General features: G+C 33.8%; 1 protein-coding gene across 1 annotated transcript; it reads left to right on the forward strand.

The window, feature by feature from the left end:
- Positions 1-57,702: 57,702 nt before the first annotated feature.
- LOC129220684 (lysophosphatidylserine lipase ABHD12-like) lies at positions 57,703-119,014 on the forward strand. Its single transcript, XM_054855114.1, has 4 exons — positions 57,703-57,915; positions 86,993-87,255; positions 115,781-116,044; positions 118,678-119,014. Exons 1-4 carry the CDS (start codon positions 57,703-57,705, stop codon positions 119,012-119,014), a joined length of 1,077 nt encoding a protein of 358 aa, XP_054711089.1.
- The last annotated feature ends 4,153 nt before the right edge of the window (positions 119,015-123,167 follow it).

The following is a 123,167-nucleotide window of genomic DNA, read 5'->3' on the forward strand; positions in this document are numbered from 1 at the left end:
TTTTTTTAAATTTATGAATAAATAAGACAAACTGACGTGCATAAATAGTGCACAAGTTCACAGCAAAAAAGCAGTGAGAGAAAAATTCAAACTAATGTTGCTCAGTTAATTAAGGTAACCATAGTCATTTTCACACTTAAAAGTTGCATATTTTGTCAAAATTTTCAAAATAATTTAAATTTATCCAAACAGCTATCCGCATTTAACTGATTGCCTGAAAAGATAACTATGTATTCATTTACGGTGTAAAACCATTTGTTTGTCATTGGTGGAATACTGAGAGGGGGTCAGGTGCCTGCGTAGGAAAAGAAGGGGAGGTCACGGGAGGTCACAATGACCTTCCAAAAAGTTCCTTATTCGGCACATTTTGTCTGACGATTCGGCAAAATTATTATTATTCGGCAAAATTTGGAGTTCCATCCATTAGGCAAAATTATCATCATTTGGTGAATTTGAAGTTCCATTCGGCAAAATTATCACCATTTGACAAAATCTGGCAAATTGAGAACTTCCACTGTCTCAAAAATTTAAATTTGGGGCTCCTCTGAGTAGGGCTCGACCGATGGCATTTTTTGGCCGATGGGCCGATGCCGATTGTTGGCCGATTGTTCAAAGATGGCCGATGGCCGATGGCCGATTGTTTTCCTCCAAATGGCCGATTGCCGATGGCCGATGGCCGATGCCGTTGGCCGATGGCAAAAAAAAAAAAAAAAAAAATCAAACAGAAATAAATTGATAAAATTCTCAGGGATTTAAACGATCGTTGATTCATTTCACTTTACTTCCGTTCTACGAATAAGGAATTGTAATCACAAAAAAAAAAAAAAAAATCAGATTTTGACCTAAATATCTATTTTACGATATCACCCAATTTAAACTTCACAAGTTTTTTCGGCACATCTGCTGTACATGCATATGTACCTAAGAACATATAGATGACCGAAATATCCATTTTGAACGCCTCCTCAGTTAATTATCGCTAATTCTCTAGTGATGTCTTCATGCGCGTAAACTTGCGTCATTCAAAAACTTTATGAAATAGTAAGTTGAAAACTCATATGTACGTATTATGATCTAAAAGTTTGAGGACAAGTTGTATAAAACCTTACCCTGAATAGTTCACTTTTCCGAAGCACATCGATCTACAAAGTAGTCACCTATATATATACAAATTGAACATATAACTAAGATTTCAGAAAAAGATTGTAATGATGTATGGATTTAGGAACACTAAACATAGTTAAAAAACATTAAACTATGTTGTTTAATCATTCCCCCCCCCAAAAAAAAATAATAATAAAACAATGAAACCTTCAACAAATTACGCAATTAAAGTGGAAAGATTGCACGTAGACATTTTTTAGTCATCAAATTAAACAAAAAGGTAACAGATAAATTACAATATTAAATCATAATAGGAATAATTTTATACTTATTTAAAATTTATGAATAGAAAATTTTGCATTTTTCAGAAAATTAAAACAGTGACATAAATTTTGCTGAAAAAGAAAAAGCCATTAAAAGAGCGAGGTTCTTAAAACGCAGCTACAATAAACAAACTCAATATTTACACCAAGTTAATAACTGAATACATATACTACTTGATCTGTTGTTTGCACACATAATATTAAACAATTTGATTGTTTAATCTTTTATGAAGCTTTACAAACATGTTCAAATTAAATTGTTCAATATAACAATAATTTTCTGAAATTTAAAAAATTACATAATAGAAAATTCTTGAAACTTTTCCATAAGAAACGAAAATAAGTTATTCATTGATTTTATATAAATACATTAAAATAGTTACTTACGACAGAAAAAAAATCGATCGCAAAAAAGATGGCGCATTGCAAAATGGGGGGGGGGGGGTCACCCTCTGATTTTGCAGTAACTCACACTTCGTCCCCAACCTCGGCCTAATTTTTTGCAGTACAGAACCGCTAAAACCAACGCATTGGAAGAGTTTCTGAATCTATTTCAGCACTTCCGAAGAAAAAAATTCAAAAGTCTCTTCGATTTCCGAATAATGTCACCATTCAAAACGTCTCTAATCAATTTCTAACATTAATGCTCTAAATTCATTCTAAACAATAGAAAAAGTTTTTGAAAAAAATCTCTAATTTTATGAATGGTGTTAGTTTTAAACAACTCAAAAGTGCAAATAGAGTTTAATTTCAAAAATTGAGAGAGTGGGAGGAGGGACGCGCAAGTGTTCTTGAAAATTCAAAAAATTGTCGTAAAAAATAGAGTTCAAAATAATCATAAACATTGAGCAGAAAAACCCTTTCAAAACTTGCACCCGAGTTCAGAGGCGTAGGAACTTTGTAGAAGTAGGGGGAGCTGGGACACAGCATAAGAAGTGTCTGGAATCTAAGGGGCAGAAGCAGAGGCGCAACCAGAAAATAATTTTTTTGGGGGGGGGGGGGGGGGGGGGGGGGGGAGGCTTTTAAACGTTTTTCCCCATAAAAAATTGGCTTCGAAGCTTCCATCTCTTATTGAATATTGTATATATACAATTGTTTATGGAGAGAATGAGGAGATTAAACTTCTGGTTTTGAAAAGGAATCGGTTAGTACTCGAAGATGAGCACGTAGAAATAGAGGTGTTTTGGGTCTCTCCCAGAAAATTTTCAAAATTCTTGTTCTAAAACTTATAGGTGATCTTTGATAATGTTAAGGGGAGAAAAGGTTCGAATACCCTCCCTGAAAATTTTTCAAAATTAATGTCTTAAAACGCGATTATATACCATATGTGTTGCCTTTAGTCAAAATATGACTCGAAAGATTGTCCTCGATCGATTTTTCGAACGATTTACATCTCTGTCCCAATATTTCGAATTAGAAGTTCTAAAAACGTAATTGTAGACAACCTTCAATGATGGCAGGGGAAAAGGCTGTACTAGGGCTCTACTCTGGAAATTTTTCAAAATTGAAGTCCTAATAGAGAACGTTTTTCATGAAATAATCAGATGATGTAATCTGAAAAAGTTCAGAGGTTTCTTCTTAATTTTTTCGAAAATTGTAGTTGCTGAAAAACGCGACTGTGAATCATATTTGTTGGCGTTGGGGGTCCAGCAATTTTTTTGAAATTGAAGTCCCAAAAACGGAATATTACATAATCTCCCATGTTGTTGGAGGGCAAGGTATTCAAAGGACTCTCTTCCGGAAATTTTCAGGGAATTGAGCCTTGAAAACAAAATTTGAGGCGCTCTGTAATAATTTTGGAGGAAAGGGGAGGCTTCGACAGCGTAGCATTTAGAAGACTTTCTTATTTTATGAGAACTAGAAAAAGGGGAATAGATGAAACAGGAGGGTGGAAAAACAGAACGTTGGATATGTGTTAAAATGAATTGTTCACTATATATTATATTGTTCAGATACATTTTTAGTTTAAAGTCTTTGAGTCTTTGATAGAAACTATAAAATATTGCTGGCTTTTTTTCTGCAATAATAGATGAAAGGTAACAATTTTGGCATAAAAATATATCTGTAAGTGATGAAAAAATCGTAATTTTGAGAAAAAAAAATATATTTGAATTTTGACATCTGGAATTCAAATTATGTTTTTCGCAATCACGAGTGTGTGTGTGTATGTAGGCGTGTGTGTTTGTGTCTGTGTGCAGGTATGAGTGTGTGGTAGTTGTGTGTATGAGTGTTTGTGGTAGGGGGGATGTGTATGTGTGTAGGCATATGTGTTTGGGTCTGTGTGCAGGCATGAGTGTGTGAGTAGTTGTGTGTAGGTGTGTGTGTATATGCCCGTATGTATGCGTGTGTGTGTATGTGTTTGTGTATGTGTGTAGTTGTATGTATGTGTGTGTATGTGTGTAGTTGTATGTATGTGTGTGTGTATGTGTTTGTTTGTACGTGCGTGTATGTATGCGCGTAAGTGTAGGATATTGACGCTACTTGGAGATGGTTTTCGCTAGAGGAGCAGCACCGTGAGGATCCGGTCGACGGTGGTGCTGCAGAGGGGGCTGGCGGGAAAATAAAATGATAGCACATCAAAACAGTCAAATGAAAGCAATAAGCAATCGTGATTGCTCAGAAAACAAGAATAACTGTAACTTTGTAAAGTATAATCTGAGGGGTCAGATAACTTAAAAATGAGATACAATGGCTCCCAAAAGTGTTCGTACACCTTGAAATTTTGTAGTAAAATCAAAATAACGCAAAACTGAATTTGAATATGAAGTCCTTTTTTTCCACACCATTCCTATGCCATTCTGAATAACACCCAGTAGTTTTTTTTTAAATATTGCCTGATTTTATTTTTGAAATTTGTCAAAAGACGAAGGGTCAGAGAAAAAAATACGCCACAAAAGTCATCGCACACTGAAATATTATCGAATAAATTCGTGATTAAAATTATCATAAGTTGTTTTTTTATTATTTTTGCATTGTGATGACACACTGTAAAGTCAGTTGGCTTTAATTTTTTGTTAATTTATGACCTAATATTCTGCTTATTATTTTAAAATGGCAGCTATGCGCATAAACCAAAAACACAATTCGAAATTTGATGTTTTTTCTCTCTCAGTAGCCGTAAATTGGTTTGAAATGTCTCTAAATTAGTTAATTTATACCATTCTATAGTGAAGTGCTTGATAAAATGCTTTAAAGACAAGAATCGGATCGAAAACAAGGTATAAGAAAATGTCAAATGCAAAGATAACAAAACGTAATCGGAGATTTACAGTTAAAAAAAAAAATTATGAAAAATACATCTTTGAGTGATGAAAAATTTTCTGCAGAATTGAATGAAACATTTTCGTTTAATTTTCCCCTAAAATTATTCGCCAAGTTCACTGATTACCTGGATTAAATGGTACCTCTTCCTGCAGAAATTTTCTTGTTCGTACGAAAAACAGAAAGCTTATGTTTTTAGCCCTAAAATCAATGATAAATAAGCTCAAAACATTTTGGAACAACGTCTTACTTAAAGATAAAAATTAATTCAACATTTTGAATTAAATTGTTGCATAATTGTAAATAAAAAAAAATGAAAAATTAAATCTAAAGAACTTAGTTGGGATCAGTTAATCAGGACGGTGAAGGTGTTCTTGTGTGAGGGTGCAGGACTTAGAAGTTTGAAATTTTTCGATGAATGATACTGTTCAGTGAAATATTTTTAAAAACAATTTTAAATTATTAGCCCAAAATTTGGCAATCGGAAACAACCTCGTTTTTTTAAAATCAAGATATTGATAAGAAGCACACGTTTTGCGTTTGGTGCCTCAAATATTGTCATTAAGCTTAGAAATATCTCCTCAATCGCCAGATTTAAACTTAATAGAACATATTTGGAGATATCTGGTGGATATATTACGAAAATACACTATTGAAACGGAAAACGAATTAGAAACAGTAAGACTTGAAGTGCTGCTGAACACTTACTCAGAAATTGTTCAAAAAGAAAGAAAAAAAACAATTAAATCTATTCCCAGACGGTTAAAAGCTGTTGCTGATACTGCATGATATTCTACTAAATAATGACTTAGTAAAAAGTTAGATTATTTACTAGTTTTTTGACATTTTTTCAAAGTGTACGAAGACTTTTGTGAGGTCAAATTTCTAGCACTTTTTGATTATTGATTTCTTTAAAAATCAAGTTTTATTATGTTATTAACAATTTTCATGTAGTTTTGTTAAAAAATAAATCATAGATCTTATAATTAAATATCCGTTCCAAAATATTAATTTTAACGAATCGATAATGGCGTATTTCATTGAAAATCGTAAGTGTACGAATACTTTTGGGAGCCACTGTACGTTTTTGGAAAGTTGAAATTATTTGAACAAGTTCAACATTATTTGAACAAGTACAAACAACTTTAGTAACCTTTTTTCAATCATGTCTGGAGCACCTTCCATGTTATTCATATTTAAATGCCAAACTGGCTTATTATTATCTCTTTTTGTGATCATTGGACTAATGGCGAATCCGAGGGGGGGGGGCGGCTATGAGGCTGCATCCACCCCCATACCAGAAATAAATTCTTTCACCCTCTGTCTATGCATCTTAATGTTAAAATATATATATATATATATATATATATATATATATATAATTTCCTACATCCATTCTATCTTTATCAATTAATTTGTTTTCGCTCTTCTTAAGGTTGATACACAAATTTGCGATAGTAACAGGAGTGTTAGTTTTCCGAAATTTCCCTTCAAATTTCTGAACTTTTTCCTTACCTATTCCAAATATTTATACATTTACTCACTGAAAGAAGGAAAGGAGAAAAAGTGTAGATATAATAGCTACTTGTTTTTCTTTCTTTCTCTCTCTTTAATTTTCGTGTTTAATATCAATTCTTAAAATTTTGTCTTCTTTCTCGCTGTTTTTCACTATTTGTTTAACATCTTTCAGCTTTTCTTTCTTCTATTTCATTTACATCACCTTGTCAGCGTAATTGCTTTGCATCCTTAACAAGAATTGAAAATTTTGCCTTCAAATTGCATAACAAATATGTCTAAACGAATGAAAAAACTTTGAATATACATTTAAAATTTAGAGTTTTAACACTGAATACCAAATTTTAGATAATTTCAAATGTAACTCAGAAAGATTCATTAGTCATTAACACCCCTAGATAGCAGATAATGATACAGAACACTTTCGTTTACATCGATAAACTTTGGTAATGACAAGGAGACCTCAGCAAGAATTTTAACTACCTCAGTCGCCCCCAGAATAAAATTCTGGATTCGCCACAGCATTGGACAAAAAAAAAAAAAAAAAAAACCGCATGCAAAAGTAATAAGAATATGAACTGAACTGCAATGCCGCTCTCGAAAGCCGAAACACGAGCTCAAGGTGGGGAGCAAATCCATATTGGTACTGGTACTGATTTCCGCAGGCCGCGGGGTAGAGCCCACTTTTCCGCATTTCTGGAATCAAGAGATGTTTTAACAGTAAAAAAAGGGTGTAGGTGAATTCAAGTGCACTGACCACTCCGTCTGCCCCCTGCTTTTGTTGCTTATTGGGTGGAAATTCCGAAATTCCTGGAAAAGGCAGATCACATTTTTGAAATCAGGTTTGAGGAAATCAATGTATGGCAATAAGCTGCAGAGCTGGAATTGTCCGGGGGAGCTGAGCCGGTTTGATATATTCCAGGGGGAGCTCAAGCTCCCCCAGCTCCCCCGGTTCCGACGCCTATGCCCGAGTTTGTTTTGGTGTGCAGTGGCGGATTTAAAATATAGCAAATGTTGCAATTGCGCGAGAGGCACCATAACCATAGTGGCACCGTAGGAGTTAGAAAAATGCTTGTGATAAATGTTTTACAACTTCTGTGATAGGGAAATAGGGCCCCAAAATGTATTTCGACGGCCCCAAACTTGTAACTCCGCCGAAGCGATACAGAAAAGACTGCATTACTGTGATTTATATTACAAATTATCAAAAATACCCGGCGTTGCCTGGGTCAGTCATAATTGCGAGAAACAATCGCTACTTTCTTTCGTTTTATGTTTTAACTGAAAGAACTCAAAACACATCGCTTTGACGTGATTAAAAATCGAGCTTCTTCCTTACCCATAAAAGTAAAATAGCAATAAGTATAAAGAACGAACGAATATTAATTTAGAAACGAAAGCACGAATTTAAGCATATAAAAATTTGAAGAATTTCCAAAATACGAACTAACAAAAACAAATATCACTAAAAAAAACCGTGCGCTTTATTTAATTAAATAGTACACACACAAAAAAAAAAGCTCTCTACTAGGTTTCTTTAAGGGTACAAAAAGTAGAGTTTAAAAAAGTTTAAATGACTTTAAACTCATGTTTGCTCCGGAGAAGCCTTGATTCAAAATTTTCATTATGATTACTTTTAATATTGCTGTTGTTAGGCAACGAATTTTTGTAACAATGGGTTTTATATTCGCGACTCCAGAGCTCGAATACGCTACCTTGCGGTGAAAAACCAATGCTAAAGAAAAAGGTAAAACATTCCATTCCACGTGTTTTCTTTGGGGTAAACTACAGGCTTCTAGCAGTTTGTGGTGTAATGTAATTTCAGAAGGATAGAAAAGAAGGCTTCTCACAAACACGATGAAAAATTAATGTCATTCACTACGCGTCAAAGCAAGTTTTACGGTATTTTTTTGTTTTACCTTTTTCATCCGCCATTAGACAGTGGCTGCTGTGCCCCCTATAGTTTATTGGAGTTGCGAATTTAATCATTTAATGGGGAAATTATATGAAATTTACTGTTTTCCACCATAACTTTTTAAAACTAAGTTTATAAGGAACAAATTGTAGAATAAGTTGCTCCCGGATAATATAGCTATATATGGTGAAAAAATTATTAAAATCTGTCCAGTACTTTTGAAGTTTACCCCCGGACATCCCCACAGAAGCAGCCATATATATATATATATATATATATATATATATATATATATATATATATATATATATATATATATATATATATATATATATATATATATATATATATATATATATATATATATATATATATATATATATATATATATATATATATATATATATATATATATATATATATATATATATATATGAATGTTTGTCTGTATGTCATCCATGAACTCAAAAACTACCCGGCAGATTTGGCTGAAACTTTCACCGTTTGTTATTTTTGGTACTGGGAATGTTTATAGACCAGTTCGAAAAAAATCCGATCGATAGTTCCTTTTTTATTCCAATTTAAGTCACAATCCATTGGATAAATACGAATAAAATTATCGGCTGCAGAAATTAGTTGCCATTTTTCTTGAGTTTGAACAAATAAATTCTTTCTTTATTGTTTTATGGCTTTTCATGCAAAGGGGGGATTTAAAACTTTTTCTATTTGATATTTTTAGCGATTGATTGATCTTGCAAACTGCGTGAGTACAAAATTTGAGTATAGTCACGGCTTCACTTGATACCTGAACCGATTATTATGAAAATTGCTATATATGTGTATTTTTCCACGGAGAAGGTGCATAATATGCTCATTGAAGCCACTCACCACCAGGTGACACTGCAGAATAGCAACTTCTGCCCCGTTCAACCGATTGTCATGAAAATCAGTATAATGATGTATTTTTTTGTTGGCGTAGCAACGCGCGTCGGGTACAGCTAGTTTATGTATAAAGATGAGGATACAACTCCTAAGAAAGCAATAAATGTCATGCTTGCTCCGGAGAAGCCTTGATTCAAAATTTTCATTGTGATTACTTTTAATATTGCTGTTGTTAGGCAACGAATTTTCCAAACAATGGGTTTTATATTTAATCATAACATGGGGAAATTACATGAAATTTAATGTTTTCCACCATAACTTTTTAAAACTAAGTTTTTAAGGAATAAATTATAGCCTAAAATGCTCCCTGATGATGTAGCTATCTATGTTGAAAAAATGGTTAAAACCTGTCCAGTAGTTTTGAGGTTTACCCCGGACATCCCCACAGAAGTAGCCATTTATGTATATAGATATCGAAAAATTAAGAATTACCGTCGGCTCAACCGAAATCTAACAAAATGACACAAAAACCGGTTTTGCCATCTCATATTTGTTTCCAAGGTGTCCAATTCGGCAATATATTACCAAATGATCGTCAGTCTGAGACGCTATATTAGTTTTGCATTGAAATAAGTAATTAATAGCCACAAAAAATGAGTAAACAGGCTTTTCAGAACACCCGATCGAAAACAAAAAGGGAAGTGCACAACTGGAAGTGCACATCCCACATGCGAAAATTATCCTTCTACAGCTTACGATTTTTGAGTTATGACTTATGAGAGGTATATACGTACATCCTGCAGCAAGGAACAACGCAATAATAAACTTGTTTGGTACTTGAATGCAGTATTGAAAACTCTTTCAGGGGTGACTAAAATAGAAATTCATACTGAAATTTAGTAAACAATTTTATATGAAAACAACCTTTACTTTGTATTAAAAAGTAAAACATCAATGGTCCTTTTTTTTTCAAAAACATCGGCCAGTTCCATCGGCTTTTCGATGTTTTTAAGGCCGATGGGCCGATGTTTCCTGCAATTTAGCATCGGCCGCCGATGCCGATGCCGATGGATAAATTGTTGAACAATCGGCGCCGATGCATCGGCCAGGCCGATGCATCGGTCGAGTCCTACCTCTGAGTGAGGTGTCAAAATTTCCAGAGTAAGGGTACAGTCAAAAGTGTGGGCACAAGCAATTGAAGTTGAATTAAAAATTAAATTTTAGGATGGAAAAGCATTTTAAGTTTTTTTCCAAGACGTGAGTAATAAAAAAAAAAAAAGAAAGAAAGAAAGAAACTTTGAGAAAAGAATTATACAACAAAAGCCCCAGATTGAACATTCAACAGATGTAAATAAAAATAGTAATTTAACTTTAGTGATAGTTAGGTAATTGCTATTTCCATATATTTTTTAAATAGTGTGTGGAAAACAAAATTTCCAAAATGTGCAGATGCGACTTTCTCTTCCCTTCACTTAGAAATTAGGAGGATACAGGATACTTCTAAAGAAAATAACTGTTATAAACTGGTTTTACAGCCATTCAGAAAGATATGTATCTTCTAAATTCAAACGTTCATGACTTCAGACAAGAATCAAATTACAACACAAAAAATACAAAACTTGACGGCATGAAAAAACAAAGTATACTTCACATTACGTATTTTCTGTTCTCCATCAGTCATAACTTTCGGGAAACAATAAGCTGTTTTGGTAGGAAGGGAAAAAAAACAGGCTCTCGAAATATTTTATAGTATTTTCTTTCTTACCCTCATTACCATGAGCAGATATCGAGTTTAAAGCTAGTTATTACATAATGCATGAATCACGATGACCTTGATATAGAAGCACTTTTCGAGAAGCAGACGAAAATTACTCACTTCCTACGCAGCACCCTAATTTGGATAAAAGATTATTTATTCTACGAAACGTAATGTGAATTTTAGTGTGAAATTTTGTATCATTTCCTGAGTGGAATTGCCGGTTCACTAGAACTGTAAAAAGAACTTGCTCTTTGGCCGGGTTGTAGAATAATAATCATTCTCTGTTGCGATGGAACACTTTTTTGGAGAGACCACTCGGCGATCCATTTGAAACTAATCTTTATGGGAGGTGCTCTTTTAAATTATTTCTTTTCTCGTGTTTCGTTTTTCTTTGGCCTTAGTTTGGCATAATGGAAACGTGAATCAAGTGAAAATATTCGATACAACGTATCAGACTTTTTTTATTTATTTTACCCAGCATGTTTTTCCTGCATTGCAATCTATAATATTCTTAACTAGTGGTACCAGCACGGCTTTGCCCGTAATAGAAAAATTAAAAGGCCTTTTGGTTCGCCTGTATATTTACAAATAATGTGTGGTGAATTTTCTCGCCAATTGGCTTGTACCCATGTTACGGTTCCAAGTTATGATGATTTTGTAATTTACTCGTCCGTCTTATGATAATTTTGTTCTTAAATTGGAATAGAAAAAGAACCACATCGAATTTTCGAAAAATCGCTTCGAGGTGCACACCCCCATGCTACAAAACAACTTTGTGCCAAATTTCATGAAAATCGGCCGAACGGTCTAGGCGCTATGCGCGTCACAGAGATCCTGACAAACAGAGAGACTTTCATCTTTATTATTAGTAAAGATAAAGATAAAGAAAACATAAGTTTTTTTTTTTTTTTTTTTGAAGCATGACAATATTCTTGACATTTTCCAGAGGAGTGAAATTCATTTTGGAGAAAAAGGATCATGAAAAATGGTACAACTTGTGTCCTAGACGGTGAATTTTTTTTAGCAATTTTAGTAATTGCCACCAATTAATCATATTTTAAAATTAATTCTCCACGAGAAGGGAATAGGACAATTCCATTGTGACGGGTGTGACATTCAGACACTATTTTTAACGGTTAAACCAACATTTTAAGCACTAAATCAGTTAACAAATACTGACAAAGTATTTTAATCATGTTTAACTATGCATTTGCTTGAAAAATTGAGTTGGAGCAAAACTGTAGGATTTTCTCAATTTTTTTAAAGACATTTTTAAAATCTTGTGACGGGTGTGACGTTTGCGAGACATGAGTTTTTACCTGCACTCATATTTCTAGAAATTCCTGTGAATATATAAATTTTTCATGACTATAGCATTTTTTTTTCTAACAAAAGACATTCAAATGAAACTTAATGCATATTTATGATGAATTTAATTTTCTTTGCTAAACAGGATTTTTTTTTTTTTTTTTTTTTTTTTTTGAGCAATCACGATTGCTTATTGCTTTAATTTGAATGTTTTTGGCGTGCTATCATTTTTCCCACCGGCGCGGCACCACCCTCTGCCAGCACCACCCGTCGCGTCGGCTGGCCTCAGGATACTGCTCCTCTAGCGAAAACCGTCTCCAGGTTGCGTCCATATCCTACACACACACGCATACATACACGTACCAACACACACGCACACGCAAACACATACACACACATACACAAACACCACCATACACACACATACACAAACGCCACCATACACACATACACAAGCACATACACACAAATACACACAACTGCCCACACATTCATGCTTGCACACAGACACAAACACATATGCTTACACACACACACATACACATACCCCGCCCCCACGCACACAAACACTCATACACACAACTACCCACACACTCATGACCGCACACAGACACAAACACACATGCCTACACACATACACATACCCCCCCCCCCCACACACATACAAACACACACTCGTGATTGCGAAAAACATAATTTGAATTCAAAATGACAAAATTCAAATTAATTTTTCTTTTTTTTTTGTGTTGTGACGGATGTGACTTTGTTAAAATCCTCTACTAGGATGAGCAATCTCTAAAAGAATAGTGATCAGTACGGATGACATACTTGACGATGGTGAATATACAGTTGGCTCTCTGTTTAACGACTTTCAGGGGACCACAAAAAATCGTTCTTAAGTAGAAATCGTCCTTAAATGGAATGCTTTTAAAACTAAAGTGACCATCTGGGACCATGAAAAGCCGTCGTTAAATAGAGAAAGTCGTTAAATAGAGCGTCGTTAAACAGAGAGCCAACTGTAAATTAGATTTCATAGAAAAAAAATCTGGTACTGCGTGTACAGTTTAGCACTTCTTTAATGGCCGCTAACGAAATTAGGTCAAGTTTAGCTTTTCTTGGTAATTATAAACAATTTCTTTTTTTTAAAATCGTCTTTTAAGGGGAAAAAATCAACAGGGTCATCCATTAGCTTGCATATCTTTACTTAGTTTTTCTTTTTAATGTTAATAAGTAAAACAGTAAAATAATACTAGTATTGCAGTGCTTTGTACTACATTGCCTTGAGTGGTTAGTGAAAAGAAAAAGTTACATCAGGTGTTAATATAATCTCACTGGGAGTAAGATATAGCATTTGAATTGCAGTGATAGCTGTATTTTACAATATAAACTTTACAGTCTGTTCAACTTAAACATTATCAGAGCTGCTTTCTCAAAAGTTGTCACTTCTCTGAACTTCATTTCTTCATTAATTCTAACTTGCAGTCGATATTCACTCAGACTGCAGTGTTTGTTTCAATGTACAGATCAATTCCTGTCATCTTCACTGCACAGTTAAATAAATGAAAAGCAGTTTGATTTGACTTAGCTCAATTTGACAATGTTGACTGCATTTAGCCCCTCACAAATACGACTACTGCAGCGATCTATACAAAATGGTAAAAATATTCTAATCTCATCTCAGTTGAAAATCCCGTCTCAAAAAAAAAAAAAGAACTAGTTTGATTGTTATACATCATTTTTAATTGAGCTCTACAGCAATCAGAACATTTTTCTCTTTTCATAACTAAGACAATTCTGTTTCCAGATCAGTTATTCTAGCATTTTAAAATGTCCCATGGAGCATATTTGTCATGATGCAGTAACTTACTTCCATAAGTGAGCAAATTGTATTATCTTTTAACCATGCACATCTTGTAAATGTGATAATTGGTTAATGAGACTTTAAATTACATTCTGAGAACCTGTGCCATAATTTTGGGCAAAGTTTACTTGTTGTATAATTCCAGTGTCTCCGGTTAAACTTTTTATCGAATGAAAAAAAAAATTGACTGAGACATTTTCATAAAGCAGAGTAGTTATGGAAATGTGCAGCTGATTATTTACTTCCTTTAAATCCATTTTAATCTTTTGAAATGTTTCAAGAATTAAATAAAAGTAACTCACTTAATATCCAAAAAATTATTGAAATACAAATACTTCAAATCTATCATGTTATGAGATTTTCTGATATTTTTTAAAACTGCAATTGTAATTTGTTAGGAAAGAAAATGGTTTAATCCTCGACTTCATTTAGAAAGTTTTTAAAAGCTATTTTGAATGCTGTTACACCTGTCCCAATGATTTTGTCAAACCTAACCTGTCACAAACGTTTGTCGAACCTGTCACTGTCACAAACGTTTGTTACACCCGTCACACCAAATTTTCCCAGAGAATAAATATTTGATCAAATTTAAACATTGTACTCCTATTCAGACCTGCAAACATTAGAACTTTGGAAAGTTTCATGTTTTTTTCATGGAAGAATGCATTTGCTATGGTAACTTGTGCATCTTTTTTGTGACGGGTGTGACAACGAGACCTTATAACTTTATTTATGCTAAAAATCCTGTTAAATATTTTGTTATGAAAAAATTAAGTGTTCCAAAGGATAGACAAATGTCACAAATAGTAATATACACACACACATACAAAATTCTCATGTTTTAAATAGTAATCCTGGGTGGATGAAAATACTGTGTTTTTTCTACATACAAGTTTGATATTAACTTTAGGCTCAAAAAAGTAATAAAAAAGTAACTTTTATGAAAATTTTCTTTATAATTTCATAAACCTCTTGTTATTAGCTTTAATTTGATGATATATGTAATAATGATGTAACTTGTATCAATAAAACAATTTTTAAATTTCAACCTTCATGTCCACGTTTTCGTGGAATTGCGCAATAATCAAGTATTAATGGAAGTTTTTTTTCCTGCAGTCAAAAGTACTACTTTTAGTCACTAAAGTTGATAGAATGAGCAAAAACAAAACAAAAAATAATAATAATGTAACAGTGACCCAGAAAATACTTTAATTTTCCCAATAGTTTTTTTTTTTTAATTTTTTTTTAAATATCCGATTTTTCAAACAAGACGTGGTCTTTATGACGTCACAAATGATGTACTTTGGCGCTACTCCACTATCACGCTGAATGTTTGCGCTTGCTGTCCATCGCGTTTCCAGGGTGCGATAATTCAGAAGCGAATAAATATTGCGCTCTACGCTTGCTATCAACCAAACCGCTGCCACTACATATGAGTGAAGAAGAGAATTAAACATTCTGCTCTGCGTTAATGGCAGTTCACCATTTTTGATGTCATGCGCAGAAACTTAAAAAGCAAAATGCGAACCGATTTAAATAATTTTAAAAAAGTAAACTTTTTCAAATTGTTTAAAAAGCGGTCAAATCTTATGTTTTTCAACATGCTCTTTCAGAAACGACCCCATTTCGGAAACGACCCCATTGTTTGCACTTTTTACATAAGTAATTCATAAGGTTCAGAAATATTTTTCTTTGGAACAAGAAAGAGAATATTGCGTGTCAAAGCTTTAAAACATTAGGAATTAGAAAGCAATTAAAGATTGTGCTGAAACGAAACAAAAATATAAAATGTTAGTTATGACATAACTTTCGCGCGCATCTATCTACTTTGTGTTATACAGTTTTCTGATAGTTCTGTTGAACGGCCACAGAGCCGTCGCTAGGTCAAAAGACTCCGGGCGGGGGGGGGGGGGGGTACGCATTTGGCGGCCCCTTAATTGTTCAAATGCATTTTCCAGTACGTAAAGAGAGAGATAGATTTAGCTTTTGATTTATCAGGGATAGTCATATTACTAGACCTTAATAATAGCAATACAAATTTAATCCGAAGGATAATATTCAGTCTGAAATAGGGGTGTCGGAGGGCTTCCTCCTGGTATTTTTCGAAATTAAAGACATAAAAACGTAGTTTTAGACTATATTTTAAGTTGGGGAGGAAAAAGAGAGGAGGTCCGATAGCCTCTCCCGATAATCCCACCTTTCCAAATTTAAATTACCACCAAAACACAATCGTAAGTTATATTTGATCACGCATTGAGGGGGGGGGTCCGGGGCTTTCCCCCGGGAAATTTTCAAGATTGTTATTCGAAAAACACGTTTTTAGACAATCTATGGTGATGTTAAGGAGACTCGGGAGTCTTCCCCCGATAAGTTTTAAAACTTCAAACTCCAAGCTCGCAATTGTGAATTATTTCTGATTGTGACAGGTAAAAGGGAGGGAGTCCGGGGGGTTCTCCCCGGAAATTTTTGTAAATTTGTAGTTGAAAATGCTGTTTTAGATGATCTAAGGAGATATTAAGGAGAAGAGAGATGCAGGGACCATCCCCCAGAAACTTTTTGAAATTAAAGCCTTAAAAACGCGGCTTTTTTTTTGTTAAAATTGAGTGCAACGCCAGTTTCATGAAATTAAAGCTCCGAAAATGTAATTAAAGAATTTTGAAGGGGCTCGCGCACAAAAATGTTTCGTAATTGAAGCACTAAAAGCGAGATTTAAGACGTTTTACGATGATGTTGGCGAGAGAGAGGGAGATGGCATTCTCTCGAAAAATTTTCGATTTGTAGAAAACGCAGTTTTAGAAGATTTTTGGTACTGTTAATGGGTGGAGAGATTCGGAGTCCTAGCCTGGTAAACTTTCAAAATTGAAATTGAATTGACGCAATCGTAGGTGATTTTCAATACTGTTAGAGGGTTAAAGGCTTTGGGAGATCTCTCGCAAAAAATTTTCTAAATTGAAGCCTTAACAATGAAATTTTTGAGGATCTTCTGTAATATTAGGAGGAGTACAGGTTCAAGAGACCTCAGGGAGTTTTTTAAAATCAAGGTCTAAAGACGAAATTTATTCGACCGTGAATGATGATGATGAATGATTTATTGAAAGGGCGTTTCTCGGGGGGTTACGTTGGGAGCACTCTCATGGTTTTTCGAAAGTGCAGTCCTAAATACTTATGTGTAGGTCATTTTTAATGACGTAAAGGCAAGGGGGATGGGGTTTGAGAACGTTTTCTCTCATTTTTTTTCAAATCCAAAGTTTTAGAACTCGCTTCCAGGCTAGCTTTGGGGACGTAAAATAAAGGATTCGGAGTTCCAGCCTAATATTTTTTTTTTCTTGAAATACAAGCGTCTGCGGCCCCAGAAAAAGAACTTTTAACATTTTGAACGGATGTGGTAATTTCTGTGATACTTTAGGTCTTATTTCCACTTCATCTTATTTTAAATGTGTCTCCTGCATATCTTGATTAAGCTTTGATTTACTTACGATTTTTACGTCCAAACATTTAGAACTTTTGGTGCAAGTATTCATCACAATACTTTGAATCTCTCTTAGCATTAAACTGCTTTTTCCCCTCTCTCTCTGTTTAAAATTCAGTTCGGCGACCCAAGCATTTTTCTCCACTTCGAAAAGATTTTCAAGACAATATTTTTCATCAAAAAAATTACGTATGGGAATGTTTCGGCGGCCCCTATGAAGCCATCCTATTTATTTATCTGTTAAAAAAAAAAAAAACTAAAGAACCATGAAGCATGGTTTTGTATGACCAGGGCCATCGAGAGACAAGGTGTGCAAGTTTTGTCGCCGGTCCTCCCTCCCATTATGCTAATTTTATTTTATGCACAATACTTTAAATTGAGCCGGGCCCATAGTTTTCGCCTAGACAGACATACCCACTATGCGGCCTAGTGAATAGTGCACTGAATACTTTTTTGCGTTAAAAAATGTTTAAAGTGCACATTTCTGCGGCCCTTACTTCGATAATCTTAATAAAAAAGGAATCATGGATGTTCCTAAATTGTATTTTAAGATTACATTTTCCATATTCAATTCAAATTTTACAGAAAAAATAATTTTTGTCACTATTATTTCAATTTTTTATTTAAATTTTCTGTTTTATTTTTTAAAAACAACGAAGAGTTTCAATTTTTCTTCGTTTGTTGCATCGCTAAAAGAAAATTGGCGGCCCCAGTTCTGAAAAACTGGAGGGGTATAGCACCCCCCCCCCTTGGCGTCGGCCCTGAACGGCCACTCTAAGCATTGTTACACATTTTCTCAGGAGCATTGTTACATATTTTGTAAGTAGTAATCGGGGCCGTCGCTAGGTCAAAAAACTTGGAGGGTGAACGCATTTGGCGACCCCTTAATTGTTTCAAATATATGTTCCAATATGCAGAGAGCGATAGAGAGAGAGAAGATTTAGCTTCTGGTTTAGCAGGGATAGTCCTATTACTAGATCTTAGTACTAGCAATATAAATTTAATCCGAAGGATAATATTCAGTCAGAAATAGGGAGGGGGGGGGGGGGAGGGTCGGAGGGCTTCCTCCTGGAATTTTTTCGAAATTGAAGATATAAAAATGCAGTTTTAGACTATATTTAAAGTTGGGGAGGAAGTCCGATAACCTCTTCCGATAATCTCACCCCCCCCCCACCAAATTAAAGTTCCCAAAACACAACCGCACGTTATATTTGATTATGTATTGAGAGGAGATCCAAGGGGCTCTCCATCGAAAAATTTTCAAGATTGTTATTTGCAAAACACGGTTTTAGACGCTCTATGGTGATGTTAAGGGAAGAAGAGTTGGTACCTTGTTTGTTGACTTTGCCTGCTATGAATCAGTCAACGTTGCTCTTATGGTATTGACGAGAAATTTAAAAGGTATCGCTGAATTTTCATCATTTTCAGCGACTTTTTTTCTTCTCCAAATTCGGCCAGATAACGGCAGATTAAGTATAAAATATGTATTATTTGCAAAATTTGGAACATTGTTAAAATGTTTATTCATCTTGTAATTATGTACACAATTAATTTCAGAAACATTATTTAATTTTATTATTGTTGAAAAGTTATTACATTTCTGTATGATTACAACGGTCTTTTTAAGGCTTATTTACCCACTCTATTAATCGGAGTGGTCAAAATTTAAAAAAAAAAAAAAAAAAACACCCTTCATAAAATTATTTAAATAAAAACCGTCAATTCTTTATTATGCTTAAATAAATGGAGAATCATTAGAGAAATAGGATTATTAGGCAAAATTATTCAAATTGATGAACAAAAATCAATAATGTCGGACATGATTAATACTATTTTCGTGATAATGACCCTAAAACTTTTTCTATTGTGATGTATGTCACGTTTATGCAATGAATTACGTAGCTTTCATCATAATTATAATTTAAACACGTAAGCATTTTTAAAATAATAGGGTAAAGTGAGTTGGGGCGCTTTTTTTTTCTTTTTTTTTTTTTTTTTTTTTTTGCAGCTCTGTAAAAAAATTCACAAAAATAAAACAAATCACTTTGTGAGATAAATAAATACCTTTGTGCTGAACAGTAAAGTAAGACAAAACAACGTTATACTGTAATTTACAAATTTGTGCTTCCTCAACGTTGTTTTGTCTTACTTTAAATCACTGTGTTGTTTAAAGGTTGACAAACCACACGTGCACTGCGACAAAAAAAAAAAAAAAAAAGAAGAAGAAGAAGAAGAAGAAGAAGCTCAATCATGCTGTGTTATTTGAATCATACAACATGCGTACCGCGACAAAAAAAGAAAAAAGTAAAAAGTTTAAAAAAAAATTGTTTTCTAAACCCTTACATTGCCGCGCGTCCCCCATGTGTTCAGAGTGAGGCGCCGCTTTGGCACGGGACTTATGTCGACCCATGCATATCAACAGAATTGAACATCAAATACCTGAAACTATATTAGTATGATTTACTGAGTAAAAACAAAAAGAAATGCAATGGTTATAGTGTAATGAACATGATAATGTTTAAACATTCATAAATATCTGATGATCTGGCGTGGGATTCTGACCTAACCTCAATGGAAATTAAATTCCCCATCTGTTTTTTTCGAAAATATTGCATTTCTCTCTAAATGGTCGGTCCATTATAAAACTGAATCCAAAAATTATCAATTAAGTCTGATTTGAGCTACGTTATGAATTAATTAAGTTATACCAGAGTACGAATCAGCTCACGAATGCCTGGATAATAGCATGACAAAATTTAGCTAATACATTTGTGCCATTTCTAAAATTCATCAAATAATTTCTTCTACGCGCATTACATTTAAATTTAATCCAGGAATTAATTTTAAGGATCTCAATTCATTACACAGTTTCTTTTTAATCCTGAAGCAGTATCAGGGGGAGGAGGATGCAGCTGCTAACGAGGGTTTAAAATTATATGTGTGCGTAAGTGTGTTTTTTCAAATTGTACAAGTTTTTTCAGTGTGTTCTTATGCATTACAACATAATAACATTTGCATTTAATTTTCAACACAATGAAAAATACAATTTTTTTTTTTTTTTTTTACTTCGACAACCTGTCATACTTCTGAAAGGTTGATAAGTTTCAATCTAATCTTCTGCATGGTCCCTTAAAATTTTGAGCTTGAACATCTCTTCGAGTTTTGGTCGCAACCGTTATTTTTCAATGGAAATTATTTCCTTAGCTATTAGTTAGCAAAAACGAAAAATACACAAAACAATGATGATGTGACTCGTTTTCGACCAATGGCAGGCAGGCATCGCCGTATCTAAGGTCCACTCGCTGCATATCACAATGGATCACGCGACTCGCTATCTACCAATCACAAAGAACAGGTTCAGGAAACGTTGAGCAACGGTAAAGTTGAACCATGAAGCAATCTTGATTGCTCAATTATAAATAAGCAAATAAATACTTTATTTCACAACTTTTCGTACGAAATTAAAGTTTTGCTGTTTAAATTCAGTCGTTGAAAAATGTCAACACTTCGTACTAGATTATGATACTTGATCGCTGAGGCTCGCCGATGAGAGGTCACGGGAGGTCACTGTGACCGCCCATAAATTTCTTTATTCGGCAAACTTGGTCTGACGATTCGACCAAATTTGAAGCTCTATTCTCAAAAATTTGGAGTTCCATTCGGAAAAATTATCATCATTTGTCAAATTTTGGAGTTCCATTCGTCAAATTGTGGATTTCCGACCTCCCAAAAATTTAAATTCCTAGCGCCCCTGCGTGATCACTGAAATACACAGATTTCTTTCAAAAATCTCTCATTCTTGTCGGTCCAATTTCCTAATTTTGAAACATTCATCATCAACATAATTCCACATCAAAAGAACCTCTCTGATTGCATTCATCCTACCTCTTTTCATATTTCCAGTTTAACACATCATTTTCAAGACATATTATGAGATACGGTTACGAAACTGACAACACTTGCTGTCATAAGTCCGCGGCCCTCCATTGAAAGCGAAACCTCCCGCCTCGGGGGAACTGAATCGCGACGGCTTTTCCCCGTTTTATCTTGTAAAACTCCTTTTTAAAAAAATGTAGGTCGACCCAACTCTGCTATCCCAGATACAAAACGTCTCGGCTCCGTTGAGCCACTTTTTCCAAAAGCATTCACTCTTTTACTTCCGCCCCGCATGGCATCTCACGTGTGCGTTACGACATTCGGGGCCCACCATCTCTACTGGAGTCGGGGTTATTGAAAATCACTTTGACATCGATGCATGCCGATGTTTGCAACAGGGAAATGTCGAGGTGGTGTTTTGGAATCAGTAAATGACATGGACTTGAAGTGTATGACGGTTGTTGATATTTTTAAATAGATATCGCTACATTTTTTTTTATTATGTGCCTGTTTTTTAAGTCTCGTCCTCCTGAGAAAATGTTGGAGTGAAAGTTGAAGTAAGTGTTTTGACCGATCCTGTTGAAATTTCAGTTTGCAAAATATCATACGTCGTGGTTCCGAGGAAAGAAAAAAATTCTCTCCTTAATTTCAAGTGTTCAACGCATAAAAAAATGATTAAAATCATTTATGATTAGAAGACTCTGCTGCTAGTACTAACTTCCGTCAAATAGACATATAAATTTGAATAAAATCACCCATGACCAGAAGACTTCGCTGCTAGCATTGATTTCAGCCAGACATAAAAAAAATGATCAAATGATCAAAATCATTCATGGTTAGAAGACTTGCTACTGGTATGAATTTCAGTTAGAGATTTTTAAAAATATATTAAAATCACTCATTATTAGAAGATTGCTGCTATTATTACTTTCAATCAATTAGACAAAAAATTTGTTTTAATAATTTTTAATCGAAGGATTTTTTACAAGACTTTTATCATACACTTTTACTGACATTTAATTTTTTGAAAATGAAGCATTCAAGATTTTTGAAATTATATCTTATATAGTGAAATATTGGAAGAATGCTATTCATGAAAAAAAAAATCCGTGAGATTTCTGCATGTGCTAAGTAATTTAATGAACAGTTTTGTAGGACGTGAACCAACTTTGAAGAAATCAATTCTTGACTCATTTGATGGTTGACTTCAAGAAACTTAACGCTCTTGAATGACAATTAAAAAAAAAATCGTCCAAAGAAATTACCAAAAAGACAAAAGTTTAACGAGAACGTAATCAAGAATTGTGAATAAAAATAATGGTGTTGTGAACTTGAGTTCTGAAGAACTTTAATTCTAATTAGTTAGTAATGGAATGTATTTATTTACAGTGCTTGGATTCGAGATTATCTTTTACAAATTGGAAGTTTTTATGGATTAAGTGACATGGAAGGATTGAGAGAAAAATACTGGATCTCTGAGTTTTGACTTGTCATTTTCGTGCAAATCTTTGACTGGAAAATGGTTTCAAGTCTTTTCTGTGAAACAAAAACTTTATTCATGCATAGCATCAAATTACTTTACTACAAGTTATTATAGTTAGATTTTTTTAAGGAGCATTTACCTTTTGGAAAAGACAGTGCACGTTTGTGGGATTATTTTGTTGTTCTTTGAATAGCTAAGCAAGTATTTTCGAATTATTACATCGAAGGTCGAAACCTACTTTTATCAATATTTTCTACAGTTTGAAAAAAAATTGGATCAGAATAAAGCAGACAAGATGTGCAATACATGCATGGCATCTGAGCTTACTAGCCAGGATAATTCAATGTCAAAGAGTTGCAAAAATGCAGATATTTCTTCCTTCAGCTTTATTAAAGCAGTTTCGAATGTTCGTATCCATTGCATTTCAGGTAAGCGACATTTATTTTTGAGATTCATTGTAAAAAGAACGATATTTAAATATAATTTTCATTGATTCAACATAAAAGTACACACAATTGTTATTTTCGTTCTACTTTGTTCCGTAAATGCACAAGAAACTGAATGTCTGACAGCCAATTTAATATTCATTAGCAAAAATAGAGATTAAAAGATGCAGATAAATTTAGCAAATCGGTTATATTTTTAAGAAGAAATCTGAAATTTAACATTGATTGTATTTTTCGTGCTTTTGACAATATCAGTCAAGTTTTATATTGAAATGCTCTAATAATTTTTGCTTTTGAAATGAAACGAAAAAAAAAAAAGTTTTTTATGCGTTTATTGACTTTTTTAATGTTTAAATTTGAGCTCGATAAACAGCCCTTTGACTCGGTAAATCTCTTATTGAAAATGTGGACATTTCTATTCTTTTCATTCTAACAAGTAAAAATATGACTTTCCCCTCGTTTTAACGACACTTAAAATTTCCTCCCCCCTAAATATATCAACATGTGCTTGAAACTGAAAAACAGGAGGGAAGAAAATTTTGTGTCACGAAACTGGGGGGATACCGAAAATATTTTTATTTTTTGCAAGGCATTGCTTTAGCTTCAAACAATGACGTCAAATTCTGTTTCGTGAAATTAGATGCAATGTCTAGTATAGCAAAAAAAAAAAAAAAAAAAAAAAAAAAAAATCATAAGGAACAATGGGAAAACATCAAAACTGTAATGAAAAGTTTCTTTTGTTCCGTTTCGCTCCTTTTTATTTTAATGGTCATTTTGTAATATTCGAGCAAAGTTTTAGCAATTTGACTGACATTTTTCTGAAAATGAATCTAATAATTCAGATTTTCAAACATTTACATTTTTGCTCTTACTAACTTTAATTACATTTTAAGTTTCAAAAATATCTTTCAGCTAGTTTTCTCTTTATCTTTAAAAAAAGAATAATTATACAATATATATATTTTGGGGTAAAAAAATATCAATAATTGTTTGTTTGAAAGCATTTTTATCGAATCAAAAAAGTTGAATTTTTTATAATAATATTGAAAATAGTCGATCAATGAGGCATCGAATGTCAAGCTCATCGGAATGTTTTTTTTAAACCATGTATTTTACAGAATTTCTCTACGTACGCAAAACTTTTGTCCTTTAAGTGATTCCTTTATTTAAAATACATCGAAGATATTGTTGTTTATTTTTTCGTTCAAGGCACGAAAATACTCCTTGACAATGTGGAGGTAGGAATTATACGAAAACAGTGATCAATGCCATAAAAAATGACTTTCTAAGGATGAAATAGAAAATAGTACGGAAAGAAGAGATGAAAACTATTTTGATTTCTTTACATTTAGAATGTTTGTTATTGTGAATTAAAAAGAAACATGAAACTAAAACTTTTAAAACATTTAAATTTTTTTTATTCTTGTTTTTTTTTCTTTCAAAATGAAAAGTTTTTATTTAAAAAAATAAAAGGTGAAAATACATGTACTCTCGAATAAAAGTTTTGAGTGATTTTTGTGATTTTCTATGCTATAATTGCGCTTTGAAAAATATCTCTGGCTAGCATATAAAATACGTGTAAGAAAAATTTTGTTTCAATGATTTACGGGGTGCGGTGAAAAAACCCGGACAAGCAATTTTACATGTAACGATTTTAAAAATAAATTAATTAATAAAACATTAAGAAGAATAATATGAGTAGACTTTAGCAATCAATAAATTTAATTAGTTTCAAACTGGCCACTTTTTGCAGTGGCGCAGAGGTGCAACTGCTATTTGAAATTTTAAGCCAAATGCCGCACGTCTTTTACATTTAATCAATGCTATTCCCAAGAATCCAAAGGGCCCTTCTCCCTTTTTAAAGGAAATAAATAGTGGAGTTGAATTTCTTTTCATTGCTCAATGAAAATGTGTGTCATGCTTCAAAGGCTATGAAAGTTACACTTGGGAACAAATTTGGGAAAAGTTTGTGTAGCCAAGAATTCGATTCTTAACATTTCTTTTTTTTTTCTTTCTTGTTTTTTTAAAGTTAAAATGTGTTACTTCATTTAAAATAAACGTGGTTCAAGAAATCAGAGAAAATTGTATAACAATAGTGTTTTAAAATTATGTGTAATGTTTTGCTTTTACGCTTGCTTTCATTCAGAGAGTCTTACTTTGAATACCATTCAAACACAATTGAAATCATATCTAACTAAAAAGCTGCAGATCTTGCTTACGTAGAAATATGCATGTTACATTCTGCAACTTTCAACTGCTTCACGTCATTTCTGCTTTCATTCCTCAAAAAGTAAATGTCTCGTTCGATTTCTGTGAACATACATCAGTGCAAGCGCTCAGGGCCTTAACCAGACTTTTGTTTTCGGGAAGGGTTTTAGAAATCTATATGATCAATCGAATTTGATTTCAATCGTATATTTTATTGATTTGTATTACAATAGGTTATTTAAATGAGGGGGTGCTCCTTTAAGGGCATTAACATGGCAAATGTAAAAGATGACGTACGTGTTAAATGGGAAAAAAAGTCCGAAGTGTACACGACATAATATCACCCCTGCTAAATATTGGATGTCTTTTTAAGAGCTCAAAAAAAAAAAAAAAAATAAAAAAAAAAAAATAAATAAATAAATAAATAGATAAATAAATAAAAAAAATAAAAAAATTGCCGCGTGTATTCATATGGAAGCGCATTCAAAGTAGTACTTCTTGAATTCATATTTTTGTGACTCTTACAAAATATGCTAAGCATAGAGTTTGGAATTTTCTAATTTAAAGAATTTTGGTAGTTTTTTCAGCGACAATTGTTCAAAATCTGAAGGAAAACGCTGTACTGCTTTGTAAGAAATTATGTTCACCAATAAATGCAATGAAAATAAATACTGCAGGTAAAACACTGAGCTAGTACAATTCTTCAATAATAATAATTCCGTATTTCAAATAAAATTGAAAAATAGTAACAATAATTTTTGAGCAAACAAAGTATAATAAAAAGCATTTTTTGGAAAAGTTTCAAAACATTTCGGAGGGGGATTGAACCCTAAAAACCCACTCATTGAATATGGCCCTACAAGCATTCATGAAATTTACTGACTTACGCCTAAAATCTTAGATATTGCATCAAACCTCTTTTTTCCTAACTCACTGCTATTATAACAGGATTAATGCAAATGAACAGAAATAAATGTTTCTGCAATTTTCATTCTTTAAGTAAATGTGTGCGTTGTTTCAATTTAATTGCACTTTTTATTACAAAATGTGAGTTTTTTTTATTAAAAATCTGCCTTAACTTTTTTTATTCAAACGCACAAAAAGGCGCCAAGAAAAATAAACGTAGAACGGTGAAAAACGGTAAATCGAAATATATATATATATATATATATATATATATATATATATTATATATATATATATATATATATATATATATATATATATATATATATATATATATATATATATATATATATATATATATATTACTAGAGTCTAGTGGGGTAAAGTGGTCACAAAATACAGGTTTTTCAACTTAGGTAAATAATAAATATACAGAAATTTCTTTTAAAACTTCAATTTTTTTTGTCGTTATTTTACGTTACATTAATAAAGAACACGCTGCACTGAATTTTCGGAAGAAAAAAATTGAATTAAATAGCTTTTTCATGTATGTTAATGACCTGGGGATGAGGTAAAGTGATCATAGTTGAAACAAATTATCTAAAAGCATCATAAATAAACATATTTTTTTTGAAAAAATTAACTTTATTTAAATACATCATGATGTTTCTCTAAGGTCAAAAGTTGGTTCACCAAGAACTTTAATCATATATCACTCTTGGATTTCATTAATATCACCAGGAAAGGTATGATAATTTTCTAAGTTATATTTCTTTACGAATATATTCAAGATAGCGTCTGAATAATGTCTAAACTACCTAAATAACATAATAAGAAAATATTACTCTGGAGAGGGGAAGGGAGGTAGCATAAATTATTCTGCTAGAATAAATTGAAATCGGTGGGTGCAGAAACAATTGTATGATTTTTTTTTACAAATATTATACGATTACAATCTTGCTTTAATTCAATCGATATGCTATATCAAATTTAAACTCAGTTGTATTTAATTCAGTTTACCTTAAAAACAGTAAATGGTTTGTAAACTTAATATTTATCTGATATCTTCCTTATAATTGAAGATTAAAGGATTTTTAATGAAAGATATAAGTTAAGCTTAACCTATGACCACTTTACCCCATCTTACCCAAGTTATTCTAAAATATTATGTAAAATGAATCCAGCTTAGCGGTTTATGCAGACGTGTTCTAGAGACATTCGAAAAACTGCCTGCACTACCAATCTGCTAAAAATTTTAATAAACAAAATTATACAGTGAAGTTAATAGAGGTGTTCGGATTTTAAAATATTTCATGAGCACACAAAATGAATTTTTTCTCGAAATAAAGCACTGGCAGTTTCAAAAGTTTGAATTCAGAATATACAGTGAAACCTATGTATAATGATACTGACTATAACAATAAACCTGTCTGTCACGATATTTTCCTTGGTCCCAGAAAAATGCTAGCATCAATAATCTAACTGTCTGTAACGATAACTTGTCTATAACAATATTTTTTTAGGTCCCCACTGTATCGTTGTAGACAGGTTTTACTATAGTTCCTAAAGTGTTAAAATCTAAAATGAAAAATTTACCTTCATTAGATCAATTATTTTGAATATACAGCTCTTTATTTGATTTATGACCACTTTCCCCCACCAGACCCTATTAGCTTTCACATTTAAATAAATATAAAAGCTCTGCAACAGAATGAAATGGCGTAGAACTGTGAAAAACGGATAATCGAAAAACATATATCAGCGGTTCTATACACCCACACTACTACATATCAGCATTCACTTTTGAATATACATAAAAGCTCATTATCTAAAAAGAAACTGCATAGAACTGTGTAAAACTGATAATATGAAAACATACATAAACGCAGTTCTCCACAATCAAATTTCTATCTGCATTCGCATTTTAGTGTACATAAAAGCTCAGCACCAAAGAGAAACGACTAAGCACTGTAATAAACGGATAATAGAGGATTGAGCATATAAATGATTCTAATAAGTTGCTATCAGTATTCCCATTTTAATAAACACGATAATACTACAGAGGTAGGCAGGATTTTCAACCAGTGAGATAATGGGTTAATTTTATGGACAAACTCTTTTGCTATTTCATGCATAACACTTTAAGTTTTAGGCTTTTTTAAACGCTTTTAAGAAATGGGTTACAGTGATTAGGAAGTTTCATTATGACTGCAGTAATTGGTTCCGAATGGATTAATTTCATAATTTTCTTGTATCTATAAGGAACATTGCGTGCGTTGTTTATGCTAATCACAGCGATTGACAGCTCTCGCCATTAATGTGGTAGTTCCTTTTACTTGTTGGATAAAAGCTCATCTGTTTTCTTTCCTTTTTTTTGTGATTTATTGGCACTCACTTAAAAAAGTAATTTCAAAAGCAGCGTTGTGTTGCTAAAAGTTTTACTACCGGAATGAGGAAGAGCAGGCATTATGATCATCCTCTTTTTACGAAATTCTGTTAATTTCCGTAACTAGAAACGAGACAGTGTCATCATCATAGACTTAAAGTATCTTCATCTGAAAATAACCTAATCATGTTTGAATGGTATCTTTTGACGGATGACATTTTATTTTCACTTGTGAAAAACGATTTTCCAAATACCTAACATCAATTCCATTACTATCAATATTTATCAATACCGCAATCATAATGATGATTGTCCAATGTTCATCTCAAAAAATAATTCTGGCCGATGTCCTTTTTACCCGACTGCGCGTGCGTGACGCAAAGGAGGTAATGTGCTTAGCAGTCTATGTATGTATGTATGTTTGTTCCTATGTGTACAGGATAAACGCTTTGGCCAATTTTGATAATTCTTACGTCAATCGACTTGTCTCAACCATGGGAGTGTCACTAAACAAATGACAGTAATCAAAATTCAACATATCAAGAATCAGTTGCCCTTTTGACTCGTCGGGATCGTGTCGCATGCTACCTGCGCGCGACACAGCGAGCGACAAATACAGGTAGCGTTTTCACTGCCTGAATTTCTTGTTTACTAAGTCTACGAATTCTATTTTAATCTTTAACATGTTGAATTTGCTTTTGCCTTGATTCAAGGAACTGAGTTTCGCAAAGTGCACTTTCTTTATGGGCTTTTTTAGTTTTGCGTTTTTTTTCCTTTTTCGCTTTCTTTTCGAAATTTTTTACAATTATGTAAATATCTGAATAGATGTTTCACCTGATTATGCCTTACCTCTTCGTAAACGTTCAAGGTACATGAATGTTATCTCGCTTGGCATAAAGCTGAATAGCGAGACAGAACCGCACACTAATACCGGTGACAACAAACTACTGTTTATTATACGAATAAGAAAAGTTTTTTTATCAAAATTCAGTACAGTTGAGAAAAATATAAAGAAAAAAAATATCATACAGAATTGCTGCAATTGATGGTTAGAATAAATTGTTCACAGCACGAACACATTTATAATTGCACTTGAAAATAAGTTTTCACTAGAGGGCATGTGAAGGCAATGGAGAAAATAAAAATGTGGTTCACATAAACTTAAAAAAGTGCAATTCATTACACCATCAGGTGATGAAAATATTATTTTCTAATCTTTCCGCTACTTTTACTCATTGATAATCATATACTTGTGCTTCTGAAGCCAAACATTTACTTCAACAGATTGATTTCGTAACTGTCTCCTAGAAAAAGAAATTTATATTTAAATGACGGTACATATCTAATTAGTTAAATTGAAAACTCTTTAATTTACAACTATTTGTTATTTTTTGCTAGTACCGAAAATACCGGTAGTCTACCCCCAATAAGTACCGGTGTTACGAAATTGAAAAATAGCTCCAAATACCGGTATTCCGGTATACCGGTATTGTAATCACTATTTGGAATTTATCAGCTATAATGTAATTAAAATAAATGTACATAGAGACAGTTCCTTCAAAAACTCAATTGGCACTGTTAGAGAAACTTGTGGTAAAATTGCTGTGATGATGGACTGAAATAAAAAATATAGCAGTCGAATAAATTCGAAAATTTTTTAATTCGCAAACATAGTTTTGCGTTTCAAAACAATACTGCAGAAACTAAGTATCTAGCACAGAGCGACATTACTATTATTTTAACTGATGAGATCAACCTAAGCGATAAATTGCACTACGTTCCATCTACAGCGACTAAACGCCCCGTTTCACGTCAGGAAACGGAGAGTCAAGAAATACAATTCTCGAGTTCTTAAGTAGGAAATGAGGGAGAAAGTGAAGAAAACACGCATGATTTGCCTCCCAGAACGTTTGCCCTTGCCCGAGGTTTGCATGCATCGCTTCAGCAGTGGGAAAACATCGAACTGAGATGTGAAACACAATGTCCGGAATGATTCAATTGGGACTCTGGAGAGAGAAAAATTCCCATACTTTTATATGTTGAAGTAGGATTTCGTCTTCGATATAGGTCACTTCTTCTTAACCTTATCTCCTAAGAGAGTTATTGCTGATTACTGATATATCCTGGGGTTGAAGCAAAATTTCATCATTTTCGTCAGATGTAAGGAAAAAGAAGTTCTTTTTGCAGTTGATATTCGGATTCTTTTATTTTCGTTGGATATGGTGTGGTTCAAAAGTGCTTATGTTTTCTTCTGATACCCACACTAAAAAAAATGTGCGTAACCTTACTCCAATTAAATCAGTGGCATCTTAGCTGCCTCCACAATTCTGGAGAAAATTAACTGATATAGCTGGTGTAAAGTTACACGTCACTTGTGGAAGGTTACCATAATAATGTAACTATAGCGTAACGTCTCACTTATTTCTGCGTAAGGTTACACCAAAATTTTCTGTATGTTTACAGAGAAATTGTTTGAAAGGTTACACATTAGCAAAAATTAAGCTTTCATCTGACTTGAAAGATTTATCAAGTTCATGCCTTACACCAATATACATCAATAAACACTATACCACAACAAATATACACAGATTATTTTAACACATAATATTTATTTATATTTTTTTAATATACAAGAAAGACATTTTTATCGCACTATTAGAGAGGAAATGACCTGAGTAGTGTCCGAACCCAGAACACGAATCTCTGACTCGCAAAGCAAGAGCTTTTAATCGCTCGGCTAAAAAAGTCGGTTTACGTTCCGCTAATAAGAGTTTACCTGCACTGCGCCGATTCTGATCTTTACTCATGCTCTTTGAATTCAACTGAAAACATAGCGCAAGGTTCCTCCAACTATTTGAGTTTTTAAAACAATGATACTACACACTTCAGAATTTGTGTAACGTTACACCCATTAACACTGGTAACCTTACACATTTTTTTACAGTGCACGGAGCGCACATCATAAAATTACCGGCACAAAATATTTTTCTTTTTTCTCCTTCTTTCTTTCTTTGTTCATTTTTTTTTCAGCTATGTCGTTCGTAAATAACCGATCCTGTAATATTTTTGCATGCAGGTTTATGAGTTCTGTGTTTGAAAGTTGTGTTATATGCAGTGTACCTCAAATCATATAACTGCAATGTAGGTCTCGCATTTTCAATCGTTAGTTTCAAGTGAACAATAAGTTTTGAAAGATAAAAGACAGCAAATGGCTTTGAGTTTTTTGAGCAATCGCAAATTGCTTATTGCTTTCATTTGACTGTTTTGAATTTCTATGATTTTATTTTCCCCCCGCCTCCCTCTGCAGCACCACCGTCGACCGGCCTCTCGATGCTGCTCCTTTAGCGAAAACTGTCTCCATGTTACGTCCATATCCTACACATCACACGCGCATACATACACAACTACACACACATACATACAACTACACACACATACATACACACACCACTACACACATACACACATACATACATAGACACATACATGCATACACACACATGCATACACACACATGCATACACACACGTACTTACTTACACACACATACACATACACACACACATACATATACACACATATACTCACGCATACCCATACACACATATACACACGCTTACATACACACACACACACTCGTGATTGCGAAAGACATAATTTGAATTCAAGATGTCAAAATTCAAATTAATTTTTTTTTACCAAGGAGAGAGAGAAAGAGAGAGACTTTTTTCATTCTTTGTACTAGAGGTGAATATGAAAATATTAATAGTAAACCTTAATTATTTTATTTTTAATATGAAAGCCGTCCTAATATGACTATAAACGGATTTTCTTGTAGGTGCATATGTCATTTACAAAACGGTTACTTGTACATTAAATGAATCGTTATTTTTAATCTCCTGGATTCTATCTCCCTTTCAGATACATTTTATTCTTTGTTGCCCTCTAACAAGCGCGTTATAGCAAGAGGCCAATTAGAAAATTGTCGACATGCATCTTAATCTATCTATTGGATCTTGTGAATAGAGTTTCTTGTTATTATTATTCGCTAAAAGACATACTAGGTTTTTGCTATTGACCTTTTCCCATTGTATGTGATGCATCCTCCAACTGAGAAAATTCGAAGTGCGAAACTCCTGTTTGGAGACATTGTCAAATTAAACTTTCAAATCACTATGAAAAGTAGCAAAAACCATTTTAGAGTAATCTAACTCAAAGTAAGGTTATCCATGTAACTATTAAATTGTATACTTGGTTTACATCATGATCAAACTTGTTGTAAAATATAAGCCATGGCAGTGATTCATAAAATATTTTTTGGACAGAAGGACTTTTGAAAGAACGTAGACGAGTTGATGCTTGTTTTTCCAGCTGTGGAGCAGAAAATGTTACCTTATTTGTCCGTGACAGTTTTTTTTTTTTTAATTTAAGCTACACAAAATAATTTAACAAGACGATTTTGCAATTTTATTACCGTAAAATATTTCTATTTATGTTACGTTTTCTGCCTGCTTTTTCTTTCTCTACTTACGTATTCTATCGAGTTGTTTATCTAGATATACGAAATAGTAAATGGGGCTTTTTTTTTTATCCTCCTAACGAATGAGGCACTTGAAAAAGCAAACTTAGACCCACCTGATTTTCGAAACATTATTATCCCCAATGCCCTTGTCAGTTCTTTTCCTGAAAGTAATACTATTTCCAGGTTATTTCACGTTTGAAGCGATTCTAAACTATTTTCATTGAGTTTCCTGCTTTTTTTATATACAATATGAGCATCAACACCAGCATGCAAATTACTTTTTGAAATGATAACCTTCACAGAAAAAAAAAAATCCTTTTAACACTGTGACACATTTCATTGTTTATCTCTTTTGAGCTAATGACTTCCTGTTATATTTACCAAGGCGAATTTCAATCTCACAAATGCAATTTGCTTTGCACCTGCTTTACCATGATCACTTAAATCGGTCACTCGAATGAAAACCCTCATAAAATGAATAAAACGATTTTCTCTCGCGCTCTCTCTCTCTTGCTCTGTGTTCAGCCCGTAATTGCATCAGCGTAGAAAAGCATTCTGAAATACGTTTCTCAGGTTTGAGAAAATAAAGTACTATTATTTGCTTTCGGGTGGAATAAAAAAACCGTGATCTCTGAAGCGAAATGGTGCCTTACGTATTATTTATCGAGCGTTTACTTGGGTGGAAATCCTAATGCATTTATGATGAAATTTCGATTACTTCGTGTTTTTAAACTCTTTTTATGTTTAAACAGTGTTGCAGTTAAAGCAAAAAAAGAAAAAAAGTAGTGGTTTTTTTTTTTTTTTTTTTTTTGCCAAAAGAGGATATTTTAAAAGTTTTTATTATACAGGGTGCGCACAAATGATGGAGTCGATTTCAAAAAAATAAATTTTCGAAACTACAGCACATTTTCCAACAAGTGATACATCAGATTTTTCCTATAAATCTCAATAACACAAATATGCGATGTGCGAGCACGTTTTACAAAATGTTCAATTTTGATATTAGATAGTATTTTACATTCATCTCAGATTATGGTTTAAGCTTAATTTTCCTATCTCTCTCTACCTCCGTTGGAAAGGCCATATTTTGAGGAACAAACTACATCGAGAAAGCAATCGTTCACCAAATTATAACTTAAAATGCTATTATAACTATACATACTTTATTCCTCAAAATTTTAACCTCAGTGTACCATTCCGCATTTAGGGACTTTAACTGTATCATATTCCACTTGTGATCAACCATTTTGACCGTCACTTTGCAATTGTAAAATTTAAAATAAAAATAAGTTCTCTTATTAAACTTGTGTATTTTAAAGTTGTACTTTTAATGTCAGCAATCTTCTAATGCACGAAATTATTGTGGCTGCAGGGGCATCACGAACCTTACTTTTTGGGAAGCTAAAATTTTCAACTTGCCGAATGAAACTTCAAATTTTACCGACTGATAAAATAGGAGCATACATATATAGATGCATGCATCTATTGCAAATATACATTGAAGCATCATTAGTAAAACATTTGAAAATGCAATTTTTGTAATGTTGTTTTTTGAATGTAATTGTTTATATTGTTTTTGTAATGTAATTAATTGCATTTAAAAGATGCAATTAATTTTATTACTGTTTCCAAATTTGCCGAATCCACCGACAAAATTTTCCGATAAGGAAATGTTTTGAAGATCACAGTAACCTCCTATCAAGGGCACCCCTGCATTGATGATATATAAATGTGCAATAAAATATACCATTTCACAAGAAAAATCAATTGATAGTTTGAGTTAAAAAAAATCGCAAAAAAAGGAAAACATAAACCCGTTTTTAGCCTACTTTCCCAGTAAAAGTCAGAAAAAGAAGAAAAAAGCATGAAAGAAGTCTTAATATGCATCTTAAAAATATCGCGAAAAACAAAAAAAAATCAAAAATAAGTAAAATAATTAAATAAATATTGAAAAATTAAAAATTGGAAAGTAGGGTATTGAGATGGGGGAAAATGTCTGTCGGTCTGTCTGTCTGTCCCCCCCCCCTAATAACTTTTGAATGAATAGTCCGATTCGAACAAACTTTTTTTTGTTCGAAAGATCTCTGCGAGTACACCTCATTCCCATATTTCACTTTTTGATTTGAACTATTTTTTGTTCAATTTTGAACAGTTCAAAAAAACTTAACATTAGCGTCTACGGGGAAATTCAAGGCAAATTCCGAACTGTGAGGCGAATTTGCTTCAAACAAACTTTGTAGGAAAATGCTTTTGATGAAAAACTTGTATGTAAACTATCTTTTTGATTTGAACAATTTTCCGTTCAATTTTGAACAGTTCAAATCCCTTAACGTTAGCGCCTACGGGGAAACTGAAAGGCAATGTAGATTCCGTACTTGAAGGCGGATTTACTTCAAACAAATTTTGTTTAAAACAGCTCTTGATACCAAACTCCAGACTCCGACTCCGGGAACTTAGGGGCACCTGACTCCGACTCCGACTCCTGTGCCCGACAATTATTAATCGGAATCCGACTCCCCGACTTCGACTCTGACTTCGTAGTTTTGGCAAAAATTTATACACGGAGGACAAATGACTGACTACGATTCTTAAATATTCGACTCCGACTCCTTTATCTCAAAATGAGATTGACTCCGACTCCGACTGCGCAGCTATGGTTTTAACTGTAAAATAATTATTGTTAATATGGCTTATTTTTATTTTTACGCTAAAGTTTCAATTTAGGTACTCAGTTTTTGGCGAATAAACTCGAAGTCATTCATGTTTCTACATAAAGATATGCGCAGACGATTTTTTTTTTTTTTTTTGACAATGAAAATTATTTCTTTAAGTTGACATTTTATTGATTTTATTTATTTTGGTAATTGCATTAATTCATTTAAAAATTATTTTTGGCAACAGGGGAAAAAGAAAAGATTTTTTTTTTTCATTTGTTGTATTTATTCTAATAAGTTTATTATTTTAATTATTATTTTTTCGTTTTGAAAGCTGTTAAAGAATTTTTTTTAATGGAAAAAAGTGTATTAGCTGCTTTGTTTAGAAGGTGCTGCTTTTTTTAAAAAGATGAGTGAGGAATATTTTATTCCTAGAAATCAGCTTAAAATATTTAAAAAATATTTTTGAAACAATTTGCGATTTTAGCTATTTTTGAGAATATTGATCAGGTACTAGAAAATCATAGACTAATAATAACAGTAGACCGAGCTTTCTCATTCTTGCTGATAAAGAAAATTTGTTCATAGATGTATCATGTGACTAGTGGAAGGGCTTGGCGAAGACTTTGGCAGCATGGTTGCTAGATGGCAGCATTATCTATAGTTTGGCACTCGACATGTATTTTAAGACAATGTGTTTTCATTAAAAAAAACTTCCAGGTGCAGAGATTGAACTGTTTTTCTTTTAGTTATGCATTATTTTGACATTAGTAATAGTTTTTGATCAGTTTTTGGTAACTTTTATTTCATTTGGAGCTGTCAGCGTTGGCGTGAACGAAATAGCGTAAACGTTTTGCGTTAACGCAAAAATGTACTAATCGGTATCTTAAATTGAAACTGTAGGTAAAAATCTTACCGTTTGCTGATTCTCCTTTGTCGCTTGCATCTTTTATTGCTTAGAGAGTTATTGAAATTGACTAAAGAAAATGCACAATGCTATCTAAACGAAAAACTCACTATATTAACAAAATATTTACAACTTAGAATAACAAATTTACAAATCGGACTCCATAAAAGATCATTCTTCCGTGTTCCATCAATTCTATTTATTTTATTTCGCGTTGGCGTTGATCGTCTGCTACGATTAACGCCCGCTGTTGCTAGGATATCCACCAGTCACATGGTTTGGTTTATGAGCAGCAAAAGGGTTGCCATAGCTCGGTCTACTCTTATTATTAGTCTATGTAGAAAATAGTATGGGTATATGGGAAAGTAGGCTCGTTTAGTTCTAGACAGAACTTCTTGTTTTTCTTTTATCTGAGCAAGTTCGGTTTAGGAAGCCCAAAATTTTATTTACAGGGTCGTTCTGAGGAAGAAATTGTTAAAAAATACATAGATAGTTAATTCAGATTGAAGAAAATTCGAGTTTAAAATGCACTAAAGAATAATAATGAAAATAATGAACAATAAATAAAAAGCACTCATTTTGCAAAAAATAATATCTCAAAAATGTTTCAGCCAATAAATTCTTAGTTCGATTTGCCTTTTTACTTTAGAGAAATGTTTGTGAGTTCGTAACCGTACATCTCCAAACATTCAACCAGTAAAGCCTTTGAATAGCTTTTTAGTTTCACCGTTTTTATAGGAACCCCATGACTCACTTTTATCCTGGACCTCAAAAACTTATCGGTGGCCCTAAAAGTACGTTTTCCTGCCAATGCTATCAATAATCACGAGGAAAATTTTGAGGCACAAACTACATCGAGAAAGCAATCGTTCACCAAATTATAACTTAAAATGCTATTATACTTTATTCCTCAAAATATTTATTAGCCGCAGTGTACCATACAAGCGTGCGTAGTGTTACAAAGCGCTTAGAAGCTAAGGGATGTAAGAGTGAAAATTTAAAAAATGTATACTTGAAGGACCCGCTTGATCAAAGAGCAAACATTTTTGAAAAGCTTTATTTTACTCAAATTTACAAGATTGCTATTGCATCTTTGCTTTTTCTCAGTATACAAACATTTTAGTAAGATACAATGAATAGTACGGTAGCTTTTTTTTTACCATCTCGCTATGTAACCTTAGAGCAGGAATTAAAATGGAGGGATCACGTCCAATCATTGGCTTAGCAAAAGCTGACCCAAAGACCGCAAGTCACGTGACTTAACAACGACGAATGGTTGGCACGTTTTGCGTGAAACAAGCGAAAGAAACCTGATTTCTTCCAATGCTTTGCTTTAAAATCTATCACATGACTTGGGGTCTTGGTTTCACGAATGAAAGTCTTCACTCCTTCCATTCATCTCCTCTCAATGTGCGTAACCCACAATTTTCACAGCAACGTAGATGTAATATAGTTTGCTCATCCCGCAATTTCCACGTTTACGACGCATTTTTATTAATCAGAAGTTATTTCCAACGCAATTTTAGTAAATTTAACACATGTATTTTAAATAATTTTCTATGCATAAAAAATACGTATATTTTTAAGCGACCAAAGAAAATTTAGCAGCCAGGAGGTTGAAGCCTTTTTTCTCAACTATATTTGATGAATAATTAATATGGTTCTCGATTAATGTATTTAAAGCACATGACTTTTACAAAATTTAGGAAAATATCATTTGTACATAAAAAAATTATTTATATTAATTTTTGTAAGCAAACTACTTTTAAGAATTGAATATTTTATAGATGTATTTCACTAAAACTTTGGAGCTTTGATTAAGCCTACAGCAGTCAAAGGGTTAATATTCTGTCACGATATTTTTGATAAACATTGTTAACACCAACTTAGGTTGACCAACCTTCATCGAGTTTCCTAACCTTGTATATAAAAACGTAGATAAAAAATATTTCAAACACGATGATATAGAGCTGTCTAAGCAAAAGTGAACCAATCATAGGGTTGCTGCGATTTAAGATTTCAATAGCAGAGTAATTCTACAGATTTTCTGCAGGTAACTTCAAATCGAAGGAAAAATTTTTGAGAAATCAGCGAAACCTCTGCAGATTTCTTGAAGAATTTTGTAAAGTTATCACATAATCTTCCTCCTGTAAAAGTGTAGAATTAGGAGCCGAAAAATCGTCATTTGGGGAAAATTTACTTCTACTTTAAAAAATCTGAAAAAAAGTTTGCGAATTTCTCCAAAATTTGAAATTACCCGAAGAAAATCTGCAGAATTACTCAATTATTGAAAAATTAAGTCACGAAAACCCGATTCATGGACCACTTCTGCTTACAAAACTCTATACCATCGTGCTTGTAATATTTTTATCTAAATTTTTAAATCGGATCTTACACCACAACGTGTCTTTAAATTTTCATTAGATTAATTTCATTGCGAGCAAAATTATGTTTATAAATTTGAGAACAATTTTAAGAGCATTGCGTGTACCTTGTGCAAGCTAATCAGAGCACATCCATTTTTCCTGTAAACAAATCGACTACGGAACAGATGAACTTGAATCCGGATTGTCATCACAAAACATTGAAAGCGAAAACTAATCCATCAAGAAGGAACAGGTTGTCGACTAAGTAGGGCGTGCGAAGATGTCTTTAATATCTTGAATACTAGGGGGAATCCCTGTTCGTATTTAACGAAACAGTATCTTGAGTCAAGGGGTACACGAGAGTTTGGATGAATGAAAATAGCTATGCCCAGTAGCAGCGGAAATCCATGGTAAGTGATTCGTGAAGTGACTATTATGCTATCCAAGATTATGAGCAATTGTTTCTCGACGAATTTACCTTCCTTTCGGCCATTCTTTGATGTACATACATTTTATGATGCATTGATAAACGAATTGAGATGTTTATCTAGAACCTTTTCACCTCCATAACACGAATCTCATAGCCGAACTTTTGCTTCTTATACAATATTACTTCGTTTACATATAATGCAAATACTTTTTTTTTTCTTTTCTTTTTCTTTTTTTTTTCTTTCTTTTTTTTTTTTTTTTGTAGAACACTCGATTCAAATGTTGGTGTGCCAAGAATAGCTTTACATGATTTTTTTTTTTTGTGTGTGACATATGCATTAATGCTGAATGAAATAATGTAATCAAGAGCTCATCAAATAAAAATTGAAATCGGAATAAAAAATTGTAAGACACAAACTGGATTATATCAGGTATCCTGTGAACTCTTAACTGCATGAGTTTTTAAAAATTCTTTAAAATATGCTCATTGGCTTTAAAATTATGTCAAATCATGCTAAAAATATACCATGGTTTAATTTAGGTATGATCCTGGTGTTACCATTTGGTAACATTGGGATTTAACTGAAAGAACAAGAAATAATTTACCATCAAATGTCTCAAAACATTGATAAAAGTTGTAAAAATGGCTTGTTTATGTAGCAGTAAAATTTTGTTCGTCATGGAATTAAGATAAGTACAGGCACTTTCAAGCGTACTAAGAAAACAAAACAAAAAAAAATTGAATTCTTAAATTTTGAATTCAAATTATGTTTTTCGCAATCACGAGTTGCGACAGGACCCTACTCATTGGTTACTACTCTACTCACTTGTTTCTAGACACAGCTCTTGTCCCTCCAAGTCTACCCTCCTGTTGAAGGGTGAAGTATGTATTAGTTGTGTATGTGTAGGCTTTTGTGTGTGCGTAGACTTGTGTGTATGCACGTTGGCATGTATGTATGTGTGTGAGTGTGTATGTGTATGAGCGTGCGTGTGTCTAGGACATGGACGCCACTGACCAGAGGAGCGACTACCGGAGGACGGAGCCGCGCCTGCAGGTGGTGGTGGTGGTTGAAAAAGGCACGGAACATCAAAGACGGTCAAATGAGAACAATAAGCAATCGTGATTGCTCAAAAAAAAAAAAAAAAAAAAAATCGTAAAAATTGGGAATGCCAAAAAAAAAAAAAAAAAAAAAAAAACAATTTCTGTTTTCCATCAGATTAAGTTCATTTACTAGTTTAAAATTGATTTTATAGCATCTTCAGTAGTATTTTCTTTATCACTGGCAATTAGGAAAACGGCACCAGTCACAGTCATGGTTATGACATCACTTTCAGGTTAACTCAATTTTCTGAGCCTTTTAATTACTTAGACGTTTTAAACTATTTTTCTCTCATGCCACAACATCTCATCTAACGTTTGGCTGCTTCAGGATCATCTGCATTAGTTAATTCTATTTTTATTTGCTCAATTTCTAAAAAAAAGATCCGACCCCCCGTAACAGACACCGAAAAATCTGATGATACCTAGAAACAGAAAGGATAAGTAATGGACAAAATTCCCTTTTTCTCTTCAAAACGTTTAAAAGTTCTTTATTTTTGGAACTAAAGCCTTATTAAATTTAAATGAACACGAAACAGCAGTTGATCTCGTGGTGGCTGTTCATAATCTTTCACCACTGCCCTGTCCTGTAAATACCAACTGTCTCATAAAATTCATTCTGATTACACTAGATGGTTGCACCGTAGTCACAGGCCACAGCAACATCAGTTTTACCCTCCTAAAATGGGGTCGCTTCCAAAATTTCAAAAATATTTTTTTCTGAAAGAGCATGCTTAAAAACATAGGATCTGGCCATTTTTTAAATAATTTATTTAAGTTTAATATTTTAAAAAAATTATTTAAATCGGTGCGCTTTCATTGTTTACACTTCTGTATGTGACATCACAAATAATGAAATGCCATTCAATGTTGCCATTCACAAAACAAAATATTTAATTCGCATCTTTACTCACGTGTATTGGCAGTGATATGGTTGATAGCAAGCGTAAAGCGCAATATTTAATTCACTTCTTAATTATAGTAACGTGGAAACGTGGTAGAAAGATGCGCCAAATTGCATCATTTGTGACGTCATCAAGACCACGCCTTGTTTTCAAAATCGGACATTTTAAAAAATTAATTAAAAAATAACTGTTGGGAAAATGAAAGCATTTTCTGGTTCCATGTTATTATTATTATTATTTTTTTTACTCATTCTATCAATTTCAGTGATTAAAAGCAGTACTTTTGACTGAAGGAAACAATCCCATTCTTATTAATTAAGTCCAAACTTATTACTGTCTGTTACTGGACCCTTGTCTGCTACTGGTGCCGTTACCCTACAGAGTTTCCATTTGTTCTTAGAGGATTTTAGAAGACTAAATTGTGTATGTTGCTAAATGGCAACATGATGCATTTAAGGGTTAACCGAAACAGTTTTTGTTTCCGACATTTCAAGCGTTTTGTTTTGTTTTTTTTTTCGTCACTCATTTAATTTTCTGTTTGAAGATGGGTTTAATTTGAATGATACCTTTGTTCCTGCCTTTTTTTTTCAGCGAAAATTAGAGCTTTTCGATAGGAGTGGGAGGAAGGGGGGGTATATGGAGTAATTTATAATTTTTGAAAATAAGTTATCCATATATTTTAAAGAAAGTCGTGTTAATTACATTATTTATAAACTCAAGAATGGCTGAACCAATTTCACTGAAAATTGGTGTGGAGGTAGCTTAGAACCAGGAGACAGACATAGGATACTTTTTATCCCGGTTGACAGCATTTCAGAAATATTTGTAATTGCAAATTGAATGTTTAATTCATTATTTTGTTCTATGAATTCCTAATAGATAGCGAGGTAAGTGAACTCGGGAGGCCGCTGGCCGACACTGTCTATAACTACAATATTGTGGGACCGTTGTGGTCAGCGAACTGATTTTTGAATGCGTTTTTTTTTCCGATATTCAAGAACATAATTTGATTCTGTAGGATTTTTCTATTGGGTTTTGTTTTCCTTATTTCTACAACATTTGCTTTTGTTCTTATAGTTGAAGATAGTTACTTATCAAAGTAAATAGTTTCATTTGTTCGAAATAAATGAAAGAATGAGGCTAACGTTTTTATTTTAGATTTTAACTAAAATTTAAAATTTTTAAACTGGCGGTATTTTATTTCGTCTAAAAAGTCGTTTTGTGTGCACATGAAACATTTTAAAATCACAACACCTCTATTAACTTCTCTGTATAATTTTGTTTATTAACATTTTTAGCAGATTGGTTGTCCAGGCGGCTTTTCGAATGTCTCTAAAACACGTCTGCATAAACCACTAAGCTGCATTCATTTTACATAATATTGTTATGTGCTCCGATGCGACTTCCAACTTTCTTGAAAGGACGACACAGATCTTGAGGGAAACACAGGAAATTTATTTACACTACGTACAGGAAAGATCGGTAACAATTGCTAAATTAATCATCAGCAATTAAGCAAATATCAATCAACACCGTAAAGTCAACGGTTACACACGTATCTACATCCAAATACGTAAAACAACACAGCAAAATACCTCGCAATAAACAGAGCTAATACACTCTCAGTACAAATTCTCAATCGAAACTAACTCTTTATCATGCGTAACGGCTTTTTATACACATCGAAAGAAATCTCTCAAATATTCCAGAAAATCGTAGACGATTCTACCTCTACCTTATTTCTTTCCATTCACAAATTTTAACAATGAAAAATAGGGGACAGTATACTTCAGCCGAATGTATAGGGGCTGTATATTCATTACAGGAAACTATTTACAGGTTACGTTACTACAATAATTTTAGATGAAAGATAATTTAGTAGACGCCTAATTTAGCTAGATTACGACAAATTAATCACAAAAAAAATTACTATTTACAGAATTTGTAACAATATTTTAGAACAACTTTGGTAGTGGTAAAGTGGTCATAGGTTAAGCTTAACATATATCCTTTATCAAGAATCCTTTAATCTTCACTTATAAAGCAGGTATCAGTTAAATATTAAGTTTATTAACCATTTACTGTTTTTGAGGTAAACTGAATTAAATACAACTGAGTTTAAATTTGATATAGTATATCGATTGAATTAAAGCAAGATTGTAATCCTATAATATTTGAAAAAAAAAATCATTGAATTATTTCTGCAGCCACAGCTTTCAGTTTATTCTAGTAGAACAATTTATGCCACCCCCTTCCCCTCCCAAAAGAAAAAAAAATCATCTGTTAAATATCTGTAAAAAGTAGAAACTTAGAACTGAAAGTATTTCGCATACTTCGAATAAATAGCTAAATCTTAATCATTCTTTTCCCTTTTTTTATTAAGTAATTTTAAAATTAAGTAAATTTTGAAATTAAGTAATATTTTTTCAGAACTCTTTTGTAGTGTAATATTTTCTTATTATGTAACTTAGGTAGTTTAAGCATTATTCATACGCTATCTTCAAGCTTTTGAATATTCATTACCTTCGTATGGAATAAAACAGATGAACAGAAAAACATTGTAAAACGGATTTAATATAAAACAATTAAAATTTTTACGATCCAAGTTTCAATACATTTTATGTTTTAATTTATTTAATCTTAAGTTATCATATACGATGTCTAAATATTATTTTTTAAAACTTTTTAGTTAAGTTATATAATACAATTTTTGGAGGCAGGAAGATAATAAAGTAATGTTACTTTTTCATCAATTACCAAAAGGTCTTGTTCTGTTGCCAGCACAACTAATAATGAAGGCTTCCTTGTTCCATTATGCTTCAAAGATAATTCTTTGACATTCTAAGACAAGAGAATGATTTTTCCCAACTAGCTACGGTAGAATCCATGTCAATTCAACAAGGGGTGTAACATGAAGGTCTCGGATTTTTTTGAATTTAACATACGTTAAAATTCATAAATTTTTTTTAAGAAATACTTTTTTTGTTTTGCCCCAAAAAATTCCTGTGCCGAGATGCAGGTTGCCAAAGATGACGGTCCTGTCCTGATTTCTCTCTTGGGATTTTCGACAAAATTTTTTAAAGTCCATTATCTCAGGAACGGTAGAACATATTTAATTGCGATTTGTTTTATTTAAAAGGATATTTTTTATTTTTTAAAATCATATGCAACATTTTAAAATATGTGCTTTAGTTTTTTTCCCACAGTCCTTTGAAAAAAAAACTTTAAAAATTTTTTTTTATTTTTCTCAAAAATGCCAATTTAATTTTTTTTTTTTTTACAGTTTATTAGTATTACTGAGAACTACGTTACCTGAAGAGAAAAGGAGAGATTCCACTTTTTTGTTTAACAGATTTCAGAGGCATTTGAAAAAATGAGAGATTTCAAGGAACTCTACGTAATGGCAGACCTGAAAATTCAAGAACAGTTTACTGAGTTAGTAGTTAACGCAACAAGTGTACTGAGAACACTTTTAACTCAGTCATATAGCGAAACTTTCATTTTAAGTCGCCATTTTATCCAGGATATTGAATTTAGTGAGAACAAGATGGCATTATGCTTAACGATTCTTTCGGTGCTACGCTGAAATGCAGCGAATCGGCTGGAGGCCGCGTTCTTGTTTTCATAAAAAATAAAACTTCTGGATAAAGTGGTGACTCAAAATGAAAATTTCGCTATATAACGTAATCAAAAGGGTTCCCTGGTCACTTATTGCGATTTTTCAATCTTTTTTTTTATTTTTCAGGTTTGCCATTATTTAAAGAGTTCCTTAAAAACCATCATTTTTTCAAATGCCTCTAAAATCTGTCAAACGAAAAAAATGAAGCTCTCCTTTTCAGGGAACGTAGTGCTCAGTGGTACTAATAAACTATAAAAAAATATTAATTACTAAAATTGGCATTTTTGAGAAAAAGAAAAAAAAAAGAAAATATTCTAAACTTTTTTTTTCAAAGGACTTTGGGGAAAACTAAAGCACATATTACAAAATGTTGCATATGTTTTTAAACAAGAAAAAATATTTTTTTAAATAAAACAAACCGCAACAAAATATGTTCTACTGCTCCTGAGATAATGTACGTTATAAAAATTTTGATGAAAATCCCAAGTGAGAAATCATGGCAGGACCGCCATCTTTGGCGGCCTGTATCTCGGCCCGGGATGTTTTTTGGACAAAACGAAAAAAAAAAAAAATAAAAAAAAAAATAAACGTATTTCTTAATTTTTTATGAATTTTTACATATGTTAAATTCAAAAAAATAAGAAATAAGTCAAGTCGTCGTTCAAACAATAATAATGGGTATGGTGTGTCTAATCATAACAATGACATTTTTAGATTGCATTGAAACTTTAAATAATAATTCTAATTTTTGACTTTCAAGCATGAATAATGTTCTTTGAAAGAAAAATAAGTATGATATCCCTTCCTTACAATGTAACTTTACTGTCTGAAAATGAAAGTTATAGAGTTTTGATTTTTTCCAATCCAGTCTAAGTCCAAAGCAAAACTAAAATGGTTTTTCTTTTTCTTTCCAACAGAAACCCCAAACTAAAAAATTCTAAAGGTGAACCAAAACTGAAGCTGGAGTTTCAGTTTATTCATATGGCCGTGCTAATCACAGTAATAAAAGTAGTCATGCCTGCACTTTGGAACAAAACTGAGTTATTATATCCAAGTTTCCTCTTTTTCGTATTTTACTAAAGAAATAAAATGCTTGATTGTCACTTGATCTGGAACTATTTTTAAAAAAAATTCTGAAAAGAAGAGAATAAAAGAAATCTGACTCAAATATATGGTAGAGCCAAACTTTAAAACACAGTATCTCAGCTTGAGCTCAACTGCATATTCCACTTTTGTACTTAACACGGCAGTACACAGGGTGCCGCAAAAAAAAAAGGACAAAGATTGCATCATTGAATGGAAGTAAAGTAACTTCATTTTAATGAGTGTCTTATTTATTTTTATCTCTCACTTTATTAGAAAATAATTTACAAGATGTCTCCTAGTTTATCTATTGTTTTTCGTTTTTTTTTTTTTTTTTTTTACAATTTTAAGCTAAAGACCTGCTATTTTAAAGTTGTTTAACCAAGTAGAACGACAGTTCGTTTGCTTGTTGTGCCTCATCAAACAGTATTTGATGCGGTATGCCGTTTCAAGTGGTTTGGAAATGATAATCGACGCCCGGAAAGCGTACAAAAACGAACAGTGAACATTTCAGTTAATCGGCAGGACATCCAAAAGTGAGTTCAATGAAATCCTTGGGTGTCCACGAGAGAAGTCGTTCGTGAGATGGGAATTTGTGACCAATAAGTGCGACTAAGAGCAAAAACAACTCAAGCAGAATTTTTACAAGTTCCAAAAGTTCAGACATTTGTATGACTCCAAAGATGCCAGGATGCCAGAAACGTTTGAGACGGGCAGCAAGTTCATGCTGAATTACCTTTCACTGGTTTACCGTTCAACTAGCTCATAACCCCCAGAACAATAGGATTTGGTCTGTAGACATTCCAAGCACCTTAGAAAATATTAAACATCGCCAAAATCCGAAATCAGGATTTGTCTGTGATGGAATCAGCACAAGCGACAAAAATCTCTGTTTTTTTTTTTTTTTTTTTTTTTTGTAGATAAGGGTAATAAAATGAATCAAAAAAGTGCACCAGAAGGACAGTATCGAAGCTGTTGTACTTCTGTGGACCTAAGAGCACTTCAACACAGCAATGTAGACAAGACATTTCAATTTGACTTCACACCAGTTCATACGGCCAAAAAGATAAGAGAGGTGCAAGGCGCAGTGTTTTTGGCACGATTTCATCTTTAGAGTGAACGCTCTACTCGCTAGATCTCAACCCCATTTATTATACTGTATGACCTATTTTAAAGTCAAAGATCTACCCTAAATTACACATAAGTCTGAACTCTCGAAACCAATTGCTTTTATAGGGAATAGGATTGATTAAATGACTTGCGGGGTCCTTGAATGAAAATTTCAATAAGCAGTTGTACCTCTGCATTACTTCAAAACGCGGCCAGTTTGAAACTAATTAATTTATCGATTGATAAAGGTCTTCTCATATTATTATTTTTGTGTTTTGTTAATTGATTTGTTTTTAATAAAATTACTTGGAAAATTACTTGCCCGTTTTTTTTTTTTTTTTTTTTTTTTTGCTGCACCCTGTACATTTGGTTCGCACAGTCAGCAGAAACATAGGTCTGTGATTGAAGTTATGCCTGTTTGCTTTATGAAGAAAGAAAATATTTTTTTCACTAAGGATATTGTTTTTTTTTGTAAAAAGAATTAAATGTTTTCTAATTTATATGCAAATTATATTATCATACAACAACTTGCATTATCAAAGTTAGACAGTATTTTAACATACAAGGGGAGGGAGGAGGAAATTGCGTCAGAATTTAAGTATGAGAAATTTCTAGTCACCTTTTTGCTGAAAATTTCAATTAAAACTTCCTGAAAAGTTGAAAAAAGTTATTCAATTCACGTCCCTTCGGAAAAAAAAAACTTTTTTTTTTCGTTTTTTTTTTTCGGAAATTTTCCGGTTTTTTCCCGACAGTTTTCATTTTTTCATCTACAGACAAGACTGAACTCAATCCGGCAACTTAACTGTTTTACTGTTAAGACTTTCATTTTAGGAAAACAAAGAAACCAAAAGAATTCGCAACTCCAGAGCTCGAATACGCTACTTCGTGGTGATTAATAATACTGAAGAAAAAGGGATAACATTCTATTCCACATGTTTTCTTTAAGGTTAATTCGCTTCAGACAGTTTATGGTGCAATGTAATTTCAAAAGAATAGAAAAGAAAACTTCCAACAAACATGATGAAAAATTACTGTCGTTCACTAAGCGTCAAAGCAAGTTATAAGTTGCGGCATTTGTTTGTTTACCTTTTTCATCCGCCTTTAGATTATCCTTATACCTTTAGTTTATTGGAGTTACGAATTAATGCTATTTACTAGAGTTTAGGGTTAATTCACTGGTGTCAGTGTAAAAATTTCAACTATCGAAATATCATCAAACATGCAATTATTTCGTTCAAATGTAGAAACACAATTTTTACCCGTCATACCATGACGGGCGATTTTCTAGTTATTGAATAGTGTTTTTAGTCGCAATTCATAAAAAAATTCTCCTTCCCTCATATTAAAAATTTTACTTAATTGAAATTTTATCTTTTAAAATACCTGACTCAGAAGATATTGAATTAAAGTCCAACACCACTCATAAATTACTTTGATTTAATCTTGTTTCAATTTAATTAGAATCGGAATCAGGGCCGTAACCAGAGTTTTGTTTCTGGGAGGGTTTTACCAAGAACATTTCTTGAGAACTCTTTATTATGAACAAAAAGCATCATTTAGAACAGTTTTGCGAAATTCCGGAGGGGGGTTTGAACCCTATAAACCTCCCCCTTGTATACGGCCCTGATCGGAATCTATTATTTTTGACAAAACATTCATTCGTTAATACGATTTTACATCATCATAGGGGTTTTTTGTCACCTTCTCCAAGTGTTTATTAAAAATTGCCTTGAAATTAAAAAAAAAATGTTCTCGCACAAGTTCTACATTTGGTTTAAATATTAAGGTTAGCGGATTAAAGTCACTTGGAGTATTTACACTGTTCTTAAACGGTTCGTCATACAAAGAGAGCAAATGAAAATTTGAATGAATAAATGATACATTGAACTAAATACATGTTGAAAGTGTATCAGTTTTCCGCAACTCTGAAAGAACAACTTCCTTATTCTTTTTCATAGAGTTGCAACTGCTGCTTCAAAAATATCAAGGGCTTAAATGGCTATAACTTCTGGAAGGCCTTCTTGTGTCACTCAGTAGGTTGAAAAGTTCAGGAGCCTCGGGAAACGGAATTTCAGAGATATAGTCAAAAGAGGTGGGGGGGGGGGGGGGGGGAGGGGGTTAGTTAGATTTGGTTTGCGTGAGCTGAAAGTGAAAATTTGATTAATATTGATCTTCTAATTTACATTTTTCTGACAGGTGCTAATTGGGCAACTTTTCCTTTCATCTCTTTTCCTTTCCTTATTATTCAATAGTAGGTTGATTGACATTTTCCTCTGTTTGCACGCAATTAAATCAACAGCATCAGTGAACGCAACAAATTGAGAATCTGCAAGTGATGAATGGTCTTATGAAATAGAGTGAAAACTGCCGTAAATTTATTTTTAAAGTCGTAACATATTTTTTATTAACATCTGCAACCGTAATGCAAGGATAGCTTCCGCCATTTCAATGATTGTGTCGTATAAGTGCAAATTTTGGCATAAGCTTTTCATAACCGGTTCCCTATCACTTTCAAACAGAGAGAGAAAAAATCGTAAAATCTTAAGAGTCAGGAAAAAAAGTTAAGGCTGCAAGCAAATTATTTCTCGGAATTAATAGGAAAATTTAGGGTAACGTGAATTCTGAAAGATTCTTGTTAGGAACTAGTCACCAAAGTATTTATTTTTATTTTTTATTTATTTTTTAAATTTATTTTTATTTCTTTATTTATTAGTATTATTATTATTTATTATTTTTTTTAATTTTATTTTTTTTTCATCCGGGATTTGTCCCCATAAATATAATATTTTTCACTGATGCAAAGGATAAAAAGAAAAAGAGTTTCAGAAAATTTGTGTGTTTCTGACTGTATCATCAGAATACATATGTGTGTTCATCAGCTTTTCCAAACTGTTGAGCATGGAACTAGCTGTACGTAATTCTTGCATCTTGCTGTTGTTAAAAAAAAAAGAAAAAAGAAAAACTGCATTGCAATTCTGAAGCTCACTTAATGTGTTCGATGGAAATGTCCCACTAGAACGAACCCATTTTATCTTCGACATTACTTGATCACTTTTTCCAATGTTTGGATCATCAAATGAAACTGTTAAATTCGAGATTTCTCTTCAAATAACATTTTCCAGCTTAACACGAATAAATGACCAACAACCCAGAATATTAGAATAGTGTCGAAAATGCTCCTTTATTAATGAAACAAACTCATCAAAAGGGAGCACCAGTAGTAGTTCTCCAAATTAGTTATGCAGCAGTTATGCTCTTGCCTATATGAAGACCGGGGATGTAGCAAGTTGAATAAACTATGAGTGACTCTTAAAACTTCATTAAAAACAAATTACTATTTTTTTTAATTACACTGTCAAAAAAACTGTAAATTTTGAAGAAGTTATCCGTATTTTTTACAGAAAAAAACTGTTCGTAATAAAATACAGGATTTCTCTGTTTTTTTGAATCTGTAACCGGTTATACTTTGTTTTTCTTCGAATCTTCGAAATTTCGTCCGCGTGTTTGGATTTTGGTTCTCGTGCTCGAGTTTTTGATCTTATATTTATTTAAAGCGAGTAAGTCTTAAATCGTTTGCAACTTCCATTTCATTGCATCCTAATCAATATTTTATTATTATGTTTTTTTGTCATCTGTTACAGAGGCATATTCGGAAATTTACCTTTGTATACATGTATTTCGTAGTAGTATAGTAAATATTGAAATGTACTTATGAAAGTATAGTTTCATTTTTTAATCTTCATAAAATAATAAATCAGCTTGAATAAATAATAAAAATACGGAAGATTTCTGTAAAATAAACGGAAGAAAACTGGCGTCCTGGCTGACAGTTTTTTTCCGTAAATTTTACGGATTTTTTTTACAGTGTAGGCTTTCACTATCGAAAAATAAAACGCATATCAGTTGTAACCAATATTTTAAAGAAGTGGTTGATAGAAATGAAAAAAATAAAAATATCTCTAACGTACCAGACGTCTCTAAAACTCGGACTTAATGTGGACTGGAAAATGGCCGCGTTTGTAAAATGGCGCGTCGAGCACCAGATTTTTCGCCCGGGTTTCTTTGTCCTTCCAGAATGAGACCGAGTTTTCTGGATTCGTTAGGGTTATCGAGTGCAGAGTTTTTGAGATTCTACTATAAATAATAACATATGTACTTATTTATACATTTAAGTGTTATTGCAAGCAAATCGTAGTAAAAACCTTACAATTAACTTATACAGTGGTTCTATAACAAGCAGTAAAGTTTTTATTTTTGTGAAATAAAACCCTTTTCGCTCTATTACACTTTTTCCAATTTTTTCATGGTTCGTGGGTCAAAAAAGATTGGGAAATTCGACACAGTCCGAACTAGAATTGGGTTGTTTCCGAAATTTTAAAAGTATTTTTTTTATGAAAGAGCATGCTTAAAAACATATGATTTAACCACTTTTTGAATAATTTGACAAAGTTTAATATTTTTTAACAATTATTTCAATCGATGCCCAGATTGAAATTCATTTTTTACACTTTTGCACATGACATCACAAGTGATGAAATGCCATTCACTGATGCCATTAGCGCTCAGCGGAAACTATCATGTCCTGGTTTTGCGGTTGACAGCAAAGCGTAAACATTTAGCGTGGCAATGAAGCAGCGCGCCAAAGTACATTACTTTTGACGTCATAAAGACCACGTCTTATTTCCAAAATCGGACACTTAAAAAAATTAAATAAAAAAAAATTATAAGATAAAAACAAAAAACCCGACTACGTAAAAACCAAAAAACTAGAAATACAAAATTATAAGCCCATTAGTTTAGAATTTTAATAAGTATTACTGAGTAACTACTCCGTTGAAATAGTTTTGTAATCGATACACATATAAGACAAATCATAAATTCAAAAGCAGAATAGAAGGATCAACAGTCGGGGCCCATTCTTTTTTGACCAGTCAAGGAACCCCGTAAAATTTGAACGGGCCCCGACTGTTAATCATTCTATTCTGCTTTTAAATTTATGATTTATCTTATATGTGTATCGATTACAAAACTATTTCAACGGAGTAGTTACTCAGTAATACTTATTAAAATTCTAAACTAATGGGCTTATAATTTTGTCTTTTTAATTTTTTTGGTTTTTACGCAGTCGGGTTTTTTGTTTTTATTTAGTAATTGTTTATTTTATACTTTTTAGTTAATTTTCATTGACTTAGTTATTATTATAGTTATAAGACGGTAAATTTCGCAATCATGTCATTTCATTGAGAGAGTTTATATCGCGAGGATTATTAAGTAACTTGCTACGGATTATCAGTTCCTCCATGAACCTAACTCGGCTTAAAGCTACATATGCTTGACCTTTAGCAAAAATGCGCGAACTTAATTCAACCACAGCTATATTAACAGCGCGGAAAAGTCGTCAGTCAAATTTTCCCCCCAAAACTAAAAAAGCCCGTCAAGAGAGTACACGCCGCGAAACTCAGTCCGCTGAATCACGACAAAAACAAATGCAACATGCTGGAGATGAAAATCGAATTAGTAGACTAAGAAACAAAAAATGCAGTTAGTGGAAACGCTACATGCATTTGTCGCACGCTATGTAGCCCGCAGGTAGCGTGCGACACGGTCCCGAACTGACAATACGACGACTGGTTGTTGATATAGTGAATTTTGATTACTGACATGTGTTTAGTGACACTCCCAAGGTTAAGACAAACCGATTGATGTAAGATTTATCAAAATCGGCGAAGGCGTTTAGCCCCTACTACGCCACATAGGAACAGACATACATACATACATACATAGACTCATGAACACATTACCCTCCTTTGCGTCGCGCACCCATAGTCGGGTAATAAAGAACACATGAAAGAATTTACATCAGAAGGAGGGAAAAGTACATCCGGAGCAAAGGTGTCTTGACCCTCCGCCTCAAGTGGGAGAAGCAGCCGCTTAGATCGGCCACTGAGACCCCAATTAGTAGACTTAGTAAACAAAAAATTCAGGCGGCGAAAACTACATGCATTTGTCGCACGCAGGTAGCGTGCGACACAATGTGCGACACCCAGCGTGAGCCGATCCCAAACTGACAAAATGGCAACTGGTTTTTGAAAGGGTGCTTTTGATTACTGTCATGTGTTTAGTGACACTCCCAAGGTTAAGACAAATCGATTGACGTAAGAATTACCAAAATTGGCCAAGGCGTTTAGCCTGTAGAACGCCACATAGGAACAGACATACATACATAGACTGATAAACCCGTGGTTGTTCCCATAGGGTATACTCCATATAAGCCGTATGTTCTCAAACATTTTTTAGACATATAGCGTATATCCTCAAGCTTCAAAAACTTTCATATTATGACATATTATGTATATAATCGCATACACATATTGTGCGTATTGAATTATTGGGAGTATACCCTCAGAAAAATTGGTGGGAACATCACTGGTGACTACAAATAATACTTTTGACTAAAGGAAACAACCCCATTAGAATGAAACACAGACGGTGTTGAAAAAGAGTTCTGACAAAATGAGAGCTTATTGTTCCCATTAATATGAGCTACATTTAATGAGGAACCTAAGACCGCATTATTCTCTTCAAGAGGCGGAGCTACAAAAACCGAGGTATACAAATCGAACCACCCGCCGGTAGGAAAGAGGTCGTGAAAAAACCATAAACAAAACCATAAACTGCACAAACATATTTTTTGACAACATGAAAACAGAAAATACGGCAAGTATCAGTCAAGTGTGGTGTTTCACACCATCACACTTGATCGACTTCAGAGTGGGCAGCAATTCTGTGTTCCGTAGCAAATACTGTTTGTCTTGTTGCGTGCAGGTGCAATTCTTTTGTCGCAAAAAAAAAGCAACTGTTTCGAACATTGAGAAAGATAAAATGAAGGGAGTGAAGACTTTCATTCGTGAAGCCAAAACCCTAAGTCACGTGATAAAGTTTAAAAAAAAAGCATTGGAAAAAAACGAATTTCTTTCTCTTTTTTTACGCAAAACGCGCCAATCATTCGTCGTTGTTGAGCCTCGTGACTTGGGGTCTTTGGATCAGCATTCGCTAAGCCAATGATGGGACTTGCTCCCTGTACGGGCAGCACTGCTTTGCCTGCTCTAAGGCTTCGAACATCATGTCAAAAACAAATAATGCATTCAAAAATTTCTCAGTTTTTACTACATTTTCTTTTTTAATTTATTTCCTTTATTTCTAGAAAGAGCAATGTAATTACTAAAACTTAGGGCAATTTTTTTTTTTTTTTTTGGAATAGGCTCCTAAAAGAAAAAAAAGTTTCCTACGTTCTTTGAATTCTAAAACTGTTCGTAGCAAACATACGGAACTAATACGGACTCAAACATTTACTGCGCATTTGATACATAAAAAATATCAATATCAAGTCCTTCGTTTTTGCAGATAATCTTCATCATTGATTTTCAGTGATTAAAATTTTATAAAATGGATTCAGAAGTACCTAGTATACCAGAAAGCTTGCAATTTACGACAACTGCAAATATTTTTCTTTTAATACAGTCAAGTGCCCATAACTGGGACACTACCCTAATTTGGCTATTTTGTTGAATCTAGTTTTGAGGGCTGGTACACCAGTCGGTATTTCATCAGTAAGAAATAAGTGGTGTTACAGAATAAATGAATAGTTTATCTTTTGAGGCTATGTGAGTTAAACTTTGATAGACAAGCTTTATTGGTTAGTTTAATAATTTTGAAATTTTCAAAACAATATGCGATTTTTAAGTATGGAAATAACTTTGGTTACCTACGCAAACCGAACAGCATTAGTTTGAATTTGTTGCACATTTCATCTCGGCTATGTACCTGTGCCTTATTTGAGCAAATTCATATCCACTTAACTAGTTCAGTTTAACTAATTTGTTCATAAATTTGAGAAATTGCAAATACGCTCCAAACTTGGGACACTGTTCCAAGTTAGAGTACTAAGGTATATAAAGTGTCTATAAGGAATATCGAGGCAATAAAGTGCATAATTGTGTTAAGAAACGAGCTGATGTGTGCATCACATGACTTCCTTTCACTCCAATTTAATGTCATTTTCTCATTATTTGCTGTTTTGAAGTAATTCAATAGTTTACTCTCTAAATATCACCAACAGTAGTCAAATTGAAACCAGATTTAAAAAAAAAAAGAAAGAAAAAATATTTTTAAAAAAACGCCAAATTTGTCGCCAAGTTGGCGACAAAACTTGGCGACCAAAAGACTGGCGATATATTGCAAAGTGTTCGCCAAATTATAACACTACTTGAGTTTATACCGAAATTAACAATGATTTTCCCCCAAAAAGGGGCAAAAGGCCCCTTTAGAAACAACCAAATGCAACCAAAAGGGGAGGTGCACAACTAGACCCCACTAGGTGTCTAGTACCACATTTCAACTTTCTAGGACATACCGTTTTTGATTTATGCGACATACATAAGCACATACGCACATACATACATACGTACATACAGATGTCACGAGAAAATTCGTTGTAATTAGCTCGGGAATCGTCATTTTGGATATTTTGCGTGCCTATACATTCTTAGGCACTTATCCATGTGTGGTAGAGTCGAAAAAAAAAACTCAGTATTCATTCGGGGGTGAGTAAAATTTAAATTAAAGTCGATTTTTGAGTGAAAAATTTTTCGCGAATACAATACTTCCTTTTTTGTAATAGGAAGTAAAAAGTATAGATACAGAATTTTTAAAAAAAAAAATATGGCTATTCTGATGATAATGAATGTGTGACACCATAACAGGATCGAAAAGTTGTCATTGTAAAAAAAAATAGAATCTATTGATGAGTAAAAGTCATTTTCCCAAAATATTACATTTTTCAGTTCTACTAATGAAAATGAGTCTCACAGAAAAGATGAAACTAAGGATGAATTTCACGTTTTATAAAGGAATGAAACTTAATTTGAAATGAGGAATATGCAGAACTAAAAATCAGCTGCACAAAGAATTATTTGAGTTCACCCATTACTTTTATGCTCCCAAATATAGGGGGGACCGCGGAAATATTAAATTCAAGAGGATTAAAAAGGCTGGGGAGACTTTCAATATTTTCAGGGCTAAGTATACATTCTGAAATCTTTGAACGTTTACAGGATCATACTACTTCTATCAAAAGATATTTTTTTCTGCATTGAGTTTTAAAATAAACTTCTTTAAAATAATTCTTAGTGCCCCAAACTATTATCTATTGCTGTATAAATGAAAAAAAAAAGACAAATTGTTGAGTGCTCCAAGTTATGGAGGGGGATCCCTAACTTAGAACAATAAACATTGTTTTTTAAAGGGACATATCTACACATCTATACCTTGTCTGTCCTGAGGTGAAGTACTATGGCACGTCCTAAAAATTAAATTCTTCGTTCGAATGGAAAATATATGATTACTATGCTACTAAAGGTAAAAGCTCAAAAGTGTCCCAAGTATGGGCACTTTACTGTAGTGGATATAAAAAGCAATTTGTTGGAACCATTTTTCTTCTTTTTGATAAAAGATTTTTCAACTTTACTTTTGAACCATTGAATCAGCCAGCTTTAAGTCAATTGGCAATCTCCTGTGCATCGCTTTGCTTCATCTACTTTAAATAAATTACAGTTACATTTTTTATTTTAACGTTCAAGTCACTATACCTTTTCTCAATCGTTAACCAACGAGTTTTCTCGATTTCTGTTCGGTCATTGGATTGTTTTCTTATTTCTTTACTTTTTACAGATATGAATTTAAAGTTGAAAGTAATATTTGGATAAACGTATAACAGTGCTTTTGAGCTTTTGTTAAAAAAAAGGAAAACCATGTCAAATGTTATAGTGTTCATCAATATAGCTCATCAATCAAATGTGTTAGTGTTTTCATGAGATGCGTGTTAATGTTTTTACGTGGTGTGATGGTGTTTTTATGTTCATGTATTAGATCACAAACATGTCCTTAAACAAAAAAAAAAAAAAATGCGTTAGAAGGAAAATATTATAAATTTCTAATTACATTATTTTGTGTATGAAATTTCAAAGTTTTCTAATTTTTCTTAGAGAAAATTAACCTTTTAGGAAAACACTCCGAACGAAACTTTTTTTCCAAAAAAATCTGTTTTGTCCGATCATTTCCATCTCCAGACAGAACCAGAAAAAACTAAGAAACTTTGCGACTACTTTTTTCAAAACTGATATTTCTTGACATTAGTTGTCCTTACACCTATGCACAGAATCAATAATCAATATCGCAAATATATATGAAAATTTATTCAAGCATTATTTAAAAAACTAATTCATGACACTGCTTTTGCTTTTCAGGCATGGTTGCGGCAAAACTCCACCATATCGGGCATTTTCTTCACAAACGTCTTAGCGAGAGACCGAATAAAACTCCTTGGAGGATCCTCATCAACCCTTGGACGGTGTGCGTGTTCCTGGCCCTCTTCTACGTCGGCATTCCTATCTGGTTCTATCTCTGTCCTTGGTTGCGAAGGGGTGCTGTCTTTCTGCACTTCGCAGATTGGCCTTTCCAGGTAAGAAAAATGACGAGGAAAATGATCGATTACATCATCTCCCTTAAAACAATTGGGATCAGAAACTAATTAGCATTATTTCGTATCGGACCCCATCGGTATACCAATTTTTATTCGAATCATTGAATTACTTTTCAGGAAACAGTCGAGCCCGTTTAAAGTATGGTCGAAGGGATGAAATGAAATATTCATTATAGCCGTAATCTTTATACACAAATAGCTACTTCTGTATTTAAGTATGTCCGGGGTAAACTTCAAAACTACTGAACAGATTTTAACCACTTTTTCACCACAGATAGCTACATTATCAGGAAGCAACATAGGCTACAATTTATTTCTAAAACACTTAGTTTAAAAAAGTTATGTTGAAAAACAGTAAATTTCATATAATTTCCCCTATTGAATGATTAAATATAAAACCCATTGTTGCAAAAATTCGTTGCCTTACAACAACAATATTAAGAGTAATCATAATGAAAATTTTGAATCAAAGCTTCTTCGGAGTAAACATGAATTTAAAGTCATTTAAATACCTCGAAACTCTATTTTTTGCACACTTAGGGAAACATAGTAGAGAGCTTTTTTTTTTTTTTTTTTTTTTTTTTTGAGCAATCACGATTGCTTATTGCTTTCATTTGACTGTTTTTGCCGTCCTATCATTTTATTTTTACACCGCCATCTTCCGCACCATCACCGTCGACCGGCTCCTCACGATGCTGCTCCTATAGCGAAAGCCGTGTCCAGGTTGCATCCATGTCCTACACACACGCGCATACATATACAACTACACACACACACGCACGCACACACACACACATACACGCACACCTACACATACCTACACAAACACATACACACAACTACCCACACATTCATGCCTGGACACAGACACAAACACATATGCCTACACACACATACACATACCCCCCTCACACACACACAACTACCCACAGACTTATGCCAGCACACAGACACAAACACACATGCCTACACATACATACACATCACATACATATACCCCTACACACAAACACACATGCCTACACATACATGCACAACACATACATATACCCCTACACACAAACACACATACCTCCCCCCCCACGCCTACATACACACACTCGTAATTGCGAAAACCATAATTTGAATTCAAGATGTCAAAATTCATTTTTTTTGTGTGTGCACTATTTAATTAAATAAATAAAGAACACGGTTTTTCTAGTGATCCTTGTTTTTGTTAGTTCATATTTTGGAAATTCTTCAAATTTTTATATGCTTAAATGTCGTACTTTCGTTTCTAACTAAATACTATTTCGTTCATTATACTTATTGCTATTTTACTTTTCTGGGTAAGGTAGAAGCTCGATTTTTGATCTTGTCAAAGTGGTGTGTTTTGAGTTCTTTCAGTTAAAACAGAAAACGAAAGAAAGTAGCGGTTGTTTCTCACAATTATTACTGACCCAGGCAACACCGGGTGATTTTGCTAATTTCAATATAAAAGGTTCAAATAAAACAGAGTAAAACGTGAAGGGGAATGGAAGGTATTACGTCATAGCCATAAATTCTCTATGTACGACAATAAACGGACTAGACTGTTTATCTTTCTGGCTTAACAAGAAAAGCAATCGATTATGAACCTAGCTCTAAAAACTGATCAACACCCGTTCCCATCGAGGTCCATTTGCATATTGAATTTCGTTTGAATAATCGTTTTACTTTTATAGTGAGACTGAGCACAAAACATGTGTGTAACAAAAGGCACAAAACATTCATGTAAGCAGCATGCAGGCTTACATGGACAGAAAGTTCTCAAAAATGGTCAAAATGTGTTTAGTACCCCCTTAACCCAGGAAATAAAACCATCAAATTTTGAGTTTTTTTACAGAACCAATATTGTTTTCCCGCATGCGTTGGATATTGCAAAGAGGATTCGTATTGCATACGTTCGGTGGAGCTTTTTATATGAAAGAGATTCTTTTTTCTGCAATAAGTGATCATTTTCCAACATAAGAAACAATAATTACTGAAGAAAAAGTTAAACTACAAATTAAAAGTCAGGTAATTGCAATGGGGTCGTTTCCATCAGTCAAAAGTACTACTTTTTGTCCCTGAAATTGATAGAATAAGCAAAAAATAAAATAAAATAAAATAAATAAATAAATAACATGGACCCAGAAAATACTTTCATTTTCCTAACAGTTATTTTTCAATTAATTTTTTTAAATGTCCGATTTTTCAAACAAGGCGTGGTCTTTATGACGTCACGAATGATGCACTTTGGCGCATCTTTCTGCCGCGTTTCCATTTTATGATAATCAAGAAGCGAAATAAATATTGCTCTCTTCGCTTGCTATCAACCATATCGTTGCCAAAACACGTGAGCAAAGATGCGAATTAAATGTTTTGCTCTGTGAATGGCAACATAGAATGACATTTCATCTTTTGTGATGTCATCGGCAGAAGCGTAAAAAATAAAAGCGCACCGGTTAAAATAATTTTTCAAAAATATTAAATTTAGTCAAATTATTTTAAAAATGGTCATATCCTATGTTTTTAAGCATGCTCTTTCAGAAAAAAATACTTTTAAAATTTTGGAAACGACGCCATTACCTAGCTTTTTTTGCGGACAGTTCAATTAGAGAATTCATATGTGATACAAGGTACAAATTTGTATTGGAAGTTGTAAGCACAAGTATAAGAAATACGAGAAAAATCTCAATCCTTCCACCTTCAGGAGAGTAAAATTGAGATATAATTGCTGTTGAGAAGAGTTCACTGGAAATTCGAAGTCTTTTATATTGAGTTTGCTTGAATGTGAGCTGCTGTTCCAAAAAGGTTTGCGCCTTTATGAAGAAAACTAGTGGGACACGGCCAATAGAGAAAAAGAATTCTTAACTCCTATTTAACATCGTATTCGAAATAGTGAGGCCCACACGCAAGGAGAGCTGAGAAAAGAAAGGAAACAGTATTATGGCAAATAAAGGGTGTTGGAAAATTTTAGAAAAGGAAGAGATAAAAGACAGAGAGTAGTGATCAACACTTGAAGTGCTCGGAGAAAAGTAGTAAAGTTTTATTGGAGTAGAATCTAGGACAAAGGAATTCTGCGTAGGATAGAATCTTGGAACCAGACTGACGATTCATTTTACGCTTCAAACTCCTTTAGTGCCGGTAATTCTAGCGGAAGCATAGAGAAATAAAGTGCATTGTGAACGCTTACAGATCTTCCAGTGATGTGACGTAACTTACACTAAAACAAAAAATAAATAAACAAATAAAGAAATAAAAGATAATAGTAAAAACGGGAACTTGCTTGTCAAATTTAAGTTTTTGTAATAGGATTGCAACCAGGTTTTGATTTTTTTTCCTTAACACGTTCAATTCTTTTTTTTCTTTTCGAATTTCTATGCCCTACAGTTGATTGCTTCGGGTTTCTGAAAGCTATAATTTTGTATAATTATGCAAAAAGAACACTAATGAATCGTAATATTGTTTCAAAAGTTTTTCAGAAAATAAATTTACCATGCAGACAGAAATGAGCTCGATTTTAATGTTGAATAAAAGCTACTGCTTTTTAAACTGTAATACCAGAAAAGCAAACTATTTGCTTTAAGTCAAACAAAATGAAAGTAAAAACCAGATTCGAATGAATGCAATTGAAAGCTTTCATATACGATTTAAAGAACAGTCATTAAGGATTCAAGCATCTAAGCATTTAATGTTAAATATTACTGTAAAAATATACAGAAAAAAAAACACATGCTGAATGAATTACATTCTTTAGTTAAACATAATTTAAGGAATTATTATTCATAATTACTGCATCAGAATGTTTAAAGTCAAATAACAAAATAATAATGCGCACAAAATATCCAATCCGAAGAAAATTTCATAAAAAAAAGAAAATGAGGCAGTAAATAAATTTAAAAAAAAAAGGACCAATAAGATGCAAAAATATTTTTTTGTCCGGAGGGAAATAAATAAGTTAAACGGAAAAATATACACTGTATTTGTATACACGAATACGAACAGATCATGATACTTATTTTCATTATCTCACAAGTATGAATCAAATCGATCTGCAGCCAAGGCGACGTAAATAAACAATTTCGATAGCCCCCCCCCACAAGTATAAATGAATATTTGGGGGGAGGGGGATCTCACAAAGAAAAAAAAATTGAGCCCCGTAAAGTGAACAAAATGAGACAAAGAGACGTTTTAAGAATAAAATTAAGGGCGCAATTTATTTTAACATTTCGCTTCCATTGTTTAGGGACTGCCCATAAATAGCATCACACTTTTGTTTTCAACAAATGAGACCCACTTTCTCTCTTTTTTCCACAAGCTGTCTTACTTCACCTTTCTCCCTCCCCTCCCCTTATCACATGTGGCGTCGTTTTTCATAAGCATTTTGCAATTTTAAAAAGTGTGACGTAACACTTCTTGTTACACCCTCCCTTCCTCTTGTCACATTCTGTCACAATTTCTCGAACCCCCATCATTCCTCGAAGCGTAACATCATTTGTGGATGACCCCTTACTTCAATTTCAGAAATACTTCATTTATAGATATAGCAACATTTGTGCAGCAATAGTAGCAATAGGAAGTTTTCTTTTTAATGCCTATTTTCTGTTGAAAGAGATTCCACAACTGGAGAGCATTTGCAGTATATTTCCTGCATTGAAGATGTTACATAATCGTATTAAATGCGCATTTTCCCGAGCAGAGCAAACAATACGAATGACATGTTGGATTAAGTAAAAAATAAAACTTCCTGGTGTGTCACTCATTTATTTACTTAATGAATGCTTCTTTTTCCTAGCAAGACTCATTACGAGCATTTCTTTCGATCAAAATAAACGATGAAAATAAATATCAAACTTCATTATAAAGATTTGTTGAAAATAACTTTTTATTCTCTTAGATTAAAACTGATGTTTGTGAACAATATTTTGAGTTAATAGAAAATTAATTAGAGTAAAAAAATTCAAAACTACTGTTTCGACGTAATTCTTTTCCAAAAACACATTAAAACTTCATTAGAGTTATGTTATTCAAATTTCATTTTTAAATATTACTGATAGGCCAGTGCTAATAATGTTTGAGACCAAAAAAATAAATAAATAAATAAATAAATAAAATTAGAACAAGATGAAACCCATTGGAAAAGTAAAAAAGATAATAAAATTAATAGGAAAAATAATTTACGGGCGATCTTAGGGAAAGGGGGAGGAGGGGGTGGTGGTAAGGGTTGAAAACGGTTTATCATGATTTCCGGCAAAACTACGAGTCCTATCGAAAAAAAGTAAATGACAAAGTTGTTGGTACTACAACTTCTGTATTTGCACTTTTTTTACATGACTTCAAAATTTTTGCGAAAAATTCAAAAAACCGACTCTTGGTTTCCCCCCCCCCCCACAAAAAACAGCTAATTTTCACGAAACTTCGTGAAAAGTTACCTTTTTATGCCTCAAATACACTGCTTTTTTTTTTAATTTAAGATATTTATGTTTTCCTCTTTTTTTGATTTAATATTAAAAGAGCATCATAATTTTCAATCAAAAAATCTCACGTCAAAATATCTGTTTTTTTTTTTTTTTAAATCGGAGCATGGTTTTTTTTCTGTTGAAATCTCTACTTTCGGATTTTATAACAAAATATACACAACAGTATGGAAAAAGTTCGCAAAAAATGAAAAATAACCAAAAGGTTCGAATTTGTAAAAAAAAAAAAAAAATCATCGTTACGTAAGATTTTAAGCTTTTTACTAAAATTTACACTTAAATTATTTAAAAAAATGTAAGTTTTGCTAAATTAAAAAATGACAAATGTTTAATTTCTAAATTAAAAAATTGAAAATTCATGGAACATAGAGATTGCAAAAAACACGCGAAAATAGTTGTAAAAAGTCGACATACAACCAGAATGATAATGGGCTTTTTCTGCAACTATATCAGGCACATTTCTGAAACGAGCTATAATGTTTTTATCGAAATCATTCTGTGTGTTTTGTTTTTGAGCATACTGTAATATATTATCTCTTGTATTGTTATTTTGAACCGGTTGTATTTTTTCTTTTGAAATATTATTAAAAAAAAAAAAAAAAACCATGAGAGTGGAAATTAAATGTGAGAGTGTGTATTTATTTATTTTCCTTCATTTGATTTTCTCTGTCATTAAGTACGAAACGTAGCTATTGACTTTAACGAAATCCTGTTCTATTTTTAAAAAAAACATTTTACCATTTTCTAAGGTATCGGCACTGGCCTATAAGTAAAATTTTGTTTATTGAATTTATTTTTTCTTTTGTGCTCAAAAACATAACATAAATCCAATTTTAAACGACTTGCAATTGAAAAGTTGGATAGAATACCCAAAGCAAACTCAAAGTAATTCAGATCTTGCTTTGTTTTTGGAGGAAATTCTTAATATTCTGCAAAATCGAAGGGAAAAAATCAACCGCTTTCAAAAATCGAAACATTTTTTCCATGACAGTATTTTTATTGAACTTCCGTTTTTAATTGCACTTTAATTTTGATTTAAACGTAGCATATTGAATTTAATTTTTCTTTCGTTTTTTTTTTCAAAAATACATTTTTATTTCAATAAATAGGCAAGGTTATGATCATGTTATTTTCAAAGAAGTTTTCATTTAATTTTGTTTGCAGAAAGTAGTAATATCATACTACCAAGTGATAGAATTTTGGCAATGTCTTACATACTATTTGATTCAGTTCCCCTGTTTTTGATGACATTAACATTATGCAATGATTTCACTAATCAGTGACTTTACTAAACAGCAATTTCAACGCTGTTTTAACCAGATGACTATTTAAAGAAGTTGACTACAAACGAAACGCTACAAAATGCTATTGCGTCGACGCTACTTATAGCATCACTTAAAACTATTCACAATAACGAGCAATTACACTAAGTAATTAGCAAAATGTACACTAATTTACTAACTCATGTTGAGGCTAACACTGAGGAAAGTCGCTTAAAACTTGTCGATTTATTTTGTCTCCTGGCATTGTCCCTTGAGAGTGATAAATTCTGTAAAAGTTGTTTCTTTGTCAGCTCAGTGATAATGTTGGAAAAACAACATAGAACATACTGTCGAAGTTCCTTACAGTCAAACGCTATTTAAACCGCATCTGCTCCGCCATAGCTCTTCCCACCTCATTTTTATACTTCACACCCTGAAATTACAGACAACAATCTAGGAAAGAGCTAGGAAGGTTTAAGAGTAGCTTCGTCTTTTTTGAAAATGCTTAGTTTTCGTGTCATCCAATGTCGGAAAGTTGTCAACTTGGAGTCTAATTTTGTTTTCTGGTACTATTGTATACAATTTTTCAACACAAATAGACGAATTCTGTAAAAGTTGTTTTTCCTCAACCTCCGTACAAATGTAAGAAACACAACCTATCCTCTTTACAGTAACGTACAAAGTATTCAAGCCCACATTCCGGGCTTCTTGATGCAGTCTGCGCATAATTATAATGAATAAAAGTTTTTTTTTTTTTAAATGATGGGATGCGTATTAAATTATCGTTGTTTGCAAACCTAGCCAGAGCCAGGAAACAATTCTTTCATACGGCACCACAACTGTCGAATTTCCATTACCACTTGAAAACTTAGACGTCGTTTCCCATGCGAGGGCACCCTGGGCTCATGCTATAAGAAATTACAGTTCGAATATAATTTAACCTAGAGAATCCAACCCAAATAGATTTTCAAGGAATCTTCAATTTATAAGCAACATATTCATACGATATGGATGCTGACGTTTTTCTGTAAATAGAAAATCTGTCAACTGGAGCCCGGATTGAACTTGCGAACTTGGACGTAAAAAACAACGCCGAACCACTAAGCTGGATTGGCAGCGTGAGAAATATCATTTTATATTTAAAAAAAAGAAAAATATCGCTGTTTCATTCTTCTCCATCTCATCTGGTAAACTATTACAAAATATATCATAATAACATATCCATGCACACCGACGCCCACAACTGATATTCCATTTTTCCTAAATAAAACATATAAACAATTAGTACTATTTCATATTTATTTCTTCGCATATAAATCAAATATTCATAAGAAAAGAAAAAGCATTGTACATTTTCATCCTTTTAGCATTTTATCGTTCGTCTTCAATATTATCGTAATGCATGCGAATTGTAAAACTTTCTTTTGCGATCGATTCGAGCCAGGCCGGCATTCTTTCACAATGCGAGCCCGGAGAACATTTATTCCAAAATTTATCCCATTTCTTGCTTTCATTCAAGCTATGTATGCAAATGACAAAAGCTTGTGTCAAAAAATATGTATATATGTCTCATTCTACTTCAGTATTTTGAAGAAGTAAAATCGAATCGACTCATTCAATAGGAAAGTTTTTGAATAAATTAGAAATATTCTTTGTAACATTTCGGATTTCGGCATTTTTTAGAAATAAAGAATGAGTTTCATAGGTTGGTAAAAAATCACATATTGCTTATTTTTGAACACTATGTGCTCCATGTAATGGAAACAAATATTGTTGAAATTTGTACTGTTCAACGTAACATTGTTAAAGGCTGCTTTTTTAAGTGCTGAGTTTCAAGAAAGCTTTAACCAAATTTTATGAAACTTCTTTCCATAGTTTTCGTAATTACACTAACTGTATGTGTCATTCAGAGCAGAAGTGAATCAAGTCCATTTCGACTTACTTAATCCACTATAGCTCTGAACGTTGTAGATTTTAGAAACGAATTGCTACGTTCGTAAATGAGACACGCAGAGCTAAAGTGGATTAAGTTGAAATGGACTTGATCCAATCTAACTCTGAATGAATGCCTCATATAAAGAGCAATTTTTGGTGAAAGAATGAAAGAGGGGTTTGGTGTTTCAACTTAACAAAAATCTGCGCGAAAATGAAGATGTTGGTAATTGTGCGAATTTCATATGACGAGAACGAAAGTTCAATACGTATATGTGTAAAGTTGTAAAATTTGGTGAGGTTTAAATTTTCGTGATTACGACAAGCTCAAGAAAATCGCAAAAATTTAAAATTTTCAAAAATAAGTGTTTTTACTGTATGTAACATTATTTTTGATCGCATTTAGGTTTTTTTTTTGGCACTTAATGTTTGCTTATCCCTCCTTGATTTTATACCTTTTTTCACAAATAACAAAAAAAAAATATTTTTTTTTAATCTTAAGTCCACAAAATCAAATAAATTCGAATTCTTGAGTGATAAAAGTTTAATGGGGAAATATTTTCAATTTAGTGACCTATGACCCAATCACCTCTTTCTAAATAATGCCTCCAGTCAATAATTAGAACAGTGAAAGGAAAAGAGCTTTGTTGCTTGAAAGAAATTTACAAAGCATTACCTCACGTATCATTTATCTTACTTTTAAAAAGCAATGCAAACTGTTTTCCTAACTTAATATGATGGTGAAAAAATGATGTAGCGCGTAATGGCGATTCGAAGACAAAGGGAGTAAAAAACTTCTCTAAATGACTTGAAGAAAATGTATTGAACTATTTGAATGTTAAAAGCAAAGTGCGATAGCCATTAACACAACTAATGGACACCGAATGTCTGAAAATGGAAATAAGGTAAAACATTTTAACTCCCAACACAAAGCCATTACTGAATAAATTTTTATTTATCTTGGTAAAATGTAACTTAGATCCTTAAAAGAAAAATTAATAAATAACTCAAAAATATTGATAGAAAGTGAGAGCTTCTTTTAAAATTAATAAAAGTCAGCCTTCCGTATTTAATTTTTCGTTGAAAAATATGAAATTGACAAGTATTTATAGTGAACATTTTTAAACAAGTGTTTCACAAAGTACTTGCTTTATTTGCATAGGAGTTCACCTCTTGTATTTTTTTTCAATTTTACTTTAATTTTAACATGTTAAATAGTATTCAGACAATTGTACTCAGCGCTTTATACTACACTTGTACATGTAGATTAAGAAGTAGTAATACTTTGTGTATGTAGTATATGTAGGTAAAAGAGAAAAAAAATAGCGTTATAAAATTATCGTCTACAGGCTGAAAAAGCATAATAGATGTTCCAAATAATTTAATTGAAACTTTTCCCGGTTTTCTTTTCGTTTGGATATACTACATTTTTTTTCCTTATCAGTACACTGTAACTTAAAATGCAGTGATAATCTTTTACGTAAATTCAAATACAAAATCCATTTTCAAATCAAAGTCTCGAATGAAAATTATTTATTCTTGAAAAAAAAATCAAAAACAAACAAGATTAAAGAAAACTTCTGATTATGAATAGGACTTTGAGCTTACGAATAGTACTTGGAAAGTCGTTTCACCTTTTTGAAGTTTTAAATAATCGTGTGTCAAGAATATTTCACTAAATATAATTGCTATAGCTGGAGGACTGTATTAAAAGTTAGATTTTGTAATTTTTACGAAACTTGATCTTTTGGCAAAAGTTTCGTAAATTTTAATTCCTAACGTAATTTAACGATTTTTATTCCAATTGGAACTATTCGCTTATCTCTAACGTTTCAGAAATTAGCAATTGAACCAAGATTAGGGGAAATAATCTCCATTGAAAAATAATTCCAGCACAAAAAATTTGAAATTAGTATGCGATCAATAATCACCGAGATATGAAACGCAGCGTTTTGTGACTCACACCACTTTTCACTCGCCGTCAATAACACCTTTGGGGGGGGGGGATATAGCGGTTAACAAGTGTTTGAAATTATATGTGTATATAGAGTGTGGGTTTTCAAATTATTCGAGGTTTTGTTTAATGTTTTTGCATATCACGGCATAACGTTTGCAATTATTTTTGAATAGCAATGAAAAATATAAATACTTCGTTTTTCTTACTTTGACGACCTGTCATTTTTCTGAAAGGGCGATAAGTTCCAATCCCCTCTTCTGTATGGTTCCTTAAAAATTTAAACTAAAATATCTCCTTGAGTTTTGGTCGCACAAATGTCAAGTTTTCTGCGTCAGTAATAGTTTTCAATGGAGATTATTTCTCTAAATATTAGTTAGAAGACCTAGAGCCCGTATAAAAAGTTAAATTTTGTATTTTTTGACTCATTTTTATTTTTGCTTCAAACTTACAACATCTTAACTCTGCATCTGATTTTGAACATTTTTGCAATTGGAGGTATACATTTAGGACAAACGGTTGCGGAAATAAAGGTCTTTCAGGTTAAAAAAGAACACCTTGTATAACAACCATCCAACTATGAATGGTATAATGTTGAAAAAAAGTTGAGGCACGACCACTTTCAGACTACTCTTTACATACTATGTATAAATACGATTTCTGTCTTCCACGTTCATATTCGGATAAACGAGACCGACTGTACGTGATTTTTTTCTCAAAAAAACGATTCGAAACAAAAGCAACGAACAAAGTGTTTCTACATTTTGTTAGCCTGTAAATCTTCTATAATGGATCACGTCTCAGATTCATTATCTCCTCGTCTTCAGGAAATAAACACTTTTAATGTCTTATTAAGCTTTTGACGTTAACACCCCATAATGTGGGAACTTCTGTAGCACTGGATCTGCAGCCCACTTGTTTTTATTTCCGTCCTTCTTCCAAACCCCGCCTTTTCAGAACCTTTATTCACTCACTTTATGTCCTGAACATTATAAGGATTAATGATGAAGCTATTTCACCTTGAGATATTCCAATTAGGTGGGGAATAATATATTTCTTAGGAGGTTTTAGTTGATATAGCAGTGAAGATATTTATAGCGAAGTCTTACATAGCTTTGGTTCCCATTATATACATTGAACAAATCGAGACTTTTTCACACTTCTTTGTGCTCAAGTACGAAAACTATACAGAGTAAGCACAAATGTTGCATCTGATTTAAAAAAACCATACTTTCGAAACTATTCACATGTTACAATAAGTGATTCATGAATTTAAAGAGATATATACAAAGTTTCTTTTTCAACAAAATTCCATCGCGGATATATGCTATGTGTGAGGACATTGTGCAAAATATTTCATTTTAAGTGCTCAATGTTGGAACCTTTTGTTACGTGACACTTATCCTCATATATATAATAGCCAAAAGCACTGATCGTGTAACGCTGACGTCCCAACAACGAAACTCAAGCCATAACATGCGGGACTGCATTATTGCATTGTTGAAGAACCAAAAATTCTACAAGTCATTTATAATTTGATATCATTTTTGCCAATTTTTAACATGCAGGGAAATGTTTCATTTTGACAAGGCTGAACTGGATCCGGTAACTTAACTGTTTTACTTGTAATACTAATTTTAGGAGAATGGAGGGACGAAAAAGTGGACAACAATTCACACTATCTACTGGAGTTTACGGTTAATCCTTTGGAGTTGAGTAAAAATTTCTACTATCAACATATCACCAAACAGACAATGGCTTCGTTCAAATGTAGAAGCAATTTTTACCCGTCATACCTTGAAGGACGATGTTCTAGTTATTTAATAGACAAAGATTGTTTTTTTTTTTTTTGGTAAAACACTTTGATTTGGAAAAAAAGTAACTCCACTCATTTACGCTTCTTAGGAGGGAAATTGCAACAACAACAAAGAATATGCGTAGCATCATTAAAATTTGCAAGAGTCATAGTGGCGAGATAGATATGCAAGTGATTAAAAAACCGACAAAAATGATTAAAAATTAACCAATTTGTTCAGTGTCAAATGTGCCCACCTCGGGCAGTTATACAATATACAGCCCTCAATCCGGCGAGGCATGCTATCAGTGAGTTCATTGATAATTTCATCTACTGCTGCATGTCTGTTTGTCAATGTGTACTGTAATTGTCTGTGATCTTGTTTGTTTGTATGTGTGTGCATTGTTATATGTTGTATTTTGAAATGTATATGTTGAATGTTTAAAATAAAGCTCCGGGGGTCCTAAACTGGTTAAATCACTTAGTGATAGGTACAGTGGGCCCCCGGAGAGTGAAGTGAAGTGAAGTCCTTGGTTCCTGTCACGTCCAATAAGATCCCAAAGGTACTCAATTAGATTCAAATCTGTATTACGAGATCGTTGGGCGACATAAGGCACTGGCATTGTCTTTCTACAATACCGTGTTGGACTCAGCTTAATACATATGCCGAAAAACAAACTCCAGAACTTTTGTGACATAGAGGTCCGCTGTTAAATTGCCGTCATTGTGTAACAGGCGCGCCATTACATTATTCCACCCAAAACCATGATATCTGGGAAAGGACAGGTGTGACGCTCGGCAAAGTGGGCTGGTTCGTCGACGACCGTCATTTCCCCACAAACAGAAACGAGATTCATCAGTGAACAAGATCCGATATCACTTGATGGTTCAGATACGACGACACTGACACCATGCCAGGTGTCTAACCCGGTGTTGAGCAGTCAATGGTACCCCTGCGGCTTACGTTTACATTTCCATCGTTATAGTGGAGGTTAAATCTAGACTCGTCCAAGAAGACGACCTGTTGCTAGTCTGCACGCCATTGGGCGTGTTGGTGGGCTCATTGAAGCTGAAAGTAACGATGGTTGAGGGTGAAATGAATCCTGTATAGGTGAATCCTTGCATGCAGGCTCTGGCGCAGCAGACGTCGACGATCCGTGAATGCAGCAAGTGTGACACCTGTACCTGTAGCCGTACTCCAACGTTGCGCTAGTGAAGGACACTACAAGATCCATCACAGCTAGGCGGGTGGGGTGTCGATTATCTCGTGGCGTCGCACAGTGGTTCAAGGGCGGAAAAATAGCCATTTTTAAGTTTTAAGATAAAAAATATTTCATGCCATAATTACTTAGTTCTTGAGTTGTAGTAACTTACTCCACAAGAGTTTTTTGAAAAAAAAATCGTTTTTACAAAAAAAAAAGCCGAGATTGTTGAACAATTACGTTTTTACTTTTTTCGGGCGTACGACCTATGATTCAGTTTCAATTTATTCGTTCAATATGGAAGACTAAAATTTAATAAAATTCATTTCTGATTGGTTTTTCACACTTGTAGGATGCATATTACATCGTAGTTAAAAATTAAAAAATCATCAACATTGAAAATTATTTAAAATAAAAAAACATTATTTTCTTAAAAATATAATGAAAAGTATTGTGGAATATACTTTTATCGGCGGCTTCCGGTGGGCTAAAATTTACATATATCAATAGTTTAATCCTTCCTGTAAATAAACAACAACATTTTAGCTGCGACCACCTGTGACTGCAGTCGCGGCAGATGTTTTTGTTTGACCTTCGCTATTTATACGAATACCAATTTAGTAAGTTAGAAAATAACTCGTAACGGTATGACGGGGGTAAATTGCTTTTTTATCACAGAAATTGGTCATCAAATTTGACATGCTCCAGACTAACGTATGTCACAGTTTCACTACTCTGCAGGAGAGCCTAAAAACGTTTGTTTACTCACGAACGTTTGTTTCCGAAAGTTGGGGCTTTTGAAACATTCATCAATAAATACAGAGGGTTTTTTTTTAAAACAGATTTACGTTGTTATGGCTTAATGCGGCGCATTATTCTACATGCAATGCAGTAGTTACCTGAAAATAACAATTTTCGGAACCATTTGGCTTTAAAGAAGATACATATGAGAAAGAAATTTTTAAGACCATATAGAATTCTACATAAAAGTTAAATAACCATTCTGTTCATAAAACAATGAAGTTAGAAAATCATTAAACATTTGAAGTTTCTGATTTTTTTTCGAAATCATTCTAGTATAAAGCTGTTCTCAGTTTGTCAACATGGCCAGAAAATATTGTTCGAATGTATCAATTGCAATAAATAAACCTTGCGTATGGCATACGACTGATTTAATTTATATTTTTCACTAAAAACAGAAATGAATTTTAACTACAGAGAAACCCCGATTTCACGTTTCTCAGAGTCCTGAATCAAACATATAATGCATAAAATGTGGGAAAACGTCAATTCAAATCCAAAAACATAAAATAATGGAAAACGTAAGATACGAGAAATGTATAAAAAGCAAAAATCAGATAAGGAAACAAAAATAGTAATATTGGTTGCTACGATGACACTTATAAAATGTAAACATGCGATATTTTACGAAAAGAACATTTTTGTACACACCGGTTTAGATCATTCTAACACATTAAGTAACGAATCCGGACGTTTAGGTTGAAAATAGTCAGTAATAATGAATCATTGAATCCAAAGTAAATACGGCATCTTCCAGAATTGGAACACTTTGCAAAGTTTCCTCCTGGTCTTTATGATAAAGAAAATAGTCTTTCACTATTATTAAGCTCTTAAATGCAGTATTGAAAGAAGAGACAAGTTTTGTTTCCTTTTCTTCTTGTTCATCTTCAGTCCATAAGGTCAGCTACGGATGGAGCAGAAGCGTTTCTGTTTCCATGGATTAACTTTCAACAGAGTGGATTATGTTTAAAAATGCATAGAGGGAAACACTTTTCTTAATCTTAAAACATTTTTTCTCATTTTTTTTAACTGGGGAGGGAAAACGTAAAATGCGGGAAATTCATACATAGCAAACTTTTCATCCGGGTTAAATTAATATTATTAGTGTACGGAAAAACTGGGATCTGATGATAAAAAACGTAAAATGTGGGGAAAACGTAGATTCGAAAGACGTAATATCGGGGTTTCGCAGTGAATACGATCAGCAAGCATGAAGATAAATATTACCATGCAACAATTTTAACAATTTTCCAAAGCATTTTTTGAGAATATTAAAAGTTATTGAATTTTTCCGCTTTTTTGTCGTTTTGAACCACTGTGCGTCGTTCAGTTGCGAGGACTGGGACGAGCTCTTCGGCTAATTTTATCGTCCTCTGTCCATCTTTTACAAATATGCATTTGAGTTGAGGCATTACGCTAAGTACAGGCATTCATTTCTCTACGTAAGTTCACCTCATGCATGCCGATCATGCGGCCCCATTTGAACTCCGTTACTCACTCGTATGACGCTCTGCGTTTTGGGCAAGTCATATTGAGTACTAGAGAAACATCTACCATCGGCAGATAATCATACAATGATTTTGGAAAATCTTTACAAGCCTTTATATACAGGGTCTACGCCGCAGTTCAAAGGGCGTTTCTCGGTCCACTCATGCGCGACGGTTCTGTAACTCTAATCATTTGCCTATCTTATCCTAATATACATTTTCTGAGAATTTTGATTCATTGACATAATTCCTTCTTGGTGTTGCAATTTTCACAAAAATGAGTGTAGTTTCAGCATATTTTAAATAATACGAAATATACTAGTAAAATGTCTAGCCAGCTTTAAACACAATCTGAATAAAATTTTCATCCAGAAAAGTAGAATGGATATTTAATCATATTTTTAAAGAAACAGATCAAGAGAGCAAGAATGGTTCATGGCTGATAAAGTATCTTCATGAATTTTTAATTTTTCCAATAACCGAGGAAGATGAGGGGGAAAAAAACACGAAAATTTGGTTCAACAGTATCCAATTCTCGTGATAAGACAGACATTTGTTTTCTCTTTTTTAGACTTTTAAGATAAACCGGAAAAGAACTTCATTTACTTTAGAAACTGAAATCATTATTTTTTAATTATTTTACATGGTAAGTTTTTACTTTAAAATTTTAAAGTTAAATAAGTTTAAAAAATGAAATATGAGCTAACGACGGTGATGAACAAGGTACTGTAACACAAACATAACTGTAGATTAAAATAACTGATAATTTTCCCACATGGAGTAATTAGAGAAATTTTCTAAGTGCATTTGCTTAAAAAGTTACATTGTATAAATAAGAGGCGAACTGTATCCTTTTGGGGAAAATTAAATTCGCTGAGTTAGTCTTAATTTGAAAGGAAAAAAAAACACTCAGCTGTTATCAGTCATTTTGCTTTGTTTAGCGTCTAGACGTAGCATTTTTCGAGTTATAAATAGTAATTTATTCAGTAATGGGTTATAGTTGGGAGTTAAAATGTTTTACTTTATTTTTATCTTCAAACACTTTGCGTCCATTAATTCCCTTAATGGTTACCACTCTTCGCTATTACCATTCAAATAGTTAGACACATTGCCTTTAAAACATTTCAAGAAGCTTTTCTAACCCCGTCATTTACTATCATTTAAATACCCGATAATATTTTTCCTTGCCATATTTATTTAGAAAATATATTTTGCTCTATATGAAAAACAAACGCTGTTTGATGTAATGCTTCGTTAACTTCCATCGAAAACCATTAATAGGTTTCCTTCTGCATTTTTAGTGACGGAGAAAACATTTTACGAAAAACATAATTCACAATGGGGTTGTTTCCTTCAGTCAAAAGTAGTACTTTTTGTCACTGAAATTGATAGAATAAGCAAAAAAAAAAAAAAAAACATGCTCAGAAAATACTTTCATTTTCCCAACAGTTATTTTTTAATTAATTTTTTTAAATGTCCGATTCTTCAAACAAGGCGTGGTCTTTATGACGTAACAAATGATGCAATATGGCGCATTTTCTCATCTTTCTACCGCATTTCCACATTATGATAATCAGTAAACGAATTACAATGGCGCTCTACTCTTGCTATCAGCCATATCGTTGCCAATACACGTGAGTGAAGATGCGAATTAAATATTTTGGACCGTGAATGGCAACACTGAATGGCATTTCATCATTTGTGATGTCATCGGTAGAAGCGTTTAACGATGAAAGAGCACCAATTTAAGTAATTTTTTAAAAATATTAAACTTGAAGAAATTATTTAAAAAATGGTCATATTTTATGTTTTTAAGCATGCTCTTTCAGAAAAAAAAATACTTTTAAAATTTTGGAAACGACCCCATTTTTTCATTTGTTTTTCATTGTGAGCACGAAAAACTTATTGAATTTATAAAGGCAATAATGAGAAAAGAAAGGCAACACAATCAAGTGTCGATACATTAGTTTTGCTTCGAAGTAGGGATGCGTCGTTCATGAAGAATGGGTCAAAATGAATGACTCCTTAAAACTAACGGTAGTACAATACGAGCTCTTAAAAAAATGAACGGCCATTCGTTTAAACGGTGAACGGTTTTGAACATTGCAGACATTTGTTTCAACTTGTTCTTTCGTTCATTTTTGCTCATATTGGTCTTTAAGTTATTCTACAAGAGCAAACATAATTTTATTTGTCTTTGCTACATTATTATAAAGCATTCGACTTCATTTGCTCTTTTGTCGCTATCTTGTTTACGCCAGTAATTAAAAAAAATTAAGTTTGACTGTTTGAGTTCACTACTTTCCGGGGTTTTAAAATATTTATAATTTAATTATTTTATAATTTAATTAATTTAAAATTTTTTAATATTTTTTGTTTGGAAATTTTTAATGAACATTCTGAAGATTAAAAGAAGTTTTTTAAATGAACGAAGTCGTTCAAATGAACGAGTTTAATGCACAGGTAAAAGAAAGGAATGATTCTCTGGTGAACGGATCATTAAAAAGAACAACACTGCCCATACCTACTTCGAAGAAAAGTTCAGGTGCGGATACAGGATTTTGCAGAGGAGGGGCAATTAATTTGTTATCTTATATATCTCCCGGAAATTTTCTCTTGAGAAAATTCATATTTTTTTTTTTTTAAATTCACAAAGTTCTTTTTTTGAGAGTCAATAATATCGAATAATAGTCGAATTTCAGGGGACTTTTCTGTTGTATCTGTGCCTCCATGAGTTATATTACAAGAATCACCAATCCGATTGAAAAAAAAAGTAATTGATTGCTTACTTGGAGATTAAAACATAGTTTTGAGGGACGGTACATAGTTTTGGCCAAATTCAGGCCAGTCATTAAGGGGATCAAGGGGCGGCCCATTGCCTTCCCCCTTGAAACATTTGGTTTTACATTGTAATGGCGTGATTTTTGTTGCTTCCCGATAAATTTGTAGTGAGTATACACCCCTCTCGCCTGGAAATATTTGAAATGATAGGCTTGGCGAAATTTTTAGGATTTCAACTAATTTTTTTCAGTATTTAAATTAACACTTTAATTAGTATTAAATGACTCTTTGTTTAAAATTTTAACTCTCACCAAAGCAACGGAACTATTTTTATTACAACACTAGCTGCATTGCCCGGCTTTGCACGGTTCACCTCAAAAATGAAAGTTTTTCAAGTGACGCATGTTCAACAATCAGGCTTCAATAAAAGAAAAAAAATGCAAAAAATTTCTCGTCAAAATGATCATTCTCAAAGAAAGAAAATGGCAAATCAAAAGTTCCCGAAAAAATAAAACTCAACCCTCCGTAAATACAACTAAAATCTTTTTTAAAAAAGAAAGAAGATAAATCTCCTAATCAAAAGGAGAAATTTTTACCTCAAAACAAAAACAAAATTTTATTTAGTCACAGCCGAGAAAAAACGAGTTGATGTGTGCATCACATGACTTCCTTTTACTCCAATTTAATTTCATTTCCCCATTATTAGCAATTTTAATGTGATTCAATAGTTTACTCTGTAAATATCACCAACAGTGGCCAAATTGAAACCAAATTTTAAAATAAAAAAAAAATCACCAAATTTGTCGCCAAGTTGGCGACAAAACTTGGCGACCAAAAGACTGCCGATATATCGCCAAGTGTCCGCCAAATTGAAACACCACTTTAGTTTACACCGAAGTTAACAATGATTTCTCCCCAAAAAGGGGCAAAAGACCCCTTTAGAAACACCCGAATGCAACTAAAAGTGGAGGTGCACAACTAAACCCCACTAGGAGTCTACGTACCAAAATTCAACTTTCTAGGACATACCGTTCTTGAGTTATGCGACATACATACGCACATACGCACATACATACGTACATACGGACGTCACGAGAAAAGTCGTTGTAATTAACTCGGGGAATGTCAAAATGGATATTTCGAGTGTTTATACGTTCTTAGGCACTTATCCACGTGTGGTCGGGTTGAAAAAAAAAAAACTCAACATTCATTTGGGAGGTGAGTAAAATGGAAATTAAGGTCAATTTTTGAGTGAAATTTCTTTCGCGAATACAATGCTTCCTTTTTTGTAAAAGGAAGTAAAAAAGTGGCAACCTTATAAACGCTAATTTAAAATGAGATTGCGCAAACGATAATCTTCCGATTTAAGATTTCTGTTCTATTAGGCTTAGCAGTGCTTTTAAATTTTTTCCCGGTGATTTTACAGCATTTTTTAAATTGAAATTCGAAGGAAATGAATGAAATCTTTGAGTGTTTTTCGCGGCCTTTCGAATGAGATCTGAATCAAAGAAATCGGATAATTATTTCAGGTAGAAAGAGCCATTTAATGCCATTTTCGGGTCCAAAAATTAAAATTCGAACGGTTTGGTTCTTTTTCGGCGTTTGAACCCCCCCCCCCCCCCACCCGCCCTGCGTTCATTCGGGTGCCCAAGTACCTACCTGCCAAATTTGGTCCCGATCCGATGAAAACTGTGGTTTTGTATAGGAAACATACATCACACACACACACTGTTTTATTTATATAGATTATATTCTTTTTTTATCGTTCGGATCTTTACAAGTTGTAAATAAGCCACTATAAAAACGAAAAATGACTATTTTAAGTATGTATTTCGATTTTAGTGTTTTAAAATGAAAAACTTTCATATTTTATTTATTTGCAAGTTGAAAGGAAAAAAAAGCTATTCAAAAAGAGATTTCCATGGTAAAACGTGGACATATATACGTTTCTTTTAAAAAATCCCAATAACATTCAAGTTGACATTGCTGAAAGGTTAGCAGTTACCTTTGAAACTGTATCTAAGATTTTGAAAAGTATATCGTTGTATTAAAATAGGGTAAAGACCCCAGTAATTGGAAATTTAAGAGTTTGTCCTTAAACTTACCTCTGTTTTCAGTACTTAGAAAAAAAATACTCTCTTGCAAATATTTTTGTCTCAAAGAGTGCACATCTGTGCATCTATTTGGTTCACTAAAATCAAAAATATTTGAATCCATACTTTTATAAAAATATGCATATAAAAAGTTACCAAAATCACCAGTAATTGGCACCTGATACCCCAGTGTATGACACCTTGTGATTCAGTAATTGGCACATGTTAATAGAACTGGAAAATCGCTTTATTTTTTACTTTTAAATTACATACAAATTTTATCATCATAAGAAACATGAGTAATGTTAATGTAAAGTAGGTAATCTTTACTAATAATAAAGCAGAAAGTCTCTCTGTCTGGATCTCTGTCTGTCAGGATCTCTGTCTGTCAGGATCTCTGTCTGTCAGGATCTCTCTCTGTCCGGATCTCTGTCTGTCAGGATCACTGTGACGCGCATAGCGCCTAGACCATTCGGCCGATTTTCATGAAATTTGGCACAAAGTTAGTTTGTAGCATGAGGGAGTGCACCTCGAAGCGATTTTTCAAAAATTCGATTTTGTTCTTTTTCTATTCCAATTTCAAGCCCATTTTTCATATAAATTTGATAATATGGGGAAGAATGTGTTTATCTTTCTTCTTCTTTATCTTTACTAATAGTAAACCTGGAAGTTTCTCTGTCAGGATCTCTCTCTGTCCGGATCTCTATCTGTCAGGATCACTGTGACGCACATAGACCGTTTGGCGAATTTTCATGAAATTTGGCACAAAGTTAATTTGTAGCCTGAGGGTGTGCACCTCGAAGCGATTTTTCGAAAATTCGATTTAGCTCTTTTTCTATTCCAATTTTAAGCCCATTTTTCATATAAATTTGATTAAATGAGGAAGAATGTGTTTATCTTTCTTCTTCTTTATCTTTACTAATAATAAACCTGGAAGTTTCTCTGTCTGGATCTCCCTCTGTCCGGATCTCTCTTTGTCCGGATTTCTGTCTGTTTGTCAGTATCTCTGTGACGCGCATAGCGCCCAGACCGTTCGACCGATTTCCATGAAATTTGGCACAAAATTAGTTTGTAGCATGGGGATGTGCACCTCGAAGCGATTTTTCGAAAATTCGATGTAGTTCTTTTCATATTCCAATTTTAAGAACAAAATTATCATAAGATGGACGAGTAAATTACGAAATTATCATAACGTGGAACCGTAACATGGGTACAAGCCAATTGGAGAGAAAATTCGCCACACAGGCGAACCAAAAGACCTTTTAATTTTTCTAATACGGGCAAAGCCGTGGGGGGTACCACTAGTTTTATATAAATTAATGCTAAATCACTCTTCTTCACGTTGGAAAAGTATTTTAGAGAAATAAAAACATAAATTTGGAATGTTCCATGGAAAAGATATTGAAATTAATGCTGTTTCATCCTTCGGTTTACAGTTTTGATTTTACGAATGCTACCAAGTTAGGTTTGCCCCAAGTATAGTTAAAATCTCATATAGCATACTTTTTTGCATAAGTTTTCCTCTTTTTATTTATCAAATGCAACAAGTCGGTTTTCTTTCTCTTGAAAAACCACCCGCTGCAGGCGGCATTGAGATACCGTGGGTGGCGAATGGGGGTTAGCGAGCGAATCGAGCAGAGGACGGAGCCCCCAGCATAAAATTAATTACTGACTAACTTTCATTTGGATTTTTTTCTGGTGAAAGTCACTCCAATTGACAAAAAGCCGTAACTTCAAAAATTGATGATTTTGATGCTTTTTTTGACAATTACTGTACAAAAGCTATCGATTTCAATTTCCGCTTTATCATATTCGTAATCTACGCAAAAACTGAAGATAATGACACTTCACTCAGCTTTATCGCGTAAATGACGCTATTTCCCCAGTACTTGACACACATGCCAATTACTGGGGACTAGCAAAATTGAAGCACCAGTAAATGGCACCCATCATTATTTTAAAATTTCAAATAGGGACGAAAATATACTTCTATACAATTAAAGTAACACCTTTCAACTAAACAAAACTTTTGACAACGAAAATTTAAAATATATTTTAAGTCATATTTTAATGGATTCATGCGCATGCTTCCCTTAAGCCAGAGAAGGAGCTTTTGCAACAAAAATGGCTGATTTGACACAAGCCACAATTGTTTCTCTTCCCTACGAACTGCTGTCATTTAGTAACATGAATTAAAGTTATAATCTTTAAAATTAATGTACATTCAGTTGGTGTATAGCCTTCTTTTTTTAAAAAAATTGGATACGAGTCTTTTTTTAGGACATTTTTGTTGGAAGTGCCAATTACTGGTGCCATGCCAATTACTGGAGATGTTACCCTATACTACTTAATTATTTTTATGTATTTATTTTTTAAGGGATTTTTTTTTTTTTTTTTTTTTTTTTGCAAGAGCTTGTTGATTTGGACAACATTTTATGTCTTCATGTTTAGCGAAAAAAAACTTGTAGCGTATGAGGTAAATAACTAAAAAATGAAACACGAAGATAAGTGTTGCATTGGGACTTCTTGCTCATAGAGTATGTTGAACCAGCCTTTCAAAAACATATTATTACGAGTTCCGATTCATAAAAAGAACTGAGCCCTCATTAAAAACAATAACAAGAATAATTTATTTCTGGAATGTTCTGCGCAGTTTGTCAATGGGGTTGTTTCCTTCAGTCAAAAGTAGTACTTTTTGTCACTGAAATTGATAGAATAAGCAAAAAAAAAATCATCGACCCAGAAAATACTTTCATTTTCTAAACAGTTATTTTTAAATTAATTTTTTTAAATGTACGATTTTTGAAATAAGGCGTGGGCTTGATGACGTCACAAATGATGCACTGCCGCATCGTTCTACCGCGATTCCACGTTATGATAATCAAGAAGCGAATTAAAATTGCGCTCTACGCTTGCTATCAACCATATCGTTGCCAATACACGTGAGTAAAGTATGCGCATTAAGGGGGTCCGGGACACATTTTGAATAATTTTTTATGTACTTTAGAGTTTTGAAATTTTTTGCACTGATTCATCATTTATTTAATAAGCAAAATCATAACATAAATATGAAAAAAAAATTTTTTTATTTAAATTTAATTAGTTTTTTTCAAAAAAATGGGGTTGCTTTAAATTGCTATAACTCAAAATATTAATGGTCAATTTTCAATTTTTTTTCAAAAAAGTATGCACAAATATCTAAGCTTTAATTTTTATTCGGCGATTTTAAAAATATTGATTCAATAAAAAATAAAAATATTTGAAGAAAAATTTCGAAAAATTCGAAGATACTTTTTTTAAAAAAAATCATAATTTTTGCAGTAAACGTTTTTTTCAAATTCGCCGAATAAAAATTAAAGTAAACTGCTTGAAAAAGATATGCTCCAAGTTTCATTATTTTATCTCTATCGGTTCCTGACTTATAAGAGTTTGAATGCAAGAAATCGGGAAAAATTGCATCATGGAGAAAAACGTGTTTAAAGTTTTAAAGTTAAGTACACATTAGTTATATGCATGCAACAAAAATAACTATATCTTTCGTTCTATTTAAGGTAGAAACAAGAATCAAAATTCTTCTTAAGCAAAAAGAAACGGAGCAATTTTTCAAATTATAAAAAAAAATTGCAAAATTTGACGATTTTTGTGTCCCGGACCCCCTTAAATATTTTGCGCTGTGAATGGCAACAAAGAATGGCATTTCATCATTTGTGATGTCATCAGACAGAAGCATAAACATTGAAAGCGCGGCGATTTAAATAATTTTTTAAATATATTAAACTTAAACAAATTATTTAAAAAATGGTCAGTTCCTATGTTTTTAAGCATTCTCTTTCAGAAACAAAATACTTTTAAAATTTTTTGGAAACGACCCCATTGTCCCAAAACAGTTTAGTAAAATGAACTAGTTATTTAATAAATTAAATGAACTAATAATAATGACTAATATAATGATTAACTAATTAAATGAACTAATAAAAGCTTCTGCACAGAGTGAATGCCCTAAAGCAGCGTTTCCGTCTTTTTGATAAACGAAAACCTTTTGACGTCCACTTTTGCCGTAGAACCCCAGTCTACATCAATGAAAAGGTTTTAATGTAGCATTTTAAAAATGGATTGATTAAAAATAACACTTATTTCAAATAATACTTATTAACTTCAAAAAGAAATTTCAAAAAATTAACACAAAGTTCTAAAATATAACTTCAAATAACTTCTTAAAATGTTTAAATTTTAACAAGATGACTGCTGATGATTTTACATCATTTGTACAAATAGTACATTGCAGCAGTGCACAAGCAGATATCTTTTCTTTCAGCTTCTTATCAGATAAGCTGTTTAATTTTTTTTCCGTACGATAACAAGTTTCAGCTTCTACTTTCTGATAAACAAATTTTTTCTGTTTGTGTTTAAGATTATTTTCTTTGTTTTTTTTTTCTTCCAGGCAAAAATATCACACACCTTGAAAAATTTATAGCAAATGGGTTATCTTATCTACAGAATTCTTCGAACCAGATAAGATTTTATCATAATCAAAGTTTTGTTAGGACCTAGTTCCTTAACATAATTTGATAACGTTAACTTCGGATAACATTTGAATCGTATCTGCTTATCAGAAGCTTTGGAGAATTTAGCATAAAAAATATCTAAGTCAAGGGTTGATTTCATTTTTCATAACTTGCCTAAATTGATCTTTGGGAATTAATATTTCACCACTTAGTCTTTGTAATAAATGAATTTAATGAATCTGTTAATCCCTCACTAAAAGTATGGTGTTTCAGTTTGAAATATGGCATGACATATTCATCTTAGGGACATAATATTGTCACGTTAACAGTCAAAACACTGTACCAATAAACTGAAAATTCTTTATTAGAACAAGGCATGAAGTGTCTACATACTACATGGGAAGATTACTAGCCCTGAAGCAAAGAGAATAAAAACACAAGATACAGTTAAAAAAAACTAGTAGCAATATACCAGACAGCCCGGTTGTCTCATCCAGAGACTGCAGTTTCGTTCTTATTAAAACTCTTTAGTCTGGTACAGTGAATAACCAAGTTGGAGGCAGATGTCATCTCATTGAAGCTGAGATTGCCACTTACAGCTAAAGATCCTCGGTGCTCAAACTTATGATATATAACCGTTCAGTATCTAGTTAATAAATGTTACTAGTGGATAATTTACACCATTATGCGGAGCAGTTTAGGAAATGACTCAAATTTATTGAAATAAGTAGTCGTACACATGTTCTTTGGGTAATTCGTTGATTAAAAAAATAAAAAACTAAGCACGTAGATTAAAATCTACGTATAATTATTCAGCTATGATCTGTTTTCCATTCTCAACAGATGGTCTTTTTTAATAATTTCACTGTCATAAACATTTTTAATTTTCTAAGAAACAAACTAAACACCATTGCTTACAAAAGCTGTCAGTTAGAATTTTTTTTTCTTTTTTTTTTTGTATAAATACATACAAAATGAATTGGGGAAAGTATCTATGTGGTTGGGTGGATAAAAGGACAAAAAGGCACATATCCCCTGGATATCACTTTTTTTATTCTTCAATTTCAGTTTTGCATCAATTCTTTTTTCCTTTGATTGAATTTTTGTCACGTAGGACGTGAATTGGAAATAGAACACAGTAGAACCATGAATTTACGTTTTCTGTCGGACCAGCGATTAAAAAAAAAGTTCCTAGTGGGAAAACGTAAAATTGGGGACGTGTTAAAAATTTAAGCATACATCGTTTAAAATTTGACTCTTATTCAATTAAGCAGTGGAAAAAATGTAATCTTGTTATGTTTTTCAGTTTTAAATACAACTTCATTTATTGCCCGATCTGTACTAACAACTTTTTGCGAATCTACTCCTAGTTGGAATTCACAAATAAAAATAGTTTTGGAGTTTTTATGCTTAGAATCACTTGATCAGCTGTGGGAGACCCTCAAATATTTCTTCTTTGTCTTCATTACCATCGAAAGCGGACAGCATCTGATATTGAGAGAATTCGTGATGTAAAGAGACAATACATGCGTCACCAAAGTCCGGAAACTTTTTCAAGAAGAGTGTCAGCAGCTCTAGATGGCAACTGTCATGAAGGAGGATAGGACGATCAAAGGAAATCCCCCTCGCCTCAATTAGGCAGAACTAAAAAAATGGCAGAGCTGCTTCAAACACCTATAAAACAAATTTATCTCGAAAAAATAGAAATCTTATATTTAAAAAAAAAATGTTGTATGAGTCTTATAAAGATAAAAAAATGTTTTAATCTGTTTGTAGAAAAACGTATTAAGCGGAATTTCTGAAAAAGGGTAACGTAAAATCGAGAATATTTTAACATTATCAGTATAGTTCTTTTTTTTCTTCGGGGACTAGCAGAATATGACGTTGGAAGCGGTACACTTATGAAACGGACAACGTAAAATCAGGATTCCACGTATCATAAAACGATTCTTTTTGGCATAGCATTTTCAAAAATATAATTTTTATAAATTATATGCATGAAGTCTCCGAAGAAATGTGTACCATTCTAGAATAACAATTTAAGCAAAATCAACATTAACACACGCAAAGACAACAGCGTAGACTTAATTTTTGCGTGTTCTTGAAGGGTCTTCTTACAAAATGAAAGCTAACAAAAGAGTTCCAAATGACTGGTGTGCCCTATATTCAACCTTAGCTTTTTCTCTTTAACATTGAAAAATAATTAAGGCGTGGGAAAAGATAAATACTGAAACAGATGTACATGAGTACTCCCATAAAAATAAGCTTTTTAAAAACTCATTGAAAAACATTTTAAGAACGAAATTGCCATTGTTGTTCTTAATATTGAATAGATAATACTTTTCAGATTCTTGATTTTTTTTTCCACATTTTAGGTGTATTTGGAAGATTGTAAGTTTTAACTTCTACCTAAGACAACAAATTTGATGTGTGTTCGAACTTTGCTCTGTGTGGTTATAATATAAATGGTAGTCTGATTTACATGCGAACTTAATGTTTTCAGAAATTAATTATATCACAAAACACAACTTTAGTATTCGGTTAATATTATTCAAAAATTTTTATTGATGTGTAGGTATTTATTTTTCAAAAGAAATAGAAGAACTTTTATGATATGACGTTAGTTTTTTTCGGAAAAAAAAAAGAAAAATGGTGTAGAAAACCATTTTGTTACGTTTATCCTTCATTTAACACGGTTTTGAAAGTGTACTGATTAGCTAATGTTTTTATTTGTCAAAACATTTGCATTTTTACACAAAATATCAAATAAAATGTTAATGTTATCATTTTCGACAAAGTTAATGCTGTGAAGCAGCTGCACTTGTGGGTGGAAGAGTTGTCAGGTTTTAAATTTCGAAGAACGAGTTTTGGTTACTTAATTATTACTGCGGTTGTATCGTCAGGCGTCTAGAGAATTAAGTCCCTACCCTACCAAAAAGACGTTTTGCATTGCAAATTTCGAGAAGAGCTCATATTTGACAATTAAAATTTTGCTGGAGACACACAAAAAAAAAAAAAAATCTTTTTTATTAAGCATTTGACCGGTTGCAATCAGTAATTTTTTTTTTCTTGTTCCACTTACTAAAACAGTGTACGTTATAAAAAGGCAAAATAGTATTTTTGAAGATCTATTAGAGAGAGTAAGAGATTATATTATAGTTTCATTAGTAGTTTTATAGTGTCATAAAACGACTCTTTTTGGCATAGTATTTTCAAAAATATAATTTTAATAAATTATATGCATGAAGTCTCCGAAGAAATGTGTACCATTCTAGAATAACAAATTAAGCAAAATAGACATTAACACACGCAAAGACAACAGCGTAGACTTAATTTTTGCGTGTTCTTGAAGGGTCTTCTTACAAAATGAAAGCTAACAAAAGAGTTCCAAATGACTGGTATGCCCTATATTCAACCTTAGCTTTTTCTCTTTAACATTGAAAAATAATTAAGGCGTGGGAACAGATAAATACTGAAACAGATGTACAGGAGTACTCCCATAAAAATAAGCTTTTCAAAAACTCATTAAAAACATTTTAAGAACGAAATTTCCATTGATGTTCTTAATATTGAATAGATAATACTTTTCAGGTTCTTGACTATTTTTGAAAAAATCTCGAGATACGCCCTTTTCGAATTTTGCTATTCAATTGCATTTCAAACAAAATCTATGCTATACAAATCTTACTAACTATTGCTTTCAAATTAAACTTAAAAATTCACAACCGCACACCTATTTTTCTAATTATTTATTCATTTTTCAGAATCTGTCCTCCCCTGAGTCCTACGGCCTGAACAACACAAGGCATTTTTTCGTAGAAACAGCACCGGGTGTGCTCTTGGGAGTATGGCACATACTTCCCAGTAGCAGCCAATCAAGAAGCTCATCCTTCAGTGAGGATGACCGGCCAATCGTGTTGTACCTTCATGGTAGTGCCGAATCCCGGTCAGCCGCATACCGACGTAGCATGTATCGAGTCCTGAACAGCAAACCTCTCGACGCCCATGTCATTACTTTTGATTACAGGTAAAACAAAAGTTGTATGATGTGGCTCTGATAAGTTGAACTATTACCTTGACAATGTTGACCACTTTTCGGACAGTTCTGAGAAAAAGGGGCGCGGATTTGTGTTGGAATACTTTTGAAGAACTTCGACGACAACAACTCAACTCAGCACCAATTACCCTTCCCTATTATCCTGATAAAAGTAAACATTGTGAAACTAAAGGATCAACTTATCACAACCACACTCTACTGAAGCATGACAAGAAACTTTCTATGAAGAGGGTTGGAAGGACGGATACAGGGAGGGGCGATTGAGTTTTGTTTCTTATTTTTGACTGAAAATGAGTACAGGTTTACAAAAAGGATCCAGAGCCGTATCTATGGAGGATGGGGGGGGGGTGGGGGGGGGGGGGGGGGGGGGGGGGGGACAAGCCGGGATTCTTGCCAAGGGCAGCAAATTCGGGTGGTGCTATCAGCACGAAAGAAAGGCTTATTCTAAGAAATTCTTGAAAGTACTCCAAGTATTAAATATTGAAAATTCAAACCTGAAAAGAAAAGAAAAAAGAACAAAAAAGAAAAAAGAAAGTAATGCAAAAGTAAAATGTGAAGAAAATTTCTCTTAACAGATGCGATAAAAATTGTGTAGGTGGTTTCTCGTCTATTTTGCTGACAATTGAAATTGACTTATAGTCTTTTATTTTCAAAAACAGCAGAATACTTTACAAAAGAAGTCGATAAAACGGTGCGGCGAGCAGCGAGCGACTCTTTACACAAGCGTTTTTAGGTGTTACAAAGGGAGATAAGTAAGCACTTTTGGTGAGACTGAACCACTTAATACTAGCCACTTAAATAAATTCGTCACACAGTAAAATTAAATAAAAATCTACTAAATATTGATTGCTTCCTCGTTGATCAACTGGCTTCTGGTGTAGGCACTGTGCTACCACCGATGGTGGCATATTTTAGGGGGCGGCAGAGCCCAATTTCCCGATAGGCAGAGTAGGCAGCTGCCTAGGGCGGAAAAATTTTCAGTGGCGGCAAATTTTGCTTTCATCACACATTTTTAAAATCATTTTTTTATTCTTAAAAGTAAAATATTAGCATTCTTTCATTTTCCACAGAGACATTTTTTTCCTGTAACTTACTAATGCTTACTTTCACACAGCCTATGAAAATCTAGCGTTTTTAAAATCATAGTAATAGATTTGCGTAAAACAGTACAGTAAATGAGAAAAGGGGATTTCAGTTTCAGAAAGTGTCGTTGCGTTTGACCAGAAGTCGCAACAAGATTGGAGTTTAACTTAGGATTTTAGTGCTATACTAAAGTTAATTCAGTATTAGTATCTTGAGTGATTGACGTTTATTTTCTTTTTTACATTATTAATATTTAAAAAATGTTTTCTGTTAATATTAAGTCTAAGTCTTGGAAGCAGATGACAATGAGTGACGAGCGAAAAGGGCTGAATGATTTTAAGTAAAGGAAACATGCTAAATTAAAAACAGAAACACGAAAAAGTGTCTTCAAAAAATTTTTAAACGTGACATTTTTTTTTTCAAATGGACCACTTTTAAAATTGGAAACTTTGGATTCTTTGCACTATTTTTCAGTTACAATTACTAATAAAATACCATCGAACAGTGAAGAATGTTAAGAGTACGAATAGAGGAAATTATTCAAATCGTTGATTTGTAGATGAAAAAAAAAAATAACAGGGTAAAGAAGCTGATATAAATAAAGATGACAACTGATCAGACCAGGCTCTGGGGGTAGGCGACTAAGGCGGCCGCATAGGGCGACAAATTTCGAAATTGAATATATATATATATATATATATATATATATATATATATATATATATATATATATATATATATATATATATATATATATAGTTTTAATATCTGTTTTAGTGCTATAAGATACACAGCTTTAATATTAAAAAAATAATAATTTAGAGTTTGTACCAGTGTTTGAATATGCAAAATCTAGTTCAGAATTCAGCTATAAATACAGTTTAATTTAAGGGCGGAAAATTATTGATTTAAAAGTCTTTGGAAAATATTAACTCATGTTTCAGTGCAACAAGATGCGCTACTTTAATCTTAAAAAAGATAGTTTAAATTGTTTGCCAGTGCTCAGATATTTAAAACCCATTTTGGAATTTAACTAAAACCTCACTTTAATTTTAAGGGCGGCAAACTACTTGATTTATTTATCTACTAGCTGCGTTGCCCGGCTTTGCACGGTCTACCTCAAGAATAAAAGTTATGTCAAGTGACGCGTGTTCAACAATTGGGCTTAAATAATAGAAGATAAAACATACTGCAAAATTTCCCGTCGAAAAAAAAAAGGTTCTTAAATTTTGTTAATTGTAAATCTTTAAAACCTGAATAAATTAAACGCAACCCTTCATTAATGCAACTAAAATCCTTGATTATCTTCTGCTGGCAGTACAAAAAACGAGCTGAGGTGTGCATCACATGACTTCGTTTTACTCCAATTTAATGTCATTTCCCCATTACCTGCAATTTTAATGTGATTCAATAGTTCAGCTCGTTTTCTTAACAATATTCGTGGCAATTTCCTTTATTCAATGTTTGTCTTAATTTGAGCATAATTAGGTTGCTGTTTGTCTCTAAGCATAAACTGAATTTGTAATTATATAGGTAGAGAGAGAGAACAGAGAGCATGAAATAAAACCAATCTGTTCTTCTCTGAAAGTTTATCAAGGCGGCATTATAATTTAAATGAAAACTGTAATAATACTAATATGAAATTAAAAAAAAAGTTACATCAATCTAGGGGGGGGGGCTGTTAAAATTTCCTTGATTTTGCCTCTCACTTCACGTATCAGAACTCTTTAAAAAATTCTTGCCCCTTCCAGGAAAAAATCCTGGAAATCTCCTAGAAGAAATTGCAACTGTTTTGAATTATACTCGCTTGATACGGGTGACCTAGAAGAGTTTTACTGTATATACAGTGACATTTCCGAAGAAAAATAATAAAGTAGAAGAAGAAGACAGAAAAAAAAATTTATTCCGCGTAAAATAGTGCTTTCAATCTTTAAAACAAATAATGTTTTTATTTCACTTTTTAACTAATTTCTCTTTTTAATTAGCTTTTTATTGATGAGAAATTTCACTAGACGTTGAACATAATGAAAAAAAAAAAAACATTAACAAAATGAATATTTGATGCAAACAGCTTTATTCAGAAAAGTATTAATACCAATCGGAAAATAGAACTATCGATTATGAAGAAAAATTAGAAAACGATAGGTCAAAGTGTAAGGAAATAAGAGCGAGAAAGTAATGAGCATTTTAAAATAGTTAATTGCGTTCGGAAGTTAAGTTTGACTGTTCATGATTACATTGCACAAATACCACTTTCCCTAAGAAACGGTTCAGCAATTACTTCAAACATTTATCGGTGAGAACAATAATCAATTTCGTTAAATGTATTTTCAGATGAAAGCAGTCTTTTTTTTATGAAATGGTATTTTATATTACTTTAAAAGCATAATCTAACAAAAAGAAAGGAAGTCGGAACTAAATTAGGATTTATTAAATGATTTCCTACAATTAAATGTGCATTCACATTTATACATTTTTTCATTAAAAGGTCTGGTGGACGATTAAGTGGTGATGATAAATTAGTAAATTGATAAATGAGTAAAGTACGTCGATTGACGGGATGAACATAGTTAACAGATGGAATTTTTTCAACAAGAGTTTATTCGTATATTACTTCAAAACATCAAACGCCGCTAGCTGAAACGTGTCATTATTATTATTGAATACTTTATCGCAAGGTTCGTGCATCGTGTGGAACTAAAAGAGTCCCTTAATTTTTGAGGGAAAAAAACTGCCATTTTTTTTCCAATCAGTTCTTGCATTTTTATTCATTTATTTTTCCTGAGAACTCAATGACGAAAATGCTGTGTCATCTGAATCGACCAAGAGGAAAAAATATCTTACACACTGCGTCAATGTTATTTTAGTAAAGGTAAATTGTATTCTCATGAACTCCTCCAGAATTTCATACAAGTTTGGTTCATAATGTTATAAGCACTCACAAACACTTTCCTTTAAAAAGTTATTTTATGTGTTTTCGAGTTTCTTTTTTTATTTGTGCGATATTTGCACGATGACTTTAAACCTTCTTTCATGCACTCTTCTCATTTTTTCAAGTTTACCTGAAAGTGGGATAAATATATGCATTTGTAAACATAGTCGAAATTTCGTACTGAATTATGAGTAGCAGAATGAGACAAAAGAAATAAAAGTGCTAAAAACAGTTAAGTAGTTTTAAGATTACTAGAACGAGCCTCTTGATTGGAGCACAAAAGGAAAGATTCACAGGAACCCAAACATGGACAATTGATCAAATAAAACAGGATGAAAGAGTATAACTTGCTTCAAAAGAGAAAGATTTTCTCGCAGAAAATGTACGTCAGTCAATAGACGGAAAAGACGCACAGACAGCAACATTTATTGAAAAATATCACTGAAAAAGTATTCATTTGCGAAATTTTTCCAAGCTTTCGGGAAGGAGAGGTATTCGACAAATCATTGACGAAGGGAGCAGAATCCTGCCAGTTGTGGTAAGATTCTCAAAAATCGTAATTCCAAACAGACTGAAACTAATGAATGGCTTTAACAGAATAAAATTCAAAAATGTGATAGCATGACCAACAATAGTAAAGAATGGAAGAGCGTTAAAAATTTTGATTTTTGCTTAAAATTTCTGTTGTTGACTTAGTTGTAGTTCGTGTGTACAGGTCATCATCTTGCATAAGGTAAATTTGTATTTTTACCAGGAACTTCATATACTTGCATGCACGTTGCAATACCTTGCAATATACTTAAATTCAGGCTCTACATTCAAGGACGGAACCAGCCTCTGGTTTTGCAGAGGACATTATCGGAAATGGGCACAAATGGGGGTGGGGGGGGGGGATCTGGTGTGGTTTTTTCTTAATATTTCCCCAAAACAGAGTTTTAAACAATTGGTCTCTGTTAGGGGGTCATGAGGTGTCTCTCCTCTGTGGAGCCACGCTTGCCTATAATATTTGCATACAGGTTACATCTTGCACACAGTAGTTCAACATTAATTAACTAGTCTAATCTTGACTAATAATAAAGTTGAAAATGTCTCTGTCTGGATGTTAGGGACGTGTCGTTCGTTAACGAACGGGTCAAAAAAAAAACGAATCCTTAAAATGAACGGATCCGTTCGTTCCCCTAAAAAATGAACGACCGTTCTTTTGAACGGTGAGCAGATTGGAACATTGTATTGATGCACACCTGATAAAATCTTTTTTTTTTTAATAACATTCATCTTCAAATTTTTAACATTTAACCTATCTCAAATTTCCTTTTTCTTAGTGCAGTACATTTCGTATATTCATTTTGAACCTTTTTATTTTCTACTTTATTCATCATTTTTCTTTAACTGTTGCAGCTCGTTTGCAATTTTCCAATGTATCCATTAGTAATGTTTTGGGTACCTTGTTTGGACAATCAACAAAATATTTGGACCTTCCATTCAAAGTCCCACGCCCCTGCAAAAATTCTTCTCAAGCTTTTTGTCACCAAAATTATTTCTAAAAATAACTTTTATCACTTTTTTGGCTATCATTTTTTTCTTCTATAGCATCCCTACTATCAACTGCCATCTATAGCGATTTGGTTTTGTTTTTAACTTTCGACTTACAAGTCACTTAGTTTATATTCAATATCCAGAGAATTTTAATGAGGATTATTACTGTCTAATATTTTCCCCCATTTAACGAAAAGTGTTGCTTTTTTTTCTCTCTCTTTCTCTGTTCTCATTGGTACTGTGGAATAATTTTGAAGCAGCCTAATATTAAGGTGAGTCTTTTTCTTTAAACTAAGTTATCCGGTACTCTGACTGAGCTACCAATTTATTGATTGGTACTTTTTTCGATATACATGGTCTATTGGTAATACCATGTATGTATACAGTGCTGTAGCTGGAAAAAAAATGTTTGAAGGAACGCACATTTTTCTTTTGAGTAGATGTCATGACTGATGTTTGTTTTGTGGTCAAAAAATGTCAGTTTCGACAACTTACTTCAGTTTTTATTTAAAAAGCCGACGTTTTAAGATAATAAAATTTTTGTTAATATATATTTAACGTACATAGTTTTAATAAACATTTCTTTATTCTTATGTTTTACATTATAGTCTGATTCATATATTTTTTCTCTTTTATTTATTTCGTGATTTACATTTTTTTAAATGTAACCTAAAATACACTTTTAAAATTATTATTTTTTTTTACCTGTGACTATAATATACTTGGAGATATGATATTTCTATTTATAATTAGAGCACTATTTCACGCAAGTTCAATTTTGCAAATTTTACTTGGCCTGATTGTCACGGAAAAATCTGAGCCCTGCTTTTGCTTATATCTCAGCAACTAGACCAAATAGAGCCTTCGAGATTTCACTAATTGATTTCCTTAATCTTAAGGTACAACTTAAAGCTGAAAAAAATCAATTTTAGAATGAAATTATTATTTCAGTTAGGACAGAAAACATCAAAACTCCACTGAATGATTACATATAAAACCCATTGTTACAAATTTTGTTGCCTTACAACAGTAATACTAATAGTAATCATAATAAAAAAATATAAATCAAAGCTTCTCTAGAACAAGCATGAAATTTATCCACTATCATTGCTTTCATTGGATTTTTATTCTCATCTATGCCAATAATCGAAAACGGGGCTAAGTTATTAACCCTGAAAACGGGGCACACATATTAGGATCTTTATCACGAGTAGCTTGTATGTTTTGATGGGTCCCTAATCTGGGCAAGTCACTACAGCGATAGGAACAGGGGACCCTCGGGTGTGATGTGATGTATGTTGTGAAATATGAATTAGTTTCGCAAATCTTTAATATTTAAACGGTTCTAATTTAATTGGCACACAAACAAATCCTAGAGAGATACAAGGATTATTTTTTAGTGCCAAATGCTTTTAAGTTTTAGATACGTATATAGTTTTTCCTCTTTTAAGTAAAAAGCATTTATATGAGAAAAAGAGGGGAAATTTCGTGATGGTAACATTATTTTATTTCTGAAATACATTTACACTAAAAACAATAAAAGAACAGAACTGGGGAAAAAAAAAATACTAAGCACTTTTCATAATGCACTCAAAAGGACAAAATAACTTTTCTGTGTCAGAAAGGACAATATTTAAGTATTCCTGTAGTTTTCAATTTTTCTAAGAAAATGACTCTACAAACGAGGAAAAGTGCGGCTCAAGTCATTTCAAACAAAATTTCCTAGAAAAATATGCATGTTTCAACACTAAAACTTATGACAGAAAGTTGGATAATGATCAGAAATTCTGTACCTGACTTGAGCCGCATAATCTTATTTTAATACTCTTATGCATGTGAAAGTTTTTGAATACGTTTGTCATTCTTTCACGCAAAAACTACTGAATGGATTTTAATGAAACTTTACAATAATATAGCTTATACATCAGAATAACACATAAGGTACTTTTTGTCCCATTATGGGGGGAACCCCCCCCCCCATAGGGGCAATTTTCATATAAATTCTCTATTGTGGGGGTGAAAAAATACTTGCACATATATTAACATTATATGTCCACGGAAAACTCTGATTTTTCTGCTGAAGATGGCACCTGTTCGAAATTTCTAATAAAATAAAAAACGAGTTATAAGCGTTTTAGTTCCATATTCAAAGGCTTTCATCAACTCAACTCAGTATTTAGTGTATCATCTCAAATACCGTCCGATTCGCAGCTCCAGAGCAAAAGCGTAGCTAGACCCGACTTTCGGGGGGGGGGGGGTCCTTCTTATATATATATATATATATGTGTGTGTGTGTGTGTGTGTATGTGTGTCTGTGTGTGTACATTTTTAGTATTAAAAAAAATAAGAGGGAGGTGAATCTTACATACTTTGGAATGAGGTGCCCCAATTCCGATACTTGTGTCAAACAGAACAAAAGCAAAGATTTTTTTATTTTTTTAATGTTATGGAAAATTCAACTTTTTTTTTCTTTTCCCTCCATTTAATTTAAAGTGAAATTTTCTAGCAACGTCTTGTCAAAACCAGTCTATCCAAATCAGGGGGAAATCAAATATCTGATGAGCGTGTTCCGTTCATTTCAGTGTGACTGCTTAATTTAGAGGCTAACACACATCTACAAAAGCTGGCATCCCTGAAAGCTAATTGATACTTCCATTTCCGCCTGTAAACCGAATGTTTGACTTTCAATAGCATCGGTGATCAGACTATAAAGATATTATATTTATAAAGATATATATATATAAAGATATTTATTTTTAATTTTATTAGCTGCTTTAGAATTTACATAAATATCTATTTGAGAGAGCAACAGCAATTTTCGGGTATTATAAACAGAAGTCTTTTATTTTCTACTTTTTAATCCGAACCAAGCTAATAGAAATAATCTAGATTCATCTCGTTTTTAAACATTTTATTCATGTAATGCTATGCAGTTTTTCTTTTGAATTAAAATAAAATGACCTTCAAAAGGGTTCGATGGGACTAACGCTGCTTTCCAGACTGTGCTTCGTTTTCTTCAGACGACGTTAACTTTATCTTTTTAGAGCAATCCTTTTCGACATTTTAATTTTTTTCTTTGAGTTGAAAAAAGCTTGTTATCGGTCTTGTTCATTTCATTATGCAACAACTTTCACTTAGAATGTACTACTTTAAACAGACTATACGTTTCCAAAAGAATACGCAGTAAATACTGGCTGAAGAATCAATGTGATTGCAATGGATACTCTGGTTAGCAAAGGTAGTTTTGTCTATGACCTATGACACACACGAGACCAGACCAATAAAAACCTCTATCGTCTCGAATTCCGGTTATGCTATCATTTTCAGATTCGAAGCCCAATGATCTTCAAAGCAGCAAACAAAAACATTTTCTTCAACTCAGAAACAGAGGAATTGTCTTCAAGAGTTGAGGAGGCAGTAAATGCATTCCACGAATAGGCTTTCCAGGAAGATTAACCAAAGGACAGTCGTTTCGCGCTCTTTCTTGGAAGAAGAGTTAAGGGGTGAAATTTACAGGTTTGGCATGTTAAGATGAACATTAAAGTTCATGGTTAAAGGTCATTCAAGTTAAAAGCCATTTCACTCTGTTATTTGGATTAGTACTGTTCTTTGGCTGCTATCTTTCTTAAAATTGTGATTCCTTAGAAAACCGAAATGATAGGAGTGAAAAGAAAGTATAAGTTTTTTTTTTTCAAGTGATGAAAAAAGGAAAATCGTAGACTACTGGCCAAGTTAGATTTGCTGCAATTGCTAACCTCAAAAGGATAAATAATGAATCCAAAAAAAAAAAAAAAAAATAAATAAATCAGGGACCAAAAAGCAATAAAAGACTTTCCTTGAAAAAGATATGCTTAAAGTTTCTTTTACTGTCAAAATGATTCCTTAAACTCGCAAAAGATATGCTTAAAGTTTCTTTTACTGTCAAAATGATTCCTTAAACTCGCAATAAAGCACTTAATAATGTAATAATAGAATAAATATCTAACAAAACTAATAAAGAGGAATTTTAATCAAGAGCCCATATTGTCTTTAGTATCGATTTCAAATTTTCACCATCATATTTCAAATTTCTAAAAAAAGTTTCTTAAAGCCTCCGTAATTCAAAACCTCTTTATCTCGATTTTTTTTAAATGTGAAATTCGAAATATACAGATTCGACTGTATGCAATATTCCCACTGCGCGGCTCATAAAATTAAACATATTTAACAACTAGCAAAAATACCCGGCGTTGCCTGGGTCAGTAATAATTATTAGAAAAAATCGTTACTTCCTTTTGTTTTCTGTTTTAAGTGAAAGAATTTAAAACACATCTTTTTGACGTGATTAAAAATCGAGTTTCTTCCTTAAAACTAAAATAGCAATAAGTATAAAGAACAAAGTAGTATTGATTTAGAAACGAAAGCACTATATTTAAGCATATACAAATTTAAAAAACATGAAATTAATCTTCTCATATTTAAAAAGATTAATCTGTTGATACTTTTTTTTAACATGGAGTCTAAAACCTTCTCTGTATGGCAAATGAAGTACGAAGTGATTAAAAAAAAGTAGCCGCGCTCGTAATCCCCTTATACTTGCTTTAGTTATTTCGGGAAATTTCAATCATTGTGGCTCTTGGTGCGATTTTACCGAATTTGCGAAAGTCGTTTCGGGGTACCTTCGATGATGCTCTCCCATTCTTTCCTTACTTTGTAAAACGATATGATATTAATTTTCGTTACAGAGATATCGTCGCCAGATGCTGAGATATTTTTGGTCACCCTAAAATGGCGCTAAACAGTTTCATCCGAAATGTTATCAAAATAAGTAATACAATTTGGTGATTGTTTGAAATTGTGCAAAAAGGAAAATTAATGGAAGTTTTTGTGCTGTTTATGGATTTGCCTAATTTAGTTGCTGGATTATTTAACACAGTAAAAAAAGTCTTTTGAAAATTCTTTGATTGGCGATATTTTGTTTACATGGTGAAAGCTGAGAAACATTATGACGTAGTTTTCGGCTTCAAAAACAGCAACGTTGAAAAAACTGCCAAATGCATCAGCTACGGAAATCTTTCTGCAAAAATTTTGGCGATCTGCTGGTTGTTTGGATAATGAGTAAGTGTTCAATCAGCATAAATAATAATAAAAACCATTAATTACATTAAAGTTCCGTTTAAATGGAAAATCATCAGCCAAATCATGTATTATTTGCCAATCTTGTGCAAAAATCTTACTTCAAGATTTGACTTGAGAAAAGCCTTGAACAATCACGAAAAGCAAAGAAAGTCAACAATACAACAATTGTCGCTATTGACAGGGAGTTGAGATGATACACTAAATACTGTATTGAGTTGAGGAAAGCCTTCGAACATGGATCTAAAAAGCTCATAACTCGTTTTTTATTCTACTTTGAAATTTCGAACAGGTGCCATCTTCAGCAGAAAAATCAGAGCTTTCGATGGACATATAATGTAAATATGTGCAAGTATTTTTTCATCCCAATATTAGAGAATTTATACAAAAATTGTGTTTTATTGCCCCCCTAAGGGGGTTTTGCCCCCCATAACGGGACGAAAACTACCCTATGTGTTATTCTGATGCATAAGCTATATTATTGTAAAGTTTCATCAAAATCCGTTCAGTAGTTTTTGCGTGAAAGAGTAACAAACATCCATACATCCATCCATACATCCATACATCCATCCATACAGACAAACTTTCGCATATATAATATTAGTAAGATTTGCAGAATCTATGACAAAGAAAGGCTGCCTATACGTGGATTTAACAAACAATCTCATTTCTAAAGCGAAGTGTCAAATTTCCCTCAATTATCAAAAAATTGTCGCAGCAGAGGGAGGCGTCTTTATACTTGAGGGTCACTCATGGAGCAGATTTTCAATGGCAATGGTGGGGGGGGGGGGAGCGAAGTGAATTTTTGACCTTTGTTACACAGAAAAAAAATCGTAGTGATTTTTTTTCTTTTTCTTCTTTTTTTCTTTCTCTTCCCTCTTCTTTTTCTCTCTTTTTTTTGGGACTAACGTTTCGGGGGGGGGGGGGTTGTCCCCAAACACCCCCCCCCTTAGCTACGCCTCTGCTCCAGAGCTCGAATACAGTCGGACCTCCATATATCGAAGTAGCAAATTGCCGGAAAAAATTCGATATATAGAAATTTCGATATATAGAAACAATCTTATTTTATCATAAAAATATCCTAAAACATTAAAATTAAAACTAATTTTCGTGCATGAAACCCAACTGCTAATTTAAACAAGCATCGGATTAAATGAAAGTTAATAATTAAAAATTTAACAGAAATTACATTTTTGCTCCTTCATACACCTTCATTCTTCGGAAATTCAACTTGAACCGCCACAATAGGGGATTTTCGTTTTAACAATGTAATCGAGAGAAAAGTAAAAAATCAATCTACTTAACTTGATTGATTTTTACTGAAGCTAAAAAGACTAGGAATGACAACTAACAGACAAAAGAGATAACTTGAAACTGATTTTAGTGTTACTGGTTGCAACTAAGATTTGAAATAAACTTGAGGGAATGTAAAAACTCCAGAACGGAACAACGACCCTATCTACACAACCCTGAACCCCATATTCCTTATGAGTTTCGTAGCAACCTTTAATGATTATAATTTTCTCCGCTAACCTTTATTTTTCATAAGACAAAGTCTAAAGTGGAAAAAAAAACCTACGAATGTCTCGAAAAAAATTTCGATATATAGAGACTTTTTCGATATATAGAAACAATTTTTCTATGTAATGAACATAGAAATTTGCTGGGATTTCGATATATAGAAAACTTCGATATGTGGAAGTTCGATATATGGAGGTCCGACTGTACGTACCTTGCGGTGATTAACAATACTAAGAAAAAGGTAAAACATTCCATTCCACGTGTTTTCTTTGGGGTGAATTACAGACTTCAGACAGTTTATGATGTAATATAATTTCAGAAGAATTGAAAAGAAAGCTTCCCACAAATACGATTAAAAATTACTATCATTCACTAAGCGTCAAAGCAATTTATGAGTTACGGCATTTGTTTGTTTTATCTTTTTCATCCGCCATTAGACAGTGGCTGCAGCCCCCTATAGTTAATTGGAGTTGCGAATAGCTAGAATTGCGTACATCATTTTTGCTTTTCATCTGATTGGTCAAGGCTTTTCTGAAGTCAAATCATAAACAAGTGTCTTTCCACGAAATTTGCAAATAATAAAATGAATGAGCTTACTCCAAATTTAAAATTGATTCTGAGCAATCTGATACAACTCAAAACATCTCGCGAGAATCAAAACAATCTTATTTTTGCGAATTAAAACAATGGAACTACTTTGATATACCCCCCCAAATCGGAAATTTGGCGACTTTTTTTGTTTTTGTTGACACAAAACTTTGTTGCCACAAAAATTGTTGCCACAAAACTTTAAAAAAAACTCAAAAAATGGTACAAAATACAAGAAAATACTTAATTTGGCAACAGCAAAAACCTAAAAGCTGAAAAATCCAAAATTGGCAACACCAAAATAAGAAACAGCAACCCTAAAAAGTGGGGCCGTGGTAGCCTGATCGGTAGGGCATTGGACTCGGGGCCGGAGGGGCTCGGGTTCGATCCCCGCTGGTCGAAGACCCACCGTCGTCATTAAAGGGGACTGGGCGACGTTAAATATGCTCGTGGTCTCAATGTCCTCCAAGTGAAACGATACCTCTGGGGGTGCTAGTACCAGGTAGCTTTTAGCTCTTGGACTAGTTCTAAATTCTCATTAACTGTTCGATCCGGTGATGGTGCTGCCATCTATCGGTATATAAAATAATGGAGGCAAGGCACTAGTATGCAGTCCTCGACATAAATACAGTTGTAGTCAGTTGTGACTCTTAAATAGAAATAGAAATAGAAACCCTAAAAAGTCCGTAGGAAATACCAGATTTGGCGCGTAATTTTTGGGGGTGTATATCAAAGTTATACCAAAACAATCTTATTTTATATTCAGTAAATTACCGCCCGTTAGCCAGGGCTAAAGCAGAAATACGTGAAATACACCGCCAACTCAGTCATTTCCAGCCGAGGACTGCAGTTTCGTGCTTATTAGCACTCATCAGCCCGGCATAGGTAATTGACTGAGCTGGAGATGGAAAACCTCTTAAGGAAGCCAAGAGTGCGAAACAAACTGGTAGCTAATATAGAATTAGCAGACCAGACGAGTGACCGAAGCAATGGTTCGGTTCAACTCGAAGATTGAACGCGAGGCAAAGTATATTCAGTAAATTACCGCCCGTTAGCCAGGGCTAAAGCAGAAATACGTGAAATACACCGCCAACTCAGTCATTTCCAGCCGAGGACTGCAGTTTCGTGCTTATTAGCACTCATCAGCCCGGCATAGGAAAGTGACTGAGCTGGAGATGGAAAACCTCTTAAGGAAGCCAAGAGTGCGAAACAAAATGGTAGCTAATATAGAATTAGCAGACCAGACGAGTGACCGAAGCAATGGTTCGGTTCAACTCGAAGATTGAACGCGAGGCAAAGTATATTCAGTAAATTACCGCCCGTTAGCCAGGGCTAAAGCAGAAATACGTGAAATACACCGCCAACTCAGTCATTTCCAGCCGAGGACTGCAGTTTCGTGCTTATTAGCACTCATTATCCCGGCATAGGAAAGTGACTGAGCTGGAGATGGAAAACCTCTTAAGGAAGCCAAGAGTGCGAAACAAACTGGAAGCTAATATAGAATTAGCAGACCAGACGAGTGACCGAAGCAATGGTTCGGTTCAACTCGAAGATTGAACGCGAGGCAAGGTATATTCAGTAAATTACCGCCCGTTAACCAGGGCTAAAGCAGAAATACGTGAAATACACCGCCAACTCAGACATTTCCAGCCGAGGACTGCAGTTTCGTGCTTATTAGCACTCATCAGCCCAGGAAAGTGACTGAGCTGGAGATGGAAAACCTCTTAAGGAAGCCAAGAGTGCGAAACAAACTGGTAGCTAAGATAGAATTAGCAGACCAGACGAGTGACCGAAGCAATGGTTCGGTTCAACTCGAAGATTGAACGCGAGGCAAGGTATATTCAGTAAATTACCGCCCGTTAGCCAGGGCTAAAGCAGAAATACGTGAAATACACCGCCAACTCAGTCATTTCCAGCCGAGGACTGCAGTTTCGTGCTTATTAGCACTCATCAGCCCGGCATAGGAAAGTGACTGAGCTGGAGATGGAAAACCTCTTAAGGAAGCCAAGAGTGCGAAACAAACTGGTAGCTAATATAGAATTAGCAGACCAGACGAGTGATCGAAGCAATGGTTCGGTTCAACTCGAAGATTGAACGCGAGGCAAGGTATATTCAGTAAATTACCGCCCGTTAGCCAGGGCTAAAGCAGAAATACGTGAAATACACCGCCAACTCAGTCATTTCCAGCCGAGGACTGCAGTTTCGTGCTTATTAGCACTCATCAGCCCGGCATAGGTAATTGACTGAGCTGGAGATGGAAAACCTCTTAAGGAAGCCAAGAGTGCGAAACAAACTGGTAGCTAATATAGAATTAGCAGACCAGACGAGTGACCGAAGCAATGGTTCGGTTCAACTCGAAGATTGAACGCGAGGCAAAGTATATTCAGTAAATTACCGCCCGTTAGCCAGGGCTAAAGCAGAAATACGTGAAATACACCGCCAACTCAGTCATTTCCAGCCGAGGACTGCAGTTTCGTGCTTATTAGCACTCATCAGCCCGGCATAGGAAAGTGACTGAGCTGGAGATGGAAAACCTCTTAAGGAAGCCAAGAGTGCGAAACAAAATGGTAGCTAATATAGAATTAGCAGACCAGACGAGTGACCGAAGCAATGGTTCGGTTCAACTCGAAGATTGAACGCGAGGCAAGGTATATTCAGTAAATTACCGCCCGTTAGCCAGGGCTAAAGCAGAAATACGTGAAATACACCGCCAACTCAGTCATTTAAAGCCGAGGACTGCAGTTTCGTGCTTATTAGCACTCATCAGCCCGGCATAGGAAAGTGACTGAGCTGGAGATGGAAAACCTCTTAAGGAAGCCAAGAGTGCGAAACAAACTGGTAGCTAATATAGAATTAGCAGACCAGACGAGTGACCGAAGCAATGGTTCGGTTCAACTCGAAGATTGAACGCGAGGCAAGGTATATTCAGTAAATTACCGCCCGTTAGCCAAGGCTAAAGCAGAAATACGTGAAATACACCGCCAACTCAGTCATTTCCAGCCGAGGACTGCAGTTTCGTGCTTATTAGCACTCATCAGCCCGGCATAGGAAAGTGACTGAGCTGGAGATGGAAAACCTCTTAAGGAAGCCAAGAGTGCGAAACAAACTGGTAGCTAATATAGAATTAGCAGACCAGACGAGTGACCGAAGCAATGGTTCGGTTCAACTCGAAGATTGAACGCGAGGCAAGGTATATTCAGTAAATTACCGCCCGTTAGCCAGGGCTAAAGCAGAAATACGTGAAATACACCGCCAACTCAGTCATTTCCAGCCGAGGACTGCAGTTTCGTGCTTATTAGCACTCATCAGCCCGGCATAGGAAAGTGACTGAGCTGGAGATGGAAAACCTCTTAAGGAAGCCAAGAGTGCGAAACAAACTGGTAGCTAATATAGAATTAGCAGACCAGACGAGTGACCGAAGCAATGGTTCGGTTCAACTCGAAGATTGAACGCGAGGCAAGGTATATTCAGTAAATTACCGCCCGTTAGCCAGGGCTAAAGCAGAAATACGTGAAATACACCGCCAACTCAGTCATTTCCAGCCGAGGACTGCAGTTTCGTGCTTATTAGCACTCATCAGCCCGGCATAGGAAAGTGACTGAGCTGGAGATGGAAAACCTCTTAAGGAAGCCAAGAGTGCGAAACAAACTGGTAGCTAATATACCGGTTGTTTTACCAGTTTGTTTCGCACTCTTGGCTTCCTTAAGAGGTTTTCCATCTCCAGCTCAGTCACTTTCCTATGCCGGGCTGATGAGTGCTAATAAGCACGAAACTGCAGTCCTCGGCTGGAAATGACTGAGTTGGCGGTGTATTTCACGCAATCTTATTTTGCCTATTAATTTATTATGTAGTTATGATGCAGGCAGGTATTACATTAAAAAAAGTACTAGCTTTTATCCGCGGCTTCGCTTGCGATGACGTAGATCATGGTCCTACTTAATTCTTATAGGACGTTGCAATCGCTGAAACCCATGGCAAAAAAGAGGTCGCGGAACTACTTTGATATACCCCCCCAAATCGGAAATTTGGCGACTTTTTTTCTCGCCAAGCAAAATACCTGTTTTTGGCGTTGGCGCAAAATACCTGGTTTTCAACAACAACATATACAGTAGGCATAATGAAAGCTAAAAGATAAAAATAATTAATAGAAAAAAAATATAATTGGAAAATACAACTAGATTTGCGGCAAAATACAGCAAGTCAGAAATCTGCTTGATCACTTCACAAAGAAATAGCGAATGAATGAAATGGCGCTAAAACATTAGGCCGGGTATAACGGGACAACAGTTCTCAGAATAGCAACTTGCACAACAGTTTCGGCGCATGCGCAGTTATCTGTTGTTCAAATAACAAGTCAGACAACTGTTGTCTGAATAATACAGTACGACGGCCGTGTATAACCAGACAACAATTGTCAGAATAGCAACTCACACAACAGTTTCGGCGCATGCGCAGTTATCTGTTGTTCGGATAATAAGTCAGACAATTGTTGTCTGAATAATACAGTACGACGGCTGTGTATAACCAGACAACAGTTGTCAGAATAGCAACTCGCACAGCAGTTTCGGCGCATGCGCAGTTATCTGTTGTTCGAATAACATAGTCAGACAACTGTTCTCTGAATATACAATACGAAAACATTATGAAATCCAAAAATTGTTGCCACAAAACTTTCAACAAAACTTCAAAAAAAAAAAAAAAAACTCAAAAAATGGTACAAAATACAAGAAAATACTGAATTTGGCAACAGCAAAAACCTAAAAGCTGAAAAAACCTAAATTGGCAACACCAAAATAAGAAACAGCAACCCTAAAAAGTCCGTAGGGAGTGCCAGATTTGGCGCGTAATTTTTTTTTTTTGGGGGGGGGGGTATATCAAAGTTATACCGAGGTCGCTATAGGGAACCCCTATTTCCATTACTTTGCCATTGATTGGTGGATGCAGGAGTTCCTAGTGGCGCCTCTTGCGGTCAAAATGGGTGACATCCAATCAAAAATATAAACAAACTTTGAAACATTGATTATGATTGGTGGATGCATGAGCTGCATTGAAACGTTGACATTGATTGGTGGATGCATGAGCTGCATCGGTTTAACACAGAAAAGTGAAAAATTGTCAAGGCACGTAAGCGTATTTAGTGAGGCCATGCGTAGATTTAGTCAATCGATTCAGGTTAGTGACCAATATAGGCAGAGGTAAAATAGTTACAAGAAAAAAAAATGCGTAACACAAATGTAAGCAAGAACTTGGGTTATTGAGAATGGCAACGATGGGGATTGGAATTACGATTTTTGTAAGACGTTGGATGTTTTTCGGAATTATCGGGTTTGAGAAAGAGATTTACGTTTGATGATTAAGTGATTTAACGTTTTTGATGTTTACGTTGTTATTGAATAAAAGCTCTTAAGTTTTACACTTCAGAAGTGGGATAATAAAAATTTTTTTTGAAGCAATGTCCTATTTATCAAGAGTCAGGAAGAGAGATTTGCAATATATTGCCACTGAGTTAGGAGAAGATGATGTTAAAAACCTAACAGTTATACGTTTGATCAAAGTTATCGGTAGAATTACGGTAACCGGGTCGCGTTGGCGTATTTTTTCAAAAGCTGCCAAATTTGGCACCTACTACTCAATGTAAACAAAGTAATACAATGTAAACAAAAGAAAGTTTGGCGCCAGCTCTTGATCACCAAACTCCACAATCTTTTTAATATAAGAGAAAAAGCCCTTCCCTGGATCTCTGATTTCCTCTGGAACAGATCCATTAGAGTTAAATACAACAATTACCTGTCCGAACCTTTGGGCCTCGGGCAGGGTGTACCTCAAGGATCAGTGTTGAGTCCCATCCTATTTTCTCTGTGTATTACTGGCATTGAAAAAGAATTAGCTAAACACTGTGAAATCGGAATTTTTGCTGATGATATCATTGTCTGGAGCTCCGGCTCGGATGTCGGAGAGAGTGAGCTCAGACTCAACCGTGCCATGGAAAAAGCCCATGCCTTTGCTGAAAGGCACAAATTAATCTTTAATGCTACAAAATCTTTGACAACTTTTTCCACTACTAATAGACATCTATATGGGTACCAACCTAAGATCTCCATAAACGGAACCCAGTTGAGTTACGTTAAAAATGCTAAGTATCTTGGATACACATTAGATCAAGAGATTACAAGTAATAAACATATTGAAGGCCAAGCAATTAAGGCAAGGAAGAGGCTCAATATTCTCAAATTTATTTCTGGACGAAACTGGGGTGCGGAGGCCAGTACCCTCCGTACTACCTATATCTCTATCATTAGACCAGTACTGGAGTTCGGCTTCCCAGTTTACTCCTGTGCTTCAGAGACCAATCTCAATAAACCTGAAAGAGTACAGCTTAGCGCAGCTAGAATTATTGCCGGACTTAGACATAGTTGTCGAAATGATATAGTGCTCTTTGAGAGCAACTTGCCTGCCCTTGCAAAAAGAAGACAGTGTGGCCTTACAAGGTATTTTAGCAAATTATATAGTTATAGAGAACAACACCGGACTTCAGCCTACCTTCTTGCATGGAATGATAATACTCGTTTGAAGAAACATAGCCCCTTCTCCTATGCAAGGTCATTGAACTTACCTCCCTCCGATGTGGAAACACATTTCCTTGGTTACGCAGGAGCTGGATTGGAGCTTGAGGGAATTTATTTCCATGACGAGCTCCTGACTAGTGTGATCAAGAGTTCAGATCCACCGGACCTAGTTAAACAAATGGCCCTGGAAACTATACATAATATACCACATTTCTCCTTGAAAATCTATACAGATGGAAGCAGGGGAGAAGATGGCGTTTCGGGCAGTGGAGTATTCATTCCTACTCCCTCTGGGGCCTTGGATTTTAAAATCAGAAACCCGAATTTCTGTTCAGTATTTAGATCAGAACTGATTGCTATCAGGAAGGGTCTGCAGTGTGCTGTTCAGCGGGAGGAGTGTTTCCAGGAAATCTGGATTTTGACTGACAGTCGTGCCTCAATACAGCACCTCGCTAATTGGAGTAATGTGGGCGACAAGACCAGCCTGGACATTCTGAGTCTACTACATACTCTTTCATCAGGACATACAATTCACTTTCAATGGATCCCTTCCCACGTTGGAGTTGAGGGTAATGAAAGGGCTGACTTTTTGGCTAGATCTGCTGCTGCGGAGGGTGTGAGCCCTTGTGGAGATCTTACTTTCAGTGAGATCTCCACAATTTCAAAAATGGAGCTCAATCGCCAATTTAAAACACCTCCCAGACACGCCTGGTATTTTGCAAAATGTCCTGGTGAGTCCTTTAGACTCAAGGGTAGACTCCTCCAGACAACATATTCGAGATTCCTGAGTGGCCACACAAAAGCTCTTAGATTCTCTGGGAATATCAAGACTTTTCCGGAGTGTCACTGGTGCTCTGCTGGAGAGGTTTCACCTGAGCACATTCTATCTTGTTTGGGTTTTACGAAGGACGAGGTCCTTAGTGACCCATTGCTGTTCTTGGATTTTTTGCAGATATTTGGATTCATGGGGGTTGTTTAGCATTGCTAAACATGCCCGAGATAAGTCAAAAAAAAAAAAAAAAAAAAAAAAAGAAATCATCAAATGAGAGTTGACCCAAAGGCAAGGGGCGGAGCTTCGGATTGCTCAAACTATCACCTAGGTAACTACAACTGTTTATCAACCATTTTCTTTCTCTGATTGCAACCGTAAAAAAAAAAAAAAGCATTAGAATTATTTTTTTCTTTTTGAAATATTGCAAAATATTGGGTTGTTCGGAAAGTAATTTCGTTTTTTCCCGTCAGAGGACTTAATTACGTTTTTTGGAAACCAACTTCACACTTAAGCCGCATAACCATTATATGTCTTGAGAGCTGATATTGCAAGGCTTGTGTGTGAAAAAGTTCTATTAATTCTACGCAGTAGTTTTTGGTTGGTGCCCTTTTAAATATGGAGAGCAATAAGCAGCATTTTCGTCATATTTTACTTTTTTACTTCAGAAAAGGTAAAAATGCTGTCCAAGCGAGAAAAAAAATTGACGGATGTGTATGGAGAAGGCGTCTTAACAGTACGCCAGTGCCAGAACTGGTTTGCAAAATTTCGATCCGGCAATTTTGATGTCGAAGATGCACCACGATCTGGAAGGCCGGTCGAAGCTGACAAAGATGCGATAAAGGCATTAGTTGATGCAAATCGGCGAATAACCACACGAGAGATCGGTGAGAGATTAAATTTGTCGAATTCGACTGTTTATGGCCATTTGAAAGGCATGGGCTTAACCTCGAAGCTCGATGTGTGGGTGCCCCATGTCCTTACGGAGCGAAATTTGTGTCGTCGCGTTGACGCGTGTGATTCGCTCCTCAAACGTCAAGAAAATGATCCATTTTTGAAGCGGATTATTGCTGGGGACGAAAAATGGGTTGTATACAACAATGTTAAACGCAAGAGGTCATGGAGCAGAAAAGATGAACCGGCTCAAAGCGTGTCAAAAGCCAACATTCACCAAAAAAAGGTGATGCTCTCCGTTTGGTGGGATGTCAAAGGAATCGTTTTTTTTTTTTTTTTTTTTTTTTTTTTTTGAGCTTTTGCCGGACAATACAACGATTAATTCAGAAGTCTATTGTCATCAGCTGGACAAATTGAATGATTCACTTAAAGAGAAAAGGCCCGAATTAATCAACAGGAAGGGTGTAGTGTTCCACCAGGATAATGCGAGACCTCACACAAGTTTGGTCACTCGCCAAAAACTTTTACAGCTTGAATGGGACGTACTGCAACATCCACCATATTCTCCAGATCTGGGGCCTTCCGACTACTATTTGTTCCGGTCCCTGCAAAATTCTTTGGATGGCAAAACCTTTACCTCAAATGAAGATGTCAAAAACCACCTGAACCAGATTTTTGCCAGCAAGGACCAAAACTTTTATGAGAGGGAATTATGTTACTGCCAGAAAGATGGCAAAAGGTGTTGGACCAGAATGGCCAATATATAATTTAATAAAATATTTATTCATTATACGAAAACTGTCTTTCATGTTCCCCAAAAAAAAAAAACGAAATGACTTTCCGAACAATCCAATATATAAAGAAGCAAATGAGTAAGCCTTTTTTTTTCGTAGAACTATATTATTTTTCTCACTTTGAAATAAACTTTGCAGAAAAGACAAATGAGAGGTAACTTTTTTCAAGATGTTAACTTAAACGTGGGAAGATAAAGCGCAGTATCTACAGAGATGAACATTTCAGACATAAAAAGAAACGTGAGTTGGATACTAACAATAGCGAAATGATGGAATTTGACTTTTTTGTTTTTTCAGTGGAAAGCAAGTAAGCAAGCTTGTACAAGAAAGCTAAAGTACAACTCATAACGAAAATTCGAAAAAAAAATTTAAATAAAAATTTGCCGATACTGCTCTTTACGTTCCCATTGCAGTAATATTGAACTCATTTTTTTTTCTGTAGAAAAATAAATAAAATATCATGATGTATGTGAATGAATCTTTCTATCAACATGTTTAATTTCCTAAGGAACATTAAAATGAAACATAAATTTTTACCGAAATTTAACAACAGTAAAAGTTGGATAGAACACGACATTAGACTGAAATAATGAAAAAAAAAACCATTAAAAATACTTACTGTTTAATTAAGATTTAAAATGATCTACTAAAAAAGTTAAATCACTTCAAAATATCTATTCAGAGAATGTTATCATAACTAAAATTATAATTCTAACTTACTGAATAAGTGATTACGATAATTAATAAATTTTAAATTTGAGATGGAACAATAAAACATGAAGGAAATAACTTACTGCGAACATATTCCAAAAACGTATCCAAAAGGTATGAATAACTAATTTTTGAAGCTATATTTTAAAAGAGTTAAAAGTGACAAACATTTCGCGATGTAAAATTTAATAAAATGTTTCAAAGATCTAAAAATTGTAAAACACAATATGTTGCGAATTTTCAGACAAAAAACACATTTGAGAAAATTTAAACCATTATTCTACGGAATTTAAAAAAAGGAAGGATTTATTGGACAAATAAATTACAATTTTGTAAAGTTAAATTCTGAAAAGGCTGATTGGCCAAACGAATAGCAAATCAGCTTTGGTGTAGGGTTACCAAAATTGCTCCGTCGCCAAGGTAAGGTAGCGGGTTTCCAGAATGAAATATTTATCGCCGCGACCCGGTTACCGTAATTCTACCAAGTTATCTTAAGTAATGACAATTATGAAGAAGAAATAGTTAAAGGCATCATTTCGAGCTTAGATGTCGAACGACTCAGTGAAGAAGAATGTGAAAAGCGCCAACATGAAAATGAACAGCGCCAACAAGAAATTGAAAGGGAAAAGCGCCAACATGAAAATGAACTGCGCCAACAAGAAATTGAAAGGGAAAAGCGACAACAGGAAATTGAACGGGAAAAGCGCCAACATGAAAATGAACAACGCCAACAAGAAATTGAAAGGGAAAAGCGCCAACATGAAAATGAACTGCGCCAACAAGAAATTGAAAGGGAAAAGCGACAACAGGAAATCGAACGGGAAAAGCGCCAACAGGAAATTGAAAAGTTGCAACGCCAACAGGAATTTGAAAGGGAACAGCTTCAGTACCAAAAGGAAATTGAGCGAGAAAAGCGACAACATGAAATTGAGCGCGAAAAGCGCCAACACGAACTTCAGTTAAAGAAATTAGAGTCAGAAGCAAAGACTATTACCAGCAGCGCAGTGTCAGAATTACCAAAGGTGGATTGGCAAGCTCAGTTAAGAAAATTCGATTCAATTAACGACGACATAGGGTTGTATCTTGTCCATTTCGAAAGAGTGATGACGCGAATTAAAATGGAATCGACATTGTGGATGGCGTGTCTTACTGGAGTATTGCCAAGTGATATTGTTGAATTAATTCTGAAAGAACCAGAAAAAAATGCCGAAGATTATGCTTACGTGAAAGATTTGCTTTTAAAGCGATATAAATTAAGTCCCGAAAAGTTCAGACAACTATTTTACTCACATAAAATTAAGGATGGAAAGAGCTGGCGTGAATATTATTATGAGTTAGAAACACTAAAACCGGATGAACTTGGATGCGTCAATAATACATTGATGTGTATTTCTGAAAAACCACGTAGCTCACCTGTAGCTCGCTCACCTTATCGTGCTTCTCATCATGAACGGGAAGTGTTACGCCATATTATTCAAGAATTAAAAGAACAAGGAATAGTTAGAGACAGCTCTTCCGAATATAGTAGTCCAGTTTTGCTAGTAAAGAAAAAAACGGAGGAATATCGGATGGTAATCGATTACAGGCAATTAAATTCTCAAACAGTCAAAGATAAATTCCCCTTACCATGCTTTGATGATTTGCTCGACCAACTATCTGGTTATAATTTGTTTTGCATACTTGACGCTTGCCAAGGTTTTAACCAGATCCCAATGGACAATGAATCCTCTCGAAAAGCAGCATTTACGACTCCCGATGGGCATTTTGAACCAACACGTATGTTTTTCGGCTTAGCGAATGGTCCTTCCGTGTTTCAACGGTGTATGTCGCTAGCTTTGGGAGATTTATTGTGGAATGGTGTATCGTGTTTCGTGGATGATATTTTTTTTGGTTTCTTAGATTTTGAAACCATGATGATTAAACTGCGAGAAGTGCTTAAACGTTTAAGTAATGCAGGATTAACTCTGAAATTATCAAAATGTGAGTTTGGAATGTCTGAAGTTGAGTACTTGGGATTTGTTGTGACCAGAGAAGGTATTCGACCTGGACCGAGAAAACTCTCTGCAATTTCTGAATTTCCTGTACCAAAGTCTAAGGAAGAAGTACGCCGGTTCTTAGGACTGACAGGATTCTTTCGACGATTCATTAAAAGATATGCCTCCATTGCCTCTCCACTTACTCTATTATTGAAGAGTGGCCAATCGTTTCTCTGGAATTATAGGCACCAAGAAGCATTTGAGAGGCTTCGTAGAATATTAACGTCAAAGCCAGTTTTGAAATTATTTGATCCACGTCATGAAACTAAACTTCACACTGATGCAAGTTCTTTGGGATTGGCGGGTATGTTACTTCAACGGGATGAAAATAATTTGTTACATCTTGTTTACTGTGTTAGTCGGAGAACAACCACAGATGAAGAAAAGTATCACTCTAGCAGATTAGAATTATTAGCTGTAGTTTGGTCCGTTAATAGACTTCGACCCTTGCTTCTTGGTCTCCGATTCACACTAGTTACGGATTGTTCTGCAGTAGCTTATTTGAACAGTCAAAGAAATATAAAACCACAAATTGCCAGGTGGGCTGAGCAATTGAGCGAATTTGACTACGAAGTAAAACAAAGACCTGGATCTCAAATGCTGCATGTGGATGCCCTAAGTCGTGCTCCAATTGAAAATGCTGATGATGAAAATCTGTGTAGGCAAGACAAGGGAAAAGATAATCAGTCGGAGCCTATAGTGTTATACATTGCTACGGAAGAGGACAAAGTAGCCCTGATACAGTCACAAGATGAGGCTATTATTGAAATGTTGAAAAACCCTAAACTGAACAAGCAGAAGAATCTTGATGCCAAATTTGAACTTATCAACGGCATTTTATACCATGTGCCAGTTGTAGATGGGAAGAAAACAAAACAATTCGTAATGCCCAAGTCGATGCGAAAGTATCTTGCTGTACGATTTCATGATTTTACTGGACATTTTGGAGTAGATAAAGTTGTCTCTTTAATATCTCAACAGTTTTGGTTTCCCCGGATGATCAGCTACATTAGACAACATATACGACAATGCGTAACATGTGCCTTTGCGAAAATTCCATCAGGAAAAGTTCAAGGAAAACTAAACCCTATCCCACCAGGAAAACGACCATTTGACATTATTCATTTAGATTTTCTGGGTCCTTTTGTTCTAAGTTCAAATCGCAATAACGAACTCTTGGTATTTGTTGATAATCTGACAAAATTTGTACGTTTACGTCCTTGTTCCAGCTGCTCATCTAAATGTGTTTTAAAACACTTTGAAGAATTTATAAATGATTTTGGAAGTCCTAATCGTGTGGTAACAGATCGTGCACAATGTTTCAAGTCAGATAGTTTTGAAGAGTTTTGTTCAAAGTATGGTATAAAACATACATTGAATTGCAGTCAAAGACCACAAGCAAACGGTCAAGTCGAGAGAATAAATCGTGTTCTTATCCCAATGATATCATCAGCTGTTCGAAAGGATTCTCACAAAGATTGGGATAAAACGCTATCTGATGTTCAACGGTGTATAAATTGGACCCCAAGCAAATCGACAGGTAAACCACCCTTTGAACTGTTATACGGTTTTAAACCAGTGAAGCTTGGAGATTTTCCAAAAGATTTGTTGCCTGATTCCGATGAATACTCACGACCTGAATCACTCCGAGAAGAAGCCCGGGAAAACATTTTGAAAGCTCAGAAGAAAATGAAACATGGTTTTGACAAACGTCATTGCGAAGCTTATAAGTATTCAGTTGGCGATGTGGTTGTGATAAAACGAGCGCCAGAATGTACTGGAAGTAGCACTAAAACTCAAGTCAAGTACCGAGGTCCTTTTGCAATAATTAAAGTCCTACCATCAGATGTGTATCAAGTTGCGGACTTCCGAACACAAGGACAAGGGCGCAAAAGGCGGCCACATACGACTACTGCACACGCTTCACAAATCAAACTATTTCACATTGTGAACGAAGAAGATAGCACACTAGACAATGTGACGTGCAGCTATTCAGATGATGAATTACAAGCTAGCGAACCGTTACCGTCGAGCGAACTCATCTCCCCGTTTCCCGAGACTGATGAGACTACACAGCATATGAACGACGAAGTATATACATTCCGTAAGCAAAGTGCCAAGAAGTTGCCTATTCACTTGCAAGACTATAACTCTAGGTCGTGGACGACTAGATTCTAGGATGGCCGATTGTAAGCAAGAACTTAGGTTACTGAGAATGGCAACGATGTGGATTGGAATTACGATTTTTGTAAGACGTTGGATGTTTTTCGGAATTATCGGGTTTGAGAAAGAGATTTACGTTTGATGATTAAGTGATGTAACGTTTTTGATGTTTACGTTGTTATTGAATAAAAGCTCTTAAGTTTTACACAAATCAGAAAAATTTGTAGGAGTAGGAAAGAAGTTAGCACGGACAGTTTTTAAATGTTCCCATTCGAATAAGGTCAACAATTCTTTAAAAAAGTCAGCATCGCCCTTAAATCCTGATTTCAGTCAGATGGTGCATGGCACCACGCCAGTTATGTAAATTGTTACGTAGCTTTTTGCCGGAGAAAGGAATGGACATCATGTGACTCACATCCTTCTTTACTAATAACAAAGCTGAATGTCTGGATCTATGTCCGGATATCTGTCGGGATGTGTGTGACACGGATAGCGCCTAGACCGTTTGACCGATTCTCATGAAATTTGGTACAAAATTAATTTGTAGCATAGGGGTGTGCACCTCGAAGTGATTTTTTCAAAAATTCGATGTTTTTCTTTTTTTTTTACTCCGATTTTAAGAACATTTTACCGAGCAAATTATCATAACGTGGGTGAGCAAATTAACATAGCAAATTGGCGAGCAATTTAGCATTGCAAATTGGCACGAAATTCATCATCCATTATTTTTAAATATACAGGCGAGCCAAATGAACTATTAATATTCTACAACGGGCAAAGCCGTGCGGGAACCGCTAGTACTGAAACACTTTCCTTTTTGACACAGAAAAGTTACTTTGTCCTTTTAAGTGCATTATGAAAATGCTTAATACTTTTTTTTTAATTCTGTTATTTGTATAGTAAAATTTAATAACTTGATTGTGTGGTTTTGAAATGGAACTTACGATTTTTGGAAGGGAAAACATATCTTACCGTTCAGAAACTGAGAAACATCTTACAAAATAAACTATAATTGCTTTATGCATCTAAACTTGAGTAAAGTTTTTTTGATTTATTTTTCATAAGCATACTTTCTTACTTTTAGGTGATTTTAATTATTCTTCCTTCAAGAAATATTACTGATTCAATGAAGCATTTTGAATGTACATGAATATGTCTTGCAGAAAGATCACCTGCCACTTTTTGAAATGAACGAAGTCGTTCAAATAAACGAGTTAATTGAATGGATCAAATGAATGAACGATGCTGAGATGAACGGATCATTAAAACGAACGACATTGTCCACCTCTACTGGATGTTTGGATCTCTCTCTGTCTGGATGTCTGGATCTCTCTCTGTCTGGATGTCTGGATCTCTCTCTGTCTGGATGTCTGGATCTCTCTCTGTCTGGATGTCTGGATCTCTCTCTGTTAGGATCTCTGTGACGCGCAAAGCACCTAGACTATTCGGCCGATTTTCATGAAATTTGTCACAAAGTTATCCTGTAGCATGGGGATTTGCTCTTCGAAGCTCCTCGAGGATTCGATTTTGTTCTTTTTCTATTCCTATTTTAAGAACATTTTACAGAGTAAATTATCATAACGTGGGCAAGAAAATTGTCAAATTGTCATAACGTGGAACCATAACATGGGCGAGCAAATTGACAAGAAATTCACCATCCATAGTAAATATACAGACGAACCAAATGACCTTTTAATTTTCCACTACGGGCAAAGCCGTACGGGTACCACTAGTTAAAATAAAACTAAACGTATTCTCAATAACTTTTCCTCCCCCTCTCTTTCTAGGGGTTTTGGTGACTCTTCGTATACTTCTCCAACTGTGAGGTCCTTAGAAGAAGATGCTGTTTCGATTTACAAATGGTTAAATCGCCAAGTGCCGGCGTCTCGTATCATCTTATGGGGACACTCTTTAGGGAGCGGGGTTGCTGTAAGACTGGCAGCCTCCCTGGCTAGCAGCAACGAGTCGAACCCTTTTGCTGTCGTCCTAGAAGCTCCATTTACCAGCATCGCCGAAGCTACGAGAACGTTTCCACTTTCATTTTTTCACAGGTAATCGAATTGCAAAATGGTTATTTAGTGCTGAGTCAGACATGATTTTGAGAAAAAGAAATCAACAACGTTTTATCGCACACATATGGTTTCAATTTTCGAAAAGTTTTTATATGCTGCAAAAAGTGTGGTGGAGATATAAATCTCAGCTAAGAAATTGAATATGATTACAATCAAATGCTTCCATACTGTGCAAAAACTGTGATGAACTTATTTCATTAAAAAGCTGTAAGAAAATTTTGCAGTCATCTTCTAATTTGTGCGATGAAACGTTGTTGATTTTCTTTTACTTCTCTGCACAAAGGAGACCTTTTTAGACAGATTAATTTATTTATTATGATTTTGAGTACTTTTCAGGAGTGCGTTACATAACAGCCGGTTTTAATGTAGGGGAATTAATTGTATTGTATCGAACATTAATGAGTGACAATTTGATTGATGTAAAGTTCCAACATAACGTCATAGTCATCGGTATTTTGTTTTACACTGAAGGCATTCGCTTTACATCATTTTAGGGCAACAAGCTACTAAACATCTTAAAATATTTTCTTGACTGGTTCGAGAAAGCTACATCACATATCTATACCTTTTCTACTAACTATTTCATTTATTCAGCAGAAAGAAAAAAAAAAAAGACGTTTAGGTTAATCTTACAATTTGAGAAATACACTACTCGCAATTAAAATTGCTACACCAAGAACGAGTCGTCAGAATGAAACAGAATTTTGAACACGTGATGGTAACATTGACACTAGAAAACGATAACGGAATGAAAGCAAGATGAGCATTTATTACTGGAAAAATCTCACATGAATGGAAGTTTAAGTACCCTGTTGCGCCACCTCTAGCTGGAATGTAAGAGTCGATACGGTTGAGCATTGAGGTACAGCAGTTTCGTACGATGTCCTACGTCCTCTCGTACCACAGTTACTGCAAACGCGCCACTAATTCGATCAAACTTACAGGCTGTCCAATTTACCGTCTCAAGTGACCCCAGATATGCTCGATTTGTGACAAATCAGTGCATCGCACAGACCAGAGAAATGTAAATGTGGAAGAGGAAGTCCCTTGACACCCTTGCTGTGTGTGACCGAGTATTGTCATGTTAAAAAATTGCCCCTGGGAGCCCCGTCGTGAGTGCTAACACATGCTTATGAGTTTGATCGAATGAGGGGCACGAGATGACGTAGGATATCGTAGGAGACGGCTATGCCTCAATGCCCGATTGTATCGCTTCGTACATCGTATATTCAAGCTAGAGGTGACTTAACAGGGTACTTAAACCTCCATTCATTTGAGATTTTTCTAACAACCAAGCCTCACAAGATTTTTCCAAGCCTCACACATTGAATGCCTCATACATTCATTTTTGACTTGAACCTCGTAAAAAAGCAGTCGAAGCCTTTGCTATGTCCATAAAAATTACTTATGAACGTTGAAACATATATATATATATATATATATAAAACTACTTTCCAAAATATTACTTTAACTGATCCTTGCATTATGATTGTTTGAAAGCTACTGATAAACTGTTTCTAACAGTTCTCAAACGTGAAGTTTCTATGGCCTAAATAATTGCGATGTGCAGATTCGAAGATTTTCAAGGTATAATAGCAAATGTGTAGATGTTTAAAAGTACGTTACATGAAAATATTATATGCCTAAAAAAAACTTTTAATTGCTTTCTAAAATTTTTATTTCATCGGGCTAAAAAAATTACGTAGAGGACTGTATTATTTGCATTTTCTTTACTGTTATTTGTACTTTTATTTTTTCACATCCAAAAGTTACTTCTGTACTGATAATAAAAGTGTTTTTGTTTTTTAAATTTATTTATTTATTCAGGGGGCAGGTGAAAGCTGAGTATGATCTTGGCAAGTTAGCAAGTAACCATAACAAAATATTGACTAAAATGATTCCATACTTTATTTTTTTTTTACGTTCTTTAAAAAAACGTGTGCATCACAATAATCTTCTTCAAAATATTAAAAAAAATCATAACATTATGTTCAACTGTCTTTTTGGACACGTGATAGCGTTATCTATCTGATTCAGTTTTTAAAATTTCACATAATAACAAACGTATCAATTTACTACAGTACGTTTTTTACTAACAATTGTTTTCATGTAATTGCTAGGAAACAGAGGTACCGTCATAAAAAGTAAAAGCTTTGGCTTGGATAATTTTCATTCCACAACTCACAACTTTATGCATGGACGAAAGTATTACATGTACTCCCAGACCAGACCATGTATCTGAAATTTAAGTTTCTATGTGCAATAATAGTGTGGCTCTGAAGCATTGAAGCTTGACCTTGAAGATCTTTATGTATTTTTTGGGGGAGTTCAATGAAAAGAAGGGGACGAACTATTGGCGCGGATTTGAGTTGGAATACTTTCGCAAAACTACTTCGAAAGAAGCCCAACTCAACTTCCAGCGCTCATCGCCCTTCCTTCACCCCAAAGAGAATTAAACATTGTCAAGAGCAAAATCCAACTTATCAGAGCCATGCTACTTTAATTTCCCATTTCACTATCATGACTTCTCCTCATTCGCTGTTATTAATGTTTGTGCATTGATTTTCTAAGAATAGGTACGACATTGTTGACTATTCCATCTTTCATTGCAGACGTTTACCTTTGTTCAAGAATTTCTGCTCGGACAGAACACGACACCCGGACACCCATTTCGACAGCGAGAGTTTGATTGGTAGTGTGACAGCTCCTCTACTTGTACTCCACGCAGCAGATGATAGCATGGTATGGTCCGAGCAAGGCAAACGACTTTGGAAAAGGGCTTTGCAATCAAGGCATCCATACCTTCACGAGCCCCGATTTGTTGAACTGAGCAGCAACTACGGTTGCGGGCACAGAAACATTCACAAAGCTCCGAATTTGCCAGAAAAAGTTGATTCATTTCTGCAAAGTATTTCGGCACATTCTGAAAACCAAAGAAATTCAAACTGACACGAAAAGTACTGCATACATCAAAAGATGAGATTGAATGTATTTTATATTTCTAATCTATGTTGTGTATTTTTGTGAGCTTATGTGAATCATAAAAGAATATCCGTCAAGAATTTCATTCGATTTCTCGCTTTCAGTTATTTTCGATGATCGTCAGTTTCATTATAAATTTACTACCATTCAAAGTCACGAATCATTGCTGAGATTTTCATACAGAAAATTTAACTACTCAAGGGTGTACTCATAATCTTTTCAGCCCCTCAAATTTGAGAGAGCTGTGTACCTTCTTACTTGGTCATTAAATCGAAAAATAGACACTTTGAATGGATCTTAATTTAAGATTTACGCATTAACTGGAAGGTGCTCAAAATAGGAATCAGTTTTGGCAAGATTAATCAGCCACAAAATGACTGCACGACCCTCGGTATTCTGATGAATTTTAAAATATAATGTTCCATGCTGTCTCGTAGGATTCATGGACATTTTTCTTGGAATATTTTTGAACACAGTAATAACACATAAAACGTGTATATTGTCGCGTACATTTAAAGTCAAGTTTATCTAAAGTATTTGAAGCTTTTGGTAAACTTTCAATGTCACACCATAAAAATATTTTACACACAAAATCCTGATTCATCACTACGCACCCCTCTGTTTCTTATTATACCATGTGAAATGATGAAGGGGGTGGGGGGATCCATGAGTTGAGCAGTCACTAACGCGTTTAAAAGCTTCAATCATTATTTAATTGTATTGCCCTTAATAATGTCCCTTTAATTTGCCCTAGTATTGTGATAGGATAAAAAGCAGCAAAAAACGGAAACTCATTCAGCTTATGGAAAAATAAAAGACATTATCTCTCCGTGTGATTCAGCTTAAAGAGACGGATTAATTTATCAAGTTCTACTCTATAAGCAATTTAAATGCTTTCGAAAGCATTTAGTACATGATTTGACTGGCTTCATGTGAATGTATTTCAAATCCATCCGTTTTATTTTGAATTGATTTTCATATATATATTTTTTTTCACAGTTTTTTTACCTTGTATTTATTTAGAATCGTTTCTAACAACTATCCTTCAAGTTGTTCATAATTAGTCAATTTCAATGCTTTAAACAATGAATAAAATGTTTACCTATTTAATGCCTTGTGCCATAAATAACCTTTAGATGTACGTGTTTGATTTTATGTGGATTTACTAAGAACTTCTTAAATGAGTTAGCGTTACGACTGAGCTATAAAATCTCCGATAAGATTTTATTATAATAGACATTTCGATTCAATGAGCTGTTTTCAGAGACTAAGCTTTACAAAACTATTCCAAAATGGGGGGGGGGGAAAGACGTAATAACCGATCGATGCTTTTTGTGGGTGCCTTAATAAGAAGGCAAGAAAGTAAGAATAACAAAGTTTAATTTTATTTTGAAAGCATATTGGTCCCTCTAAGTTCTCTATGATGCATAAAAGAATATTTGCTTTCAATTAAATGCAATGCCTAAAAGCATGGACATTTGATCTTATGTTGACGAAACAAAGCTCACAACACACTGTTCCACTTCCTTTTGAGATAAATGACGTTAAAATCATATCTGATGTTATCATGGTGACGTAAAATGAAAACAAGACAAAAACAAACACATACACTAAGTCGGCAAAAATAAGGAAATGTCTTATATTTTTCTGAATTTACGCGGAATTCATATTGTGTTTTATTTTAGTTTCGATTTTTTTCCCTTTGTGTACTTTGAGAATTGCAGAAAAATATAAGGCTTTGTTCTTTAGCCATTTTTGCTCTTTTTTAATGCAGAGAAATTATGTATTTTTTCAAAAGTTAACAAATAGTAAACAGCTGAACTCAATATTCTTATTGTATTTTTGTTCCGATAAAACAATGTCTTTTACTTTCTGTTCAAACTTGATATCTTTTTCAAGTAGGGGAGAGTAAGGCTAAATCGGTTTTTTAAACAAGCTCAAAATTTGTTATGGAAATTTAGTTCTAGAATTATTGTTCTCTTTATGATGGAACGACTGTTTTTTGAGTAGTATTTCGTAAGATCTTTTTATAATTGATTTTATAGTACCGAAAGTCAAAAAGGAACAACTTGCCCTTTCTTGGGACAAGTTGCACCTCCCTGTTTGGTTGCATTTGAATGTTCTAAAAGGAGTCATTTAAACGTTTTTTGGGACAAATCAATGTGAACTTCAATGCAAACTTATGTGATGTTATAATTTGGCGCCCACTTGGAGATATATCGCCGAGTTTGCAAAAACCATTATTTTTTGAATCAATTTGGCGATATTTAGCGAGTAATCCTTTAAATCTTGTTAAAATTGTTGATATTTGGAAAATGAATCTCTGTACAACACATTTTTGCATAAGTTCGCAACAAACTAGGGCTGTAATTAATTAACATGCTTTTTTGCTCGCTCTAAGGCACTACTAGATAGTTATTTTGTTCTTTTTACGCGTTCCACACAGTTTTTATGCAATTTTTGATTTAGATCTCAAACGTAAGTAAAAACATCACCTTTCCTTACATTCGAAAGTACAATCCTCGGTACCTTTCCGTTGCTGATACGTTCCTAGACTGGGCGATTTTATAACTTTCTCTACGTAACCGAAACTAGAATAATAACGTTTACGCTAACGCCATGTTTGCTCCTCTTTTTCTAAATTTAATATTTAAATGCAACTCCGTGCATATCTTCAGCGGTTGATTTTACATTTTGTTTTTATTTTCATATTTAGTTGGCGGATTATTTGCGATATTTTTACGTCAATAGCTTTTTCCAAACTTAGCAGCTTATTTTACAATTTAATTTTTTGGAGTACTTTTTTCTCATTTTAATGGAACTTTTAGCCTTTTTCGTTTAAAAGTTCATTAAAAAGGCGAAATAACATATGATATCTCCAAACAAGTACTTTGACTAAACATAACGGTAATGAACAAAAGGAAAAATAATCGCCAAGCTTAAAAATGAGACACGTGAAGAACCAGGGAAAAGTATCCAATGCCATATGTTCATCATACTTTTATGTGGGTTGGTAGAGAAATGTCTAACAAGCTATTCATTTAAGAAGCATGGCTTCTAAAGCGCGTATATGAGTACACTCACCTATTCTTCGATTCATTAAAAACATCTTTTATTCAATACACAAAAAAAGGTAGCGTTTTGACCACATCACATTTTTTTTTTTTTTTTGGTGACTCGAGACTCGTGGACTGGTTTCACCGTCATTTTCCCACTTTTTATAAATAAAGTCAGACCTTGATATAAGTCACCTCTTTGGACTTAACGAATCTGATCTTATAAGCGGAGTGACCTTCTAACCGATTCATACGCATGTGTCAATAAATAAGAATGTACATAAATAGTATCAATTCATTGCAAAATTTAATACGTTCAAAAAATGTCAGATTATTAGGTTATAATTTTTTGACGAAGTCATACCATTTAAAATTAATGGAATCAATAAGGAATTTTACTTTTTTTTTTTTCTGGTCATCGGCGCATCGATCAATGACTTGACGTCTCGCCACTAATACACAGCGTACATTATGTGCACTTACATAACGTACACACCCATTAGTAATGGGGCAATTCTACGAAAAAGTGGACATGAGGGTTGAAATTAAAAAATAGTTTTATTTCTACAAGTAATACATCAAATTAAAGTTAATAACACGAGGTTTATGAAATTATAAAGAAAATTTTCATAAAAGTAACCTTTTTATTATTTTTTGAGCCTAAAGTTAACGTAATATAACAAACTTGTATTTAGGAAAACATAGTATTATCATTCGCACAGGATTACTATTTAAAGCAGAATTTTGTATTTGTGTCTATATATTACTATTTGTGACATTTGTCTATCTTTTGGAACACTTAATTTTTCATAGCAAATTATTTAACAGGATTTTTAGTATAAATCAAGTTATAAGGTGTCGCTGTCACATGCGTCACAAAAAAGATGCTTAAGTTACCTTAGCAAATGCATTCCTCCGTAGAAAAGCATGAAACGTTCCAAAGTTCTAATGTTTGCAGGTCTGAATAGGAGCACAATATTTAAGTCTGATCAAATATTTATTATCTGGAGAAATTTGGTGTGACGGGTGTGAAAAAATTATTGGAACAAGTGTGACAGCATTTA

This window comes from Uloborus diversus, chromosome 4 (assembly GCF_026930045.1).
Source record: "Uloborus diversus isolate 005 chromosome 4, Udiv.v.3.1, whole genome shotgun sequence".
NCBI lineage: Eukaryota > Metazoa > Arthropoda > Arachnida > Araneae > Uloboridae > Uloborus > Uloborus diversus.

Excerpts from the sequence above, each read along its gene's own strand:
- LOC129220684 (XM_054855114.1), top strand. The coding sequence starts at position 57,703 with ATGGTTGCGGCAAAACTCCACCATATCGGGCATTTTCTTCACAAACGT. Across the intron at positions 57,916-86,992 it reads TCGCAGATTGGCCTTTCCAG|AATCTGTCCTCCCCTGAGTC; the intron begins GTAAGAAAAATG and ends TTCATTTTTCAG. Across the intron at positions 87,256-115,780 it reads GTCATTACTTTTGATTACAG|GGGTTTTGGTGACTCTTCGT; the intron begins GTAAAACAAAAG and ends CTCTCTTTCTAG.